At 34.5% G+C, this 144179-nt stretch overlaps 2 protein-coding genes across 3 annotated transcripts; both read left to right on the top strand.

Moving 5' to 3' along the window:
- The first annotated feature begins 54664 nt into the window (after positions 1–54664).
- Positions 54665–95126, top strand: LOC133321999 (homeobox protein 5-like). The gene is made up of 16 exons (XM_061531067.1): positions 54665–54829; positions 54929–55069; positions 57715–57924; positions 57979–58135; positions 58307–58616; positions 63560–63678; positions 69865–70076; positions 70137–70594; positions 70653–71048; positions 72107–73151; positions 73245–74144; positions 74283–75304; positions 78229–78393; positions 78471–78832; positions 88149–88306; positions 95122–95126. The coding sequence occupies exons 1-16, from the start codon at positions 54721–54723 to the stop codon at positions 95124–95126; spliced, it is 5769 nt and encodes a 1922-aa protein (XP_061387051.1). The 5' UTR covers positions 54665–54720.
- A 29093-nt stretch (positions 95127–124219) lies between these two features.
- Positions 124220–140669, top strand: LOC133321998 (probable maleylacetoacetate isomerase 2). Of its 2 annotated transcripts, XM_061531066.1 has the most exons (4): positions 124220–124295; positions 137741–137918; positions 137983–138313; positions 140497–140669. In XM_061531066.1, exons 1-4 carry the CDS (start codon positions 124272–124274, stop codon positions 140624–140626), a joined length of 663 nt encoding a protein of 220 aa, XP_061387050.1. In that variant the 5' UTR covers positions 124220–124271; the 3' UTR covers positions 140627–140669. The 2 variants fall into 2 exon arrangements, with proteins under 2 accessions (XP_061387050.1, XP_061387048.1); XM_061531064.1 differs by lacking the exon at positions 124220–124295 and having other exon boundaries at positions 137678–137918.
- Positions 140670–144179: the final 3510 nt, after the last annotated feature.

Below are 144179 nucleotides of genomic sequence, written 5' to 3'. Positions count from 1 at the left end.
GTGTACATTTTCGTAATGTTTGGGTCATAATTTTGAGACCTATAACAACGATGTTGGTCCTCTAAATATACTGCGATCACCACTGAGTATCGTCCTTGACCATAACCGAGCTTTATGAAAAATTGCATAGCTATCAGCGGGAGAAATATTCCCTATATTCCTATAAGTATTCAAGTATCACTCACAATTGGTATCAGTTTAAAGGTCTAGCATTCCGTATGAATTTCCGTCTTTCCGGAATAAATATGTTTTTCCGGTAGGCAGATTCCCTTCCCTCATTATAAAATGCCGTGATGTTCGATTAATAATCTTGACCTCCAGAGCGACCAGAAAAACAGAAAATCAAATAGTTTTTGACTCAATTGACCCCGTTAATATTTATAGATCATTGTCGTCTTTGACCAGAACTGGACTGCATGCAAAATTTCGTCACGATTGGTCCATAATTGTGGTCTGCACATGATTACAATTTGCAATGAATAGGCGGACAGACGGACATACATGGCAAATTCGATTCAGTTAGTCGATATTTGAACATCTGTATAGTAAAAGGTGGGTCGGGAACCAATATTTTGTGGCGTTACAAATTCTTGGGTCCACACAAACGTATAATAGCCCTTAACATATTTTAGTATCTCGTCAATGTTCGATCTCTGTCATTTAAAAAAAAACTGACATTCGGTTAAAGGTCAACAGTTCCTCATGGAAAATTTACGGGATCATGTTTTCCAAAGTGAACATTCACTCGAAAATTATGCAAATATTACAATTTTACACACAAAAGTCTTGGTTGGTTTGTGCAACTAAATATTGATTAAAAAGTCATTCCAATTAGTTTCTTAGATCAACATATATGTGGAAATTTTTTGATGTTCGTTTAATAACTGTGACCCCACAAGCGATTAGAAGACGATCGGTCCATGACTGGGCTTGCACTTTTATATTATAAAATGTAATGAACATACGGATATTCATGACTTCGATTCGATCGATTCATCTAGTCTAGATATGTCGATCGGCAATAAAAGCTTTGGGGGTTTTTGTGGTGTTATTAAATCTCACTCAAACATAATATACCCTAAGGCAAAAAAGTGTATTTGTCATTAAAATCATTCTCATATATTAATGTTAATATTAATGTATTAATGAACTAAAATTATTCACTGCGACACACACACTATGACAAATATTTTTCAATTTTTTGCTGCTTGCTACATAGAATCAAATCAATTGTTCTACCGCATCAACATTATACGCAGTCGTCAAAAACTAAATACGAAAGGGTTCAACTGTACTTTTCATTGTTTAATAGCTTGCGTTTTTTTCATTTTGTTTGTTTTTTGTTTTAAATTTCAATTTAATAATATAAAAATAAAATAGATATAATCATGATGATCAAAAGTATTATTGCATTCAGGCTAGAAATGATCTATGTACGCCTATCTATGTGACAGTGTCGCAGTCAAGCAACCAGCCATCCATGCTACGGAACATATCTACTTTATGTCACGAAGATGGCGGGCAGCAGCAACAACAAATAGCCATTCAAAATGCATTTAGCATTTTTGCTATGATTTTAACTCAGAAGAAAAATAAAATGAATTTGAATTGCATGTGAAATGCAACTCAAATGTGATTTATTTGTTATATTTTGTATCCGTTAAGATATGTTTCAGTCAAAATTTGTTTTTCATACGCTTTGGCTTGGTCATCTTTTTGTGTTTGTCATCTAGCAGACAGTGGACAATGGACGGTAGCGTCATCGGCATCATCATCATCATGGCGAACTATATCTATGGTCTATTACTTTGGGCGGTATTGAGGATTTTTTTCATTTTGGCGTTTTTCCTCTGCCTGGTCGTTGATGAGTCGTCAGAGGATTCGGACTGAAGTAGAATTTTTTTCATGCAAAAAATACATTTCTTTGACTAGTCAGATTTTGTCATTTTGTTAAATTTCCCTGCATACCCCACCACCTCCATTGCTTCTAATCTAATATTCTTGGTGGTATGAAATTTAAAATTGTCTCTCTCTCTAGATATATCTATTTTTTCTATAATTAATGATATAAATAAATAAATGAAATAAAATTCAATTATTGTAATTTTTGTGTTAGTCGTGTTGTTGCCATTATTGTTGTTGTTGTTGCCTAATACTATAGCCTCTTAATGCTGTGTGGCTTTTGTTGCTTTGCTTTCATCTACCATTACAATCGGCATTCTTTTCTTTCTGATTATTAGAATTAAGAAATTGCATTAAATGCACTCGAACTAATAACACATACACGTGTACTTTTATTAAATAGATCGACAAGTTTTTGTTTGTTTTGTTGCACAGTGGTTTAAACGAAATGTTTGGTTTTGGGTCTAGAAGATGTAACGAAAAAATTGTAATAACTGTAAAAAAGAGGAAATCACAAATAAAAACCAGTAGGGAAAGCAGTAAAGTCGGACTGGGCCGACTGTAGGATACCCTTCACCTCGTTGGGTATATTCTACATATCGACGCCTCCGAACCATAGTATGCTAAGTCAACTTAGCATGTTTTACGTTTTTAGATACTACGGTCCTTAATTTAAATTCACTGAAATTTTGGTAATCATCGGCCAATCCAAACCAAAGTTATAAGCAAAAGTGTACTTAGCATGGCACGTACGATTAAAGAAACTTCCATACTTTGAAAGCTTCTACTGAAAAACTCACTTTTCAGACTTAGCATACTATGGTTCGGAGGCGTCGATATGTTTCCTAACAGACGTCACCTTTTCGAAAGAAAAGCATCAAATGACGACAAGACGGCTTCTCAAACTTTTAAAGCATTTTTCTCCAAACAGCGTTTTTGCGAATGGCGGGCACGATAACTCAAACACTAATAATCCGAACTAGGATAAATCCAATCGGTGAAGATCTTCCTTATTTTATAACATGGTTTGTGGTAAAAAATAGGCGATTTTTCAAAAATATTTTTAAAGGTCCGTTATTTTGTTGATTTTTTAGCAAAGTCAATAATCCTAGTTCATACAAGAGCCAGACATGTACCATCTCTAATACTGTTGGAATTTTCGGATTCCGATTTTCCAGTGTTCCATCATTCCCGTAAGCTAAATTTCATTTCACTTGGCCAAGTTTAGAGACGTTTGCGTACAATGGGGACAACATTTATTAAATCGATTAAGATCAAAGTTCAGAAAACCGCACCGTTTGAAATATATATGAAAGCTGTGTCTGCACCAATTTCATCAAAAAGGAATAACGCCATTCTAGTCTCAATTCGAAACGTTGTGCAACATTTTGTGTCACTCAGTGCAGCATTTACCTACAGTCCAACGAAAATATATATGGGAGCTATATCTAAATCTGAACCGATTATCACGAAACTTAGTAGACATCATTCTAGCCTTAATACAGTACGCTATGCCAAATGTCGTGCAAATCGAAAGATTTATAGAGGTTTTGGTGCATCATTTACATAAAATCGGACGAAAATATATATGGAAAACGCCAAAATACCGATAATTGGAAGATACTCTTACATAGGAGCATACCACATAAATTACTTTCAAAAGATAGCGTGATTGCCATAGACGGAGACGCATGGCTAAATATTCATCGAATTTTACCCTGATAAAGAATATATTAGGCTGGGGGAAAATAAACCCATTACGGCGGTCGTCGAAAATGTCGGTAAAGTCGGAGAAATGATCGAAGTTTGTCGGCATGTTACCAGTCGCAATATCGCACAGGAGCTAAAAATCGACCATAAAACTGTTTTAAACCATTTACACAAAGCTGGATTCAAAAAGAAGCTCGATGTTTGGATGTCAATCCAATTAACAGAAAAAAATAGGATGGATCGAACTTCCATCTGCGATGCCTTGGAATGAGATAGACCCAATTTCTTAAACGGATGGCGACTGGAGATTAGAAATGGATCACATACGATAACCCTGTGCGAAAACGATCGTGGTCTAAGAGCGGTGAAGCACTTCAAACAGTGGCCACACCCAGACTAACGGCCAGGATGGTTCTGCTATGCATTTGGTGGGACTGGGAGGGCATTATTTATTATGAGTTTCTTCCATATGACCAAACGCTAAATTCTGATCTCAACTGTCAACAACTGGACAGTTTCAAGATATCAATGGACTAGAAACGGCCAGAATTGGGTAACTGGAGAGATGTCGTGTTCCACCAGGGCAACGCTAGGCCACACACATCTACAGTGATTCGCCAGGAACTTCGGGAGCCTGGCTGGAAGTTTTAATGCATACGCCATACAGTCCGAACTTGGCACCAAGCGATTATCATATTTTTCTTGCATTGCAAATTTTCTTTAATGATGAAAAATTGATATCTAGGGATGATTGTGAAAATCGACCACTAGAGTTTTTTGCGAATAGAAAACAGGACTTCTATAAGAGAGGTATTATGATGTTACCTTTAAAATGGCAACAAATCATACAACAAAACGGTGCATATTTGGACATTCCGAAGCATGTTAAATAAAGTCCTATAGTTCATATAAAAAATAATGGATTTAATTTTCCTCAACATAATACATATACAGTATGGAGTCGCCTACGATTATTTCGAGGTGTTTTGGGGGGTCATTGGACCTATTTTTTTGGAATATGATGTTGGATCAATAGTTACAGAGAGGGCATTGCGCAGTCGATAGATTAATACAAATTTTATTGTGGAAATTGCATAATGAATGCCTTGCAATTTTAAGGTAGAAGTTTCCGGACCATATTTCCGGACCGGATCTCTTGAAGGGATTTTCAGCCAACCATCGATTCAACTCCTTGAAAATAAACTTAGGGGGTTTCTCCTCCAATGAGTTTTACAAAAAAAGAAAAAGCGTTTGTAGTTAGATTTTTATCCGGTATATGCCTTTTACTGATAGTACCTAAAGGTGTTAAGAATTCCTAAATTTGTTTTTTTTTTAATACATTCTTAGAGTTAGAGATCCATTGTTGTCAAATTAACTCAGTAAATTTTACATAGTCCTCATGATCATATGTTAATTTAATTATTTAATTAAAAAAAATTAAAAAACGTATCCAATATTATGGGCTTCAGAAATTTATCTATACTATCGATTGGAGAATTTCGAATTTTCCGAAAGATAATATTTAATAATTGGTGTTTTTTTAATTTAAAATTCGGCTCGAAAAGCGGAAAGATAAAAAATGGTTTTTATACCCTACCCAACTATGTTGTCAGGGTATTATAGCTTTGTGCAGCCCCAAGAGTTTGTAACGCCGCGAAATATTGGTCCTAGACCCACCTTTTAGTAGACCGATCGTCATATCTCGACTAGCTGAGTCGATCTAGACATGTGTGTCCGCCCGTCCGTCCGTCTGTCCATTATAATTTGTAAACACGATTCAGCCATGTAGGATGGGTTCGGCTCAATTAGGACCCCTATTGTTTTTTGGTAAGGATCGGTTAATATTTATTGGATGAAATGGACGAAATACTTAATTTTTGTCGGGGTTTTTCTGGTCGCTCCAGGCGCCGCTATTATGGCCCGAACATCGCGAATTTTTACATGGAAAACTGGATCGGGCCAAAGAATAAGCATGCCGCTATTATTTAGCGGGTCAAATGGACCCAGACTTTTGTGTGAAAAATTACAAAATTTGTATTCTATAATGTATATATTTACCCCTGAAGGATATTGACCCGAGAAGTTTATGGTATATCCAAAGGGAGTGGTTGACCTTTATATTTATACAAATTATATTGTCTTATGTACTCGGATATAGGAGTTACACTTAAATATTTACAGGTGCTTATGTATTTCGATATTATTTAGTAACCCATTACCACACTATAGGCCGAAAATATAGCGCTGATCGCTTTGAAATTTTTCATGGTCCAGGATAACGCCTATAATCATCGGTGATGATCAGATAATAATATTGCGATGAAGTGGACCGAAAACTTAATTTTTTATGTTTCTATATATAGGACAAAATTAAAAGCCGAACATCACAACACAACCCACGCTGAAGAGAATCTGGATAAGTAATTAGAAGAACTGTACTGAATATTAGTAATATTTGTTGACCTCTAGTCGGACAAGAGGGTGCAAATATCGCGAAATATTGTCCACACAAAGTTATACTTTCGTAGAAGTTGTGTAGGGTATCATATAGTCGGCTCCGTCCGACTATTCTGCTCCGCTCACTGTTTATAAATAATAAAATTAATAAAGACCCATAAAATTGGTTTCTTGAAAAAATTGCATATTTTTTGTGGACCTGTAAATTCACGTTAAAAAAACTTCTTATTTATATTACTTGGTCTTTTATTCTGGCAAAAATATTCTATTTTTTTACTTTCATTTAATCAAATTCCACGTAAAACCACTGTGTCATGTCCTCCCCAATATATTTTTTGTTTTGGTCGACAGGCAACCATACCGTACAAATATTCGAGAACAAAGGGTGAGACAAATGGATTTTTGTTTTTGGCAAAAAAATAATATCTGCACCTACTTAGTTCTGGTTTAATATATCTTAGCAAATCTACTGTAAAGTCTATTATAATTATTCGAATGCAACACACACAGACACACTCACTCATTTAAACACAATATACTAATATACTACACAATATAAAAAAGTTTTGTGCAATCTTTAATGTGTAACTATAGAAACGTAAAATGTCTCTATATGTAAATGTGTGTGTGCATGTATGTAAATTTGTAAAATGCTATTGCAAAATATGCCGCCATGCTCAACGATGCTTCAGTGCATCATGCCTTTATCATATTTTTCCACTGACGGACACACGTTTTGTGTTCATTTGCGAGATATGTGTGTGTGTGCGTGCGTGCGACGTTACGTCTATGCAATTGACGTTTTGTCGCCCAGCAGGCAATGACTAATATTCATTGAAATGTTGTCGTCTCATTGTTTTTTTGTTGGATTCGGTTTTTTTCTGAAATATGAACAATTTTTAATATCAAATATGAATAGTTTTCGGTTTTTTGTTTGGTATGTCTATATTTTTTGTGTGGTCTTTGCCCTTCATGTCTAATATTTGCTGGTAATGATGATGATGATGACGACGACTTTGATGATATAATGTTAGATATTCAATTATAACTATTGAATATTTGCTTTAAATTCTATGGAAATTTAAAAAGCAGATCAGGCATTTTATTCAATGTTGTTGTGGAGGATTATAAGGAATTTATTTAACAAAACCTGAAAAACGATTTTATTATTGACATAATAATATGCATTGTAATAACTACTATTTTTCAATAATGCATTTTTGTTGCAATCGTGTGGGATTTAATGTTAATTAAATTAATCCATAATAGTGTTGAGGATTACAAAAGTGCGCTCGTGCGTATGATTATTATTTTTTGTAAATTAAGGATACTCATACGCCATAATACGCTCGCCTGTTTGAGGCCATGAAAAAATATTCTTTAAAAAATCCACGCCTTGGTTGAGGGCTTCTCAAAAAGTCTTCTTTAAAAAATCCACGCCTTGGATAGGCCTTCTCAAAAAGTCTTCTTTAAAAAAAATCCACGCCTTGGTTGAGGGCTTCCCAAAAAGTCTTCTTTAAAAAATCCACGCCTTGGATAGGCCATCCCAAAAAGTCTTCTTTAAAAAATCCACGCCTTGGATAGGCCTTCCCAAAAAGTCTTCTTTAAAAAATCCACGCCTTGTTTGAGGGCTTCTCAAAAATATTCTTTAAAAAATCCACGCCTTGGTTGAGGGCTTCTCAAAAATATTCTTTAAAAAATCCACGCCTTGGTTGAGGGCTTCTCAAAAATATTCTTTAAAAAATCCAAGCCTTGGTTGAGGGCTTCTCAAAAAGTCTTCTTTAAAAAATCCACGCCTTCTCAAAAAGTCTTCTTTAAAAAATCCACGCCTTGGTTGAGGGCTTCTCAAAAAGTCTTCTTTAAAAAATCCACGCCTTGGTTGAGGGCTTCTCAAAAAGTCTTCTTTAAAAAATCCACGCCTTGGTTGAGGGCTTCTCAAAAATATTCTTTAAAAAATCCACGCCTTGGTTGAGGGCTTCTCAAAAATATTCTTTAAAAAATCCACGCCTTGGTTGAGGGCTTCTCAAAAATATTCTTTAAAAAATCCACGCCTTGGTTGAGGGCTTCTCAAAAATATTCTTTAAAAAATCCACGCCTTGGTTGAGGGCTTCTCAAAAATATTCTTTAAAAAATCCACGCCTTGGTTGAGGGCTTCTCAAAAATATTCTTTAAAAAATCCACGCCTTATGAGGTCCTGAAAAAATATTCTTTGAAAAAACCATGACTTATATGGAGCCTCGAAAAAAATATTCTTTAAAAAATCCACTTCTCCTACTCTCCTCCACCTCTATTCGGATATCCATTTCCTTCTTGTGAATGAAATAATAAAAATTCCGTTTTCCTCCTAATACATAAAATACTTAAAATTCTTATTGAAATATAAATATAAAAAATATTCCAAAAATAATTCCATATAGGAAGCAAACAGACTGCCAAGCCATGTGGCACTTGTCTTCGAAAATAAAAAAAATCTATATTTTTTCAATGAATCAATCAAATGAATGAAATGCATAACTTTGGAATTTTATTGAAATTCATATACAGCATTCAACATTCAGACATACGAACATGTGTATGTACATAATTTTCCAAAGAAAAAATTATTCACATCTAAAAGACGATTTATGTTTATGCCAGGTTGTTTTCCATAGAAAAGTTTTTTTTTTATATTTTTTAATAAAATTTAATAAAAAAACAACAACAAAAAGATTTATCATCTTTGATTTGATTTAAATTGTTTGGGGGGAAATTTTGAATAAAAACACAACAATAAATTATGAAATTTTATTTCAATCGAAACCTAAAACGGAAATATCAATTTTTTATAGCATTTGATTTACTCCGGCATGGAGAGATATGAAACATTTCGAATAAAAGGTGCAATCATGTGGAGGTTGGACCCTCATTCATAAATTTATGTTCCCCCAAACTCCCACCAGAACATGTATAGTCTCTTCGTTTGATAGTCTCTTCGTTTTTTTATTTATTTATTTGTTTTTATTGAAAATTGTGTATCATTATTGCCAAATACTTGACCATCATCAAGCCCATGAATTTCACTGTCCGCCCATTGGCCTTTTTTAATTTGTTTTTTATTATAAAATTTGTGTTTTGTTTTTCGTTGTTTTTTTCCTTGTTTGTTTTCTGCCGCTGATCAATTGCTGTTATTGATTTCCGATATTTATTTCATCGTGTTTCGTTTTTATGATTTATGATTTTGTTTGGTTATTAAATAATAACCCAAATACAATTAAAATATTTAAAAAAAAAAAACTTTTTAATATTTATTTGAATATTTGCGGAACATTTTGTTTTTTGTTGTGTCTGGAGCAAGTTCGCTGAACTTGTTTATAATATTTTGTCATTATTTTTCTTTATATACAAATATTTGTTTTTGAGGTTTTTTTGAGTACCTCCGAGCGTATGCTTAATGTTGGCGGAATACATTGAGTATACGACCTGCTGACAAACACAATTGCTTGCAGGGATGGATATTTTGTATTATAAACACTTTTATTATTGCATTCAGAATAATTCCAAATTAACGCTGATATATTTATTTAATACTAGAATTAATTAAAAAATCACAATTAATTCGAAATTATTCTCAATGGAATAATAGTATACAATTTTTATGACATGGAATTTTGTATCATTGAATTTTTCAATAGGTCGTATAATCAATATAATTCACCAACATTAATCATACGCTCGGAGGTGCGAAAGGGAATTCAATGTCTGCAAGCATTTGATTACATATAGAATAGTGTGGATACAGTGCTTGTCCGCTAGTTTCATATTCAATATTTTGTCTGAAAGTATAGAAAACATTTGCGAAGCGTAAATTTTCAATTTGAGGTGAGTCCGCAGAATGAAAACTATGTCGGTAGGGAAAATTTGTAAGTTTTGACGTGAGATTTTTTTACTGATTATATTCCTACTTTTGGTTTTTGCGAATTGAATAATTTTTGCAGAAGATAGCCTGAATTTCACAGGAGCAGCGGACTAGAGCTATTTTTCTAAGCTGACTCCATAATAAATTAAAATATAACTTAGGTGACAAAATAAATCGGTCAATTCTATTGCAGATTATTGAATATTAGTAATATTATAATTCAGATTATACAATGATACGTTCAATAAAATATATACGAAGGCGGAACTCGGTTTAAGGTATTGGAAAATTCTAGGATTAGTTGCCCACACTCGGAAAAAGCCAATAATATGAAAAAGCAATGACAAAGAAAATCAATCCCCCCAATGTTGACGAACCCTGCAAACGTATGAAGGACCACTATCTGCGAATCTGCACTTGGAATGTGCGCACGTTGTACAGAACAAGCAGAGTTTTCAAGAAGTACAAAACCGATATTATTGCCTTACAGGAAATACGATGGAAAGGGACAGGCATAAATAAATCAGATGATTATGCACTGTATTATGGCTGCCATTAAACGAAACATGAATTTGACTGCGGATTTATGGTTAACAGGAGAATGAAGGACCTAGTCTACAGATTTGATGAGAGAATTCTCTAATATGTATTAAAAAGCGAAGTTCTTCTACATCAGTCTCATCTGAGCCCATGCTGCGGCCAAAGACAAGAAACAGCAAATTACCGCTTGCAATGACATTAAAATTCTGCTAGGAGACTTAATTGCAAAAGTCGGAAAGGAAAATACTTTTAGCCCCATTGTCAGAAAATTCAGTCTCCATGAAGAACCATCAGGCAACGGCATGAGGTTGATTGACTTCGCGGTAGCAAAAAACATGGTTCAAGCATATCGATACACATAAGGCCACCTGGATTTCTCCCGATTGAAGAACGAGAAATCAAATTGATCATGTTGTGATAGACGAAAGGCATTAATCCAGTGTATTAGACGTTCGAACGTCAGAGGAGCGAATATCGATTCGGACTGCTACCTTGCAGCAGCCAAGTTTCACACGTCTTAATGTAGTAGAAAAAGTGTGATCTCACACGACACAGAAACTCGTCGTGTCGAAAAGCTGCAAACGCAATAGCATAAGTCTACTTCGCTCAACTTACCCACCAGCTTGACGAAAGCACTCCTTGTCCCGATAATAATATAGAAGCACAATGGCAAAGAATTGTCCACTCCCTACAAACTGCAGCAAAAACAACATTTGGATACCAAAGACCACCCGTGGTACGATCAGGAGTGTCGTAATGCTACTGATAGAAAAACGCAGCTTATAGGACAGTAGCAACGCCTAATGCAAGAGAGAATTATCGGAAGAAAAAGAGAGAGAGAAGAAACATATTTTCAGAAAAAAGAAGACAGAACAAGAAAAACATGAGCGTGAGCAAATCGAGATGTACAGGAGCCAAAATGAAGTCCGGAAATTTTACATCAATACATTCCACCAATTCGTCAACTATAAAGCGACAGCCGTATCCTGCAAAATTAATACGGCTATGCAGTATAACTTAAACTTACTCAAGGTCAGCAGTTAAAATCGAAAAGGACCTTTTGGAACCCTTCAACACCGAACGAAGATTCAGACAGTTTAACTTGTGACTTTTTTAACATCCTGCGGGAAAATGTCACATGCGATGCAAAGGTGAACGGAAATGGCACGCTGTACACCAAACAGCTCAATTTATTAGCCTGTGCCGATGACAGCGACATCGGTAACAACCAACTTTCGATGAATTGAGAAGGAGTCTGCCAAAGTGGGAGTGGCTGAAACTGGCGAGAAGGCCAAGCTGATAGTTTCAACGCGCAAGACGTCCTGTAGACTCGGACCAACTGTGGAACTTGAGAACTTCAGCTTCGAGGAAGTCAAAGATTTAAATACCTTGGCTGCAGGTATTATTCTTCCATTGAAAGAGCTGCAGGAATTCCTCATCCTTTGGAAGAGCTGCAGGAGTCTTTTTCCTGCGGAAGAGTTGCAAGTATTCTTCTTCCTGGGGAAGAGCTGCAGGTATTCTTCTTCCTATGAAAGAGCTGCATGTATTATTCTTCCTTTGAAAGAGCTACATGTATTCCTCTTTCTGTGGAAGATCTGTAGGTATTCTTCTTCCTATGGAAAAGCTGCAGGAGTCTTCATCCTGTGGAGGAGCTGCAGGTATTCTTCTTCCTTTGAAAGAGCTGCGGATATTCTGCTTCCATTGAAAGAGCTGGATGCATTCTTCCTATAGGAGAGCTGGAGGTATTCTTCCTCCTATAGCAGAGCTGTAGATATTCTTCTTCCTGTGGAAGAGCTGCAGATATTCTTCTTCCTGAGGAAGAGCTGCTGGCATTCTTCTTCCTATGGAAGAGCTACAGGTATTCTTATTTCTTTGAGAGAGTTGCAGATATTCTTCCTTCTTTCTATGGCTAGGTCATGTTGTGAGAATGGATGGCGATGCCCCAGCACAAAAGGCATATAAAAGCGAGCCTACTGATGGCTCACGCAGAACGGGAATGGCTACGAGTTCGATGGAAAAATCAAGTGGAAGACAACATTTCGGAACATGGTCTTTCAAAATGGAAGAACTGCGCACAAAACCAACGCGCGTGGAAATATTTTTTAAGCTCAGCTTATGGAACAAATGTTCTGTCACAAGCCAGCTAAGTAAATCAGTAGAAAGGTCACTCTACATTTAAGGTTTTTTCATGATCAACATTTGTGAGGATGAAAAATCGGATTTTGTGATAATTGGGGTCGGGTTCCATATATTAAGGACAAAAAGAACACATAAGGAATCGATTTAGAATGACAAAATGTTCTACAAAAAATTCCCCTTTCGATTTTACTGAAATAATATAATCTTAAAAAATACACCCCATACTTACAAATGAAGATATGTAGAGACAGCTACATCAAGTAGAATTGGGTCGCCAGCCAAAAAATGATCTCACCATGTTTCTGAACTTTGACCTGTGGCGAATTTTTCCTTCTGGGGTACTCACCAAGATCTTTTGACCCTCATGGGAATTTTCACCCCCCAGACCATGACCTGTGGTAGGTTGTGTAGGGTATTTTATAATTGATAATAGGAGTCGACTTCAGAGTTGAGTTGAAAAATAGGGTGTTAGTGTCAGATTTTAGGCTAAAACAATTTGATTCCACAGCCCCGTAATAGTAAAGAAATCTCACATAACTGATATTAGTCCTATTATAATTGATGTTAAAAATGTGATATACTGATACATATTATGGCATAGTTCCCATATAAAGATAGCCCTAAATTGTCTGTAGTTTTAAGGAGCTATAACTTGGCATTCAGGGCCTACATTTTTAAATTGTTCCGTATTTAAATGTATCGCGGCATTTCAAGCGTTTCCATATTTCTTTTCCTTCCATTTTTCAATGGAAGTGGTTGTAACTTGACATTCCGGATTATTGGTGGGCAAAATAACTTGTTCGCAAAAAGGTTTTCAATATACGTCCATGTTTGGACACAATCCCTCTTATAAAAACCTCGTCCTATTGTGACCTGAGTCCCCTTCTGGCTACGTCGAGTTGGAGTATCCGATTGGATTCGAAGTAAACACATTGGATGTTTGGTCAACGTTTTAAAAATTAGTATATCTCACACTCCAAATTGACCCAAATTTCGAAGAGTACCTGATTTTTTAAAATTCCTTTGGATTTTTTAATTTTATAAAATTATTTTTGAATTTGGGTCCCTGAAGAGTAAAACATTCCATAGGTCACAGATATTATTGGCAAAATCGACAATCCTTGGCACGTGCCTAAGTAGAAAATCTCAAGCATTTGCCATCATCTTTGTCATTCACACACCCCAATTATAATATTCATTCAAAAGCATTCCACAGTAATCCCCTCTGTATTTTTATTATTGTAATAACACTAAAAAACTAATTCCATTTCTAAATAACAACAACTAATTGTTTTTCATTAATCCATGGAAATTAACAAATAAAAAAAAAGATCCGCCCCTCAGAAAAATCCATTATACAAAAAATTACAAAATTAAAATCCGTTTATTTGTGTTCTTCGAATAAACACACTTGTGTTGTCCAGAAAAATAAATATTTTCACAAGCAAGGAAAATAAAAACGAAAACAACAACAGCAACAATAACATATGCAAATATATGTAGGTATGTATGTTGAATAAAAAATTAGAAGAAGACGAAGAACAGCAACAACAACTGTTTATATATTTCAGTTTAGATTTAAATTAACCTTGACCCTCATAAAGAGATGAACGTTTAAGAACGACAACGACGAGGAACGGCAGCAACAACAACAACAACTAGTTGTTTCTTTATTGTGTGTAGAAACGCCCACAGTTATCGGTGTGTGTGTGTGTGTCCGTGTGTCGTTTTGGTCTTTCAGTCTGTGAGGAGGATATTTCTTTTTGTTGCTGTGAATCGTTTGAGACATGAAGCTGCCATCAACGTTTTATAACAAGACTGGCAGTAGCAACAAAAGCAACAACAACAACAGTGCCAACAACAACAAGTATACAAACAACATAAATGCAAGCCATAAATTATGAAGATAATTTTCTTTGCTCTTTTGTCGCAGTGGATAAACAGAAATGTAAACGAATTTTCAGTTTTTGGATAAAAATAAACATTTTAATTTTCTCGGTATGGAATTTTTATTTGAAGTGGAGAGTGCATTGCTAAACAAACTTTTAAATTTAATTTTAGATATTTTTAATCTTTATTACTAAAATTTAATATAAAAAATAATTTTTTGCTTGAAATGCAAAATCACCTGTTTCCTTACAGCTTTGATAGATAGCTGCCGACTGCCCACTGATTCAAATCCGTATTTTTTTCCATTCCTCAGATGTAATCGATCAAAAATCTAAACTAGAAATATTCTTCACTTGCGATAATGAAATTTATACGACTGTTACGGCATGATTTATTGTCAGAAATGATCGATACCATATTTTTCATCAGGAAGATCGCATTGAAATCTCATGAATTGTTTATTACGTACAATTTTATTGATAATATTTTTTATGGATTTTTATTTATGAATTTTTACATTTCATGCTGAAGAAAAAATCAAAATAAGTTTAGTTCCTCCGGAACGAAATTTTTATATCCTCCACCATGAGGTGGATATTCAAAATACCTCCAATCGATCGAAAAATGTATGTCTTCGGACTATGCCATGGTAAATTGTTGGTAGGAAGATTTAGCATCCAATGAAAATGAAAAATATTGAACCATGGCCAATTCGGTTAAACGAAATCCCAAAAAACTACAAAATGCGAAATAATGGGGATACCGTTAAATGGGGCTCACCACGAAATTTGTTGTATGATTTGTTGCCATTTTAAAGGTAATTTCATAATGCCTCTCTCATAGAAGACCAGCTCTCTATTTGCAAAAAAACTCTAGTAGTCGATTTTCACAATCCTCTCTAGATACCAATTTTTTTTTTATCATTAAAGAAATTTGGTAATCGCTTGGTGCCAAGTCCGGACTGTATGGCGGATGCGTTAAAACTTCCCTAGCAATCTCACGAAGTTTCTAGTGAGTCACTGTAGATGTGTGTAGCCTAGCATTGTCCTGGTGGAACACGACATCTCTCCTTTTGTCCAATTCTGGCAGTTTCTGATCTTCCAAGGGTCCATTTGTTGACAGTAGAGGTCAGAATTTAGCATTTGGCCATATGGAAGCAACTCATAATAAATAATCCCCTTCCAGTCATACCAAATGCATAGCAGAACCTTCCTGGCCGTTAGTTCTGGTTTGGCCACCGTTTGAGGTGCTACAACACTATTTGACCACGATCGTTTTCGCACAGGGTTATCGTATGTGATCCACCATCCGTTTAAGCCAAGGAGTCTATCTCATTCCGTTTGGCCAAGGCTTCGCAGATGGAAATTCGATCCATCCTATTTATACCCTTCACCACACTGTGGTACAGGGTATTATGTCTTAGTGCATATGTTTGTAACAGGCATAAAGAAACGAAATATACACATGGTTCCTTTTGAGAATATGCATAGAATCACTTTCTGAGTCGATCTATGCATGTCCGTCCATCTGTCCGCCTGTCCATGTTAAATTGTAAACAAAGTACAGGTCGAATTTATAATCCGAATTGGATGAAATTTGGCACAGCTCATTTGTTTGGCCCAAGGACGAACCCTATTAAAATAGGGAAAAATCGGTTCAGATTTAAATATAGCTCCCATATATATTTTCGTCCGATTGAAGGTAAATGGTGCACTGAAGTCCCTAAATAGCTTCCGAAGTCCCTTCCAGACTGATGTATGCCAAGTTTCGTGAAAATGAATGAAAATTATAGATTGATTTTAAACAATTGACGCACCAAGGAACCAAGATATGGCTGATGGGAACAAAACGTTCTGCAATTAGTATACCCTAACCTGTGACAAGTTTCGTTGAAAGCGGTTCATATTTGGATATAGCTTCCATATATATTTTTGTCCGATTTTAAGTAAATGGTGCATAAAACTCCTCATGTTTGTCAGATTGACATGACATTTTGCACAATGTACAAAATTGAGCATAGAATAACGTAGTTGCGTTTTCTAGATGTACAGACATAGCCCAACGGATGTCCTATTGATATTTGTTTGCAGGCGATTTACATATTTTTATCCCATTGTAACAATCGAAGGACATGTTTATGGATAGATCTAAGCCGATTCACATTTAGATAAATATCACATATTTTATTATATCCAATTTCATTTTAATAGTCCTGTTTAATATACCCATAGTGGTGAAGGGTACCATATAGTCGGCCCCGTCCGACTTTACTACTTTCCTTACTGGTTATCATTAAAGAAATTTTGCAAGAAAAATATGATAATCGCTTGGTGTCAAGTCCGGACTGTATGGCGGATGCATTAAAACTTCACAACCAAACTCACGATGTTACTGGTGAATCACTATAGATGTGTGTAGGATACCGTTGTCCTAGTGGAACACGACTTCTCTATTGTTGGCCAATTTTGGCCATTTCTGGCCAATTGCTATCTTCAATCGGTCCAGTTGTTGACAGTAGAGATCAGAATTTTGGCGTTTGGCCATATGGAAGCAACTCATAATACATAATCCCCTTCCAGTCACACCAAATGCATAGCAGAACCTTTTTGACCACGATCGTTTTCGCACAGGGTTATCGTATGTGATCCACATCTCCAGTCACCATCCGTTTAAGCAAAGGGGTCTATCTCATTCCGTTTGGACAAGGCTTCGCAGATGGAAAGTCGAGTCATCCTATTTTTTCTGTTAATTGGTGTGGCACCCAAACATCGAGCATTTTTTTGAATCCAGATTTGTGTAAATGATTTAAAAAAGTTTTATGGACGAATTTTGGTTCCTGGGCGATGTTACACCTACTAACATGCCGAACAACTTCGATAATTTCTCCGATTTTATCGACAAGAATGGATTTCATTTTCCTTGATGCTAATACAAAAAGGTGTTTCATCGAAATAGTGGTTTGTTTGGTCCAAATCCTTTGCACATATCGACGCCTCCGAACCATAGTATGCTAAGTCTGAAAAGTGAGTTTTTCAGTAGAAGCTCTCAAAGTATGGAAGTTTCATATATCTTACGGGCCATGCTAAGTACATTTTTGCTTATAACTTTGGTTTGGATTGGCCGATGGTTACCAAAATTTCAGAGAATATAAATTAAGGACCGTAGTATCTAAAAACATACTAAGTCGACTTAGCATACTATGGTTCGGAGGCATCGATATTAATTGTTCTTCCAAACGAAGATGGTCCCCTCCTTGCGATTCTGCCCCATAAAATGGTCAAAATATTGCTGAACGGACTATCCGATTTGAACCAAACAAGGCACACTTGATCAACGTCTGCATAATGTTTGATGATGATGATTATCGGTCCTCTCCTTCGAGAACCTCCCTCAGAAAGTGGCAACATTTTTATAACCTCCATAATAGTATGTAGGGTATATTAATTTTATTTTTCCGTTTGTAGCACATCGAAATAATCAATTTCATTCAGCGTGAAATTCAATGACGATCAAGCATGTCTGTATGTCTGTTGTAATCATAGAATTGTTTTTGCCTGCAGGCAAGTTCGAAGATGAGCCAAATCAGTTCACGTTTAGGCATTGCCCCCATATAGGGGTATTGTAGCTTTGTGCAGCCCCAAGAGTTTATAACGCCGCGAAATATTGGTCCTAGACCCACCTTTAAGTACATCGCCATATCTCGACTAGCTAAGTCGATCTAGACATGTGTTGTCGTCCGTCCGTCTCTCCGTTATAATTTGTTAACAGGATCCAGGCCACAGTTATAGATAAATCTTCACGAAATTTAGCATGTAGGGTGCGTTCTGGTCAATGAAGACGCTTTTTGTTTTTGGTGTTGATCTGTTCATATTTGGGGGATGAAATGGAGCAAAAACTTTTTCTGGTCGCTCCAGAGGCCGGCATTATGGTCCAAACATCTCGAATTTGTACATGGTGAAGGGGATCGGACCAAAGAATAGGCATGCTTGTTTTGATAAAGATCGGTCAATATTTAGCGGGTCAAATGAATCTTGATTTTTATGTGAAAAATTACAAAATTTGTATTCTGTGACGTATAAATTTACCCCTGAAGGAAATAGACCCGAGAAGTTGTTAGTATGTCTAAGAGGAGTGGTTGACCTTTAAATTGTTACCAATTATATTGTCGTATGTACTCGGATGTGGGAGTTACACTTAAATATTTACAGGTGCTTCCGTATTAATTTATTATTTAGTAACCCATTACCACACTAGAGTTCGAAACTATAGCATTGATAGCTTTGAAATTTTCCAGGATCCAGGTATGGCCAAGGACAACGCCTATAATTTTCAGTGATGATCAGATTGTTTCGATTTTTTAAGTCGATCTATAGGTCACAATTGAAAGCCGAACTTTACAACACAATCCACGGTGAAGGGAGTTTGGAAAAGTAATTAAAAGTACTGTACAGAATATTTGTAATGTTTATTGACCTCTAGTAGGTCAAGATGGTGCAAATATCGCGAAATATTGAAATATTTTTGTAAGGTATCATATGGTCGGCCCCGTCCGACTATACTGCTCCGCTCAATGGTTTATATATAAATAGTAAAGTGATTTGTTCCGCATTTTGGGGTTGTCTCCGTATTGCCGCATTCCACCATAGAATGGGAGATATTTTGTACTCGAAACCCTACAAGGTATGGAGTTCTAAGACGATTTAGCCATCTGTTGTAATCATTCTACCTTCGTCAGGATCGAGAATAAACTACATCGTCCCGCATTTAGGTCTACACTTTATATAAAAATACATGCCGATTTAATATTTAGGGGGTATTGTGATACAAAACGAAAATATTAGTTTCGAAATTGGTATATATATATATATATATATATATATATCGGTCCTCAATTAGGCATAGTCCCTTATATAATGATAACTCCACATGTTCGGTAATCTCTATACGATGTTATAAATATTGTCATCCTTATGTATAGTCCTACATATAACTTTTCAGTATTTTGAGGATTTTATACGCATGTTGAAACCTATAATGCATTATTGATAACGGACCTCAATTTGGGGTTCTGAGATTAAGGGTAAGACCTTATCGATTATGGTTTACCGAAATTCATGTACATTTGGTAATCGATTTGGTTCTATTTTCCACATTAACCCTTTAACCGGTTAGCCTGTCTTTAGGTTTGCAGTAAATAAGTGGTTGTAAAGATCTATTTATTAAAATATTTTAGCTTGTGGTCCATTTGTGTTTTTTTTTTTCACTGAACTTCAGGGAAAATTCTGCTTTACATATCAGAATTACTAATAATACATGTGAATCACATTTCAATATATTTTTGTAATTTATCAGAATTGTTAATTTCAAAAATAATCTAAAAATTCAATACGACCATTCACATCAAAAATAGAGACAACGCAGAATAACCCCAAACATTCTTCAAACATGTACTATGTGGCCCAGTCGCAATGGTCATCATGGTATTAATGAAACAATGTATCATTACACTGCATCAGCAACAAAAACAACAACAACAACGCTGTGAATATCGACACCGACATCAAATACAACAAGTGGAAACAAGTGAAAAATATTTCGTAAGACAACAGAACTAAAAAAACGCCGAACACATAAAAACAATGCAAAAGGTGACTGCTAGGGGTTAGCAATGGCATAACTCTCTCTCCCTGTACTCTACTCTCAGTTGTTGTGGACGAAGTCCGAATGCTTGCATTTGATGTCGGTCCGGCTGTCGGCTGTGTACTTACATGTGAACACCGACACACACACACCAGTGTGTGTGTGTGATTGTTGTACAGCAATTGCGGCTGTTCAAAGTTATTGTCTATCATCTAGATGACTGTTGTTGTTATTCTTGTTGTTGTTGCTGTTGATATTATTTCTAATGCAGTCAGCTGCTGTAGCTGTTGATGATGATGATACCCACTCCTGCTGCTGCAGTGTGTGTCTGTTTGTCTACCCCCATTGATTTGTGTCTGATCTAAAAGTAGTGTTGCTGCAACTTTGAATTATTTTGCTATTGTTGTTTTTTGTTTTCATTCGTTGTTGTTGTTGTTTAAGTAGTTTTTTTTTGTTAGTTCGGTAAGTTATTGTTGTCGTCGGCGCTGTTTTAGTGGGCAATGTGCCAAAATGAATTCCCTTTATGTTGTCGTTGCTGTTGTATATTCCTTTTGGCCATTGTTGTTGTTTTTTGTTCGTTCATTCGTTCTTTTACTACACTTGTTTATGTTGATCAAAAAATTGTTATTGTTGTGCTTGTTGTATGATACAAATTGTTGTCGCTCTCGACAACATTTTTCGTACATTAACATGAAGATGTGGTGTTTTTTTTTTTTTTTTTTTGCAAAGAAGAACAAGAGAACGAAAAAAAAATAATAAAACGTAAATAAGACGACAGTCAGAGACAACGACTGGTGAAAGATATGCAATAACAACAATATGCAATTAAAAAATATTTACACTGAGGCAAATGTTAATAAAATTGAAATGGGTTTAAAGGTAAACGTAAGGGTTAGGATAAGTCGTTTCGAACTTAGTAATATTTAAGAAAACACATTTGAACTGCAGTTAATCATGTAATTTACCTAAAATGGGTTGGGTCTTGTATATAGGGGAATATTTAAAAACCATTGGTCCAGATGGATTGGACCAATGGATACCATTTTCGGACTTGATATAGCCTTGATAAATATAATAGGTTGTTCAAAGTTTGGTTCAAATCGGATATTAGATTTATATGTATTGAAAATTTGTGGAGTACGAGAAGTAGTAAAACAATGGGTCTCATCTTCCGACTTGATCTAGGTTTGGTAATAATAGGTTGTACAAAGTTTGATTCAAATCAGATAATCCGTCCGTATGATATTATAAAATGTATTTTATACCCTACACAACTATGTTGTCAGGGTATTATAGCTTTGTGCAGTCACAAGAGCTTGTAACGCCGCGAAATATTGGTCCTAGACCCACTTTAAATATACCGATCATCATATTTCGACTAGCTGAGTCGATCTAGACATGTGTGTCCGTCCTTCCGTCTGTCCATTACAATTTGTAAACACGATACAGGCCACAGTTATGGACCTATCTTCACGAAATTTTGCATGTACGAAGGGTTCGGCCCAATGAAGACCCCTATTGTTTTTGGTAAAAATCGTGTAATATTTAGGGGATGAAATGGACCAAATACTTAATTTTTGTCGGTTTTTGTGGTTGCCCAAGAGGCTCGGTTTTTGTGGTTGCTCCCAATTATGGCCCAAATTTCGTGAATTTTTACATGGAGATGGGGATCCGGCCAAAGAATAAGCATACCTGTTTTGAAAAAGATCGGTCAATAACGCCTATAACTTTCGGTGATGATCAGATAATAATTATGGGATGAAGTGGGCCGAATACTAATATCGTTGTTGTGTTTTTTTCGAGTAGATGCCAATAATAGACAGAAAATCACAACACAATCCACGGTGAAGGGAATCTGTACTGAATATGAATAGTAATATTCAGAAAATATGTCAGATGCTGTTGACCTCTAATCAAGCTAGAGGGAGCAAATATCACGAAATATTGCCCAGGTTCGAAATAAACATCTACAGAAAGATAGAGTTCCGCGGTAGTTGTGTAGGGTATCGTATGGTCGGCCCCGTCCGACTATACTTCTCCCCCCACTGGTTTTAGTGTAATTTTTACCATCTTTTGGTAGAGGTACCAGAAGGAGAGGACCGATATTCCACATCTTCGAACTTAAATTAAGCTTGGAAAAAATATTACGATGGGCAAAATTTGAACGAAATCGGTCGTGTGCACCAACCGCCCAGACAGACCGACGGAGAAGTTTAAATCGACTCAAAATTGTCTGAAACGGATTTGATGCAAAGAAAAATTGGGTCTAAAATCCATATTTTGGTGAGGCACATTTTCACCGTATCAAAGTGTATATACCGCCATTAGCTATAAGACTGAGGGTATAATGACTTAGAAATGTTGACTTTTTTGGAAGGTACGAGGAGGAGAAAACCGATATTCTCTATTTTGGAACACGTTTAAGTGTAAAATTGAGTTACGAAAATCAGCCATTCTTTGTGGGTGGATTGGTTTTTCGACAATCAGTCTTGAAATTATCATTCGATCAAAATTCTTCACTTTGATCTTCCATTTAAGGGAACCCCCCCTTTCTCGATTTTAATTTTTCAAGATTTTCAGTGGGCTGGTAAATCAATACCAATGCTTGCTAAGGTTTGCACCTTTGTACCATTGAAGATTTAAAAGAGAAGAAAAATAATTTACAAAAAATTTTTGTTGTTGTTTTTTGCAATTAAAGAAAAGTCCTTATTTTTGATGGCGGGCATGATAACTCCTCACTGGAACATCGGAATCCGAAAATTCCAACGGTGTTAGAATGAGTACATATCTGGCTCTCGTATGAACTACGATTATTGACTTCGCTCAAATGGCGGACCTTTGAAAACATATTTTTGGAAAATCGCCGATTTTGACCACAAACCAAGTTAAAAAATAAGAGAGATCTTCACCGATTGGCTTTATCCTAGTTAATACGATAGCTATATACTCACAGAGAAACGTCCCAAAATTTGGAATCGATTGGATTATTAGTTTTTGAGTTATCGTGCCCGCCATTCGCAAAACAATGTTGCGAAAAAACGCGCTTAAAGGTTGAGAAGTTTGATTGAATTAAGTCAAACAATTTTTTGACACCGAGAATGGGAAATTTTAATTTATTTTAAGTGTAATTTTATCTTACCATTTCAGATTTTTTTATGGCAATAGTATATTGTCTCTTATCAATTTTCAGTTTTTTTTTTTATTTTGTAAAGAGAAATGACGATGTGTTATAACAGAAAACATTTGTTTATTATAAGACAAAATTCTCATCAAAGAGTTTGTATCTCTCAAAAGGTTTTCAGTAAGAGAAATTGTGCCCAATCTCTTTAAAAATGCAAATGTTTTGATGAACTGTTTACGTATTTTATAGTTCTAATACATCTTAGAAATATTTTTGAAATGTCGATTTCTTTGAGTACATTTGAAATTAAATCAAAAGAAATAATATTTTTTTTTTTTTTTTTGAGAAAAAAGCGTTCACATATAGAATAAAATAGTAAAAATTCAAAAACTTAATTAAATGGGAGACATAGCTTTACATTTTTTTCAAATATATATTGTATATCCTATTGATTTTTTACTAAATGTATATACCGTAAAAACTATTCCCATGTTTAAAAAATATATATAGATAAACTCATTCAATAAAAATACAAATATACAGCCAATACTAATAAGACTTATAAGACAACACAATTTGGACGGCTAGCATGACAGGCGCCTCAGCTGTTGGCAAATGTATAATCTGGTTGTTCATTCATTCGATACATACAATCGTGGGTGTGGTAGAGTAAAATTGAATACGAATTAAATTGTTAACTGAAAACTTATAAAAATAAGAATTATATTAGACATTGTGGCGTATGAGTGTGAGTAGTTACAATAATCATACGACACCATGTTCAAGATTTTTACTAACTTAAATGTGAACTTATATCATTCCGTTTTAACCATTTAAATAACATGTGTCGTCTGATAATTTACCAATGAATTAAAAACCAAATACCAGTAAGCGAAGCAGTATAGTCGGACGGGGCATACCATATGATACCCTACACAACTTCCATGAAAATCTAACTTTCTGTGTTACTACATTCTGTGCTTGGCAATATTTCGCGATATTTGCACCCTCTTGACCGACTAGAGGCCAACAAATATTACTAATATTCAGTACAGCCCTTCTAATTACTTGTCCAGATTCCCTTCAACGTGGGTTGTGTTGTGATGTTCGGCTTTCAATTGTGGCCTATAGAACGACTCGAAAAAAAAAAAAAAAATAATAATAATAATTTTCGGTCCACTTCATCCCATAATTATTTTCTGATCATCATCGAAAATTATAGGCGTTGTCTTTGACCATAACTGGAACCTCATGAAACATTTCATAGCGATCAGCGCTATATTTTCGCCCACTAGTGTAGTAATGGGTTACTAAATAATATATGAATACGTAAGCACCTGTAAGTGTATCTCCCACATCCGAGTATGTACGACAATATAATTGGTATTAATTTAAAGGTCAGCCACTCCTCTTGGATATATTATAAACTTCCCGGGTCTGTGTCCTTCATGAGTAAATATATACACTATAGAATAAAAATTTTGTCATTTTTCACACAAAAGTCAGGGTCTATTTGACCCGCTAAATATTGAACGATCCTTATCCAAAAGAGGCATGCATATTTTTTGGCCCGATCCCCTTCTCCATGTAAAAATTCGCGATTTTTAGGCCATATTTGCGGCCTCTGGAGCTACTAGAAAAACCGACAAAAATTAAGTATTTGTATTTCATCCCCTAAATATTAACCGATCTTTACCAAAAACAAGAGGGGTCTTCATTGACCAGAACCCAGCCTACATGCAAATTTTCGTGAAGATTGGTCCATAACTGTGGCCTGTATCGTGTTTACAAATTATAATGGACAGACAGGTGGATGTAGGATCAAAGCTATAATACCCTGACAACATAGTTGTGTAGAGTATAAAAACTGGTAGTTGTGAAATTTATAATATAGTGGGCCTTGTCTGGATATACAACTACGATCACATGCATAAAAGATTTTTTCTTCACTATCACTTTGCTATTTTTTTATTGCTTTCAGAGGTAATTTATAAGCCTGGATTTTTTTCAAAAATTATTCCTCTAAGGACTATCAGAGGGGTAGAGTATTTAGAAATATTTTTTCAAGGACATTCAGGCGCGAATTTTGCTTTTTTTCGAAATACTCTCTGTAAATTGGTTATCTTAAAAATATTTTCCCAAGGACTATCAAGATTTCACCACACTGTACTACAGGGTATTATATCTTTGTGCATATGTTTGTAACAGGCAAAAGGAAACGAAATAGACACATGATTCCCTTTGAGAATATGCATAGAATCACTTTTTAAGTCGATTTATGTATGTCCGTCCGTCTGTCCATGTATTTTTGTGATCAAAGTACAGGTCGCATTTTTATTCGAATTGGATGAAATTTGGCACAGCTTTTTATTTGGCCCAAGGACGAACCCTATTGAAATTGGGAAAAATAGGATTTAGATATAGCTCCCATACACATTTTCGTCCGATTTTATGTAAAGTCCCTATGTCTCCTTCGATTTGCACGAAATTTGGCATGGTGTACTGAATTGGGTCTAGAATGATGTGTGCTAAGTTTCTGAAAAAATCGGTTCTGATTTCGATATAGCTCCCATGTATATTTTCGTCCGTGTTTATGTAAATGGTGAACCAAAGACACGATATATCCTACGATTTTTACGAAATTGAGTATAGAATGATGTGTTTAAAGTTTCGTGAAAATAGGTTTATATTTACATATAGCTCCCATATATCGTTTTGTCCGATTTTATGTAAATGGTGCACCAAAGTCCCTATATACCCTTCGATTTGCATGCAATTTGGTACAGCGTACGGAAATATGTCTAGAGTGACGTGTGTTATGTTTCGTGAAAATCGGTTCAGATTTAGATATAGCTCCCATATATACTTTCGTCCGATTTTAGGTAAATGGTGCACCAAAGTCCCTATATATCCTTCGATTTGCACGAAATTTGGCATATCGTACTAAATTAAGTCTAGAACGATGTGTGTTAAATTTCGTGAAAATCGGTTCAGAATTATATATAGCTCTCAGATATAGTTTCGCCCGATTTGAGGTAAATAGTGCACCAAAGTCCCTATATATCCTTCGATTTGCACGATATTTGGAATATCGGTCTGAATTATGTCTAGAACGATGTGTATTAAATTTCGTAAAAAAAATCGGTTCAGATTTAGATATAGCTCTCAAATATATTTTCGTCCGATTTAAGGTATATGGTGTACCAAAGTCCCTATATGTCCTTCGATTTGGCCGAAATTTGGCATAGCGTACTAAATTGAGTCCAGAATGATGAGTTGTAAGTTTCGGGAAAATCGATTCAGATTTCGATACACCTCCCACATATATTTTCGTCCGATTTTAGGTAAATAGTTCACCAAAGTCCCTATATATCCTTCGATTTGCACGAAATTTGGCATATCGTACTAAATTAAGTCTAGAACGATGTGTGTTAAATTTCATGAAAATCGGTTCAGAATTATATATAGCTCTCAGATATAGTTTCGCCCGATTTGAGGTAAATAGTGCACCAAAGTCCCTATATATCCTTCGATTTGCACGAAATTTGGAATATCGGTCTGAATTATGTCTAGAACGATGTGTATTAAATTTCGTAAAAAAAATCGGTTCAGATTTAGATATAGCTCTCAAATATATTTTCGTCCGATTTAAGGTATATGGTGTACCAAAGTCCCTATATGTCCTTCGATTTGGCCGAAATTTGGCATAGCGTACTAAATTGAGTCCAGAATGATGAGTTGTAAGTTTCGGGAAAATCGGTTCAGATTTCGGTATAGCTCCCAAATATATTTTCGTCGGAATTTTGGTAAATAATGCACCAAAGTCCCTATATATTCCTCGATGTGCACGAAATTTGGCATAGCGTACTGAATTATATCAGCAATGATGAGTAGTATGTTTCGGGAAATTCGGTTTAAATTTCGATATAGCTCCATCCGATTTTACAAACTCCTAATTTTTGCCGATTAACACGCAATTTTCCACAACGTATCTAAATGAGACTTGAATGACGTTATTGCGTATTGTTGAAGTTGATGCAGCTATAGCTTTCATATGTATTTTGAACCGATGTCTGATTGAAATTAAATTTTTAACACCGAATAGCGTGTATCAATTTTCCTATTAATCGTTTTCCATAAATTTGTCCTATGGTCTTGATCTGCCCGAATGAAATTCAATTTATCATAGGTTGCAGAAAGACATGAGCATGTCCTTCGAGGGAACATTGAAATGTAATTGTATGGAGACATATGTAGAATATACCCAAAGTGGTGATGGGTAACATATAGTCGGCCCAATACGACTTTACTACATTGTTACTGGTTATTTTTATATATTTTTTAGTATATTTGATATACTATTTTTCAATGGTCTAAATCCACGCGTAGGAGATTTTTTTTATATTTTTTTTTGCAAGGATTACCATATTCAATTGCAATATAAAAATAATCTCCCCCTTTTACAACAGATAATTTTTACTTGATTTATTGCATTCCATTTTTTTGGAAAACATTAATTATTTATTAATATTTAATTTCATATTCTTATCTTTAACACATAAATAATAATAATAAAAAACGAGTCACACAGAGACATTGTGGCTAATAGTCCATTTATCTTTTTATTATAGTATTTGTATATATTCGTTTGTGTATATTTAAAGATTATTATATGTACACACATAACTTAAATAAAAATAAATATCCGTATGTTTGTATAGAACACCCGCATAAGCGATTGATTTATTTCTATGCGACAATGATGTATTGGACGGCATACATTTCATACAACACACACACACGGTCTCACATACAAAACCTCACTGACGACGACAAGGCAACACCATAGACAAGATAACAAAAAACTACAACAATGACATTATGTTGACAAAGACAAATATATATTGTTATGTGCTAACGCCAAACAATGATGCTACAAATGAACACATACATACAAATGTCATTGAATACTTTAAATTTGTATTTAGAGACATATGTATGTATTCGTATTAAACATTTTTTAGAAGAGGAAATGATAAGGATCTATGCCTTACATAATCCTTGAAAAATATTCTTAACTTAATCCAGGACTTATATAGTCCTTGAAAAGATATTCTTAACAAAATCCATGACTTTTATAGTCCTTGAAAAAATATTTTTAACAAAATCCATGACTTATATAGTCCTTGAAAAAATATTCTTTAAAAAATTCACGCCTTAAATAGTCCTTGAAGAAATATTATGTAATAAATCCACGCTTTGGATAGTCCTTGAAAAAATATTCTTTAAAAAATCCACGCCTTGGATAGTCCTTCTCAAAAATATTCTTTAAAAAAATCCAAGCCTTGGATAGTCCTTTAAAAGATCTACGCCTGAGACAGGCCCTGACAAAATATTTTCTTAAAAATATCCAAGCCTGAGATAGGCCCTGACAAAATATTTTTTTTTAAATCCAAGCCTAAGATAGGCCCTGACAAAATATTCTTTAAAAAATCCTCGCCATGAATAGTCCTTGAAAAAATATTCTTTAAAAAATCCACGCCTTATATAGGCCTTGAAAATATATTCTGTAAAAGATGCACGCCTTGGATGGTCCTTGAAAAAATATATTTTAAAAAATCCACGCCTTGGATAGTCCTTGAAAAAATATTTTTTTTAAAAAATCCACGCCTTGGATAGTCCTTGAAAAAATATTTTTTTTAAAAAATCCACGCCTTGGATAGTCCTTTAAAAGATCCACGCCTGAGACAGGCCCTGACAAAATATTTTTTTTTTAAATATCCAAGCCTGAGATAGGCCCTGACAAAATATTTTTTTTTTAAATCCAAGCCTAAGATAGGCCCTGACAAAATATTCTTTAAAAAATCCTCGCCATGAATAGTCCTTGAAAAAATATTCTTTAAAAAATCCTCGCCATGAATAGTCCTTGAAAAAATATTCTTTAAAAAATCCACGCCTTATATAGGCCTTGAAAATATATTCTGTAAAAGATGGACGCCTTCGATGGTCCTTGAAAATACATATTTTAAAAAATCCACGCCTTGGATAGGCCTTGAAGATATATTCTGTAAAAGATGGACGCCTTCGATGATCCTTGAAAATATATATTTTAAAAAATCCACGCCTTATATAGGCCTTGAAAATATATTCTGTAAAAGATGCACGCCTTGGATGGTCCTTGAAAAAATATATTTTAAAAAATCCACGCCTTGGATAGTCCTTGAAAAAATATTTTTTTAAAAAATATGCCTTGAAAAAGAATCTTTAAAAACACGTTGTTGTAAACATTTCATAAGATATCACACATTTCTTTTTTTGATTATTAAAGCCAAATAATTTATAAGGATATATAAATATATAAGAATATATAACATTTTAATTTTTAATAAACAAATATTATTATAAAAAAATTATTTTTTCCTCTGTGTAATTTATACCCCAACCTCCTACAAAAAATTCTGATTATGGTTTTATTTAATTTGTTTTTTCTTCTTTTTTTATTATTGATTTTTGCAGATTTTATGATTTATGTTGTTGTTGTCGTTGTCGCCCCCCTCAGCCACCACAACCACGAACCACACCACTACAGCCATAGCCATAGCCACAGCTATCATAATCATCATCTGCATCATCACAAGTTCCATAATTACCACCAAGACCACGACCGTCATTACCACAATAACCACGACCACCACCTTCAAAGCCACGTACAAAAGAACCACAACAGCCATAGCCACAAACTTGGGCTGTGTTTTGGCCAAAGAACAACAACAGCGACAAGACAAGAAAAGAAAATAGCCTAAACAAAGAGTAAAACGTTTGTCTCCCCACACACACAGAACAGAAAAGAAACGAATAATCAGAAATCCCGCTTTTGAGCCCCAGAACAGAAAACCAAACCACCAACAACAACACTGAAAAAAAAAATTAAATCATCAGCCATTAATGAAAAGAAATATAAATCAAGCGAACCAAACAAACCAAAAACCAACATCAACAACAAAATTCAAACTGATAGTCCAAAATTATAAATCATCGACAAAAGACACCGACAGCCAAAACGAAAACTAAAAAATAAAAAAAAAACAGCAACAACTCATCAGAATTACAAAAAACCAAAAATTCAGTATCAAAAATATCATCGTCATCGCCTCCATTTGCCCCATCGTCATCATCAGCGTATTAGTGTTGTAGTAGTTGCCCGTATAAAAATCCACCGATTCCCTTATCCTCGTCCTCGCCACCACCACCACAACCACCTCTGTCGTCATCACCATGGCCACCATTAATTCGGTAAGTATTTTGAAAACATAATTTTAATTTTTTTTTCGATTTTTATTGTTATTGCTTTAATTTTGGTTTTGTTGTTGTAAAGCATACATACATATATGGGTATATAAACATACAAATGTGGCAGCATAAAAATTTAAATGGCCTGAAATATGTTTCTCGTTTTTCTGGAAAATTTAGTTTTTTTATGTGATTTTAATGATTCATTCAGGATTCCCTTTTAATAAGTGTTTGGTGTTTTTGTTGTAGTGTTTAATTTTCTGTTGTTTTGATGATAGTCATTCTAAATTAAGCGGAATGACGGCATTGTGGAACTTAAAATGCCGTATTAATGCTAAATAAAATATAAAGAAAACTTCCCCCTAAATAAAAAATAATATTATTTTTTCTTGTTTTATTAACGTGTATCATCAACGAATTTATATTTACATACATATTTCTGACCAATTTTCCTTTTCGAGACGTATGATGAATATGAACATCATACGCTTCAATGTCCATCATACGCCCCAATGTCTTTACTAGAAAAATATGATATCACACGTTCGCCCCATTTAAAGATCTCTTTAATTGTTATGACAAGTACAATTAGCATAAAAACAAACACACAATAGACGAAAGCTTTCAGAATAAAATTTATAGCCCATTAATAAAATGTCACATTAATTTCGACCACCAACAACAAAGAATATTTCAAGATCAATTAGAATGTCTTGGGACACCGAAAGATTTATTGTATTTTAAATAGAAATGGAGAATTTTTCAGACGAATCTTAATGGGAACATGTAAAATCCTAATTTATTAACACATATCATTAGAGTGATGATCTGTCATTGTTCTAATGGGGGTTTTTGTAGCCTAACGTGGTATAAACCAATTTAAATTGACAACATATCTATACATCCCAATGCTTTTAAAATAATCAATTTTTGTACCCCATAATACCCATTAAATTTGTCATTCCGTTTGCAAGACCTCGAAATATTCCCCGGAGACCACCCCCCACGAAATATTACCCCTATATGGAAGCTACCACGAAATTTGGGTCTATATATTTAGGGACGTACGGGCGGCACGGCCCCACCTCTCCCCATATTGGGTCCATAAAATACCAAATTTCAACCAAAATCCCCAAAATACAGAATAATGGTGGGTATCGCTATATTCAGGGAAGTACGTAGGGGGGCGGCCCGGGAGCCTCAAAGAATTATTTTTTTAAGAATTATTTCTGGGGGTCTCAGAATAGCCGTGGGCTTTTGTTTTAAGTTTAAAGCGTTAAGGGAATTTGGGGATATTTTTAAAGACCCTAAAATAGTTTCTAATTTTAGGGTCTTTAAAAATATCCCTAAATTCCCTTAAGTCCCCAAAATAGTATCCGTTTTTTAACGATTAGATTGTTCTTGCGATTTTATCCATTATTTTTGAGGTCATCGAAATAGCCAAGGATTTTTTGAAAATTATTTTTATGTGCATCAAAATAGACAAGAGTTATTTTTGAAGTTATCAAAGCAGCCGTGAATTTTTTTGTGAATTATGTTTGAGGTCTTAGAATAGCCATAGATTTCTAAGAATAATTCTTGAGGGTCTTAAAATAGATCTGGATTTTTAAGATTTTTTGAGGATTTTTTGATTTTAAGACTTCAAAATAGTCACTCGTTTTTTAAATGTATTTTGTGTGAACTTGAAAATTATTTTTTTAAGGGTCCTCAAAAGAGCCGTGGATTTTTTATGATTTTTTTTTAGATTCTCAGAATGAATTTTTGAATAATTAGTAATGGGAGCCACAAATTGTTTAAGAATTATTTTAAAGAGTCTCAGAATATCCATAGATCTTTGAAAATGTTCAAAAGTTTTTAAAATACCGAATATGGTGGAGTACCTTGTAGCTTAAAAAGTGGATCAATATTTCCACCAATCTTCCTTACATTAACTATTTTTTTCCTCAAAACTAAATGGCGCCCAATTTGGGGTCTTCGAAAAACTCGTTAGTTACAAAATAATAAAAATTAAAGGATTTGAAATCTCTTCTAAAGTATCAGGTCTCAGCATACTTTATTTTATAATCATTTCTACTAATTTGTTTACTTTCTTTTGTAAATGGCGCCCAACTCGGGGATATGGTATGAGATTTTAGTGCTATTAAACTTTTAGTAGTTTGCTTTAAATGTTTCTGTTTTATCTGATCTCTTTGGGGATACTTCGTTTTGGGAATTATTTTTCAAGTGGCGCCCAACTCAGGGACTTGATGTCTGAATATTTCAATATTCGGCATATATTGTGAGCTACCCTAAAAGAGAGGACCAATATTTAAAATACGAAAATTAAACCAATCTTCTATTTTTTCTCAAATCTAAGTGGCGACCATCTCGCGTATTTTATGTCTGATCCCCCAAATACCGAATATTGTGCTACACCCTTATATGAGGGCTATCCCAAAAAGTGGACCAATATTCACCAAATTTTGCTGATAACGTTTTATGTTTGTGTCCGCCTGTTGAAATATCTATGAAGCTCTTAATATTTCAGATACAGCTTCGAAATTTGGCACATATATTGCGACTACTCCTAAGATGTTTGGTATTGAAATTAAGATATATTTCGTTCACGTTTTGGTATAGCCCCAATATAATATTAAATTGGATGTAAATTGGTACATATCCACTTTTTAGGATAGCCCCCATATAACGGTAAGCCCTGGTTGTTCGGCATTTTGGGGAGATTGGGCAAATTTTTCGATCGAATTGGCTATAATTTGATATTTTGAATTTTCTTTGGGTAGCAGACCTCCCTACCAAAAATGATCAAAAATTATCCCCATTTTTAGAACAACCCCGATATAACAGGGACCCCCCATTATTCGGTATTTTGGGGGAGTGTAGTGACGTCTTTCAAATGAATGGGCTATTATTTGCTATTTTCAATTTTTATTGCGTGGCAAACATTTCTACTTTTTAAGATAGACTCCATTTAACGGCACTTCCCACTATTCGGAAATTTGGTTTTTTCACATGTTTTAACCGAATTGGCTCTAATTTAGTTCTAACCGACCATATTATACTCAACACAACTAAACTTACGTTTAACTTTCTGCGTATTTATATTAAGAGCCTGGACAATATTTTTATACCCTTCACCACACTGTGGTACAGGGTATTATGTCTTTGTGCATATGTTTGTAACAGGCAAAAGGAAACGAGATAGACACATGGTTCCTTTTGAGAATATGCATAGAATCACTTTCTAAGTCGATTTATGCATGTCCGTCCGTCCGTCCGTCTGTCCGTCTGTCTGTCTGTCTGTCCATGTTAAATTGTAAACAAAGTACAGGTCGCATTTATGATCCGAATTGAATGAAATTTGGCATAGGTCACTTATTCGGCCCAAGGACGAACCCTATTGAAATTGGGAAAAATCGGTTCAGATTTAGATATAGCTCCCATATATATATTTAACCGATTTAATGTAAACGGCCCCTATATATCTTTCGATTTGCACGAAATTTGGTACAGCTTAATCATTTAGGTCTAGAATGATGTCTGCCAAGTTTCGTGAAAATCGGTCCAGATTTAGATATAGCTCCCATATATAGTTTCGTCCGATTTCATGTATATGGTGCCCCAAAGTTCCTATATATCTTTTGATTTGCACGAAATTTGGTATAACGTACTGAATTAAGCCTAGAGTGATGTCTGCCAAGTTTGGAGAAAATCGGTCCAGATTTAGATATAGCTCCCATATATAGTTTCGTCCGATTTCATGTAAAAGGTGCCCCAAAGTCCCTATATATCTTTCGATTTGCGCGAAATTTGGCATAACGTACTGAATTGAGCTTAGAATGATGTCTAACAAGTTTGGAGAAAATCGGTCCAGATTTAGATTTAGCTCCCATATATAGTTTCGTACGATTTCATGTAAATGGTGCCCCAAAGTCCGTATATATCTTTTGATTTGCACGAAATTTGGCATAACGTACTGAATCAAGCCTAGAGTGATGTCTGCCAAGTTTGGAGAAAATCGGTCCAGATTTAGATATAGCTCCCATATATAGTTTCGTCCGATTTCATGTAAATGGTGCCTCAAAGTCCCTATATAACTTTCGATTTGCACGAAATTTGGCATAACGTACTGAATTAAGCCTAGAGTGATGTCTGCCAAGTTTGGAGAAAATCGGTCCAAATTTAGATATAGCTCCCATATATAGTTTCGTCCGATTTCATGTAAATGGTGCCTCAAAGTCCCTATATAACTTTCGATTTGCACGAAATTTGGCATAACGTACTGAATTGAGCCTGGAATGATGTCTACCAAGTTTCGAGAAAATCGGTCCAGATTTAGATATAGCTCCCATATATAGTTTCGTACGATTTCATGTAAATGGTGCCCCAAAGTCCCTATATATCTTTTGATTTGCACGAAATTTGGCATAACGTACTGAATTAAGCCTAGAGTGATGTCTGCCAAGTTTGGAGAAAATCGGTCCAGATTTAGATATAGCTCCCATATATAGTTTCGTCCGATTTCATGTAAATGGTGCCTCAAAGTCCCTATATAACTTTCGATTTGCACGAAATTTGGCATAACGCACTGAATTGAGCCTAGAATGATGTCTACCAAGTTTCGAGAAAATCGGCCCAGATTTAGATATAGCTCCCACATATAGTTTCGTACGATTTCATGTAAATGGTGCCCCAAAGTCCCTACATAACTTTCGATTTGCACGAAATTTGTCATAACGTACTGAATTGAGCCTAGAATGATGTCTGCCAAGTTTCGTGAAAATCGGTCCAGATTTAGATATAGCTCCCTTTTATTATAGATTGATTTTAAGTAATTGACGTACTAAGGAACCAATAGAAACAAAATGTTCTGAAATTAGTATAACCTAACCTGTGACAAGTTTGTTTGAAATCGCTTTATATTTGGATAGAGCTTCTATATATATTTTCGACCGATTTCAAGTAAATTGGGCATCAGACTCCTCATGTTAGTCAGATTGACATCAAATTGTGCACAACGCACAAAATTGAGCATACAATTACGTAGTTGCGTTTTCTAGAAGTACAGACATAGCCCAACGGACTTATTTATATTTGTTTGAAGTCGATTAACATACTTTATGGATAGATCTAGGTAGATTCACATTTAGATAAATATTACTTTTTTTCATCCAATTACATGTTAATAGTCCTGTTTAATATACCCATAGTGGTGAAGGGTATCATATAGTCGGCCCCGTCCGACTTTACTACTTTCCTTACTGGTTTGAAATTTGCTGCCTCTTGACGGATTAGAGCTCAACAACTTATCTTTCTTACCGTGACATCTTATCCAAAACATATGTACCCGGACTAAACAATTAAATATTAAAAATCAAATTTTCTTATTTAACACACAAAAGTCTTGGTTCATTTGGCCCGCGAAATATTGACCGATCATTATATATTTATCCCTTAAATATAAATATAACGCTACGATTGATCATAACTGTGGCCTGTAACGTGTTTACAAATTATAATGGGCAGACGGACGAACACACATGACTAAATCGGCTCAGCTAGTCGACATATGACGATCGGTATACAGGTTGGTCTAGGACCAATATTTCGCGGCGTTACAAACTATTGGGGCTGAACAAAGCTATAATACCCTTACAACATAAAAATGTTTTATGATATTGAAATGTTTCAAAATATTCACGATTTTAATAAAAGTGAATATTATTAGTAATTTGAAGATAATCATAATAAAAAAAAACGTATTAAAAACTCATAAATATAATTAAAAAAAGCTTTGCAGTACCAGGGGGTATTTTAATGGTTATAATATTTTGTCTACAATAATATATATATTTTTTTTAATATAAATCGCCCTTTGATACGATCAAAAAAGTATTTCATAAAAATTATATTTTACAAATGCTGGGGGCCAAATCCGTTTTAGAAAACTTTGAGTCGATTGCACATCAATTTCGGTTCAAAGATAGGTGATATCGGTCCATTATTGGTATTCGCTCACTAAAATTAAACAGTTAGAAAAGTGATAAATGTAATATGAAGCTAATTGAGTATTCCAATTGATAAACAAATTTTGAATATCGAAATATTAGTATTAAACTTATATCATGTCTGAGGATTGATCCCCATCTAGTAAATCCCCCACAAAGTATCTTGAAAATTTTGCACATTGTAAAATTTTAACTATAGGTGGAATCCATCCTTCTACAAGAAGGAAGGTACAGGAATGAACATGTTTAATGCCACATGATTCATGAAATCCGAAGCTGTACCTTTATATGGGAGCTTTTTCAAGCATGGTCTTATATTAACACTAGAAAGACTTGAATTTTGTGTATACCTATATTCCCCAAAATCGGTCAAAATTACCTTATTCTGAAAGAATTTTTATTGTGTAAAGAATTTTTTTTTTAAATTATTTTTTAATATTTTTACGTTATTTACAATCATACAAAACGTTGTTATTATTTGTTTTCGGTCGAAGGGCTCTCGAGTTTCCTTTTTTAAAAAATAATAGCGCGGACAATATGTTCGAGAAAGTGTAAGTGTTTACTCTATTTTTTTTGTTGTTTTGTTACTCGATTTTTTGTGTTCGTTTGTGTTTCTAGAGTATCAAACGGGTTTCGATGTTGTTATACTGATCTGGTCATATAAGAAATTTACTTTATACAATAATAAAAGTAGTTTGATTATTTAATATTTCACAAGAAGTCAAAATGACCGATTGTAGGCAATATAGATATAGCACATGTGAATACGGGGAATGAAAGAGGGGGAAGCAGCAGCAGCTATGATTAATAAACGTAGTTCTATGTGGTACAAAAAGTCGCCAAATTTTAAAAAGCTGTGTCATAATATACACAATTATTTTTGTACTTAAATTGAAAAGCTGTCAAAATGACCGCCTTCGGCAATCTCATATAGTCACTTCTCATGAAAAATAAGACTAGAACCACCAAAATGGTGCCTATGGCAATATATGTGACCATTAATAGTCGTTCAAAATTAATTTTACCCAGTATGCTATACCCAGTGATCATGAGATATCGTGCATATCTTCTCCTGCAGAAAAATTTGTCGCATATAGACGCCTTCACAGTCACAGAAGTCCTCCAGTCATTGTAATATCTCATTCTCATCCCACAAAAAATTTTAATATTTTAATTTTAAAACTTAAAAGTTCGTTGTAACATCTTCTTCGAAAATCCACCCAATTATAGTCAGCATAATTATTTCCCCTACTCTCTTCTGTTGGTCTTCTTATTTACCCCAAAATTCCAATAACAATTAAATTGTGACCATTCAATTGTCGTATTTGTAGAAAAATTCCCACCATTTATGTGTTTTCCATTTGTTGTTGTTGTTGCTACTCTTGTTGTTGTAAAATTACAAATTTATAGACCATTCCGAAATGAAGTGTCACTTGCGGAACGTTAAATCTTTAATGGCAGACAATAAATCTTTTGGCACATAACGGCAACAGCGTCGTTTCTAAGCACAACAACAAAACAATAACGACAACGACAACACCAACAAAGGAAAAATAATTATTTCACATAATTATGACTAAATAATACATTTAAATGATTATTTAATACATCATTGACAAGAGTGGACAAGAAATGAACCAGGAACGAAAAACACAACAATGACAACAACAAAATAAATAAAAAATGAAAAAAAAATATTAACACCCCCACATCTACAAAATGATGCAATTCTAAATATAGCCAAATAAGTGATTTTTTTTTGTGTGTATGGGTGTATTGATGTGTGTCTGTGTGATTTTATTTGTCACCAGGCAAAAGTTCAAAACCAAAATATATTTATGACATTATTTAATAAGCAACTCTAATTACGTACATGTTTGGCGTATGACGTATATGAATTACGTACACTGATTTAGATGAGTATTTGTAGTTATTGTTATTGTTTTTTTTTTTTTGCCGAAATAAATAGGGAAAATTCCAAAACACACATTCTCTCAATATTATGAAAAAAATGTTTTAAAATTTCAAAAATAATTTTTTTGGCATACTTTCTATTGTTTTGTTTAGAATTTCCGGCAATTTTGGTTGGTTGCATATGTCCCATAACAGAACTATCATCCATCTTTGTCACAGTGGGTTGTTTTTTTGGAAATGTGTTTTTAAATAAACAATTAATAAATTAAGAAATACATATTTTGTGAGTGGGTGACACTGAATTAATTGTGGTACAAGAGCATGCTTTATTATGATCTAAAGAGCTGACAATTTAGCAATTTGGTGTGGCGCCCAACTGATATAGGCGCCAATATAAATTTATTGGTTACTGTATATTGAATTCGGAAAAAATAATAATATTCTAGGGATGACATTATATTACGTATAAACCTATATTGGGGTCTATCGATGTTTATTTTCCGATAATCCGAAACGGCAATTTACAGCCCCTTCAACTAGAAATCAAGTAAAAACGTAAGGCCGGGTCGAACTTTTTATACCCTCCTCCATAAGGTTCACAATCAAAATACCTTAAAAATGGGAGGTTACTGGATAAACCTTCTATTGGAATAGGACCTTGAAAACACCGAAGAAGACTACAGAAAATATTTTAAATTCTGAATAAACCGAGTAAACGGGCAACCATATATCAAGACTGTGATCGATATTAATAATTGTTGGTAGTGAGATTTCAGACCCAATGTGAATTAAATTAAATAAAAACCAGTGAGCGGAGCAGTATAGTCGGACAGGGCCAACCATACGATACCCTACACAACTACCACGAACTCTAACTTTCTGAGGATGTTTATTCCGAGTCTGAGTAATATTTCGAGATATTTGGATAATGGACAGACGGACGGACACACATGGCTAGATCGACTCAGCTAGTCGAGATATGATCGGTATACTTAAAGGTGGGTCTAGGACCAATATTTCGCGGCGTTACAAACATTTGGGGCTGCACAAAGCTATAATACCCTGACAACATAGTTGTGTAGGGTATAAATACCAAAATACCAAAACGTGGACCGATATATCCCATTTGCAATACCAAACGTGCTAGGAGCTCCATCTTGAATATCATTTATATATATATATATATATAGGTGCAGCATCCATATCCTACCCATAGTGATAGTACTTACTTAGGGAATGAATTTCTTCCAAAAGAGCAGAACGGAAATATTTTGTGCTGGGCTAAGTTGCCATCTACTTAAAAATCCTTTGCAATAGAATCTTGTAGATTGAGAATTAGGGTCTCTTTCCGCAGAACTCTTTCGTAACCTTGTTTCAAGTATTTACTAAGGTCTCGTGGTGAATCATCCATATCCTGCCTTTAGTGAGAGTACTTTTCCAGGTCCCCAATTTTCTCCTCACGTCTAGAGCAATTGGGTTGGCAGACTGCTCACATCGGAGTGTTCATCACATAGGGCAGTGCCCACACAAAATGGAATTATTGGTTATTCCAGACGCCAGTGAGGACATATTCTTGGGAATGGTTTTTTTTCCAATGGACCAGGTCGTAAATACCTTATTTAAGAATATCTTCACATAACCGAAACCTATACCTGATCAATACGTGAGAAAATCTTTGGAAAATCTTCTTTAAAAAACTTTTTGAAAATATTCTTAAAAATCCACGCCTAAGGAATTGACAATCCTATAGCTGTCCGGGTCTTCTCGATGTAATAAAAATACCGATCATCACCAAAATCTTGGTCAGAGACGAAACTTCTGATAGAATCAGCTGGATAATATAAAGGTCAATAATTACTTACTTACTTAGATGTCTTGTGACAAAACAGTTGTTCCTTAAGCCGAGCTTAAAAAAGATTTCCAGGCGCGTTGTTCTTGTGTGCAGCTTTTCACTTTTAAATACCATATTTCGAAATGTTTTTTTCGACTTGATCTTTCCATCGAATTCGTAGCCTACACCTTCTGCGTAAATCATCTGTTGATTAGCTTTTATATGCCCTTTGGACATCCTCAACCATTCGCACAACATAATAGCAAGCATAAGCAATTGCTTACTTATACCATAGTAGCATCTGTTGGCCAACACTGTCCTTCTCTGAATTTCAAAAATGGTGTTATTAGTTTTGCTTATGGCATTTAATACCTCGAAGCTATAGTTCTCAAGTTCCACAGTTGTTCCGAGTCTAATTGACGTCTTGCGCATTGAGACCATCATCTTGGTTTTCACGCCGTTTACTACCAGACCCACTTTGGAAGACTCCTTTTAATTTCGTTTAAAGTTGGAAGTTGCCGCTCACAAAGTTCGACCCATTATGTTGATGTCGCTGTCATCGGCGTAGGCGCGTAACATATGCTTTTCGGTGTACCGAGTGCCATTTCTACACACCTTTGCCTCTCGTATGAACTTTTCCAGCAGGATGTTAAAAAGATCACACGACAAACTGTCAACTTGTCGGAATCCTCGTTCGGCGTTGAATGGTTCCCATAGGTCCTTTACTACTTTAACTGCTGACCTTGTGCCACTTAAAGTTATTCTGCATAGCCACATTAATTTTGCAGAAATGCCAAACGCAGACATGGCTTTATACACCTATGAACGGATAGGGCTGTCGAATGCGGTTTTATAGTCGACGAATAGGTGGTATGTGTCGATGTGTTTATCGTAGGTCTTTTCCAGGATTTGACGCAGAGTGAACATGTGGTCAATGGTGGATTTCCCAGGCCTGAAGCCGCATTGGTATGGTCCAATAATGTCATTAACCATTGGCTTTAGTCGTTCACACAGACCGCTGTGTAGCACTTTATATGCCATGAGGAGGAGATTTATTCCTCTATAGTTGGCACATATTGCTTTGTCCTCTTTTTTTGTGCACGGGCCACAGGATGCCGAGGTTCCAATCGTTGGGTATGCATTCCTCTAATCAATTTGTACTAATCAGCTGTTGCAAGCTCCTTACCAGCATCAGACCACCGGTATTGAATAGTTCGGCTGGTAATTCATCGGCACATGCTGTTTTATTACTCTTCAGCCGATTGATTGCTATTCTGACCTCATCTTGGCTACGTGGTATATACTGTATATCGTCATCTATTATTGGTTCTGGGGTATCTACTTCACCACAACTATTTGATACCAGAAGCTTTTAGATATAGCTTCCATATATATTTTGGTCCCGTTTAACATAAATGGAGCACCAAACTCCTAATGTTTGTCCGATTAACACGAAATTTTGCACAACGTATCATATTGAGACTTGAATAACGGGTTTTGTTGAAATTGGTGCAGATGCAGCCATAGCTTTCATAGGTATTTCGAACGGGTGTCCGATTGAGATTAAATTTTTGGACAGTGCGGCGTAACGAATAGCGTGTATCAATATTGCTATAAAACGTTTTCCATCAATTTGTCCCATGTCACGCAGACGACACTTAGTTGGTTAGTTGGTATACAATATATACCATAATCTCTTATTGGTTCTGGGGTATCTTCTTCACCACAACTATTTGATACCAGAAGCTTTACAAAATGCACCTTCCAGATCCTCAATACACTGTATGTATCTGTTATCAGATTTACAAATTCATCTCAAAAACACAAAAGACTTCGGTTTGGTGTTTTACTCGTTGGTGAAATTTCTGGACTTCGTTCTGACTCCTGAACATTTCAAATTCTTCATTTTCTTCTTTTTTCTGAAAATACGTTTCTCCCCTCTCCTTTTCTCCCGATAATTCTCTATCTCCATGTCTGCACAATACGCTGTGTTTTTCGCCTCAGTAGCATTACGACATTCTGGATCGTACCATGGGTTTCTTAATGGTGGTTTTTGGTAGACAAGTGTTGCTTTTGCTGCAGTTTGTAGGTAGCGGGTAATTCTTTGCCATTGTGTTTTAATATTATTATTGGGACAAGTGGGTAAGTTTGGCGGAGTAGGCTTATGCTACCTATTGATTTTTTGCAGCCTTTCGACATAGAGTTTCCGTATCGTGTTTGATCACACCTTTTCTGTTACATTAAGACGGCCTTGGCTGCCACAAGGTAATGATCCGAATCGATATTCGCTCCTCGGATCGATCGAACGTCTAAAATACTGAATGAATGCCTTCCGTCTATCATCACATGGTCAATTTGATTTCTCGTTGCTTGATGACGAGAAATCCAGGTGGCCTTGTGTATATCAAGATGTTTGAATCTGGTGGTGCTAACTACCATATTTTTTGCAGCCGCGAATTCAATCAACCTCATGCCGTTGTCGGATGTTTCTTTATGGAGGCTGCATTTTCCGACGGTGCGGCCAAAGGTATTTACCCTTCCGTTTTTGGCATTAAAATCTCCTAGCAGAATTTTAATGTCGTGATCAGGACAACGGTCATATGCTGTTTTGCTCATATGTTGCTCGTAAAATATGTCTTTGGTCTGTTTTCGGTCGGAGCATGGACGCAAATGAGACTGATGTAGTAGAATTTCGCTTTTGTACGGATTATAGCAATTTGTTCATCTACTGGAGTGACTCTGGAGACGAGGTCTTTTATACTCCTATTAACCATAAATTCTCAGCCAAATTCATGTCTTGTTCATTGGCAGCTAAAATACAAGGCGTATTTAAAAACAGAAGTTTTTTAATATATCCACATCTGTAGCTGATATGGGTTTCAAAATGTTTGCATATCACAGAATATATTTCCTGTTAATCTTTGCATTTGAGTTTTTAGAAATATTTAAACCCTTTCAAAGAATCGCCCATTGTGCATTTCTTCTGTGTGAATGCAACAAAATTATGTCACAAAAAATCTTGACCATATGTTAAGAAACAATGTAAAAGATGCCTTGTCTTCCTTATTATTTTAGTTTTTGAATGACAAAAAAAAAAAAAAAAAAATAGTATATTGTTTTAAATTATAGTGATCTATCTATGTTAGATAAATACAAAGTATTTTTAAAATTTAAATACAAAAATTTAAATAATAGACAATTGTCAAAGTAGTGAACCTTGGTACTTGTCACAAATTATAATGTTGTTTTAATTGTTTTCAAAATATTAACCTGTATTTTTTAAAATATTCATTTCATATTGCTGAAATTAGTATACTTGAAGGTCTTTAAAAATATAGAAATTAATATCTCATCAATGTCAGGAAATGCGGGGAAAGTGCGAGGGACAACAAACCTGTCAACGTCTGTCATTTATTTTAAATTGGAAGAAGTGATTTAATATGATTTTGGAATTTTTAAAGAATGCTAAATTAAAAACCAGTAGGCAAAGTTCAAAAGTCGGACGGAGCCGACCACATTGGTTACATACAAAAGATATCTACAATACCCAGTAGGTAGAACAGACATAGAATCTTTGGAGGACCATTGTGATGGAATCGGGCAAAATTAAATGCTTTCTAGATAGATATTTGAACCAATTGAAAAAAACACATAACATTCTCAAATCAATGAAAATTGCATGTCAAACGGGCTGTTTTCGATTCTTTGGTGTAACATTTGTATGAGATCGGGATGGGAGCTATATATATATATATATATATATATGGGAGATATATATAAACATATGGACCTAATTGAGCAACCATTGCATACACCATTTGTTGTTAGTTATCACTCTATATTTAATTTAATACCCTCTGTCAAATTTCATGCAAATCGAACAAAAATAGGCCCCTCGGTGCAACATTTACATAAAATCGAACGAAAATATATATGTATAAGGCCTATATCAAAATCTGAACCGATTTCAAAAAACCTTGTCACACATAATTTTTTCCTCAATTGCATTCGATATGCAAAATTTTGCTTAATCGGACAAATATTGGGTGTTTGGTGTATCATTCACAAAAAATCGGACGAAACTACATATGGGAGCTATATTTAAATCTGAACCGATTTTAACAAAACTTCGCAGACATCAGACTGGACCTAATCCAGTACTCTGTGCAATCGGACAAATATTGGGAGTTTGGTGCATCATTCAAATACAATCGGACGAAAATATATATGGGAGCTATATCTAAATCTGAACCGATTTTCAGGAAACTTGACACACATCGTTCTAGACCTAATTCATTTCGCTGTGCCAAATTTCGAGCAAATCGAAAGATATACAGAGAGTTTGGTATACCATTTACCTTAAATCGGACGAAAATATATATGGGAGCTATATCCAAATCTGAACCGATTTTCAGGAAATTTAACACACATCATTCTGTACCTAATTCATTACGATGTGTAAAATTTCGTGCAAATCGAAAGATATATAGGTATTTTGGTGCAGCATTTACCTTACATCGGACGAAAATATATATGGAAGCTATATCTAGACCTAAATTGTTCTAGACCTAAATCATTAGGCTTTACCAAATTTCGTTCAAATCGAAAGATATATAGGAACTCTGGTGCACCATTTGCATTTAATCGGACTAAAATATATATGGGAGCTATATCTAAATCTGAACCGATTTTCAGGAAATTTAACACACATTGTTCTAGACCTAAATCATTAGGTTGTACCAAATTTCGTTCAAATCGAATAAGTGACCTATGCCAAATTTCATCAAATTCGGATAATAAATGCGACCTGTACTTTGTTCACAATTTAACATGGACAGACAGACGGACGGACATGCATAAATCGACTTAGAAAGTGATTCTATGCATATTCTCAAAAGGAACCATGTATCTATCTCGTTTCCTTTTGCCTGTTACAAACATATGCCCAAAGACATAATACCCTGTACCACAGTGTGGTGAAGGGTATTAAAATGTGGTTCATCGAAATATCGGCTATAGACTCCAATTATTTTTGGACGAAATACATTTCATACAGTTTGTAATTTATTTAAAAATACCCGTCCATCTGACGGTCTCTCTGGTGAGCAGTACGACTAATTCCGAAATGGATAATATATCACCAAATGAGGTATATATAGGATCCAAAGCATTACCTTCAATGATGCTCATTTGTCAATATATCATGTGCCTATTTGCGGTTCAAGGTACAACATGACATAATTTGAAAATAAGTAAAATTAAAAAAAAAGTAAAAGTATTTTTCTCATTTCATGAGAGAGGTTCTGTCTAGGTTATGCTTCCTACTTTTTTGTTATTATTTTTGGCATCATTTTTACGTCATATGCCACTCACGGTGGTCCTCACCGACAAACACACACATATACAGTCACTCTCACCTCTACATTTCATAAATATCGACAGCATACTCAGCTTGTTAGAATTTATTTCTATTCGATGATTTTCAAACTGACATTGACACTTGATTGACATATGAATCATGCAACACACCGACACACCAAACACACATACAATTATTTGGTTTTGTTTTTAGACGAGTGCAGTCGTCTTTTCATTTTCCCGCCATAAACATTTCAAAATTTTTAAAATACAATTTGAGGTTTTAAGCGGGAAATATTTTGTTGATGAGCAAACACACAAACGGATATACCATTACCAAAATCACGAAAAATAATAATAATAACAATAACAACAATGAATTACCATCATAACAATCATTAAAATACACAATATTAAATGTTTATTTTAATATTTCGTTGTTGGATGTGTGTGTGTGTATGTTTGTAAATATGAAAATTTATTGTTAATTAGCGAGAAAAAAAATATGAAATTATGTTTTTTAACGAAATTTTATGACGACATAAACAGTTGTGCGAAAAAAATGTGTATGAGTATGAGTCGTGTGTTGCGATGTCGTTGTTGAACCGGAAACATATGTTGTTGTTGTTTTGGCTGTTATGTTGAGGAAGTAATGTTTTGCAAACGTAGAATGCCGATGTGACAGGGTGTTGTAAGACAGATGGAGACGGGAAGTAATAAAATTAGGAAAATATATATTTTGCAATATTAAAACGAGAGAGATATAAACAAAACCAGTGAGCGGAGCAGTATAGTCGGACGGGGCCGACCATACGATACCCTACACAACTACCACGGAACTAAAATTTTCTGCGGATGTTTATTCCGAGCCTGGGCAATATTTCGTGATATATGCCCCCTCTTGCCCGATTAGAGGTCAACAGCACCTTTTCCATACACTGACATATTTTCCGAATATTTCTAATATTCAGTACAACCCTTCTAATTTCGAATTCGAAAAATACCAAAAAAAAAAATAAGTTTACGGTTCACTTCATCCCAAAATTATTATTTGATCATCACCGAAAATTATAGGCGCTGTTCTTGACCATAACTGGAACCTCATGGAACATTTACAAGCGATTAGCGCTATATTTCCGCCATCTAGCGTGGTAATGCGTTACTAAATAATACACGAATACGGAGATACCTGTAAATATTTAGGTGTAACTCTCACATTCGAGCACATACATCAATATAATTAATTTGAAGGTCAACCACTCCTCTTGGATATAATATCAACTTCTCGGGTGTATGTCCTTCAGGGGTAAATATATACGCTATAGAATACAAATTTTGTCATTTTTCACACAAAAGTCAGGGTCCATTTGACCCGCTAAATATTGACCCATCTTTATCAAAACAGGCATGCTTATTCTTTGGCCCGATCCCCTTCTCCATGCAAAATTTCACGATGTTCGGGCTCTGGAGCGACCAGAAAATCTGACAAAAATTTAGTATTTGGTCCATTTCATCCCCTAAATATTAACTGATCTCTCCAAAAAAACAATAGGGGTCTTCATTGGCCAGAATCCATCCTACATGAAGATTAGTCCATAACTGTGGCCTCTATCGTGTTTACATATTATAATGGACAGATGGAGGGACACACATGTCTAGATCGACTCAGCTAGTCGAGATATAACGATCGGTATACTTAAAGGTGGGGGTAGGACCAATATTTCCCGGCATTACAAACTTTTGGGGCTGCACAAAGCTATAATACCCTAACAACATAGTTGTGTAGGGTATGTTTATACCCTATACTTAATAATAAAGGGAAATATATCCTGTTACACAATTGAAAACTTTTTTAAGGGAACCCCACCCATTCTCGATTTTAATTTTTCAAGATTTTCAATGGGCTGGTAAATCAATACCAATGCTTGTTAAGGTTTGTAACTTAACACATATATTATTGAAGATTTAAAAGAGAAGAAAAATAATTTGCAAAATTTAGTTGGTGTTGTTGGTGTGACAGCCCTATTGCTTTTACACAATGGGCTGAGGTGTTGGCCGAGTATAACTCGGGTCATTTCGGATCGTAGACCCCTCTGTTTTTTTTGGTGATTAAAGAAAAGTCCTTATTCTTGATGGCGGGCATGATAACTCCTCACTGGAACATCGGAGTCTGGAAATTCCAAGTGTGTTAGAAAGAGCACATATCAGGCTCTCATATGAACTACGATTATTGACGTCGCTCAAAAATTAACAAAACGGCAGACCTTTGAAAACAAGTTTTAGGAAATTCGCATATTTTTGACCACAAACTAAGTAAAAGAAATAAGGAAGATCTTCACCGATTGGCTTTATCCTAGTTCATACGTAAGCTATACACTCCCAGAGAATCGTGTCAAAATTTGGAACTGATTGGATTATTAGTTTTTGAGTTATCGTGCCCGACATTCGTAAAACACTGCTTCGAGAAAAATGCGTTTAAAGTTTGAGAATCACTCTTGCCGTCACTTGATGCTGACACAATAAATCGGCTATATCTTCAGGAGTTGCTTAGATTTTCACTTGAAATTTTGTAGGGACATTCTTGAATTAGTGTAGATTCGAAAAACAAAATAAATTTTTTTGACACCAAGAATAGGGGAGGTCGCCTTTAATTATTTTAAATCAACTATTTTGGAAAGTATTATTTTATTATCATTTTTTCTGGCTTGGATTTTTTAACAGAATATTTTCTAAGACCCGTATTGATGTGGTTAATTAAAAAAATATTTTTGAAAATGATATATAGTATTTTTTAAAATACATTCTTTGAACATAAATATAGGTTAGGATTTTTTAAAATATTTTTGAATATAGTTATAGTCAAGGATTAACAAAAAAACATACTTCTTGAGAACAGATATTGGATGTGGATTATTTTTTATTTTTAAAAATATTTTTTTAATGATCCGTGGATTTTTATACCCTACATAACTATGTTGTCAGGGTATTATAGCTTTGTGCAGCTCCAAGAGTTTGTAACTCCGCTAAATATTGGTTCTAGACCCACCTTTAAGTATAACGATCGTCATACCTCGACTAGCTGAGTCGATCTAGACATGTGTGTCCGTCCGCCTGTCTGTCCATTATAATTTGTAAACACGATACAGGCTACAGTTATGGTCCAATCTTCACGAAATTTTGCATGTAGGATGGGTTCTGGCCAATGAAGACCCCTATTGTTTTTGATAAAGATCGGTTAATATCTAGGGGATGAAATGGACCAAATACTTAATTTTTATCGGTTTTTCTGGTCGCTCTAGAGGCCGCAATTATGACCCAAACATCGCGAATTTTTACATAGAGAAGGGGATCGGGCCAAAGAATAAGCATATCTGTTTTGATAAAGATCGATCAATATTTAGTGGGTCAAATAGACCCTGAATTTTGTGTGAAAAATGACAAAATTTATATTCTATAACGTATAGGTTTACTTCTGATGGACATAGACCCAAATTAGTATAGTATATCGAAAAGGAGTAGTTGACCTTTAAATCGATACCACTTATATTGTCGTATGTACCCCGATGTGGGAGTTACACATAAATATTTACAGGTGGTTACGTAATCATGTATTATTTAGTAACCACACTAGAGGGCGGAAATATAGAGCTGATCGCTTTGAAATTTTTCATGCGGATCCTGGTTTGGTCAAGGACAATTTTCGGTGATGATCAAATAATAGTTTTGGGATAAAGTGGAACGAAAACTTATTTTTTTGTGTAATTTGGAGTCAATCTATAGGCCACAATTGATAGCCGAACTTCACAACACAAAGTGTGAAGGGAATCTGGACAAGTAATTAGAAAGGCTGTACTGAATATTAGTAATATGTGTTGACCTTTAGTCCTTCAAGAGAATAGCGAAATATTGCCCATGCACAGAACATAAAACCACAGAAAGTTTGACTTTCGTGGAACTTGTGTAGGGTATCATATGGTCGGCCCCGTCCGACTATACTGCTCCGCTCACTGATTTAAAAATATATTTCAATGACCCATATATAACTATTGATTTTTATACCCTTCACCACACTGTGGTACAGGTAACAGGCAAAAGGAAACGAGATAGGCCCAGGGTTCCTCTAGAGAATATGCATAGACGCACCTTCTGAGTCGATTTACGCATGCCCGTCTGTCCGTCCATCTATTTTTGTGAACACAGTGCCGATCGCATTTATTATCCAATTTGAATGAAATTTGGCATAGGTTACTTATTTGGCCCAAGGACGAACCCTATTAAAATTGGGAAAAATCGGTTCCGATTTATATAAAGTTCTCATATATATTATCGTCCGACTTTTTTTTGTAAACGGTGCACCAAAGTTCCTATATATCCTTCGATTTGCACGAAATTTGGCATAGCGTAATGTATTGAGTGTAGAATGGTGAGTAGTAAATTTCAGGAAAATCGGTTCAGATTTTGATATAGCTCCCATATATATTTTCGTCCGATTTTATGAAAATGGTACACTAAAGTCCCTATATATATATTTGAACGAAATTTGGCATAGCGTACTGAATTGGGTCTAGATTGATAGATTTTCGTCCGATTTTAGCTAAATGGTGCACCAAACTTCTCATATTTATTAGATATTTATCCAAATAATCAACGGGTGTCCGATTGATATTTGCTTTAAATTGATTATAAGAAACGACTCTATATCTGACGAAATAAAAAATTTAGTAGAGGTTGCAGAATGACATGTTTATGGATCCAATTTCATGTTAATTGTCCTTCAAAAATGCGACGTCTGTTAGGATTCATCTGTTGAGTATACCCAATGTGGTGAAGGGTATCATATAGTCGGCCCCGTCCGACTTTACTACTTTCCTTACTGTTTTTTTAGTTTAGAGGGTGGATGTAGAATACAACATAATATCGTATTTAGTCCGGCACTTTTCCAGATAGGAAAACAACCTGAACCCAACAGAACATTTTCCCAGTTTGATTGTATTTTATGAACAAGCAATATTAAGACATTTTCATAGGGAATTGCGGAGGTCTCAGGTAAGGATGTGCATTGATAAGGTATAAGGATGTGAATAAGGATGAACATTGGTAAATACAAATTGGATATGAGCCAAATAATCTTGGGCCCTACAATCGATATATCAATGGGGCACATCGTTAAGGCTGTGAATATACAAAGATTATAAAATAAAGTTTAAAATAAGAAAAAAATGTATAGGTCAGCCAGGGAATGACTTTTGTTTCATTACAAAAATATTGTATTGATTTTTATTTTCAGTGAACCCCCCCCCCCCCCAATCTCAGTTTCAAATATTAATGAATAATATCGAAAAAGGGTTCTTAGGTTCAGGATACATGCTCATCTCTTGTAATATCTCTTTTTGGCCAGATATAGGCTTGGAATTATCTTAAATATTTTTCCAATGAACATATATAATTTTTCCGGAATATTTTTCGAAGTGCCAGTCTTACCAATATTTTTTTCAAAAATTAGATGATGTTTTTAGAATATTTTTTAAAGATCCTATTCGGGCCTGGGCTGGGAATTTTCAGAAATATTCTATTTTCAAAGGCCAGATAAAGCCCCGGATTTTAGGCGGACAAAGGCAATGTATAGGCCTAGACCTAGAAGACAATATCGACATTACCCTAAATGTCAAGCTTTTCTAGTCTACCTACAATATCTTCCTAGACAGATTTCCATGGTTGGACGACAATACGGTGCCCCTCGAAGATTTTTTTATCGTTCGTGTTGCCGGGATTAGCTCAATGCCCATATTTAATAACAAACGGATACTCAATAGGAATCCGGAAATGGACTCGTATTCCTTTAATAATATCCATGTTCGATTGATCGATATACCCTCCGTTTGTTGGCCAAAAAAAAAAAAAAAAAAAACCGGACGAAATAATTGAAATGAAATTAGGCATTATTGATTTGATACAACAATAGACAAAATCCTAGGAATTTTGCCAAATTTTAATCCTTTCTTATTGTTAAATTTCGGGATATAAATGCATTTTGAAAGGGTTTCGTTCAATTCCATCAATTATACGTTCACCAATCGACAAGAAGGGAATCGACAAAATTGAAATAAATTAAAATAACTGCAAACTCTTGAAGAATTTTATAAAACATAATTTTATTGTACTAATACATATTTATTTTTGTTTGTATGTAGGAACATACATATCTACATGTAATGTGGAATATCTTCGTTATCTACAATTGACTAAAAGCGCATTTTTCTCTTAGTTTATGCATAAATTTGTACTCATGTTGATGTTGTACGATGTTGTTGTTCTTATTTCGTTGGACAGTACCAATCGTATAAATTCACATGGTAAAAAAATCTGCAAAAAAGAAACATGTTTGGCTTCTTATCTCTGTCATATGGTCCTGTTTGTTTAGAATGGATTTAGGGCACAACGAATTGTCTGTTGAAGAAAACCAAACAAATAGAAAAAAAATAATAACAACAAAAATATTTAAATACAAACGGCATTTGTCTGCTGCATAGTCTGTCGGTGTGTCTTTCGATGTGCATGAAGCATAAGTCTTCTTCTTTCCCATATATTTATGCATATATTTGTCGACCGCATGTACTTTAGATTTTGACATATTTGACTATTTTTATGTACATAGACAACAACAACGTCATGTTCTATAAACTACAACAAACAAATATTTTCTTCAATTCAATAAATTGTTTTTTCATAGATGGAGCTTAAGTTGTATTTTTTCGTGTGTGTCTGTCTATCTTTTATTTTGAATATTTTAAAAGCCTTTTATTTCAAATAAATAAAAAAATATTTCCATTCATTCCCTCAAACTATCAATCAGCCACAGGTGTATGTACCATCAATGTACATTACCTCTACACTTCTCATCATTCACTTGTTTTTCCAGTCCATCAACATTTCTCTTGAAAATATCGAATCGTATTTTTAGAATGTAAAGCACTCTGCCACACATACCGACCACAGGTGTACGGCTGCTGGCTCTTGTGAAATATATTTCAATTATTTTTCCAGAATATCTGAATGTTGAAAATGTAAAATTCGTATTTTATTTGGTATTAAATGGATACAACCAGATCGAATATGAATTTGTATTGTAATCGGCTTAAATCGATTTATTTAATTAAAGCTGAAAGGAAAAGGATTAAAGTCGAAGGGGGTCCATAACAGTGCACCCTATACCATTTATATTTTTTATACCCCTCACCCTGTACCACACTATGGTACCGAGTATTATGTCTTTATGCATATGTTTGTAATAGGCAAAAGAAAACCAGATAGACCCATAGTTCCTTTTGAGAATATGCATATAACCACTTTCTGAGTCGATTATGCATGTCCGTCCAAAGTACAGATCGCATTTATAATCCGATTTGGATGAAATTTGGCACAGCTCATTTGTTTGTCCCAAGGACGAACCCTATCATAATTGAGAAAAATCGGTTCAGATTTAGATATAGCTCCCATATATATTTTCGACCGATTTAAGGTAAATGGACCCTATATATCTGTCGATTTGTACGAAATTTGGCATAGCGTAATGAATTAGGTCTAGAATGATGTGTGTTAAGTTTCCTGAAAATCGGTCCAGATTTAGATATGGCTCCCATATATATTTTCGTCCGATTTAATGTAAATGGTGCACCAAAGTCCTTATATATATTTCTATTTGCACGAAATTTGGAATAACGTACTGAATTGAGTCTACAGTGATGTCTGCCAAGTTTCGTGATAATCGGTCCAGATTTAGATATAGCCCCATCGTCCGATTTAATGTAAATGGTGTACCAAAGTCCCTATAAATCTTTCGATTTGCCCGAAATTTGGCATAACGTACCGAATTGAGCCTACAGTGATGTCTGCTAAGTTTCGTGTAAATCGTCCGATTTAATGTAAATGGTGTACCAAAGTCCCTATAAATCTTTCGATTTGCACGAAATTTGGCATAACGTACTGAATTGAGCCTAGAATGATGTCTGCCAAGTTTCGTGAAAATTGGTTCAGATTTAGATATAGCTCCCATATATAGTTTCGTCCGATTTCATGTAAACGGTTACCAAAGTCCCTATATATCTTTCGATTTGCACGAAATTTGGCATAACGTACTAAATTGAGCCTAGAGTGATGTCTGCCAGGTTTCGTGAAAATCGGCCCAGATTTAGATATAGTTTCGTCCGTTTTAATGAAAATGGTGCACCAAAGTCCCTATATATCTTTCGATTTGCACGAAATTTGGCATAGCGTACTGAATTGAGTCTAGAACGATGTCTGCCAAGTTTCGTGAAAATCGGTTCAGATTTAGATATAGCTTCTAAATTTGACCAAATGAAAAATTTAGTATCGGTTGCAGAATGACTTGTTTATGGATCCAATTTTATTTTACTGGTCCTTTAAAAATGCGACGTCTGTTAGGATTCATCTGTTGAATATGCCAAAGTGGTGAAGGGTATCATATAGTCGGCCCCGTCCGATTTTTCTACTTTCTTTGCTGTTTTTTTTCTAAATTCGCTTTTGAGATCCATTATGTTGCATTCAACATTGTTGTTCAGTACTGAGGAAAATTTAAAATGCATTTTTAATAAACATAGAACCCTCTATTATTTACTGCCAAAAATCTGAAGCAAATGTCTGCAGATTAGCAACAATATTAGGAAATCAAAATGCAGTCATCTAAATGAATTGTCTATTGTCAACACAGAAAAAAAAATTCAAACAAATAATCTAATTAATTATAAATGTTGGCGCAAGCAGTCAGCATAACGAAATATAACATTTTGCAGAACATTTACATTTTTTGTTGTTCACCCCCACAGTAAAAATTGCAACAATGACAAATATAAATTACAAATAATGCTTTAGAATATAATTCTAAAATAATATTTTGTAACTAAGTGACTAATAATATTCCTCCTATTTGCCTTCAAATATTTTTTTTCAGGTTACCAAAAGTATTCACCTGCCATTGACGACAAGTCTATCATCGGCGCCACGTGTGCTGATGTGTAGTGCTTCTGTGGGTACCGAAGCCTCTGTGACACTACATCTGAGAGATGTCAATTCCAATGATTCCAATTTATCGTCCGCCTCATCAGCAGCCTCAGCGTCACATTACATCAGCCACAATCACACACAGTCGGCCCAACAACAGCATCAGCAGCAGCAACATCACCAACATTCGCAGCAGCATCAACACCAGCTACAGCAACAACAATCGTCACCGGCACAGTCACAGTCACAGACGACGTCGACCAGTGCAAATACGACCACAACACTGGATAATGCATTAACCATTGGTTATCCAGATCCAGAAATGTTGGCTGATGTCTTGGGAACATTACAAACAGCGTGTAAGTAGAGAGGATTTATTTACAAAAAGAGGTGTTATTTTGATTTTTGAAATAAATAATCAAAATGCACGTCTTGAAAAATCCACGTCTTGGATAGGCATTGAAAAGATCTACATCTTAGATAGGCTTTGAAAAGATATACATTTTGGATAGGCCTTGAAAGGATCTACATCTTGGATATGCCTTGAAAGGATCTACATCTTAGATAGGCATTGACAAGATCTACATCTTGGATAGGTCTTCAAAAATCTTGGATAGTCCTTGAAAAATATTCTTTAAAAAGTCCACGCCTTGAAAAATATTCTTTAAAAAGTCTTGGATAGTCCTTGAAAAATATTCTTTAAAAAGTCTTGGATAGTCCTTGAAAAATATTCTTTAAAAAGTCCACGCCTTGAAAAATCTTGGATAGTCCTTGAAAAAAATTCTTTAAAAAGTCCACGCCTTGCAAAATCTTGGATAGTCCTTGAAAAAAATTCTTTAAAAAGTCCACGCCTTGCAAAATCTTGGATAGTCCTTGAAAAATATTCTTTAAAAAGTCCACGCCTTGGAAAATCTTGGATAGTCCTTGAAAAATATTCTTTAAAAAAAGTTTTCTTTGAAAGGTCCACGAAATATTCTTTCAAACATCCACACCTTGGATAGGTCTTGAACAAATATTCTTTGAAACATCCACGCCTTGTTTAGGCCTTGAAAAAATATTCTTTGAAAGAATCCACGTCTTGTTTAGTCCTTGAACAAATATTCTTTGAAAAATCCACGCCTTGTTTAGGCCTTGAAAATATATTCTTTGAAAGAATCTACGTCTTGTTTAGTCCTTGAACAAATATTCTTTGAAACATCCACGCCTGGGATAGGCCTTGAAAAAATATTCATTAAAAGAATCCACGCCTTGGATAGGCCTTGAAAAAATATTCTTTGAAACATTCACGCCTTGGATAGGCCTTGAAAAAATATTCTTTGAAACATCCAGGCCTTGAAAAAATATTCTTGGAAACGTTCAAGCCTTGGATAGGCCTTGAAAAAATATTCTATGAAACATCCAGGCCTTGAAAAAATATTCTTGGAAACATCCAGGCCTTGGATAGACCTTGAAAAAATATTCTTTGAAACATCCACGCCTAGGTTATGCCTTGAAAAAATATTATTTGAAAGATCCACGCCTTGGATAAGCCTTGAAAAAATATTCTTTGAAATATCCACGCCTTGGATAGGCCTTGAAAAAATATTCTTTGAAAAATCCACGCCTAGGTTATGCCTTGAAAAAATATTCTTTGAAACATCCACGCCTTGGATACGCCTTGAAAAAATATTCTTTGAAACATCCACGCCATGGATAGGTCTTGAAAAAATATTCTATGAAACATCCACGCCTGGGATAGGCCTTGAGAAAGTATTCTTTGAAACACCTACCCGCTTTGGATAGACCTTGAAAAAATATTCTTTGAAACATCCAAGCCTTGAGTAGGCCTTAAAAAATATTTTTTGAAAGATCCGCGCCTTGGATAGGCCTTGAAAAAATATTCTTTGAAACATCCACGCCTTGGATAGGCCTTGAAAAAATATTGTTTAAAAAATCAACTCCTTGGATAGGCCTTGAAAAATATTCTTTGAAACATCCATTCCTTGGATAGACCTTGAAAAAAATATTCTTTGAAACATCCACGCCTTGGATAGGCCTTGAAAAAATATTCTTGAAGAAGTCCACGCCTCTTATAGTTCTTGAAAAAATATTCTTTGAAACAACTACGCCTTGGATAGGCCTTGAAAAAATATTCTTGAAGAAGTCCACGCCTCTTATAGTTCTTGAAAAAATATTCTTTGAAACAACCACGCCTCCTATAGTCCTTGGTTCCTTGAAACAATATTCTTTAAAAAATCCACGCCTCCTATAGTCCTTGGTTCCTTGAAACAATATTCTTTAAAAAATCCACGCCTCCTATAGTCCTTGGTTCCTTGAAACAATATTCTTTAAAAAATCCACGCCTCCTATAGTCCTTGGTTCCTTGAAACAATATTCTTTAAAAAATCCACGCCTCCTATAGTCCTTGGTTCCTTGAAACAATATTCTTTAAAAAATCCACGCCTCCTATAGTCCTTGGTTCCTTGAAACAATATTCTTTAAAAAATCCACGCCTCCTATAGTCCTTGGTTCCTTGAAACAATATTCTTTAAAAAATCCACGCCTCCTATAGTCCTTGGTTCCTTGAAACAATATTCTTTAAAAAATCCACGCCTCCTATAGTCCTTGGTTCCTTGAAACAATATTCTTTAAAAAATCCACGCTTCCTATAGTCCTTGGTTCCTTGAAACAATATTCTTTAAAAAATCCACGCCTCCTATAGTCCTTGGTTCCTTGAAAAAAATTCTTTAAAAAATCCACGCCTGCTATAGTCCTTGGGTCCTTGAAATAATAATTTTAAAAAAATCCTCGCCTGCCATATTTCATAAAAAAATAATTTTAAAAATGCATGCCTCTTACAGCCATTAAAAAACTGTTTTTAAAAAATTAACGCCTTTTATAGTCTTTGAAAAAATATGTTTGAAAAAAATCTTCTTATAATCCTTGTTTTTTTTTTAATCTACACCAATACCTGGACCATCGCCCATAAACCTCATTTAATACTATTTTTTAATTTGTTTTGCAGCTTTGAAAAATACCAGCGTCAGTGATAGTACAAAAGTGAATTCCGCCAAAGTGAATAGTAGCAACAGCCCCAGCAGCAACAACAACAACACCAGTCACAACAGCAACAACAGTGATAATACAATAATTCACACAAGTTTAAATGGTTCATTGAAGAATCGGATTACCATTAGTAAACGTACCTCCCCCAGTAATAATAACAACAACAACAGTAGTAACAACAACAGCAGCAACAATGTAACAACTATTGGCAACAAAGTTATAGCATCTGGCGTACAAACCGTCTCAACGTCCACCAACACCACACCGACAAGTGTGAATAAAACCAATAGTTATATCAAAAATTGTCTAATACGCAGCAGCAGTTGCAGCAACACCACCAACATTACATCATTGGCTCAGATAATGAGCAATAGTAGTACGTCGGGAAGTGGCAACAACAACAACAGCAGCAGTAACAGCAACACCAACAGCAACAACAACTCTTTGAATTCCCTTAATCATCATTCGAATGGTACTCTGTTACAACAACTAAGCACACAAAATAATAATAGCAACAGTAACAGCAACAACAACACTTCCAACAACAACAGTTGCAGCAACAGTAATTTCAGCTCGAGCAGCAACGACAGTTGCTTTAGCTATAGCAGCAACAGCAGTAGTGGTAACTCAATTGCCCGCAGCATAACATCGTTAAGTCACGGTGCAAGAAAAGTTCCTTGCGGCCCACTGTCATCGTCATCATCGTCGGCGTTGTCACAATCTCCCACAGTAGTGGGAGGAGCAACAGTAGCAAATAATAGTAACAATAACAACAACAGCGTTGCAAATTCTGCGAAAATCTTGAAGAAAAATCGTTCAAAGATTTCGGCGCCAAGTCGTCACGGACCGCAACAGTGTCAGGTGAGTAAAAAAATGGTTTTTGATTTTAAAAATTTGCTACCAAATTTGTATACGCGTAACTTCGCTTGAACTTCTCGAAATATTCACTGGGGATCCCATTGAATATACGTAGATTTTGCCATGTCACGCCTCTTCTAAAAATATTTTTTAAAAATTCAGGTCTCTTATAGTCCCTTAAAAGTATATTTTTAAAAAATCCATGCGTTTTATAAAAACGAGTAATGAAAGTAGTAAAGTCGGACAGGGCCGACTATATGATACCCTTCACTTACATACTTACTTAGCTGGCTTGTGACAGAACTTTCGTTCCATAAGCCTAGCTTAAAAAAATTTCCAGGCGCGGCGGTCTTTTGCGTAGTTTTTCCAATTTGAAAGACCATTTTCGGTAATGTTGTATTCGACATGATCTTTACATCGTATTATTGACCTTCCCTTTCTGCGTGAACCATCAGCTGGTTCGCTTTTATATGCCTTCTGGACTGGTGCATCTTCATCCATTCTCACAACATGACCTAGCAAACGTAGTCGCTGCAGCTCAATACGTCTAACTATGTGCATGTCCGAAAATAGCTGGTACAACTCATGGTTCATTCGACGGCGATATTCACCGTCAACGCAGATCGGCCCATAGATATATCGGAGAATGTGTCTATCAAATACTGCCTCATCTGCTTGCGTAAGTACCCATGCTTCAGATCAATATAACAGCACGGGTAGTATCAGCGTCTTGTAGAGTGTGAGTTTGGTCTGGCGGGAAGTGGCCTTGCCTTTGAGTTGTTTGCTCAGACCATAGTAGCATCTCTTGGCCATCACTATCCTTCTCCGAATTTCAAAACTGATGTCATTCGTTTTATTTATGGCGGTATCAAGGTATATAAAATCTTTGACTACCTCTAAACTGTAATTCTCAAGTTCCACAACTGGTCCGAGTGTACTGGACGTCTTGCGCGTTGATACCATCAGCTTGGTCTTCTCGCCGTTTACAGCCAGACCCACTTTGGCAGACTCCTTCTCAATTTGTTCAAAGGTGGCTCTCATTGTTCGATGTCATCAGCGTAGGCGAGTAACATGTGTTGTTTGGTGTATAGAGTGCCATTTCTGCTCACTTTTGCCTTCCGTATGACTTTTTCCAGCAGGATGTTAAAAAGGTCACACGACAAACCATCACCTTGTCTGCATCCTCGTTCGTTATTTATGAGAGGTCATTTCCGACTATAATTGCTGATCTTGTGCCTGGTAAAGTATCCTGTATAGCCGAATTAATTTTGCAGGAATGCCAAACGCAGACATGGCTTTATACACCTCTGAACGGATAAGGCTGTCGAATGCGGCTTTATAGTCGACGAATAGGTGGAATGTGTCGATGTGTTTTTCGTGGGTTTTTCCAGGATTTGGTCAATAGTAGATTTGCCAGGTCTGAAGCCACATTGGTATGGTCCAATAATGTCATTGACCATTGGCTTCAGTCGTTCACACAGTACGTTGGATAACACTTTATATGCGATGGGAACTATTCCTCTATAGTTGGCACATATCGTCTTGTCTTCTTTTTTGTGCAAGGGACACAAGATGCTGAGGTTCCAATAATTTGGCATGCATTCTTCTAGCCAAATTGTACAAATCAGCTGGTGCATGCTCCTGACCAGCATCTGAGCACCACTCATGAATAGTCGATAACCCGTTGGCTCCTGCTGCTTTATTGTCCTTGAGCTTTTATGACCTCATCTTGGCTAGGTGGTATAAACTCTATACCATCATCTATTATTGGTTCTGGGTATCTTCTTCACCGCCACTATTTGATACCAGAAGCTGTCACTAGGTTTCCCTTTTTAATCTCTACAGGAGGATGTGCCTGCACCAAAGCCTTCGGTTTGGTGTTTTACTCGTTGGTAACATTTCCGGACTTCATTCTAACTCCTGTACATCTCGATTTGCTCACGCTCACGTTTTTCTTGTTCTTTCTTCTTTTTTCTGAAAACACGTTTCTCCTCTCACCTTTTCTCCCGACAATTCTACATCACATTACGTGTTGCTACTGTCTGCAGGATTGCCCTATACGCTGTGTTTTTCACATCAGTATCATTACGACGCTCCATGGGTTTCTTGGTGGTGGTTTTTGGTACCCAAATGTTGCTTTTGTTGCAGTTTGTAGGGAGTCGGCAATTCTTTGCCATTGTGCTTCTATACTATTATCGGGATAAGAAGTGCTTTCGTCAAGCAGGTGGATAAGTTGAGCGGAGTAGGTCTCGGCTACCTGTTGGGTTTGCAACTTTTCGACGTCGAGTTTCCGTGTTGTGTTAGATCGCACCTTTGCTTCTACATTAAGACGGGTGCGTACCTTGGCTGCCACAATGTAATGGTCCGAATCGATATTCGCTCCTCGGACGTCTAAAACACTGCATGAATGCCTTCCGTCTATCACAAAATGATCAATTTGATTTCTCCTTGCTTGATCAGGAGAGATCCAGTTGGCCTTGTGTATATGGAGATTATTGAATCTGGTGCTGCTAAATACCACGTTTTTTTGCTGCCGCGAAGTCAATCAACCTCATGCCGTTGTCGGATATTTCTTCATGAAGGCTGAATTTTCCGACGGTGGGGCCAAATATATTTTCCCTTTCGATATTTGCAATAAAATCTCCTAGCAGAATTTTAATGTCATGGCCAGGGCAACGGTCATATGCTGTTTCTAGGCGCTCCTAAAATATGTCTTTGGTCTGTTCAGCTTTATCTTTGGTCGGAGCATGGGCGCAAATAAGACTGATGTAGAAGAACTTTGCTTTTATACGGATTATTGCAATTCGCTCATCTACTAGATTGAATCTGGAGACGAGGTCTTTTATTCTCCCGTTAATCATAAATCCGCAGCTAAATTCATGTCTCATTTCAGGGCAGCTATAATACAGGGCGTAATCATCTGATTTACTTACGCCAGTCCCTTTCCATCGCATTTCCTGTAAGGCAATAACATCGGCTTTGTACTTTTTGAGTACATCCGCCGAAGCGAAAACTGCGCCTGTTCTGTACAACGTGTGCACATTCCAAGTGCAGATTCGCAGATCGTGGACCTTTATACGTTTGCGGGGGTCGTCAACATTAGGGGGGTTTGGTTTTCGTTTTCTTAGCTTTTTCATAGTAGGTTGGGTTTTCCGAGAGTGGGCAACTAACCCGACGACTCAACCCATTTTTTTATAGTTCTTATGGGTGAACTCGCGGCACATATTAGCACCGCGGGGAGGTCAGTGTCCATAATTGAGATGAAAGAGGGACCAAGATAAGCCTGGACTTCGCCATGTTAAAGTCAATCAGAGCCGTTGCTTGGTATCTATCATCCCCTACGCCACCCCCTTGAAAGAGATATTCTTTAAAAAATACACGCTTCTTATACTCCTTAAAAATATTCTTTAAAAAATACACGCCTCTTATAGTCCTTGAAAAAAATTTACTTTAAAAAATCCACGCCTTGGATAGGCCTTGAAAAAATATTTTTTAAAAAATCCACGGCTCTTATAGTCCTTCAAAAATATTCTTTAACAAATCCACGCTTCTTATGGACTTTAGACTATGCCTACGCCTCGGCCGAATATATCTTGATTTCTTTTAACGAAAATTAACACTGCCATCAGCCGTGTTACTAATTGCTAATTTTTTCGCCATTGTTCACCGTACGTCAACCACTGTGAAGGTCTACACACCAAAAAACATGTTCTGATCTCATTACTAAGGAAAAAAATTGGTACCATACATTTCTAATTAAATTGAAAACTAAAGTAACGCAATTTTTGAATATTTATTAAATTTTTTGTTTTGGTATTTTTTTTAGAATTAGTACAACAACTAGTAAAGAAACCTAAGCAAAGCATAGACTTCTTCTCATTTTGTGCGTTTACGCATCATCTTGTTAAGAAAAAAATTACGAAACTATACCAATTAGTTTCACCAAAAAAATTGAAAAAAAAAATTCTAAAACATAAAGGAATGTGTTTTCTTCTAATTTCATTACGTTTTCGTTCGCTTCATTTTCTTCATCCAAGACAAAAATGAAATGAAATGTACTTGACAAGATGTGTACAAAAAACATGAATAAACATAAATACACTGAGAAAAATGTTGTGAAAATTATGGATGTTTAAAAAATATTTTTAGTATTTTTTTTCAAAAAAATAGACGTGGATTTTTAAAGAATATTTTTCGAAGAAATATCCCGATCAAAGGCCTGGATTTTTAAAGAATATTTTTAGAGGAAATATTCCGATCATTGGTGTGGATTTTTAAAGAATATTTTCCGAAGAAATATACCCATGATTTCGAAGAAATATCCCGATCATAGACGTAGATTTTTAAAGAATATTTTTTTGAACAATACCATTTTTTTCTCAGTGCATTCTCTATATATATGTTTTGCTGTACATATTTCAAATAGTGGTACTAGCTAGCAACAAAAAATAATGACAAAAAGAAATTGCTTCGAGACATGTGTGTATGGATGTATGTCTGACTGTCTATATGTTTGAAGCAAACTACAAACCACAACGCAATTAGTATTAACAGCTGCAACAACAAAAACAGTAACCAATCGTCATAGCTTAACCCTTCCGACCACAAGAAAAATTAAACACCGAACCATTCACATGGATAGACATGGATCCCTGACACGGAAGGGAATACGCGGTATAGGATGGCGCATATTTTTTGTATGAATGGATGGCTAAATGTGTAAAGAATAGCAAAAAAATAGAACAGAATCTAATTTTGAGGCAAATGGAAAAGGGAATGCAGAGGCGGAAAAACGCCACAGCTCGTCATCTAATTAAAACATATTTTTGTTTCATATGTTTTTTGGCGTGGTGGATCCAATTTTTAAAATGGGTTGTTGTTTCTTTTTTCTGTTTTTTGGGGTTTATTTTAATATTTGATGTTAATTTTTTTCTATCTCGTTACAGATTTGTAATAAAATTTTTGGAAATGCATCTGCCTTGGCCAAACACAAACTGACGCACAGCGACGAACGGAAATACGTGTGTGTTATGTGCTCAAAGGCATTTAAGCGACAAGATCACTTGTAAGTGTCAATTTTATTAAAAAAAATCTTATTAAAAAAATAGAATTAGAAAAAGCACACATACACATAGATAATTCAATTATATAAATGCGAGAATTATAATTTGTATATACCCAAAGAGGTGGGAGAAGAAGGTGCACCAATAAGGAAAGCATCAAAGGCAGACAGGATCGACTATGGATATTCTTTACCACTTTGGTTGTATACATGAGGCCAATTAAGGATCTAGGCTTAATTCAAAAATCTACTCAAAAAATTTTTGTCATTCGAACAAACGTAGGGTCTTTGCTGCACCATCGAACGAAATTCTTTATGGGATCTATATCGAAAAATTAACTTTACACACATCATTCTAGACATAATTTAGTCAGCTGTGCAAAATTTTATCTCAACTGGTCAAACTTTAGGTTTTTGGAGCCCCATTTACATAAAATCGAACATTGAGCTCTTGTTACACCAAATCTGAACCGATATAAAAAAATTCAGCACTCGTCATTCTTAGATCAAGTCGGTAGCACATGCAAAATTTGGCGACCAATGACAGATTCATTGGGGACCCATTTTGATGTTTCGATAGTTGGTATACGACTTTCGTAAAATCGGACGAAAATATATGGGCAATATTGCCAATTTTTTAACATAGCTAAAGACGTTCACACCTTTATACCTCGGGAATTACTTATGTGAAAAAAGTGAATAGTTTTGGGTTAATTGATCTGTCATTGCAAACTTTTCATGATACTGACCTCCAAACTTTATTTGAGTGGAAGCCGTTTATAGTTTAATGTAAAACCATTAAGGAATGTTCAAAATTCGGACTGGGCCGACTATATCATACCCTCACCACTTTGGGTACATACAAGAGATGATCGTATGTATAATATCCTTTAGATAGAATAGACATAGCATATTTGGAGGACCATTGAAATGGAATCGAACTGCATGAAGTACATAGATATTTGAACTAAATTAAAAAAACCCATACACATACCAATCTGAAATTTATGAAAATCTGAATGCCAAATATGAGCAAAATATTTATTAAATCTATATATCTCATCCAATTTGAAAGACCATATTCCGAGATATTGTCTTCTACTTGACCTTTCCATCGGATTCGTGGCGTTCCCTTCTGCATCACTTGGCTCGCTTTTATATGCCTTTTGAGTGGAGGAATCCTCATCCATTCTCACAACATGACCTAGCCAACGTAATCGCTGCAGCTCGATCCGTCTGACTATGTCGATGTCCGAGAATAGATTCTATAGCTCATGGTTCATTCGCAGATCGGTCCATAGATCTTTAGGAGAATTTTTCTCTCAAACCCTCCAAGAGCTGAATTATCTGCTTGCGAAAGTACCCATGCTTCAGATCCAAACAACAACAACTGTAGTCTGAGTAAACAACTCAAAAGCAAGGCCACCTCTCGCCAGACCAAACTCACGCTCTACAAAACGGTGATATTACACGAATATTATTACCATAGTAGAATCTATTGGCCAACACCATTCTTCTCCGGATGTCTAACCTGATGTTATTAGTTTTGTTTATGGCGGTACCGAGGTATATAAAGTTGTTCACTACCTCCAAGTTGTAATTCTCAAGTTCCACAGTTGCTCCGAGTCTACTGGACGTCTTGCGCGTTGATACCATCAGCTTGGTCTTCTCGGCATATACTGCCACTTTGACAGACTCCTTTTTAATTCGTTCAAAGGTGGCTGTTACCGCTCGCAATGTTCGGCCCATTATATCGATGTATAGGGCTGTCGAATGCGGTTTTATAGTCGACGAATTGGTGGAATGTGTCGATGTGTTTTTCGTGGGCCTTTTCCAGGATCTGGCGTAGAGTAAAAATCTGGTCAATAGTGGATTTGCCAGGCCTAGAGCCGCATTGGTATGGTCCAATAATGTCATTGACTATTGGTTTCAGTCATTCACACAGTACGCTGGATAGCACTTTATATGCGATGGGAGGGAGACTTATTCCTCTATAGGTGGCACATATTGTCTTGTCTCCTTTTTTGTGAACAGGACACAGAATACTGAGGTTCCAATCATCGGGCATGCATTCATTTAGCCAAATTCGCTGATCGGTCCATATATATTTTTCTCTCAAACCCTCCAAGAGCTGCCTCATCTCATCAGATCCATACAACAACAACTATAGTCTGAGTAAGCAACTCAAAAGCAAGGCCAACTCTCGCCAGACCAAACTCACGTTATCACCTACTTGTAGAGGTCAATGGTGAATTCGCCAGGCCTGGAAACGCATTTTTAGGATCCAATAATGTCATTGTCCATTGGTTTCAGTCGTTCATCCTTATACGCGATGGGAGGTAAACTTATTCCTCTATAGTTGGCACATATCGTCTTGTCTTCTTTCTTTGTGCACAGGTCACAGAATGCTGAGGTTCCAATCATTGGTCATGCGTAGCTTTAGCCAAATTGTACTAATCAGCTGGTGCATGATCCTGACCAGCACCGACATCAGCTGCAATATTGTTCTTCAGCTGATTAATTGCCACTCTCATCTTGGTTAGGTGGTATACAATCTATACCGTCATCTCTTATTGGTTCTGGGAAATCTTCTTCAATGCCACTATTTGAAACCAGAAACTTTGTAAAATGATCCTTCCAGATTCTAATAAAGCTATCTGTATCTGTCACGAGGTTTCCATCTTCATCTCCACAGGAGGATGTGCCTGCACCAGTAGGCCTCGGCTATCTGTTGTGTTTGCAGCTTTTCGACGTCGAGTTTCCGTGTTGCGTTAGATCGCACCTTTGCTGCTACATTAAAACGGGTGCGAACCTTGCCTGCCACAAGGTAATGGTCCGAATCGAAATTCGCTCCTCGTATCGATCGAACGTCTAAATCACAACATGATCAATGTGATTTCTCGTTGCTTGATCAGAAGAAATCCAGGTGGCCTTGTGCTGCTAATTTGGATGTTTTTGCTGCCGCGAAGTCAATCAACCTCATGCCGTTATCGGATATTTCAAAAACATTTTTCCTTCCGATTTTTTTCCATTAAAATATGTATACAAATATCAAGACCAATTTAGCTATGTCCACCTATTAATATTTCAAATGGGGATCGCAAAATTTAAATTGAAGTCATTTTCAACACACATTGCTACTACTACTAGTGTGTTTCATATTGTTAGTGTCATATATCGGCTCACCTATATTTTGGGGAATTTTATCACGGTATTCAAAAAAAGTATCTATAAATGAACAATGGCGGCTTGGATACGTGCTTCATCAATACGGCTGTAATATTATATTTTGGATTCTCATTGAGCAGAAAACGGAATGCTGAATATCTGGTATTCTGTTGACTTAGTCACGCTTTGCAGACTACAATATTTTGCTTCAATGGTATGCAACTGCATATTGTGCAACCTTAGGATGATAAGGAGGTGGTTTGAATGCTAAGGCGCCGGACATCAACAGATGCCATGGGAACCAGGGTTCAAATCCCAGCCGGGCTCAAGCTGATTTTTTTTCTGCTCTGAAAAAGAATGTTCCGGTGTGATGCCAAATGTCCGAACCATGACACGGTTGAATTTAATTCGTGGATGCAATTTCGCAACAATAGTCTACATAAATACAACTTATCAAGTAAAAACATTTGTAAGCCACTTTGCCCAATATGCCTGATGAGCCGCTTAACCAATATTGAATATTGAACACTATACGTTTAGGTATAGTGTTCAATTTGTCACTTCGTTATTTAGGTGGAAAACATTTCTTCGTAGAACATTTTTGACATAGCCCCATATACGGACACGTTTTCATTATCGAAATATTTTGAAGGTATTATCCGCATTTTGTAACCAAAGTGGCGGTAATCTGTCATTTCGGTGTATTTGTAAAAATAGGCCCATGATTTCGTACAAAGGTTCCACCCCATTATCTGTATATTCAGTGTCAAGGCTGTAATTAGCATTTCGATCTTGTGATGAGTAAAAAATGAATCTGCAGCAAATTTGTATGCCTCCGCATGTAAATCTCTCTCTACATTTTCTGGATGTTAAAGACGAATTTTCAACCTGTGTGAAATTTCATATTTTATTGAAATAGAGTTAAAAACAATCATAAGTGGTTCCCCGAAATTATTTATGGATTTTGTTTAGATGTCTATTCAAAATGAAACATAAAATTTGATTTTTTATTGAAAACCTATAAATCCGTAAACGATACTAAAAACCGACATGCATCATATTTTCCTTTATAAAACACCAGACATATATTTCGTCATGTTTAAAAATAAATGCCAAACTTATACCCTCATACCCTCCTCAATTTTTTCTGTCATTTTCCTAATATTTATGGAAATAAAACGCCCATAAAATTTGTCAGAAATTCCATCAATTTGTGGCTGTTGTTGTTGTTCTCTTTGTAGTGATATGACACATATTACGACATGTACTAATATTCCACCTGACGATTATGATATTTGTGTGTGCGTTTTATTTTTCTTTTTTTATTATTTAGTAAAAAAATTTGTCCATGACATGACACGACACGACACTTTACTTTGACTTTTTGCCTTCGTCTTCTAATTTTCTTCACCTTCTTCATCATCATTCGCCATTTGACATATGCTTATCAACCGAAAATGTGTCTCACCCACTTAAATCATTTCCGGCACGGTGATGAATTTCCTCTGACAGCTACTAAAAAAATCTGTTAACACGTGGCATAATGTGACGCCAACAAATCAAAAACATTTTCAAACCAACAACAACAAAAATAAAGATTTTTTATCCACACATTTTAATAGACAACAAAAAATAAACATTTTTTAAGATGCCACACAATTGTCATAATCAGATAATAAAAACATAAATGGATATTGGGGTGGATGTCGAAGAGAACATTTTGTTTCTATACCCTTTACTAAGATGTGTGTGTGTGTGTTCTATACAAAAATGTTCGTCCTCATGTAAATTGTGGTTTGTTTTTATATAGGAAAACAATCGTCATCAGGTGAAAGGAGTCGGATTTTTTCTACAGAAAAACAGGCGTCATCAGGTCAAATGTGATCGTATTTTTATACTTTTCACCACACTGTGGTGCACGGTATTATGCCTTTGTGCATATGTTTATAACAGGCAAAAGGAAACGAGATAGACGCATGGTTTCTTGTGAGAATATGCATAGAATCACTTTCTGAGTCGAATGTCCGTCCGTCTATCCGTCTGTAGATGTTAAATTGTAAACAAAGTACAGGTCGCATTTATGAAATTTGGCACAAGTCACTTATTTGGCCAAGGATGAACCCTATTGAAATTCAAGAAAATCGGTTCAGATTTAGATATAGCTCACATATACATTTTCGTCCGATTTAAGGTAAATGGGGCACCAAAGTCCATGCATATCTTTCGATTTGCACGAAATTTGTCATAGAGTACTGAATTAGTTCCAGAATGATGTGTGCCAAGTTTCGAGAAAATCGGTTCAGATTTGGATATAGCTCTCATATATAGTTTCGTCCGATTTAAGGTAAATGATGTACCAAAGTCTCTATATATCTTCCGATTCCGACGAAATTTGGCATAGAGTACTGAATTAGGTCCAGAATGATGTGCGGTAAGTTTCGTGAAAATCGGTTCAGATTTAGATATAGCTCCCATATATAGTTTCGTCCGATTTAGGGTAAATGGTGCACCTAAGTCCCTATATATTTCTCGATTTGCACGAAATGTTGCATAGTGTACTGAATTGAGTATAGAATGACGTGTGCCAAGTTTCGAGAAAATCGGGTCAGATTTATATATAGCTCCCATATATTTTCGTCCCATTTAAGGTAAATGGGGCACCAATGTTCCTATATATCTTTCGGTTTGCACGAAATTTGGCATAGAGTTCTGAACTAGGTCCAGAATTATATATTTGAAAATCGGTTCAGATTTAGATATAGCACTAAAGTCCCAAAGATTGCCCGACCGACAGTCGTCTTCAGGTGAACTGAGGTCGGATTCTTTTTATAAAAAATCTTCCAACTAAATTTTTGTAGGGTCCAATTATCAAGTAGCTCCCATCTAATGGGGTACCAGGAATTTTAAGAACCCTTTTAGCGAAATTACCTTTAATTTCATTAGGTCGAACTAAGGACGTTTTTACTTCTTTGGATTACTTTACTTTTAATAAAAAATTTCCACCTCCTTTTCGCTTTCCAGAAATGGACATATGATGACCCATCGGAACAAAAAACCATACGAATGTAAAGCTGAAGGTTGTGGCAAATCATATTGTGATGCACGATCCCTGAGGCGACATACCGAAAATCATCACGCCGGCATTGTAACCCCACACCAGAATCAAACACTCTCCGGATCGCAAAATAATAATTCCAATTCGAATTTAAGTTTATCCCCGGCTACGGCAAATGGTAAGCATCCCGAACATATCAAAATTGCAAATATAACAAAAATCGATCTGTCCGTTTTAGGTGATGCCAGTTCACCGGATGGTGCCACCTGTCTAGGAACATATCTCTCAAATGGTGGCACAGTAGTTGATGCTGCCACTGGTCTAGCTTTAACCGAAGAAGAATTGAAAGCTTTAAATGTACCACTGAAGACAACCAGCGTAACGCTATTGTCACCCACCTCTACAACCACCTCGTCATCAATGTCGTCGACGTCATCGTCAGCAAGTAGTCTAACCTCTGGCCCAGGTGCCACAATAACCCTAACCGATAACAGTGGAAATATGGAGGGAGATGGTTTAACCCGCGAACAATTGGATTTGATCAGTAAAATTATGCGGCAGACGAAGCAGACAACGGCCCAGGTTACGGTGTCGTCACCCACCAGTTCCCAATCATATAAAATCGATACAAATCCCCAGCCAAATCAGCAGCAACAAGTGCAAACCCCAAGGCCTAGGACTTGGAATATGCAATTGGTAGGAATCGAATACATTTTTGATCGGAATTCAAATAATCCGATTTCTTGTATTTCAGCTCAACTCCTCCCAAAATGTGGCCATCACCGTGGATGAAATCACCACAGATTCAAATGCGGTTGCCACAGAGGCCACTGTCGTCACCACCAAAGTCAAAGAGGAAGAAATCGACATTGACCTTTCAAATGCCATGTCCAACAATCCCCAACTTTTTAATTTGGTAAAAATCGATCAAAAGCCGGTCGAATGTAATCTTTGTCATCGTAAATTTAAAAATGTACCCGCCCTGAATGGCCATATGCGTCTGCATGGTGGCTATTTTAAAAAGGACCCCGAAACAAAGAAAAGCGAAAAGAAAGAGAATAGTGGACCGCCACTGCAGACGGCCAGCATTGGTGTGCGAGCCTTGATAGAGGAGAAGATTATCAGCAAGCGGAGTAAAGATTTGAATAAGGTAAGTGCGAAGCGAAGTGCGAAGGATGGCATAAATGCATTCATCCTTAGATGAACTGAGTTCGAATTTTTTTTTCTGTAGAACTGATGTCGACATCAGTTCCCTCTGGGGAACTGATATCCTCAGGTGATTTTTCTATAGAAAAATAGTCGTCCCGATTTTTTCTCTATAGAAAAATAGTCGTCCTCGTGTGAACTGAGGTCAAATTTTTTTGTATAGGAAATTTGTCGTCCCCGGGTGAACTGATGTCGTTTTTTTTTTTTCTATGGAAATAGTTGGAACTGAAGTCGGATCGTTTTATGTAGAAAAATATTCGCATTCATTTGAAACTGAAGTCGGAATATTTTTCTTCAGAAAAATGTTCGATTCCGACCTCACTTGGAACTATAAAAAAAATGTTCTCCTCAGGTGAACTGAGGTCAGATTTTGTTAATAGTCTAGTGAACTGAATATTTTTTTATCCTTTGGTGAACGGGGGTCGACTTTTTCGATAGAAAAACATTCGTTCTCAAGAAATGTGGTCCCCGATTTTTTCAAGAGAAACAAAGTCGTCCTGAGGAATAAATTTTTTATAGAAAGACTCATTCTAAGGTGACCTAAGGTCGATTTTTTTCTATAGGAAAATTGTCGTCCTCAGGTTAACTGAAGTCGGAAAAATATAAGAAATGAGGTGAACTGAGGTCTCCGATTTTTTTTCCATCAAACCTCAGGTGAACTGAGGTCTCCGAATTTTTTTTCTATAGAAAAAGTCCAACCTCAGGTGAACTAAGATGTCCGATTTTTTATAGGAAAAAGTCCGACCTCAGGTGAACTAAGGTCGAATCTTTTTCTGTAGTAAAAAATACGTCTTCATTTGGAACTAAGGTCGATCTTTTTGTTTATAAAGACATCTCTATTGTTACTGAACTCGATTTGTTTCTATATAGAATTGAGGCTCGATTTTTTCTATAGAGAATTGAGGTCGTATTTTTCAATAGACCTATGGGCTCTTCCTTTTCTCTCTTTTTATTATCTTTTAATTTGTTTTTATTAATTTTGTCGTCTACTTTTTCTTCCAGGGTGCCTTTGTAGTTCCTGCCCCACCCTCCAATAACAATCAAACCAATCCGACAACAATGCGCAGATCAATTAGTGATTTGGATAGTTTTCTAAATCCCAAACAGAATACAATTAACTACAATGGTAATATGACAGTACAACAACAACAAAATCAGCAGCAACAACAACAACAAGTCTCAACCTCCAATCAAATGAAAAATTCACCCAAAACCCTAATCAATATGACCGAAATGAATCTGCCGCAAAGTATTGAGATTTATAGCAACAACAATAACAACAAACAATCACAACAACAACAAAAGACAATGAATAATATTGGAGTGGGTACCGTCACTGCCTCTACGTCCAATTCAACGAAATACCAGGCCATAACATCTAGCTCGGGCGGATCAGCAACAACGATTAATACAACGACCAGCCGTTCAACATCCACAGATCCCAAAGATTCCACCCTGATTGAGTTGTTGAAACGTGGCACTCGCATAGCGGTGACCCAGAAACAGCCCAATCCGAATATGCCGCTAGGTGGCATTTCCCGTCAAATAATAACCAATAAAAATAATTGTAGTGTTATAATACCCTCAGAGGTTCAGGTGGTTACCACGAAGGGGAAAATGAAGAAAGCACAGGAGGAACAGCAACAACAGCAGCAGCATCAGCAACAACAACAAATGCAGCAGCAGACACAGCAGCATCAGGGGAATGGTAATACCACCACCACAAATTTAACCTTGGCCGATGGTACCCCTTTGTCTCTGACAATTGCCCAGGGTTCGGATAGTAATAGCGGAGAGGTCTATACCGTTACCTATACCAGTGATGGTTCGGGCCTATTTGGCGATGCTGAGGTCTATAATGTCAGTGAAGCAGAAATGCTGTTACAAACTGTCGACACCATGCAGCTGCTCAGTGAGGAGGGTGGTAATGGAGAGGCCATGAAAATGGAGCCCAATGCGGCAGGCATTAATACACCCACAACCTCTGAACATTCCGAACATTTTGAGGTTATCGAAAGTAGTAGTAATAATAACAACAATGCGAACGGTAATATTATGGACTCTCAGCAGCAGCAACAACAACAAAATACCTGCCAACAACAACAAACTTTACCAAATTTCCAACATTTCCATTCCAAAGAGCTGATTATGCAGAATTCTACATCCTCCTCCGGAAGTTCTTCTACAACCTCGATACTTAGCCAAAATAACCTGCGTTCCCATACCCTGAGTCTGCCAAATGACCTCAAAGGTGGGCATCAGTTCGCACCCAATTTAAATTCTCCCCTACATTCACCCTTGGCCTATCCGACACCACCATCCAGCCATGAAAATGTTACCCAAACCTCCCCCTACATTGAGGACAACCATCATTTTGGTGATAGCCAAAATATTTTCTTTAGTGAATCCCTGCTCTCGGGTGGTAATGGCAATCACGGCGATCAGGTTGAGGATCGTGTGTTGAAGTTGAAAAATGTCCTCGAAGACCACTCCTTTGATTCGAACATCAAAGTTGAAGATTTACTAAGTGGTTCGGGTGCCGATACGGAATGTGATTTACGGGAATTTGCCGAAGCGAATTTGTCGTTCCTGGATGAGGATCAGGAATTTCTGAGTGATTCGCGGAATGCCACTTCCCCCTTGTCGGAATCATTTTTCACCAGTGGCATTGGCACGGCGGAGGAGGTAAAGGAGGTACTGCGTGAGGTCCTTACCGAAGATCAAATGAATTTGAATTGTGAAAGTCAACAGGAGAACATCATCGATTTGTATTATCTACCTGGGTTGAGTTTGCAGTCGCAAATGATGCCAAATTCGGAGGATCCGCTGTTGTCTTCGTCGCCCAGAGATTTTGGTCAACTGAAAATTGTCAATTCCATGCAACAGCAGCAACAACAACAGCAGCAGCTACAGCAAATGTCAAACATTCCCCAACAACAGCAGCAGCAACAACAACATCAAATGACCCAGAACCTGGCCTACCCTCTTCAGCAGCAGCAACCGCACCAGGCCACCCTCAAACTGGCATTGGATGCCGGAGGTCAGTTGGCCACACACGATGTGAATCAATTGATTTTAAATTTACCCCAACAAGTGACAACAACAGCAACAACAACATCGTCCCCGGCGACAACAACAACAATACATTATAATGTACAAACAATAACACCACCACAAGTACAAAGCTCCCAGAATCCAGGAAATGCACAGATACCCCAGCAGCAGCAACCCACACATTATATGGCTTCCTCCCAGCAGCAACAACAACAAAATATAAATTCTCTTAATGAGGCCTTAATGCAACCGATAATATATGCCACCAGTGGTACCACCGATAAAATTGAAATAAAATTAGAACAGCCTGCAGGATCGGCAGGGGAAGGTAGCAACATAAGTAGCAGCAGCAGTAGCAACAACCACAACAATCAATTGAATCCTCAGCCTCCTCCTTCACAACAACAACAGCAACAACCAACTCGAATATTACACACACCGCGTAATAATCCCGCCTACTCCTCAACCTCTCTGCAGCCACTTTCCAATCAAACCAATTCCATACTGAAAAGACGTCTTAAGGCTGGTGGCGGCGGATTGCATCCGCACGACTCATCCAGCTCCCAATCATATTCCAAATATCAGGCCCTATCGCCATACAAATCGAAGTTAAGGAAACCCTCTAGGACCCACTATACCCCGGCACCCATACTCAACCCGGAACGCAAGGGCCATGGCCTTTATTGTAATGTTCTCAAAGAACTGGGTTGCTCTCTACTCTCCTTCGATAATTTCGATGATTTTGATGATGACCCGGTGGGATTGGTCGACTTCTCCGATGAGTCCAAGGTGAATTTGGGTTCAGCCTATCAGGCTTCGATACCAGCATTTATTGCCAACAACACGGAAATTGAGGAGACCGTGGCAGCGGAACTAATGTGGAATCCCGACTGTCAGCGTGATGAAAAGATTTTAATGCGCTTCATTGATTTAAGTAAATCTTCGGCGGTACCCTTGGGTAGCCATACCGAAGAGGTGGCATTGCAAACTTTATTACAGGCCCAAGGGAATACGGCGACTGCTGTATTAAATCTCCTACAGACCCAATCGAATTCGTTCCAAATGAAATGGTCCTCACAGGAATTGGAATGTTTCCTGAAGGGTCTGGAGAAACATGGCAAGGAGTTTAGTAAAATCTCAAAGGAGGTAAGTGCGATAGGGAGGGGGAAGAACATACTTGCAAAAAATTTGAGGAACTCGGTAAATTTTTTTCCGACAAAAAATTCAGACCTCAGATGCAACCGAATTGGGGTCTGATATCACGTTAACATGAGGTCTAAATGTTTTCTATAGATAAAAATCTGGCCTCAGATGAACCCGAGGTCTGAACTTTTTTCTACAGAAAAAACTACCGACTTTAGCTGAAATGAGGTCAGATTTTTTTCTATAAAAAAAATCGCCCTCAACTGAACTGAGGTCTGAATTTTTTTCTATAAAAAAAAATCGCCCTCAACTGAACTGAGGTCTGAATTTTTTTCTATAGAAAAACATTCGCCCTCAGCTGAACTGAGCTCTGAATTTTTTTCTATAGAAAAACATTCGCCCTCAGCTGAACTGAGGTCTGAATTTTTTTCTATAGAAAAACATTCGCCCTCAGCTGAACTGAGGTCTGAATTTTTTTCTATAGAAAAACATTCGCCCTCAGCTGAACTGAGGTCTGAATTTTTTTCTATAGAAAAACATTCGCCCTCAGCTGAACTGAGGTCTGAATTTTTTTCTATAGAAAAACATTCGCCCTCAGCTGAACTGAGGTCTGAATTTTTTTCTATAGAAAAACATTCGCCCTCAGCTGAACTGAGGTCTGAATTTTTTTCTATAGAAAAACATTCGCCCTCAGCTGAACTGAGGTCTGAATTTTTTTCTATAGAAAAACATTCGCCCTCAGCTGAACTGAGGTCTGAATTTTTTTCTATAGAAAAACATTCGCCCTCAGCTGAACTGAGGTCTGAATTTTTTTCTATAGAAAAACATTCGCCCTCAGCTGAACTGAGGTCTGAATTTTTTTCTATAGAAAAACATTCGCCCTCAGCTGAACTGAGGTCTGAATTTTTTTCTATAGAAAAACATTCGCCCTCAGCTGAACTGAGGTCTGAATTTTTTTCTATAGAAAAACATTCGCCCTCAGCTGAACTGAGGTCTGAATTTTTTTCTATAGAAAAACATTCGCCCTCAGCTGAACTGAGGTCTGAATTTTTTTCTATAGAAAAACATTCGCCCTCAGCTGAACTGAGGTCTGAATTTTTTTCTATAGAAAAACATTCGCCCTCAGCTGAACTGAGGTCTGAATTTTTTTCTATAGAAAAACATTCGCCCTCAGCTGAACTGAGGTCTGAATTTTTTTCTATAGAAAAACATTCGCCCTCAGCTGAACTGAGGTCTGAATTTTTTTCTATAGAAAAACATTCGCCCTCAGCTGAACTGAGGTCTGAATTTTTTTCTATAGAAAAACATTCGCCCTCAGCTGAACTGAGGTCTGAATTTTTTTCTATAGAAAAACATTCGCCCTCAGCTGAACTGAGGTCTGAATTTTTTTCTATAGAAAAACATTCGCCCTCAGCTGAACTAAGGTCTGAATTTTTTTCTATAGAAAAATATTCGCCCTCAGCTGAACTGAGGTCTAAATTTTTTTCTATAGAAAAACATTCGCCCTCAGCTGAACTGAGGTCTGAATTTTTTTCTATAGAAAAACATTCGCCCTCAGCTGAACTGAGGTCTGAATTTTTTTCTATAGAAAAACATTCGCCCTCAGCTGAACTGAGGTCTGAATTTTTTTCTATAGAAAAACATTCGCCCTCAGCTGAACTGAGGTCTGAATTTTTTTCTATAGAAAAACATTCGCCCTCAGCTGAACTGAGGTCTGAATTTTTTTCTATAGAAAAACATTCGCCCTCAGCTGAACTGAGGTCTGAATTTTTTTCTATAGAAAAACATTCGCCCTCAGCTGAACTGAGGTCTGAATTTTTTTCTATAGAAAAACATTCGCCCTCAGCTGAACTGAGGTCTGAATTTTTTTCTATAGAAAAACATTCGCCCTCAGCTGAACTGAGGTCTGAATTTTTTTCTATAGAAAAACATTCGCCCTCAGCTGAACTGAGGTCTGAATTTTTTTCTATAGAAAAACATTCGCCCTCAGCTGAACTGAGGTCTGAATTTTTTTCTATAGAAAAACATTCGCCCTCAGCTGAACTGAGGTCTGAATTTTTTTCTATAGAAAAACATTCGCCCTCAGCTGAACTGAGGTCTGAATTTTTTTCTATAGAAAAACATTCGCCCTCAGCTGAACTGAGGTCTGAATTTTTTTCTATAGAAAAACATTCGCCCTCAGCTGAACTGAGGTCTGAATTTTTTTCTATAGAAAAACATTCGCCCTCAGCTGAACTGAGGTCTGAATTTTTTTCTATAGAAAAACATTCGCCCTCAGCTGAACTGAGGTCTGAATTTTTTTCTATAGAAAAACATTCGCCCTCAGCTGAACTGAGGTCTGAATTTTTTTCTATAGAAAACATTCGCCCTCAGCTGAACTGAGGTCTGAATTTTTTTCTATAGAAAAACATTCGCCCTCAGCTGAACTGAGGTCTGAATTTTTTTCTATAGAAAAACATTCGCCCTCAGCTGAACTGAGGTCTGAATTTTTTTCTATAGAAAAACATTCGCCCTCAGCTGAACTGAGGTCTGAATTTTTTTCTATAGAAAAACATTCGCCCTCAGCTGAACTGAGGTCTGAATTTTTTTCTATAGAAAAACATTCGCCCTCAGCTGAACTGAGGTCTGAATTTTTTTCTATAGAAAAACATTCGCCCTCAGCTGAACTGAGGTCTGAATTAGTTTTCTATAAAAAAAAAGTTGGCCTTCAGCTGAACTGAGGTCTGATTTTTTCTAAGTTCGCCCTTATGAGATCCTGAGGACTGACTTTTTCTATAGAAAAAGGTTCGCTCCCTACTGACCTGGGTTCTCCGATTTTTTTCTATAGAAAAATGTTTAACCTGAGGTCTGATTTTTTCCATAGAAAAATGTTTGCCCTCAGTAGGAACTGAGGTCTGAATTTCCCTTTTCATATTGCTCCCTTCCAGCTCGGCACAAAATCCACGGGTGAATGTGTACAAATGTATTATTTCTGGAAGAAGCTGTGTGTGGACTATAAAGTGACCCACCTAAAAACTGAGACACCACCCCAGATACAACATCATACAGCTGATCCGAAACCTTATGTGTGTGAAATACCTGATTGTTCAGCGGTAAGTATCAACAAAACAACACCTCGCTTTAACCTCTCCTTGCTTTACCAAAAACCAAAAAATCGCAATTTTTGCAGAGCTTTTCTTCTAAAGCAGCCCTGCATGGTCATACACGCATTCATACCTATGGCCGTAATACGCATAATAACAATAGCAACAGCCAGAATGGCAACAGTAATAACAGCAACAACAATGCTAGCAACTCAAATAGTAGCAACAACAACCAAAACAACACTAATCCCAATGCCTCGTCTGCGAACACCTCCTCAGCTAGCAACAACAACAACAGTAACAACCACCAACAAACTACAATGCACAGTGGTTCGAATACACTGCAATTGAATGGCAGCCAATCAGCCATGCCGGGCTGTGGCAATTCCAAAGATCCCAATAATGCCAATAAAGACATTACCGAATTTCCCTGCAAGGTGTGCGGCAAGTAAGATTCCCCCAAACTAAAATTCACATTCCCTGTTCGTTTTTTGTCACGTTATTGAGAAATGAAATGAAAAACCAATTGAAAGAAAGCTATTTACCATAGTACATACATGCATATCGTACATAACATATATTTATATATTTACCCTTATTATAGTGAACAAGTTTTGTGTGAATTTATTGTTTATGAGTTTGTTGTTGGTTTTGTAGTTTGTGTTATGATTTGCTATTGGTTTGGTTGCATTAATTTAGTTCCGTTTTATTCTTGGCCTTTATTTAGGATTTATATTGAAAACATTCCAAATTCCGAATTTTGAACCGAACCACAAAAGTAAATTCCAATTATATTACACTGTGCGACATGATTTTGGGGTGGGAAATTCCTATTGGGGATGAAAGACTTTGGTGAGTATATGAAAACAACTGAAGGAAAAAATCACCATAGGTCAATGTTCGGAGACATGGGGTGTACATTTTTTGTAGCTATTGTATGTATTTTTATAGACTTCACCACACTGTGTTACAGGGTATTATGTCGTTGTGCATCTGTTTGTTGAAAATATGCATAGAATCACCGTGTGTCCGTCTGTCCATGTATTCTTGTGAACAAAGTATAGATCGCATTTATGATACGATTTGGATGAAATTTTGCACAGCTCAAATATTTGGCCCAAGGACGAACCTTATTGAAATGGGAGAAAATCGCTTCAGATTTAGATATAGTTCCCATATATAGTTACATCCGATTTTTGGTAAATGATGCACCAAACTCCTAATATTTGTCCGATCGATACAAAATTTTGCACATCGTACTGAATTAGTTCCATATTGATGTATGCGAAGTTTTGTTGAAATCGGTGCATATTGAGATATAGCTCCCACATATATATATATATATATATATGTTCGTGTAATTTTTTTAAATGGTGCACCGATGAGCTTACGTATGTTCTATATACACGAGATAAAATTGTGGACAGCGCACTGTTCTGCAACATAACAAACGATATATGCCACGGTTGCTCAATTAGGTCCAGATTTAGGTCCAGATTTACATATATATATATATATTAATTGGATCAAACATCGCAGTTTCGCCCGATTTCCACTTAATATATCTGTTCTATCTACAGGATATTGTATATATTAGCATCTCTTGAATGTATCCAAAATGGTGAAGGGTATTATATTGTGGGCGCCGTCCGACTTTTGAACTTTTCTTACTGGTGTGAGATTACATTTTTTGTGGAATATCGAATTAGGAATTAGTTTAGAACATTTCGTTCTGTTAATTCGGTTTTTTGTCGGTTCTATTCGTTCTTAATTTATTGAACCGGACTCCAATTTCCACAATATGCGATCCTGTCTGGATCGAGTGCTGATATGGATGCCCTTACCAGGTGTGTTATCGAAGGACATATACCTGTCCTTAACATGTATCCCTCACTGTATCTGAGCTTGATTTGTGGGAAACCGGAGCTATTTTAAATTTAGTACTATTCCATATATCGTATATTTGCACATTTACACATTTATTTTCGATGTCGATCCCCAAGACTTCGGAGTCCTAGTTTGTAGACAGTCAAAAGAGTCTAAGTTTTGATATAGCCCCACATTTTAGGTTTATTGAAAAGTAAAACTTAACATATCGAAAATGAAGCCGTAACTTTTTATTATAGATAATTTTATACATATGTGTATGTCATCCTTCAAACCCCCAAAAAACTAAAAAGCGATTTTTCGGCCGTTTTATGGGAGTACCCCATCCTTAAAAATCCCAAAAAACAATATTAGAGCCTTTTCGGTAAGAAAATGAGGCTGGGTTATGTCAAAGACCTGTTCCGATAATTTTCTGCATTGATGTATGTCAGCCTTCAAAATCGGTATGTCAGATTACAGCCCTTTCAGTTGGAAAATGCACCTAAAAGCTTAAAAATTACGGAAAGTTGGGCGGTAGTGACAGTATGTCCCGTACAAAGAGAAGTTAAATCAATAACTCAAACAAGCAGGTCTATTGGGTCCTTTGCTAATTGGTACTTAAAAGAAAACAATAACTGAAAATTTTTCGGTCGGTGCCCAAGGTTAGCGAAAGTTTACAGAATTACACACCTATTTTATTATTCGTTTTATATAAGGTATATGTTATTATCACAGAGGTTTCCGATTTATTGTCGATCAAATCGGTTAATCAACTAGTTTCAAATTAAATTTACAACTTTATAAAATATTGAACCTTTGTGGGGGAGGTACCAAACGGCGAGGGCCGACGGGTCCAAATTTCGTACATGATTTAGGCCTGATAATGACAATAGGTTGTGCAAAGTTTGGTACAAATCGGATAGTCCGATCGCATGATGTTATAACATAATTATACCAGAAGGAGTGGACCGATATTTCCCATCTTCAAACTTTAACTAAGTTTGAAAAAAATATTACGATAGTTATCGTACCAGCCGGTCAGACAGACGGACGGAACGACATTTGTAAATCGACACTAAATTGTCTGAAACGGATTTGGTTCACAGAAACATACCAATATTTCGATGATGATATAAATAAGTAATGTTTTAACATAGCCCTTATATAAGGAAGTTGAAGTTTTTTGGTATTTTGAAGATCATAGCTGTTTTTTTTTCCACCGAAGAGTTTATAGTTTAGCTGATATGGTTCTCATACAATAGAAAACCTCCTAATAGAACATTTTCAATACAACATAGCCGCCAGTTATGTGTCCGACTATATATTGTATTTTTAAGCCCACTTCAAAGTGGAGGGTATAAAGAGTGGTGCCTAGTCGAACTTATCATAGTTGGTCGTTTTTCATATTTCATGGAGAATTATTTATTACAAATTCCAAAAAATAGAAGTCAAAATGTGGCCACTTTCCTATTACACTTTTCTGCACTTTGGTGCTACCTGGTCGAGAAGAGCTGATCCATTCCTTGGGTTTATTATGTTGATTTTTCCAAATTCTGTCCTAAAGCAGCAAATTTAATTCTTGGTAATTGAAAACTGTTCAATATTATTAATGTAAAAAATTTAAGTTATTCTGAAGTCTGTAAGTTTTTCTATGATCATTTAAAGTCGAAGTTCATAAAGATACAGGCATAATACGTCGTAATAAACGGTAGTCGTTAAAATATAGAATATAACTTTCGAATATATAGTATTATCAAAACGCTTTAAAAAAGGTCAAATAATGGAAATATGCCCTCGAACGATAAAAAACATATATTTATATTATAAGAATATTAGATATGTGTGTTTGTTTGATGAAAACCTTGATACTTTTTTAGATGAAACCTTAGACCCAAATTTCCATTGAGTTATTTGTTGTTTGTGTTCATGTAAATCCCAATTAATATTATTAACAATTCCATTTAAAATTTAGCTTTGTTCACATAAAAACGTATAAATTATAAATTAATAATTGTTGTTTATTTGTTGTTGTATTTTTTCAATATGTATTTTCTATATATATTTTTTACATTGAACAAACCAAAAGCGAAAATTCACAGCTCATAGAAGTTTTTAAACAAAATCGTTGAATACGACGAAACATAAAGTCTTCAACCAACTTCCCAAAAAGAAAGGCAAGAAATTTATCAATACGAAAACAATATAAAAAGAAAAAAATCAATTAAACTTGAAATCAATGTATTTGAAAACGAAAAAAAGTAAATCACCAATATTAGACCAGCAAACAACATGGATTGTAATTGTAAGTTTTTAACAGAATGTTTAAGTTTTGTTTTTCTTTTTCTTTTTTTGTCCATTCTGTTTTCTCATTTCCCCACGTCCAACCAAATTTATTTATAATACACCAAATCCATCGTTTGTTTCTTTTACCTCAAAATTGTCCATGTTCTTGTTATTTTTTTAAATAAAAAAACAATTCCACAAATTGGTAACCTTTGAAATTACTTCGAAATTTTGTCTCACCCCCTTTTGTATATAAAATGAAATTTAAATAAAACAATTTTCGAATTTTTCGCTAAATGTTATTTTTATAGTTTTACACATATCGAATTGTTTTTTGAAAATACAAATTTCCTTACTTCACAAAAGTCCTGCTTTTCCACTTCCGTTTTTTCACTCTCGACTTCTGTATGCCATTTCTAACACTCAATTGTCCCTAAAGCTGATCATGTGCTTCTTCAGTAATTGATAAGAACTTTTTTTATGATAATACATACACCAAGATTATTCAAAAGATTTTTATAGCCCACAGCATAGGTACACCTATTCGGAATTTTTTTTTCCACAAAATCTAACAAAATTGAAAATTATTGTTATTTTACAAGAAAATCTGAAGTTGTACCTTTCATATGACACCATTTTTTTAATATCTGCAGTAGGTCAAAAGTTATAGAAACCCAAATGTGGTTAAATTTTTGCATAATCAATTTTGGGATCTACCTGTTCAATAGATGGCGTTGACGAAAAGTGTTGTCGTCTTAACTAAAAATCATAGGTTTCTTATATTCTTCATAATTTTTGAATGCGTAATGATATATAAATTATATAACACTAGTTTTGAAGAGATGGGATTATGCGCTTTGTAAGGTCGGCTTAAAAAACTGATATGTCTAATTTGAATCATACCCATCAATAGATGACGCTGACGGCACGATCTTAACATACACACACCTTAACTGTTTTCGTAGTTCAGATATTAGAATGAAAGTAGTGGAAGTAAATCAGATGATTACGCACTGTATTATAGCTTCCATGAAACGAGACATGAATTTGGCTGCGGATTTATGGTTACCAGGAGAATAAAAGACCTCGTCTCCAGATTCTACATCAGCCTTATTTGCGCCAAAGCTACGACAGAAGAAAAAGATGAACAGACCAACAAGGACATACTTTACGAGCGCCTAGAAACGGGATATGACCGCTACTCTAGCCATTAAATGAATATTCAGCTAGAATATATTGGTCTCCACTGTCAGAAAAAAATACAGCCCCATCCGACAAAGGCACGAGACTGATTGATCAGATTAAAGCACCTTGATATACACAAGACCACCTGGCTATCCTTCGATCAAACAACGAGAAATAAAATTGATCATGTTGTGATAGACGGAAAGCATTCATCCAGTGTATTAGACGTCCGATCGATCCGAGGACCGAATATCGATTCGGACCATTACCTTGTGGCAGCCATGGTACGCACCCGTCTTAACCCTACGGTCAATAACCGGGTACATTTGTACCTTTTTTTGAATAAAAATGCTGTAAAATTTTTAATAATGGAGATATTTGGATCAAATTTTGAGGAATCATTCTTGAGGTATTTTCACACATAATCGAAGAAAACAATTATAAATATTTTCCATATATATAATTTTTACAATTTTTTAAAGTTATTACCTACGTAGATCAATAACCGTGGTACATTTGTACCCATCCAAAGATAGCTCTGTAGCTCATTAAAAAAGTGGACTATCGTGAGGTTTTTTGTTTTTAATTAGAGTATGCGGATCTGATCTAGATGTAGGAACTCAAAATTATATATACATTAAAATAATATATATTTAAATAAATACTTAAATGATAATCTATCTAAAACAATCATAGTAAATTCGTTATAGCTTTCGAATGGGTTAAGCCTTTTTAGTTATTTTTTTATTGGGATCTTATTTAGGTGTTCATCAAACCCTCTGCAAATTTTTGTGGCCCTAGACAACATGGGGCCATCAGGGCGACTCGTGGAAGTCAGAAACTACCCTGGTTTTCCCTTGGTATACAGGGACAAAAACAATGATTATTGTCCGTAATTATCCAATTATTCTTCATATTGGGCCTGAAACTTTTTCTATAATCGAATTAGTCTGATTTATTACAATCCTAAATTGGCGTAAATATATAAACTATCATTCAATAACGTTTTAAAGTATTAAATAGTGTTAAAAATGTGTCAATCACAATCTCTAAACTCATAAAATGTGAATAATTGGCAATAATAATTGTTTTAGTCCCTGTATACCAAGGGAAAACCAGGGTAGTTTCTGACTTCCACGAGTCGCCCTGATGGCCCCATGTTGTCTAGGGCCACAAAAATTTGCAGAGGGGTTGATGAACACCTAAATAAGATCCCAATAAAAAAATAACTAAAAAAGCTTAACCCATTCGAAAGCTATAACGAATTTACTATGATTGTTTTAGATAGATTATCATTTAAGCATGGATTTAAATATATATTATTTTAATGTATATATAATTTTGAATTCCTACATCTAGACCAGATCCGCATAGACTTATTTAAAACAAAAAACCTCACGATAGTCCACTTTTTTAATGAGTTACAGAGCTATCTTTGGATGGGTACAAATGTACCACGGTTATTGATCTACGTATACTTTTTTGGTTATTGACCGTAGGGTTAATGTAGCAGCAAAGGTGCGATCTAATGTACACGGAAATTTGACGTCGAAATGTTGAAAACACAAAAGGTAGCAGAAACCCACTCTGCTCAACTTTCCCAACTGCTTGATGAAAGCTCTCCTTGCCCCGATAATAATATAAAAGCACAATGGCAAATAATTGCCCACACCCTGAAAAACGTATAGACGTAAACGTAGCGTATAGAGCAACCCTGCAAAGAGAGCGGAGATATATATTTCACTAAAAAAAGAAAGAACAAGCAAAAACGTGAGCGGGAGCAAATCAAGATGTACAGATGAAGTCCGGAAATTCTACCAACGAGTAAATCTTCAAACCAATAGCTTTGATCCAGACACGTCCTCCTGTAGAGATGAAGAAGGAAACCTGTGACAGATACAGACAGCGTGTTGAGGATCTGGAAAAAGCATTTTGCCAGACGTCTGGTATCAATTAGTAGCGCGAAGAAGGCGCACCAGAACCAATAATAGATGACGATAGAGAGTGTATACCACCTAGCCAAGATGTGGTCAGAATAGCAATCAATTGGCTGAAGAATAATAAAGCAGCAGGTGCCGATGGCTTACCGGTCGAACTATTCAAGGCATGCACCAACTGATTAGTAGAATTTGGCTAGAGGAATGTATGCCCAACGATTGGAACCTCAGCATCCTGTGTTCCGTGCATATCAAAATGAGACAAGACGATATGTGCCAACTATAGAGGAATAAGTCTCCTTCCCATTGCATACAAAATGATATCTAGCATGATGTATGAACGACTGAAGCCAATATTGACATAATTGGACTATACCAATGAGGCTTCAGACCTGGCAAATCCACCGTAGACCATATTTTCACACTGCCTCAAATCCTGAATAAGACTCACAAAAAACACATACCACCTATTCATAGACTATAAAGCCGCATTCGACAGCCCACTCCACTCAGGTGCGTTTAAAGTCATGTCTGCGTTCGGCATTCCTACAAAATTAGTACGGCTATGTAGAATAACTTTTACTGGGTAAAGTTCAGCAGTTAAACTTGGAAAATATCTCTCGGAACCATTCAATACCGGACGAGGATGTCATACGAGAGGCAAAGGTGAACAAAAATGACACTCTGTATACTAAACAGAACATGTTACTCGCATATGTGAATGACATCGGCATAATAGGTAGAACATTGCGAGCGGTGACATCCCCATTTTGAAAGAATTGAGAGGGAGTGTAACAAAGTGGGACTGGTGACAAGACCAAGCTGATGGTATCAACGTGCAAGACGTCCAGTAGACTTGAAAACTACAGCTTCGAGGTAGTCAATGAAGAGTAGTGTTGGCCAACAGGTGCTGCTATGGCCTATGTAAGCAATTCGAAAACAAGGCCAGGCAAAACTCACACTCTACAAGACGCTGATCTACTTATACTTACACAACCAAATGAGGCAGCTCTTGGAGTGTTTGAGAGAAAAATTCTCCGAAAATTATTACTGACAGATCTGCGTCAAATATGAAATTTATTGCATGAATATGAAATCAGGTTTTGAACAATGATTTTTAAATATTCTGCCAAAGTGGAAACTTCTGTAAAACCTCAACGTTTACAAAGAAGATATTTAATTGTCTCCGTATCGTTACGAGTCTCAAAGTGATGAAAAATTCCAGAAAACTGTAACTTGCCGCAAACATGACAAACCTAGCAAGCATTCTTGGATACTGTAAGATAGTGGATAATCAAGGCTATCAATATCAATTTAATATTTATCTGTACCTTTACGCAATCAAAAGTTAAAAAGAATTTAAAATGTCGATTCTTTTCTGTAAACATGACAACCCTGACAACTACTTGCCGTCAACGCCATCTATTGAATGGTTGGATACAAAAATCGATTATGCCAAATGTAAACCTCACCCATAACTTTTGACTTACTATTATTATGTAAAATAACAAAAATTTCCGATTTTTGAATATGACATGTAATATTAAAATGTTCTATAATTTCCCTCGGTTATATTTGTTTTATAAGAATTTTGTCTGGTCATAGTAAAGTAGACTAATTACTCTTTCATATGACATCATTTTTATTGAAATGCTACCAGCTATTCAAAAGTTATACACTTGGAAGGTTGGACTTAAAAACAGATTAGCGCTAACGATGGTGGGGGTTTACAAAACATGCATTTCTCATGTTTTCTATAACTTTTTTCGTGTTGCTGGTATTTAAATGAATGTGGTGTCATATGAAAGGTATACTCTTATACTTTCTTGTGAAAAAGTACAATTTTACAATTAGTTGTTGAATTTTTAATATGAAACTGGAGCTTCAGGATTGGGTTTATAAAGTGGGAGGTGCCTAAAGGTGATTTAAGAAAAATACGAATTTATAGGTGTCGTCCTAAAAATGAGGTGCATTGTTCGTTCTGTAGACTACGTTTTGTTTCAGGAGCATACCTCGACTATGGCCTTCTTCTTCGGACTTTTTTATTTACTTTCACATTATCTCTTTTCATTCTATTCACTTTTCTTTCTACTAATTTCTGTCCCTTTTTAAGTTTAATTTTTTAATAAAAAAACGTTTTCAACTATCACCTGCTCTCTGTCCACGCCTTTCAAATTGCAACAACACAGATAAGTAAACAAAACATAAAACAACAATAAAAATGTACAATTTCTAATAAAATCTTACTGTATGCATGTCCATGCTTGATAAATGTTTATTGAAATAAAACAAAATTGGCCAAAGATCTTTACACCATGTTTATAAAAAATGCATGCATGCTTCTATACAAAAACTTATGCTGTATTTCAAAGCTTTCTTCAACTCAAAAAAAAAATATATATTTTTATATAAATTTATGGAATATAACCAATTGATGTTCTTTGTGTACTTTTTTTCTTTTCCCCTCCTCCCCAAAAAAATCTGTCTTTTCAGAGTATTCAATAAAATAAAAAGTCGCAGTGCCCACATGAAGACCCATCGTGTTACGGACAATGAAACCTCGGTACAAATTACAAATAATCAAAATCATGCCGTGCAACAGCATCATAACCAACAACAACAACAGCAGCAGCAACAGTCCCAGCAACAACAACAACCATAGCAAAAATTTTAATAAAAAAGAAAGAAAACAAGAAAAAAATTACAAATTCAAAGAAAATCCAATATTCCTACAAAAGAAACCATGAGCAAGAAACCATGAGCAAGAAAGAAGAACAAAAATATGAATACAAATCATAGATAAAGTGTAGAAAAAATAAAATAAAAACAACACGTTAAATGACAATCGCCATTAAAGCAAAAACAAAAATAATAATTTATAAAAAAATTATTAATTTATTTATTTCAAACATTAATGGCCAGCTAAGTGAAATAAAAATACTCAGCTATGCCAAAACACACACTTTTTGTTATAGTCAATAATTTTAAACAGCATTTCTATATAAGAAAAAAAAAACAAAATGTCAAACCAAAAACACAAAATCATTTAAATGACATTTTAGACTCAATTATTAATTTTAATAAAAATTAAAAAAAACTTAATTTTTCATGCCAAAGATTTAAAAAAGGCTCTAAACGTTGTTCAATGTCAAAACATTTTTGTAATACTAGTCATTAATTTTATAACTATTAATTTTAAAAATAATTATATTTTTTTAAATAATTATTTAAATAATAATTTATGTCTTATATTTTTTAATATTTACACGTGATAACGAGTGAGATTTAAAACACACACACACACACATAAAACACATTTTAAATAATAATATTTATTTTAAATAAAATTAAAATCACTTATTTGATAATCACTTTTTAAATTAAATTAATATAATCTTAATATTAATTAATCTATTAATATTTAATTATTAATATTTACTGTTGATGTTTTTTGTTTAATTTCTTTTTTCTGTCTTTAAATGTTATTTTAAAAATGACATACATACAAACATAAATAACCATAATTGTAGTAGCATAATTTATTTATTTGTCTTATTTGTATATAGAATAATAAAAAAATTACATCCTCATCCACACACACACACACAAACACAAAATAAATAAACACAATACCAAGAAAAAGACACTCTTTATTCTTTTCTTTTTTAGATTTAACATAAATTAAAAAATTAAAAAAATAATAATAATTTAAGTTATAATTGTATTATTATATACCAAGAAACAAAATATTGGTATTAATCACAAGCCTTCCAAAAACACACACATTGATTAATTAAAACTAAGTTCTATTCTCTACTATTCTAACTAAATTTCTATTCTTCTAAATTTATCTAAATTTTATCTAAGAATAAAATTCTTTTCCTATTCCTTTTTCTAATTTCATCTTCCTAAACTTTGCAAAATGTTCTGGTAAAAAATATATCCCAAAGAAAGATACAAGTATGAGAAAATCAAAGACTACAAAATTTACTCCCTTGAAGATGAATACCAAATGTTGTCTATAGATTACTGAAAATTAATTAAAAACAAATTATATTTCGCAAGGATGTCTAAAACCATAAACAAGTGATCCTTAACAAGTAAAAACATCGCCGTTAGATCATTTTATATGGCGACTATGTCATGGTAAATTGGCTGAAATTGGATTGTTTTGGAAGCTTTGAGACAATTAAATAACAAGTAATAGTCAATCAGTTTTTCAAACATACACTTCAACATACCACAAATTAAGCTAGACCTTTTAAAAATTACAAATTTCTGACACTTCGATGAGGAAATTTCTCTATAGTCTCAAAATATCGAAAATAGCTGAAAAAATCTCCAAAATATTGAAATTTTCTGTAAAAGATTTGTGCCACTCCCCGAAAATCCGGAATGACAAACTGCAATCCCTTCGTTTGAAAAATGCAACTAACTTTCTAAGCAAGAATCGGGTAAAAGTGCAAAATGGCTATGAAAACATGACGAATGTTTATTCCTCGTCTTTGAAGACCATATCTAACATCTTATGAGCGACGTTTTTGAAGAATATTTGGAGGACAAGTATTCTCGCCTTGTGGTATTTATTTTACGTATCAAGAAAATAAAGACGAAAAGAGATACACAAAGATTCCACATGGAAAGAGGATATGCTTTACAAACATATTCCTCATTCGATTTGACTGAAGACATGTGATGTCAGAACCAACCTGCAATAGTCGCAAATAAATATACAAAGTTTTTTCTTCATGCACATTAGAGTTAACAACAACAACAACAACATTTTTCAGGTCATAACTCAAAATTTAAATTTAAGAAATTTTTCACCCCAAGCAATGACCTCGATTTTGTGTCACAGATTAATATGTGCAAACTTTTCAAGCTTTGGCTGTCTTAACAAATGCAAACACTGTGACAATTTTTACTAATGGGTGGTCGTGGTATTTGCCATCATTTTGGTCTACAATTTTACACTGGATGGAAATATCCCCAAAGTGAAAGTTGCTTAATGTAAATATGAATATTCGGGTTTTTTACTTTAATGGTTTTTTAACATTACAACAGCGTCTTCCAGCGAAAATTAATTAATTAAATTCTTGATATGCGAGAAAAAAATTCAACTGTCATGAACCCATCGAACCAAGCCATGGTGGAAACATCCTTTACCCGTTTTGACCGGTCACAAGGATAGCTGGTTAGATCTGATATGTGAGAGCTCACATTGCTACAAATAAATCGTGATGTATGACCCACAATTTCCCCTCAAACTTTGCTCAAGTGGAACAGTCGCCATATTACCAATTTTTTCCGAGGAAAGAGTCTATCCTTTGCTTCGAAGTGTTTTTTCCTCGAACAACTTACGGTGTGTATGACTCGTCCTCCAAGACCCACACATTCGATTGATGATTTGTTTCGGTCTTCTTAAAATTGTCATTTCCCTGAGCAAGACCTCGAAATATTTATCTGAGACTCCATCGATGTAAACATGAACTCTGTCTGTTGAAATTATGATAGAGCTTGCAATATGTAAGATAGGGTTTGTACGTACATTGCAACTCCTTCTAGGATATTTTGTATTGTAAATATTTCACTTTCAATACCATACCATTTTAATATCTCCTAATATTATTACCAAACATATCAATATTGGCCAACTTCTTAGGTACCTGCCAAAATTCAGTATTTTGCTGATCTTCAACCGAATTGGCTTTAATTTGATATGTTGGGTTTTTATTTCATGTCAAATCTTCTTAACAAAAATACTGGTCCAAGTTTCAAAAAAGCTCACCTTTCTTGGGTAGATCACATATAAAGGCACCTCCAAAATTCAGTATTTTGGGGCGTCTGGTGACATTTTTCACCAAATTGGGTGTAATTTTTATACCCTCCACCATAAGGGGTAGTGTATATAACATTTGTCATTCCCTTTGTTACACCTCAAAATATTCACCACAAGGTACATATCGCTCATTCGCTGCAAGACAGGCATAACTCAAAAAAAAAAAAACGATTTTGCAGATTTCAATCGTGCATCATTAACTCGAAAATGACGTTTTTTGAGTTATGCCTCTCTTGCAGCAAATGAGCGACATATTTTTGATCAGAATAAAATTATATGATGATTTTTGCAAGTCCTACTGTTAAAATCACGATAGAGATCGCAAGCTCTTTAATATTACACAGACATTACTATTACTCCTAAGATGTTTGCTATTGGGAATGGAATATATAAATCCACGTTTTTCTGTAGCCCCTATATAACGTTTTTCTGTAGCCCCTATAGTGGGGGGTACCACTATTCGATATTTCAGGGATTTTGAACAATTTTTTTTCAACCGAGTTGGTTGTAATTTGGCATTTTGGGTTCTCATTGTATAGGACATCTTCGCTGTAAACATAATCAATATTGACCCATGTTTCAAGGTAGCTTACATAGGGCACCTCCAATATTCTGTATGTTGGGGATATGTTTGGGCCCGTTTTTCAACAAAATGGCTGTAATTTTGTATTTTGGGTTCTCATTGTTGAAGTTCTCATTGAGTGTAGCATCACATCGGTGTTTTGGGAATTTTTGACATTATTGTAAACCGTATTGTAAATCTAATTATCAATATTGAATACCGTTTTGGTATAGCCCCATAAAACGCTACCCCATATTACTATTATCTTTTTCTCACGACTTTTATATTCAAGGTCTTATTATAAAACGAGTTTTCTCCTAGGAGCTGCCCATTAATTTTACATATTTTATATTTTGAATCTCATACTCATGGTGGAGGGTATAAAAAGTACACCGGACCGAATTTAATATGGTTTTTTACTTGTTTTTTTTTTTTTTTAAATTTCCTTGGGGTAGACGAAAACACCTTTCAAAAATGTTTGGCTCTATATAACGGTAATATGTTTTTAATTGATATTTTTCAATTTGGGTGCCAAACCTTCCTACCAAAAATATCAATATCGGTGACCTTTTTGTGCAGCCTCCATATAACGGCATACCCAATTGTTGGCATTCCATGTATCTTACAAAAATACATTTTCAAGATCCTTGCTCAATTTTCTTTCCCATTTATATGTAGTTTGTTATTTCGTTTTATCTTTATTGTGATATAGTCCGCATATACAAGTATCCATCGATTTTAGGTATTTTAATTTCCACCTCATGGTCAAGGTTAAAATAGGGTTGACCTGACCCCACCCTACGAACTTAACGACTATTTATTTGTTTTTTATACCAATTTTGGTTCGACATCAGATTTTGAAGTTCGACATGTTTTGTAGTTAGTCATATGACATATTTTTCCCATAATCTCTAGGATCTATGTTTTCAGGTTTTGCTACACCATAGCACTGATGTGCCTATGTTCGAAAATATTTAATATTATTGACGCTATCAGGTTGTAATGACAGATACCATGCCCTTGATTTCATGACAGAGGGTCTGTGATATGCACTTATCCGGGTTTAATAGGGTCAACGATTGCAAGCATTTAACTTCTTCTAAGCTTGTTTTGAGTCAAGTTTGATTCAGGGTGATAGACATTATTTGATTTACTTTGCGAACTCGATCTGTATGTAATGGCCTGACAGGCGACAATAGTATCTTATGGAAAAGTCTGTATTTCAATTAGAAAATAAATCTCGACTAAAACCCAATTTTAGAAAAAAATTAACGCAAATAAGTTGTCAAGAAACAAATTGTGCAAGAAAACGAAGCAATGAACATAAGAAATCAGATGGTGTAAAAAATCAACCTTTTAAATAAATTAATTTATGGACAATAGATTAATAGATGCAAATTAATTTTTTTATTTTGTATAGATACTGAAGTTGTAATTTTTATTAAAATAAATTAAAAATAATAATAATTAAAGAATGTCTATAAACTGTTATCCGGACACATGTAAGAAACATATATATTCGCTTCCTTTGTCGAATGTTTTAAATTACCCAATTTTCCTAAGTAATTTCCACTTTGATACCTATTCAGTCAAACTGTTGAAGTTCGTTTCTTAAGTCTTTTGTTTTAAAAACGTACATTAACTGCGAATTTACTTTTATCTATACCTTTCCTTAATATATTTTTACCAGAGCATTAACTGCAAAGTTTTCTAAATCTTAACTCCTATAAACTGACAATTTCCGATTTCTTTAACTATTTTAATTAAGGAAAAATAAAACTTAAAAACCTAAAGAATAATACAAACACAAAAAAAATCGTTCAGCAATTTTCCATGGTTGTATTGTCAAAATAAAACAAAAAATAATAAACACTTATTATCTGTCTTAAACAAACACACACATACAAAAAAGGAAAAACACAAGATGCTCTTATTTAGTAAAAAAAAGTGAAGAAAAACTAACTAAATATTTTTAATGATTTTAATTAAAACCAAAACAAAAACATCTAGAAAGAATTACAACTACAATTCAATTGTAAAAGGAAAAAAAAACAAAAAATGCTCACTCATTACTAATTTCAAAAAAACGAGACACAAGAAAAACAAAAAAAAAAAACTTCTTATAATTTTCCATCAATGCCTTCTTTTAAAACAAATGGATATCTCTTAATAACAAAAATGAAAAAAGAAATAAATAGCTATAAATAATAATTATAAAAGGAAAATAAAGAAAAATTAACTTTATTAAGTATTATAAAATAAAGGAGACAAAAATCTTAAATAAAAAGAAGAAGAGAGAATGGTATATAAGAAAGAGACAACAATATAATAAAATGAAAACACTCTATCTCTATTGACTTGATACTTAAGAAACCACCTTAAGAAATATTTATTTATTTCTATAAAAACAAAAAACAAATAATTAAAAATTAAATGTTATGTAGCTAATATTATACAACAAACATACATACCTACACAAATTCTCACATACACACACATACAAAAGAATAGTTTATAAGGTAAAAAAATTCAAAACTCATCCGTCATCATTATCAGCAACAACAAAATGAACATTATTATATCATTACTATTACTATTATTATGATCATCATCATTATGATTGAAAAAAATAATATTTTTTATAATAGTTCTAAGTCTTTGTTGTTATTACTATTATTATTATAAACTATAATGGATAATTATCTACCTATCTATCTATACCTATACATACATATTATATAAGTGTGTAAAAGTGTTGTTATTTTCTACTATTACTAAACTTAAAAAAGAAAAAAAAAAAACTATTACAGCCACAAATCAAATGAAATTTTAAGTAAAAGTCAAAGTTTCTCCTTTTCTATTCAGAAACTAATTTTGACAAAAATTTCATAAAAGAAATTTCAGTAAAAAAAAACTTTCATCTTAAAAACATGGAGTTGAATTATTAATAACAGCAGGCAATTTTCTATGACTATAATTACATTTAATTGTTTTAATATATAAAATTTGTTTATATCTCTAATTTTTATATTGTTTTGTGTTATGTGTTCTTATTTTTATTTTAGTTTAATTTAATTCTCAATCTATGTTAAAATAAATTTATTACAATTATTATTACATTATTATCTTTTAAAAGAAAACAAGAAATAAAATGTTATTTCATTAATTTTTTCTTAAAATTTTTGTTTTTTATTTGTTTAATTTTTTTTTCAATATATTTTCAGTTGTTGTAGACTGTAAAATTTACGTCCAATGGCATACACTACAAATTTAGTGGTATTAAATTAGGATAAGGATTGAGATAAATCATGATCTTATATTGATTCTGAGTTATAAATAAATTAAATTAACGGACACATTGACATAGCAACACATTGATATAGCAACAAAGTCCAAAAAGACTCCTCTGGATTCCGAAAGATTTATGTATCCAAATTTGAAAAATTTACTTTAAAAATTTTAGGACAAATTAACTCCATTTACTATTTAATTACGCGAGATACATATTTTCTCTCTTCTAAAAACCATTGAAAAATTCTCCTCCGGAATATTACCACTTTCCAATTTAGGAATCAAGAAAATAATTACTTTTAAATAGGGATCTGTTTGCCCAGAAAAAAATTCTAAATTTAAAAAAAAAATCCAGAAATTTAATACTTGTCATCAGCGCCATCGACTGGTTGGGTAGATCCAAAAATCGATCATGCAAAACTTAAATAGTACTTTTTTAACCATAATTTTTTATTACATATATTAAGACCAGTAAGCGGAGTTGTATTGTCGGACGGGGACGACCATATGATATCCTATACAACTACCACGGAAAACTTGTTTTTTGCCGATCTATATTCAGTGCCCAGGCAACATTTCGCGATATTTGCACCCTCATGACAGATTAGAGATCAACCGTTACTCTTTCTTACCCTGACATATTTTCATAATATTTTTCTTCGAAATGGTCATTTACGGCATAAGATTCATTTTTTTTTATTTTAAACAGAAAGTTCTTGATTTATCCCGCTGAATATTGACCGACAAAACAGCGATTCTAATTAGTTGGCGATTCTAATGGGTAAGGCAATCACCCATGTGATGTTCGGCTTATTCTTGTAGCCTATAGAGCGACTTGAAAAAGCACACAAAAGTTAAGTTTCTAGTCTATTTCAGCCCCAAAATATAATCTGATCATCCAAGGCGTCGTCCTTAAACATAACTGGAAACTTGTGTAAAATTTCAAATCAATCAGCGCGAAATATTTACTCTCTAGTGTAGTAATGGTAATCAGAATACGTATATCTCCTACGTCCGAGTACATACAGAAATAAAATTGGTATCTATTTAAAGGTCTAATGTCTATGTCTTTCAGGACTAAATATATACGCCACATAATAAAAATTTTGTCATTTTTTACACAAAAGTCTGGGATTTGTTTGACCCGCTGAATATTGCCCGATCTTCATAAAAACAGTCATGCTTATTGTCCTATGTCCAGAACCCTCCTTCTCTTTCTCTCTCTCTCTGTACAATTTCGTGATGTGCGGGTCAAATTGTGGGCTCAAGAGCGAACATAAAAACCGACAATAAAGACAATTTTTGTTTAATTTAATCCCCTAAAAATAACGGACCATGACTAAAAACAATAGGCATGTTCAACGACCAGAGCCCGTTCTGCATGCAAAATTTCGTAACGATTGGTCCATAACTCGTGTTTACAAATTATAATGGGCTGACGGACGAACACACATGGCTAGCTAGTTCAGAAATGGGTCTAGGACCAATAATTCTTGCGTAGTCTTGGGTAATCTCGTTCAGTTCAGTGTTCAAACAAGATCATTTTTTAAAAGTGAACTAGGTCGTTCAGTTGCTTATATCGTTCAAATGGTTACTCAGTTCAATTGGCATGGCAGCGCATTCCAATTAAATTCTGGCAGTTAAATCAACCGTAAAGAATGATGACCTTTCACAATCATTCGAAGGACTTTCCTACCTATTTTCTCCTCTTTTTAAGGGGTGGTGGTCGATGGCATAACTCCATTATTTTCTTTTTCGTGGTTTCCAGCTCCAGGACTGTTTATGAGGGTGCTTTGCTTTTAAATGTCGCTTCATATTTTTTACTGGCCCTCCAGCTATACGTGAAACACTACTGCAGCATTTGATCTTTTAGTCACCGCATTCCATGAAATGGGACAACAATATATTACACATACCTTCAATTCAATTTAACAGATTTTATATGAAATTGTTCTTATTTGACGCCGTTCAGTTGGTCAAAGTTAGTGCACCTGTTGAACAACACTGAAGGTGAGCAACGTCGTTCAGAGACCGACTGCGCGAAAACTATGAGGTTCACTCGTTCAGTGGACTGACTCGTCCAATTGAACTAAGTCGTTCACGAACGACACAAATTACTCACATAGTGGTGTTTTATGAAGGGTAATTTTTAAAACTGGCATTTAGTTTTACATTTTCTCTAATTAACCTTGGTAATATTTTTATTATAAAAATTATTTATTATAAAAATTTTAAAGTAGACTATTAACGCTTTCATATGACACCAGTTTCATTGTAATGCGATTATTTGTTAGAAAGGTGGACTCGAAAAACTGATGTGCCTGTTTTGAATCATGTCCATCAATAGTTGGTGCTGACGGCGAGTTTATAAACATTACAGACTTCATTTCTTCTTGCCATAACTTTTTCGTTGTACAGATACTAAAAAAAACTGAGATTCAATCATCTGTTCGCAAGTTATACGCTTCGGTTATTGGACTCAAAAAACTGATGACCCTGATTTGAATCATGTCCAACAATAGATGGCGCTGACGGCGGGTTTATAAAAACCAAAAAACTTTATTTTTGTCATAACTATTTTCGTAGTGCAGATATAAAAATAGCTGCGATTCCATCATCTGTTCATAAGTTATATTCTTCGAATGTTGGCCTCGACTGGTGCGCCTCACTTGAATCATGTACAACAATAGATGGCGTTGACGGCGGTGGTTTATTAACATTACAGACCTTATTTCATTTTGCCAAAACATTTTTCGTAGTGCGGATATTAAAATTATTGAGAATCATTCATCTGTTGACAAGTTATAAGCTTCGATAATCTGTTCAAAAGCTATACGCTTCGAATGTTGGACTCAAAAAACCAATACGACAGAGTTGAATCATGTCCATCAATAGATGTCGCTGACGGCGGGTTTGTAAAAATCACAAACCTCATTTCCTTTTGCCATAATTGTTTTTCGTTGGTAGATACTAAAATACTTGAGATTCAATCATCTGTTCGCAAGTTATACGCTTCGAAAGTTGGACTCGATAAACTGATGCGCCTGATTTGAATGATGTCCAATAATAGATGGCGCCGACGACGGTTTTATAAACATCACATCACATCCGGGAATTTATGTTAGCCTTAACTTTTTTTGTACTGAAGATATATAAATGAAAGTGGTATCATATGAATGGTATTGACGTACACTTTCCTAGAGACATTATAGTAAATTATTTTCACTTTCACTTGAAATGCGATTTTCCATTCAGAAGTTATCCGTTTTAAAGATTGGACTTAAAAAAGTGATTTACATGGCTTGAATCATATCGATGTATAGATGGCGCTGACAACGGATTTAAAAAAAGCATACTTCATTTTGTAATGCTATAACTTTTTCTTAATGCTAGTAGAAATGAAAGTGGTGTCATATGAAAGGTATAATAGTATAATTTTTTGTGAAAAATAGATTTTTAAAATTAGTTGGAGATATTATAATGAAATTGGAGTATAAAGATTAGTGTGGGAGCTACCAGAAGGAGTTGACTGATCGGTCCCATATAACTATTATCCTATATTTAAGGGTTGGTAGATCCACGACATCAAGTTTATTGTCATGGCTTATGAGTATGAACTCATGGTACATCAGGTTATACAAATTTCTCTTCTCCATGGAGAGTCGGGATGTATCTCTCAAACAAATATATGTATTAATGTGTTGCAAATTATTGATTAAAAATTAGTTATTTATAATAAAAAACTCACATCTTAATACCACTGTATTGCTGTATGCCATCCTATTTATACAACTTAATTGTGCCTATGTATACTATTTATTAATTTATATTGATTTCTTTAGGAATGGACAAAAAGGGATAACTGGCCTCAAAGGCCATTTTATTCCCAAGAGAGTGAGAAAGAATCTTAAACAAAAACGATATTTTTCATGTGTTCTAACACAATCTAATACTACGGTTGTTTCTATTAAATAAAAAAACAAAGACGATTACTAGGTTAAACTATATACTAATATTAATTTTAAATATTAAAAATACGTTTTCTTTTCGTAATGACAATCCCCTAATTTTTTCCCTCAAAACTAAAAAAACCTAATTATTTTTCAAAAATAATATAAGCCCTAGTATTAAATAAAACAAAAATATTATTAAAAATATATACATAACTACAAAAAATAAAATTTAAACAAAATTATATATATTTAGAAAATATATATACATACATAAATACCTAACAAAAAATATATATAATAAAAATCATAACATACCTTATCTCGATACTCTGCGTTGTGATTGTGTCATAAGTGTGTATAAAAAATAAATAAATGTAAAAAATACAAAAAACAACTTTAAACTATACTATAAACAGAAAATGTTCTTTACTTTAAAACTAAAATTAAAAAAAGCAAAACCAAAAACAAATACGTAAGTTTATGAACTCAAAATGAATGAAAATTGAAAACCTGTAAAAAAATACTGAAAACAAAAACCAAACTTATTTAATGTTATTGCATCTACGTAGTAGGCCTCAAATGCCAACTATTTATAACTCTTTCAGAGAAATTACAACAACAACAATACTATTTGAAAACGAATGATAATAGCTCTTAGACATATCAAACATTTCAAAAAACCAAAACGAAAAAATTAATATTAATTATTTTAAATTAAATATTTTACTCGTAATGAATAAAGAAATAAAAAATAAATAATATGCATTTTAAAATTATTATTAAGTATACCATCTAAGAAAACAATTTAAAGCCAAGAAGAACTATTAAATAAAATTATATTTATATTCTCATATATTTATAGGGAAGGAAAATCGGATGAGATATATACTTTACTTGAAAATCACATTCACACTGCAAAAAATTCGTTATAACTGTCGCTAATTATAACTTCGATTATTGAATACAAATAAATATAACACATGTCCCAAAAAATTCAGGATCTATCAAAGATTATAAACAGTGTCCATATAGGACAAATTCATGGTTTTGAGCACGTATCTTATAGTTGGGATTAAATACAAGGTGTTCTCGTAAAATAAATAGCAAAAAGAACTTTTCATGGCCCGCTTTCAATAATTTTTATAAATATTTGTTTCATTATCCGAATGACCTACTGGTACCACAAAAAACATATTCAGTTGCCAAAAATGCACGTAGCACTACCTTCTAACAGGATATGCCTGTATAGACCCATTTTTCTAGGTCTACATTTATTTCGTCATAAAAATCGTATCCCGGAGCGGCAGCATGATGTTTCATAGCACTATATTTTTTTGCCAGGGACTTATGAAAATTTGTATGTCATATCTGCTTACTATAGCATCTCAATTTTCCCTATAATTTTATTTTATACACAGAAAATATTTTAATATTGTAGAAGTACTTCGCTTTGAATAAAGTCTGTAATCATGAAAAAGCCACAAAATGTAAGCATTTCATTAATACCACACCTATTTTCGTACTTCGCTCTACCTTACCACTATTTGCGCTCATTTTTCCTCTCTCTCCCTCTCTCTTTGTTCAAAAACAAACGGGGTTCTTTAAAAAAAAGCCGCAGCCACCATTCATGGCAGACTGTCCCTATTGTGTTATAAAATTCGCATATGTATTATCCAAATAATTTCGATATAAATGCAAAATAAAAACAATATGTCAAACAAGTATTGATACGAGCAACAACCCCGAATGTTGCTTTGCCAGAGAAAACCCGTCACCAGCACTAAAAACCCACTCCAACGGTGTTTTTTTATTCGATTTCTCTCTCCCTGTGACAAGAGTATTTAAATCCGTATAAAAAATAATGTCAAAATTATATTTTACTAGAAGATTCTGTAAGGGTAATCTGCAGCCTTCCATAAGTATCTACATCTTAAATGTACGACCCAGAAATCTAGCTTTATGTTCTGTTTGACTTTGATAAGCAAAATATTGGCGAGCATTTCTTAGTTTTGTCGATGCCAACAATATAGGTATGGGTGGACTAATATCTGATAGATCTACTTATCAATAATATAGTTGTTATATGCTAAATGATTTAGAGGTTTTAAAGAATAACACACTGAGCGCAGCAGTACATTCGAACGGTCATATGATATCCTACACAACTACCACTGAGTTCTACGTTTCTGTGGAGCCTGAGTAATATCTCACGATATTTGCGGTCTATTGACCGATCAGAGGTCAACAGCTTCTCGGCGCATCATTTTCGAGCAGTACATTCGAACGGTCATATGATCACCTACACAACTACCACTGATATCTAAGTTTCTGCGGAGCCTGAGTAATATTTCACGATATTTGCGCTCTCTTGACGGATCAGAAGTCAACACTTCTTCTGCGCATCATTTCCGAATCATATTTCCCGGAGTAAAAATTTACTTGTGTTATTTTACACAAGAAAGTATCGGTTCATTTGACCCGCTAAATATTGTTATTAGTTAGTCAGATCGCCTTCCCTATGAAAAAGTCGATTGGGGTCTCTTAAATGACTAGATGAATGTTTACAGTCCATTTCATCCCCGAAATATCATATGATATTCATAGGGGTCGTACTTCTCGTCCTTAATAGAAACCTCATGCTAAATCTCCAAGCTGTCGGTGCTACATTTCCACCCTCTAGTGTGGTAAAGGTAATACTAAAGAATATCAGAAGTATTTAGCATAACCCCCACAACCGAGTACATACATCAACATAATTGGTATCAATTTCACCACTTCTCTTGAATATACTATCAAATTCTCGGGTCAAAATCCTTCAGGAGTAAATATTTACGCCATAGAATACTAATTTTGTATTTTTTATCCAAATTCTGGGTCTACTTCACCCGCTAATTATTGACAGATCTTCATCGAAACTGTCATGCATAGTCAGATTCATTTCTCTGTGTAAAATTTCGTCATATTCAGGTCGAAACGACCATAAAAAAGACAAAAATAGAATCTTTGGTCCATTGCATCCCCTAAATATTAATCGATTATTACCTTCTTTGGCTACAACCTATCGTACATGCAAAATTTCGTGACGATTGATCAATAGCTCTGGCCTTTGTCTAGATCGACTCAGCTAGTCGAGATATGACAAAAATCTTGGTCTAAATGTAAAGCTATTTCTACAAGTATAATAGATAGGGCCGCTATCAAGAACAAAAAAAAAACAGTAAAGAAAGTAGTAAAGTCAGACGGGGCCGACTATATGATACCCTTTACCACTTTGGCTATATTCAAGAGATGCATCCTAACAGACCTCGCATTTTTGAAGCACCATTGACATGAAAGTTGACTACTTTACATATATATGTGATCTGTATCTATATGTGAACCGAGCGCTGTTGAAGATATAATCTCCAGTTCATCCACAATCATCAGTTCATTATTTAGTGCACCCTTTAATTCTTTGGTGCACAATTTGTTAAAAATCGGACGAAAATATATATGGGAGCTATATCTAAATCTGAACCGATTTCAATAAAACGTGGCACATGTTAGGCTACACCAACTTCAGTACGTTGTGCAAAATGTTGTGCCAATCGGACTAAATTTAACTCTTTAGTGCACCATTTCCTAAAATCGGACGAAAATATATATGTGAGCTATATCTAAATCTAAACCGATTTTTTCCCAATTTCAATAGGGTTCGTCCCTTGCCCAAATAAATGAGAAGCGTCAAATTTCATCCAATTCGGATAATAAATGCGACCTGCACTTTGTTTACAATTTAACATGGACCGACGGACATAAATATACTCAGAAAGTGATTCTATGCATATTTCAAAAGGAACCATGCGTCTATCTCGTTTCCTTTTGCCTGTTACAAACATATGCACAAAGACATAATACCCTGTACGACAGTGTGGTAAAGTGTATAAATATATACGTACTTTGAATACGGACGACTTTGGCTTCGTCGCTGTCAAAAACATTGCCTGATGTTTTTGTTCTTACCAATTTATAATTATGTGCTAGCCATATGACTATTGTCGATCATTCGTCCATATATAAATCTTAATTTACAACTGTCAGTTACTGAGGTCAATTCGGAATGTCGTGGACCAGAAAAAAATGATATTTGTGCAGAAACCCTCCGACTAAAGGAATATTGGATTATATTTGACCCATCCAAGATTTCCTCAATCTGATTAAAATTTCGAAGAAGGTGAGCAAGAAACTTAGCTCAGAATATTTTAGGAAATTATTTGGTATTTTTATATTTGTTTTTTTTTTCATTCTTTAAGGAACTTCGTGATGCATTTTGAAAACCAACCCATAGACGTTTGCGTAATGAACATTCCCATTGTCCACATCCTCTTCGAATAGGAGAGTCTGCAAAGTTTATCTGAGTACACCTATTTCTGTCGTTTGCATGCTTGACGTGCATTAGAGCTTTGTATAGATAATTAAATAGAAAATAAAATTTCTTCTCCACCTTAGTGAGTGAGGCCTCGATAGAATGTTTAGGGACAGAATCAAAATACTTTTCTTTGTTTTTATAAATGTATCAGTCTAAGGGGATCTGGAAATAGTGAGTAAATTTGTAGTTGCAATCTACTGTAGAAGTATAAGGACATACATGATAACGTTTGAATAAGCAATGTAGTGCTGATCCTAGACGTTCCGATTTCCATTGTACTATTTATTATCGAAGAGATTTTTATATCTGAGTTATGATCATGACCATAAATGAAGAAATTATTTTCTCAAAGCCTGCTAAACAATGTAAGGCGAGAGACAGTCATATGCCAAAACTTTCCCAATATTTCTTGAACTCGAACCTATCGGATTGGTATTTTTTACAAAGAAGAATTCCTAATAAATAATATCCCTCTTTTGAGCCCTTCGAAGCCCTATGGCTTATGAATTCTATAATGCTTCTGTGAATCAAAGTTTCACAGACATGAGCTATGATAGGACAAAGAGAATACCGTAAGGGACGGATCGGTTGTTAGTATTGATTAGAATATGAATTAACATAATCTAAAAATTACTGTATTTTCGAATTCATGTTGTGTAAAAAATTCAGATGAATATCTCTTACATACTCCGATTGTGAAGCAGTAAAATTCCTTGTTTTTGGTATTTAAAACTTAAAACACTTTTTCTTCGAAATCGATTTTTTTATTCATGACGGTCTCGCAGCAACTGAGCGATATCTGGCCCCAACGCGTGTATTGCTTTATTTCTTTCCAGGTATTTTTTGAGTACTCAAACATGTATAATAACCTACACTACTACACTTAAGGAGTTTCTTAATATGATGTATTATCGGGTACGAAGTTAGTTAATCCTAAAAAGTAAACACTAAATAGAGAAAAGATTCGGTAGTGGTAACATAGATACAATACTTATTTATTGATGATTAGTAAATCACCTATTCTTATGTAGAGCTTGACGATTAATCTGCTTAACAGAGTTGGTTCCGAGGTTTACTTGTTGGAAAATAGTTTGTTATTAAATTCATGCATTGGAAGGTGCAATCGTATAACAGGAGGATTTAGCAGTCTAAGTAATGTCAACTTACAATCCATTCGTGTCCTGACAACAAAGTAAATTGGCTATGATTTAACTAAACTAATTCTATATATTCTCACTCTTTTTTAGATCCTTAACTTTTCAGGTCATGTGTTATAAGAAAATATAATTTTATATAAAAAAAATAACATACAACTCCATCTTTCCTAAACAGTACTTCCAATAAACGAACAGCCCTATTAACAATTAAGTTAACTATAAGTAAATACACTTAAAACACTTAAAACACACTTAATTATTTCCACTATCTTTCTATCTACTATCTATTCAATTCCACTTAGATTTATCTCTCTCTATCTCCCTTAAGTAAAGTAGAACTAATTATAAGAAAACTATTGTTATTTTATAGAACAAAAATCCATCTTCTAAACTTTTCCTACACTAGAAGATACCTAATGTTATTACCAGAAAACCCAAATGAATCCACTTGTTAAAACCAAAAAATAGTAAACTAAAATATAGAAAATAGTAAAAGTAATATTTTAATTTTAAATTAAAAAAACTATATACATTATAAAATAAAGAAAATATATATTTATGGTTGTAAACAGATGATCAAAAACAAACAAACAAAAAATCAGAAGAAATACAAAAATCACATACAAAACAAATTTCCATCTGAAATCCAAAACAAAAACCAAAAAGAAAGTAAGTAAATGTTTTTAAACTAAATACTTAAGAATCAGATATTTGAAAAAAACGTAGTTTTTAAACCAAACCCTTGAAAACCAAAATGAAAATCCCCAAAGGAGCTTAGAGTTTAAATGTTCCATCTTTAATATTTAAAGTAGTGAGATATACCACAAAAACCAACCAAAACCTTAGTACCCAAATATTAATTACATTATTGTTTAGTTTGTTAGTAGTAAAATACCAACTAAAACCTTACCCATAAACAGTGCTTATAAAAACATTTAGAATTGAAATTTAAGAATAATTCATGACAAGGATCGGTGCATATTATTAAAAAAATAACGTGTCGATTTCATGGCTTGATAACAAATATATCTGATTTATGTAGATGACATTTTCCCATACAATTAAATGGGTCATTCCTTTTGAAAAATGTTTAACCCAATAACAACCGTATGGAATATTCGATGATTTTCTGTAAATATTTGTCATCAGCGCCATCTATTGAATGATTAGATCCAATAGTGGTTTATTGAGAATTTAAACCTCACTTGTTTTTCCTACAATTTTTGACTTGCTGTAAATAGTTTCCCTTGCTGAAATAGTTTGAAGAGAAAGGTATAATTGTATACTTTTAGTGAACTAAGAGAAAAATTAATAATTTTATTGTTTGGATATGTCGTATTGAAGTTCTCTTTAATTTCTCTCGGTAATATGTTCGCTTTAAAAACTATTGCAAAGTAGACTATTTACGCTTTCATATCACACCAATTTCGTTGAAATGCGATCATCTGTTCAACAGTTACACCACTCGAAATTGTACACGAAAAACTGATGTCCCGGATTCGAATCATGTCCATATATAGATGGCGCTGACGACGGATTTATAAAAACCAAACAACTCAATTATTATTGCCATAACTTTTGTCGTATTACTGATATTAAAATAAAATTGGTGTCATAAGAAAGGTACAACTGTGTACTTTTTTAAAAGGAAGGCAACCCTGGCAGTGCTGCTAAGTAGTAGATAATCGAAGCTATCTATATCCATTTAAATTATTTCTATATTCTTACGCATTAAAACTTTATAAATCATCAAAATTGCCGATCTGTTAACATGGCAAATACCAAAATTGCCGATCTGTTAACATGGCAACTACCTGTCATCAGCCCCATCTATTGCATGGGTTGACCCAAAAACCCATCATTCAAAATTTAAATCTCACGTATTTTCACCATAATTTATGACATATTGCAGACATTACAATAAAACCAGTGAGCGAAGCAGTATAGTTGGACGGGGCCGACCATACGATACCCTACACAACTACCACGGAATTCTAACTTTCTGCGGATGTTTACTCCAAGCCTGGGCAATATTTCGTGATATTTGACCCCTCTTGCCCGATTAGAGGTCAACAACACCTCTTCCTTACACTGACATATTTTCTGAATATGTCCATAATCCCTTCACCGTGGGTTGTGTTGTGACGTTCGGCTTTCAATTGTGGCCTATAGATCGACTCGAAAAAAAAAACAAAAAATTAAGTTGTCGGTCCACTTCATCCCAAAATTATTATCTGATCTTCGCCGAAAATTATAGGCGTTGTCCTTGACCATAACTGGAACCTCATGGAACATTTTAAAACGATCATCGCTATATTTCCGCCCTCCTGTGTGCTAATGGGTTACTAATTAATATCTGAATATGTTAGCACCTGTAAATATTTAAGTCTAACACCCACATCCGAGTACAAATAACAATATAATTGGTATTAATTTAAAGGCCAACCACTCCTCTTGGATATACATTCAACTTCTCGGGTCTATGTCCTTCAGGAGTAAATATATACGCCATAAAATACAAATTTTGTAATTTTTCATACAAAAGTTAGGGTCCATTTGACCCGATCCCCTTATCAATGTAAAAAATCGCTATGTTTGGACTATAATTGCGGCCTCTGAAGCGATCAGAAGGACCGACAAAAATTAAGTATTTGGTCAATTTCATCCCCCAAACATAAACCGATCTTTACCAAAAACAATAGGGGTCTTCTTGGCCAGAACCCATCCTACATGCAAGATTGGTCCATAACTGTGTTTACAATTGGTCCTGCATCGTGTTTACAATTTATAATGGACAGACGGACGGACACACATGTCTAGATCGACTCAGCTAGTCGAGATATGACGATCGGTATACCTAAGGTGGGTCTAGGACTAATATTTCGGGGCGTTACAAACTCTTGGGACTGCACAAAGCTATAATACCCTGACAACATATTTGTGTAGGGTATAAATGGTTGAATATTAATATGAAATTGGAGTTTCATGATCACGTCTATAAATTATGGAATATTACATCTTGATGGAGGTACCAGATGGAGTGGACCGATTGATCACATTTCCAACGTGAATAATTAATGACATTTATTGGTCCTAGCAGGCTTTGTCAACATTCGACTATGAAGACTAAATAGAGAAAATGGCGATATTTGTTGAGGATGTAAAAATGGGTTTGGTTCTCTAGGGCTCATTTTCGAAATCGATCCAGGTTTACAATATTTAAAACTCTACACTTATTGAGGAGGTACCAGAGGATTGGACCGGTTATGGTGCATATTTCGATATGTTGCACATTTCAAATTTTCAAAATTGTTAAGCCTTAATGGCGAAGATACTAAAAGGAACGGATGATCTATAAACTTGCGAATTCAAAGAAGGTTTTACAAAAGTTTTATGTTGTGCAGAGTTTGGAACAAATCGTATATTCGGTTTGCATTATGCGATATTTACATGTTTTCCAAATTGTGGCCCTTTGTGGGGAGGTACCAGAAATAGTGGAATAACAATTTCTATATTTTTTGACTCTTATTGAGAACAAAAATAAGTAATTTTGGCCCAGGTTACAGGGTAGCCCTCATATAACGGTACCCTTCATCATTTGTATTTTGGATACTTTGGACATTTTTCAACTGTATTGTTATATTTTGGATGCTCATAAGGTGAAAAATCATTAATACCGGTCAACATGGGCTATACGTTGACCATATTAATACACCACCAATTTTCGATATTTAATGGATTTCATTGACGTTTTTAGTACGTGTGGACTGGAATTATATATTTTTTTTCATAGTGGTTGACAATTCGTTCTTACTCAATATCGGTACATGATATAGTCCTGAAATATGGTATCCCAATTTTCGTTTATTGGAGAATTTTAATTTCCACCTACTGATGGAGGGTGTAAACAGTTCAGCCGGCTGAAAAATCATTAAAATCCATAAAACTTAATAAAAATCCATATAACTAATGCAACATTTTTATGCTTTGACAATAACGACATTCATTTATTTTATTTAGCTTCAATGTTATCTAGATATCGTCCATTGTTTTCGCTTTATTCAATTTTCACTTATAAGCACTGTTCCACCAACCCGACCCATTAGAAAGCCACACCCAAAACCAAATCCTTAATTTCCGTTCGTTTTTCCCCACTTCATTTCAATTTCCACAAAATTTCAAATCAACGAATTAAGGATTACCGTCATACAAAACAGAATCGAAAATCAAAACAAAACTTATAAAACTTTTAATTAGAAAATCAAAAGCAACAGACAAAATCAGTTTTTTATTAACATTTTCATGTTTACACTTAAAAAACAAATATTTATAAAAACAACAATATCTTTTTTTAAAATTGATTTTCAAATGAAATAAAACAAACAAAAAAGAAAAAAACATTATTTCTTGTTTAACAAAAATAAAAATCGTATTGAAAATAAATAAAAAAACTCACACGAAATCATAAATATTCCCTCCAATTAAAAAAAATAAATAAAAGTGAAAAAATATATATAAACAAATAATTTTTAAAATTATTACAAATATACAAAAACAGAAAATAAAAAAATATATATACTATACATTATAATTATATAATAAAACGAAAAAAGATCCTCTAAATCATTGTATTATTGTAACAGAAGAAATATTAAATCGTAAAACATCCACAGACATTTTTTAGCATGTTACATTCAATTTGAAAAAAGAAAAACATAAAAAACAAAAAATATTAATTGTTTTCATATAAATGTTTATTAACATAATAATAAAATAAAATTAATATAAATATGAAATGAGTTCTTGTCACCTTGTCATTCATTCATTAATCGTATTAAACAACATAACAATAAAAGTTTAATTATATTATTATTCAATGAAAAAAAAAAATAATATAAAAGCATTACAACTCATTATCCTTTATTAGAATACACTGAGAGAAAAAACAAAAAAACCCCAAACTATGTAATTAAGTAAAACATTGTGTCAATTTCTTAAAATTAAATTAAAACCAAAAATCGAGAAATAAAATAAAAGTTTTAAGTGCGAAATATCTTAAAATTAAACTTTAAAAAACGTCATTGTAAACTATCTTGAACTGTTGAAAGTATTATCCATTGTTGTGAATATTTTTAAAATTTTTCATTTTCGTTTCTTATTTTGTCTTTAAATCTATAATAATGTGGATAAGATGAAAACGTATTTGTTCGGCAGGAATAAAACGCTTTGGAGGAATACTGTGTGTCAAACTTGAATCATATATAACATATTTCATAAGTCACAATAATAGGTCCACCTTTGGTCAAGATAACAGACCTACTGTGACGAAGAGTCACCGAGTAGAACTGGGGACTTTTCGTATTATAGACCGCACTTTCCAATTAAGCCTGCAAATAAGGTTTTTTTTTTTGACAAATATGTGCGACATTTTGGTCCAGAAGTCCCAAAATTGTGTTAATGTCGAGGGACAGAGTCTCATATCCCTATAATATATTTTTATAACTTGTAGTCTAATATTGGAAAAAATCTTAATGTTATTCGGAAAAAACTAACATCACGCATAAATTATTTAATTCTTTTTAACTTTTGGACATTTTTTGCAAATACGAGGAAGTCAAATATTTACGTTGTCATTGGAGATGATGAATCTCAGTCGGAAGATGTCCTAGTTACTGCAGGGATTGCAATGGTTGCTTCGGGCAATGCTGATTGGAGATTTATCTTTTTCCCAGTGGGTATTCCATTCGGCTACACTGACACCGTTGGTCTAAGCAGCACACGCACGTTTCGTGGTTTGTTTCACTGTCAAACTTCTTCATTTTGGTCTATAATTAAACCATAAATGCTCTTTTAAAAAGTAAATCGCGCTCTTCTTCCAATTTTATAGTCCATTTAATCGACCGACGTGAACTTAATTTCAACGGACCGTACTATCAATCGAAATAAAGATTTTATGCATTTATCGGAATATTATGTTTATTTTTTAACTCGAATATAGTTCTTAAAAGATCTCCCTTTTTGTAATCTTCAACACAGAAAACAGAATATTTAACTAATGAACCTAAACTACCAAAGCTATCCTTTTATAGGAGCTACGCGAAAAAAATTGTCATTTAAATATAGGTTACAGCGAGTTTGGTAGAAAAATGCAATACCGTTATAGGGCTCTACCATCTTCGAACCTGACCTGTCTTCAGACGAAATACAACTCTATGCTAAATTTTTAATACACCCTGCATACTATGGTGGAGGGGTATCTCCTCACGAATAAAAGGATCAACAGCAAAAAAAAAAATTATCACATCATATCTCCGAACTTTGTACTAAAGTGAATTTTTCCTTGGGGGTTTCATGTACTCAACAAGGTCTTTCAAGCATAAACCAATAGCCATTACACAGCACTTGTTGACCTCTTAACATGTGTTGTGTAATGCCTATTGGCTTATGCTGCGTTTTGCTCGTTGGTGATCCGTTGTCGTCTTCCTAGGGGCTATCTGTAGAAGTTTCAGGTTTCACTGAGGGTGGATGGTATTGGATCAGTTTGTTTGCCACTGTAATAACACCTATGCAGTTTGTAGAAGTTATCATCCTCTTTGCACATGCAGTTGCCTATTACCTTGGTCATGTCAAACAGTTCCTTCCTTGAATCAAAGTTTTTGTTTTTTTCTGTAGAGCTAGTAGTTTTCCAGACGTTATGGTAGTTTTATGTTAATGACTTAGTCGGATATATAGGGGAGGTTCAATAATTTCCTTCGCTTAAAATTCCATACAAATTAGTGCGACCCTCTTGGCCCTTCTACTAAAATTTGACTATGTTCTTTGCCCAGGTTTACATGTTCTGTTGTAATTCACCTTTTTGTATATTTTGCTGAAATCATTTGCCCATTGAGGAAGTCTCCAATATTGGGGTATGATGTTGAAAGGTAATCTGAAATGAGTAGAAAATTGAAGACATTTTTGTAGTTTATATCTAATGTGGTGATAATATCGCCGTATTTGAACTATGTTATACTGAAACTTTACAACCAACATAGTTATTTTGAGTATTGAGTATTCAGAATAGTGAAGACATATATCGTATTATTTCTACTATGAAAATTATGGTTTAAAAACGTCGGGTATTTTCCTGTTTGGCCGAACGTTTTAAAACCTTCAAAAACAATTCAAAAAAAAAAAAAAAAAAAAAAAAACTGGGGTAAAATCTTCAATATTGGGGTTGGGGTCGTATCAATATGTGAGGGATATGTGCCGCAAAAGCTAGTCGAATTTAGAGATAATTTACGGATTTTTCTTCTTTTTTTCCCCCACGTCCGACCTCTTATTTATTTTATTTGAAGATCTAAATAATCACCCCTATTCCGTATGTCGTCGTCGACACAAAACGACGTCGAAGAGTGTCGTCTTTTGCAAATTGGTATTCCCTATGTCGTTGTCGACATTTATCGATAACTATTGAAACATTTTTGGTATTCCGTAACAAAGTGTGACGACGACGATGTCGAAGATTTCTTCGTAATTGTTTTAGTTGACGACTCAAGTGTTGGAACAATTTTTTTTTTTTTTTTTTGAGAAATTTAAAAAAAACCATGACCGGACAAGAACAGGATACATCATTTTAGAATCTATTCAATACGTAATGCAAAATTAGGTGTAAATAAACAAAGAAAAATATATGGGGTCTATATATAAATATGAACCGATTTTGAAACATGCAATTCTTAATAGCCGTCAATTCTTAATAGCCGCGATCATATGAATTCCGCAACTTCAGAGGTCCATATCTCGGGAAGTACGGACTTCTCCCATGAATGTCATATATTTTCGTCATCAGGGAGACGAGATCTACCTGTGGAAAAATTGAAGATAACCCCTAAACTCAACTAAAGCCAAAATATCAAACAAAATAAACAGCTGATTATAATTTTAGGGATGTGTTTTTTGTTTTGTTGATATTATCTATAAATAGTCGACATCAGTGTTACGGAATACCAAATCAATGTCGATGCGAAGTGATGTCGACAAAGAAACGACGTCGACAACGACGACGACTTACGGAATAGGGTGAATAGTAGGAATTATTATCTTATGTGTCCTCCATAGTCTAAAATCCAAACAGAATATGGCCTAACATTTTCAGACACTATGTAATTCCCTATCCATACTTAATAGGTTACATATAGTGAGAGCATACAATATAAGCTGTTTATTGCAGAGAATATATGAAAATGACATAGTTGTTATTTAACAGGGGGAGGGAAATCTCACGATAACAATACCTTTTCTTAATCCATAGTGAGAACAAAAATCCTAAGTCCCTCGTTATTCCTTTTAAAAATTACAAGAAAAATGCATACTTATTTTATTCATTTCTTTTATACTTTCTACGATGTTATCCTCCTTAAATGAGTTACCTCCCAGACACAGCAAATTCCGTCGACACCATTTTCAGAATATCCACTTTTCCCAAATTAATAAACTCACCTTCTTTTTATTTCCAAGACGAATTTTAATTTTAAAATATCTAAAAAAAAAATACTAAAACAAAACTTCAGAAGTGAATTGGAGTGTGATACTATATCGGTTGTGCGTGCTTTTAACTAACAAAAAACGAAAATATATAATTTTTATTTCCAAAAGAAAAGAAAAACACACATACAAACACAAATCAAACGAGAAAAACGTTTTTAAAATCAAACCAAAACAAACGAAAAAAAAACTGAAAACGATAAAACTTCTCTGTTTACAAACTGCCTTCCATGAGAAAAGAAATACTAGTTTTGTTTTTTTTTTTCAGAACTTTTTTGAAAATAAATAAAGCCCACACACACACACATAAAACAATTAAATGTTGACTATTTGTTTACTAAAACAATATATATATTAAACATAAAACACTATCACACTAACATGCATGTTATTTTACTTGGAAATTAATTTTAAATAAAAACAAATAATAAAAATACATTTTTTCAAAAAACAATAATTTGAATGTCAAAATCACACACAAATCATAAATGTTTAAAATTTAAGGAAAATCCCCTTCTCAAATTGAAAATGTGTGTTACAAGACCCCTCCCCATTCAATAAAAAATTAAAAACTTACACAAGATAATTAAGTAAATATGTATTTATTAAAGACACACACAAACACAGAAAAATATATACAAAGAAAAATCAATATTTCAACCAATTGGAGTGAACTTAGTTTTTAAGTTCAGCCCAGTTTGACTTACTTTAACAAAATTAAAAAAAAAAAAAAATGTCATCCTTAAATGAAACTAGTAATATTTACTTACATATATACAACAAGAACAACAAAAACAATGAAATCTAAACTTAATCTTTTTTTTTCTTTCCAATAACACCAATTTTTCCCCCACATACTCGTATATAACAACAACAACAAAAAAGTAAAAAGGTTGTAGATTTTTATATAAAAAAAACACCTAACCTAACAAAAAAAAAGAATCATTGCGGAGGACGAGAAGTATCAACAATGAAATGTTTTTATTACAACTGTTTTGTTAAACAACAACAAGAACAAAAATATATATTAAACTTTAAGAACAAAATACTTAAAAAATACTTCATTTTCTATTACCTATAATAACTATGACACACACACACACACTTACCTAGTAGTGTCAGGATATACCTAACCTAACTTATATGTGCATAATTATTAGTCCTTGATTTTCCCTTTCTTTTTAAATCACCTGTTCCTTTATTTTCCAAACAGAAATACATACATACAGACATTTTTAAAAAGTATATATATTTAAAAAATCAAAAAAATAAACAACTCTAATAAGAATGTAAAAAAATCAAACACTGAATGAATAAACTTTTTTGAAAGATTACTTATATAACAAAACAAACCAGAAAAAAAATGTATTATGTATGAGTATTAAAAAAAAATAATAAAAAAACAACAACATAAAAAACTGGATAAGACCGACGTTCTTCTGTAAAATTTTAAATAAAGAAAAAAAAAACAAAGAAAATTGTAATGGAATTTTTATTTATGTGCCTTGTAGTCGGAAATTATGAAAAAGGAAGGTAAGTAAAGGGTCAAGACGTCCAGAAGAACCAGAAATTGGGTCTTGAAAGGTGTAATCGATTTCATTCAAATTATGCACATTGTTCTTTCGGTTCACTTCTTCTGGTCGCTCCCACACAATGTAATACTCCATACTTCCAAAAACCTAATCTGGAAACTCCAATTTCATATCACAGGAAAGTACACGATTATACCTTTCAAATGACACCACTTTTATTTGAATACCACCACCACAAAAAAGTAATAGCAAAAAGAATTGAGGAGTGCTATTTGTATAAGCCCGTTGTCAGTGTCATCTATTGATGGGAATGGATCAAATCATGGAAATAAGTTTTTTTTTAAGTCCAACCAATCGTACAATTATTGGATAGATAATCGCATTTCAACACAAATGATGTCAAATGAAAGAGCAAATAATCTACTTTACTACGACCAGCAAACAATTTTTACAACGTAAATATTTCCGAGGAAAATTATAGACAACACTAGCATATACCCTCTACCTCGAATGTGGGAAGTATTAGGAAGTATTTAAAACCCAATACCAAACATTATTAACACTTTGGAACCATTTAGTATCTATATTCTCTTATAGTACTTTTTTTTCAAAACTACCTCCATATCTACCAATTCTGACCGCAAAAGAAGTTTAGCTCTATAAAAAATTTGCTGTAATTTTTTACCTTTTGTACTTGTGTAAAATTTCCAAATTTCAAACATAGCTTAGCCCAAATACAAATTAAGTACCAGTTAGTAAACATTAATATAAATTTCCATACCTTCCAATGGAAATCATGCAATCCAATACAAATTTTATTACTCAATTTCAGGATTCCAGCTCTATCGATTAGCTTTTAATCCAAACTGTACCAAATTTAGTGCCATTTAGTACACATTAGTAGACATTTCCAAAACTTCCAACATAGCCCAATTCTACACCCCAACAGTAATCTTAACTTCAAATTTCAAGATTCTAGCTCTATCGGTTCACTCAAATCCACATTTGGTACTATTTTGTACACATTAGTACAAATTTCCAAAACTTCCTACATAGACCAATCCTACCTACACTCGAACTGTAACCCTTACTCCAAATTTCAGGATTCCAGCTGTATTGGTTCACCCAAAATTTTAATTGTACAAAATTTAGTACACATTAGTACGAACTTCCTACAAAATCCACATCTGCATTCCAACAGTGATCCTACCATCAAATTTCAAGATTCCAGCTCGATCGGTTCACCCAAATCCAAATTTGGTACCATTTAGTACACATTAGTACAAATTTCCAAAACTTTCTACATAGCGCATCCAATTACATCCAATTGTACAAATATACAATACAATTAGTACAAATATCTCTTACTACCTACATCATGCAATCCAATGGAAATCTTATTAATCAATTTCAGAATTCCAGCTCTATCTGTTGACTTTTAATCCAAATTGTACCAAATTTAGTGTCATTTAGTAGACATTTCCAAAACTTTCCACATACCCCAATCCAATACCCCAACAGTGATCCTAACTTCACGTGTCAAAATTCCAACTCTATCGGTTCACCTAAATCTAAATTTGGTACCAGTCTGTACACATTAGTACGAATTTCCAAAACTTTATACATACCTGAATTCTATATCCTAACAGAGATACTAACTTCAAATTTCAAGATTCTAGCTCTATCGGTTCACTCAAATCCTTATTTGGTACCATTTTGTACACATTGGTACAAAATTTCCAAAACTTTCTACATATCCCAATCCTATACCCTAACAGTAACCCTATCTCCAAATTTCAGGATTCCAGCTATATTGGTTCACTCAAAATTTAAATTGTACAAAATTTAGTACACATTAGTATGAATTTCCAGAACTTCCTACAAAGCCCAATCCTACACTCCAACAGTGATTCTAACACCAAATTTTAAGATTCCAGCTCTATCGGTTCACTCAAATCCATATTTGGTACCATTTTCTACACATTAGCATAGATGTCCAAAATATTCTACGTAGCCCAATCGTTCATCCAAACAGTATCCCTAAGGCCAAATTCCAGGATTCCAGCTATATTGGTTCATCAAAAATTTAATGTGTACCAAATTTAGTACACATTAGCACGAATTTCCGAAACTTTCTGCAAAGTCAAAACCTACACCCAACAGTAATTCTAACATCAAATTTAAAGACTCCAGCTCTATCGGTTCACCCAAATACAAATTTGGTACCATTTAGTACACATTAGTAGGAATTTCCAAAACATTATACATAGCTCAATACTACATACCAACAAAGATAGTAACTCCAAATTGCAGGATTCCAGCTATATCAGTTCACACAAAATTCAAATTGTACAAAATTTAGTACAATTTAGTACCCGTAACCTTATTTCCAAATTGCAAGGTTTCCATCTCAATTGGTTCACTTGAAAGGTAAATTGTACCAAATTTACTTCACATTAGTACGAATTTCCAAAAACTTCCACAGAGACCAATCCTACACCCCAAAAGTGATCCAAACTTCAAATTTTAAAATTTCAGCTCAATCGGTTCACTCAAACCCGCATTTGGTACCATTTAGTACAAATTTTCAAAACTTCATCGCATCGGTTGACCCAAAATTTAAATTGTTCAAAATTTAGTTTGCATTAGTATGAATTTCCAAAATTTCCTAAATAGCTCAATTCTACCCCAACGATGATCCTAACTCCAAATGTAAAGCTTCCAGCTCTATCGGTTTACCCAAATCCAAATTTGGTATCATATAGTACACATTAGTACGAATTTTCAAAATTCTCTACATACCATAATCCTACACCCCAACAGTGATCCTGACTCCAAATTGCATTCTTCCAGCTCCATTGGTTCACACAAATCCAAATTGTACCAATTATAGTGCGATTTAGTACTTTTCGTACACATAAGTAAAAAAAATCCAAAACTACGTATATATCCCAATCCTACACTTCGACGGTAATGTTAATTTAAAATTTCAGGATTCCAACACGATTTTACCCTCCAAAATTAAATTTGTACCGAATATAGTACTTTTCGTATACATAAGTACACGCTTCCAAAGCCAGCTCCTTATATCGACCCTGCTTCTCAACCTTAATTTGCATTCTAAATTTCAAGTTTTTAGCTCTAACCATTCACATGCTACGAAATTGTACTAAATTTAGCAGGCAGGCCCGCAGGCCCGCCGATAACGATCAATATATATTTTGGAATTATCCTCATCTCTCAATCATAAAATTCCACAAGGAAGGATTACCATAGAATATAGTCCAAATAAGTGGGCTAAGTTGTTAAGAAAATTAGTTCTTAAAATGTATATTTAATATATTTTTTAAGTGTATGTATATATTTTTTACAAAGAATATTGAATAAAAAATAAAGAATAATGAATTTACCAACAAATACTATTTATTTTTATTTATGGATACAAAAAATATGGTAAGTATACATGCCCCTACGCATGCGACATAATTTGTTGATGATGTCACAATTTTTCATTCATCTGGTTGTATGCATTCTTTGGGCAAATTTCACAAAAATACCGGGCGACCAGAAGAAAATAGAAAGTAGCCCGCAAAAAAAAAATATATGGAAAATTGCATCTGGCAATGCCGTACAAAGAAATTACAAAATTTTAGGCGCTCGAATTTTTTTTCGCGGGTAGGGTGTTGCCATATCAAAATTTTTCGATTATTTTTTTGGAGGGCAACTTGCTACTTCATTCTGGGCGCCTGGTATTTTTGTGAAAACTGCGCAAAATTGCACCAAATTTTTGGAATTTTTTTTTTCAAATTGATTGGGAGCTATTATTGTGACACTGGGCGTTATTGTTACTAAGAAACTAATATTGTGAATCCCCAATAAGAAATATCGCCGAAAATGGTCTTTCAAATTGGAAAAACTGCGCAAAAGACCGACGCGCTTAAGCTCGGCTTATGGAACGTGAGTTCTATCACAAGCCAACTAAGTATGTAAGTAAGTAATATCCGATTATAAAAATCGGTTTAGTAGTTGCCGAGATATTTGTATTTCAATTCAACGATGGTCCGAAATACACCTCCTGCTCGATTCTGGTCGCCTATTACCTGAAAATGAAAAACCACACAAAAATGTGGATTTTTTAATATTTATGGTTCATGCGGATATTTCAATAAACATTGAACCGAGATAAGATTATCAATGAAAATGGGAACCATCACCGTTTCTTTAACATTTTTTTAAATATTAAATAAGCAGTCTTAGTGTATTTTTATAGCAGCTATCTTTCTTTAAGGACTAACAAATCAGTTATGTTGAATTTTTTGAAATCTATTTCGTGATATGAGCCCAAAAATGTTGTTCCGAATATCAAACCTGGTACATGTTAAGGAGCTAAAAGCCCGCAGTTTGTCAATTAGTTAAATTTTCTACCTTTTCTGGATGCCTGGTAGGTTTGAGCAATTTCTGAAAAAAAGTAGAAAGTTGCCCGCAAAAAAAATAAAAATTTCGAAAAATTTTGGTCTGGCAACACTCTACCAACGAAAAAATTCGAGCGCCTACACATTTTGTAATTTCTTTGTACGGCATTGCCAGATGCAATTTTTTACATTTTTTTTGGCGGGCTACTATCTATTTTCTTCTGGGCGCCTGGTATTTTTGTGAAATTTGCACAAAAAATGTCTACAACCAGGTGAATAAAAAATTGTGACGTCATCACACAAATTATGTCGCATGCGTAGGGGCATTTAAGCTTACCATATTTGTTGTATCCGTAAATAAAAACAAGTAGTATTTGTAGTAAATTAATAATTCTTTATTTTTTATTCTATATTCTATATTTTTATTCTATATACTATATTCTATTTGGACTATATTCTACTGTAATCCTTCCTTGTGGAATTTGATGATTGGGAGATGAGTATAGAGATGGCTGACTGATTTAACGATTCATCAACGCCCAGACGAAACGGCTTTAGATAGAATCTTGAAATTTTGGGTGAGGGTCATTCTTGGTCCAAAGGTGACAGATAAGGCTGGGTTTTAGGAAATTCGCACTAGAACGGTACAAAAAGTACTCAATGTGATGATGATGATTTGTATTTGGCGAACCGGTAGAGCTAGAATTCATACATTTTAAATGAGGGTCATGGAGTGTAGAATAGATATATCAAAGGGTTTTTTTTTTTGAACATTCGAACTATAAGTATGCGAAAAGTACTAAATTTAGTACAATTTCGTAGCATGTAAATGAATAGAGCTAAAAACTAGAAATTTGGAATGCAAATTAAGGTTGAGAAGCAGGGTCGATATAAGGAGCTGGCTTTGGAAGCGTGTACTTATGTATACGAAAAGTAATATATGGTACTATATTCGGTACAAATTTGAATTTGGAGATACAAATCGAGTTGGAATCTTGAAAATTTAAATTAACATTATTGTCAAAGTGTAGGATTGGGATATATACGTAGTTTTGGAATTTTTTTTACTTATGTGTACGAAGAGTACTAAATCGTACTATAATTGGTACAATTTGGATTTGGGAGAACCGATAGAGCTGGAACAATTCAATTTGGAGCCAGGATCACTGTTGAGGTGTAGGATTATGGTATGTGGAGAATTTCGAAAATTCGTACTAATGTGTACTATATGGTACCAAATTTGGATTTGGGTGAACCGATAGAGCTGGAAGCTTTATATTTGGAGTTAGGATCATTGTTGGGGTAGAATTTAGCTATTTAGGAAATTTTTGAAATTCCTACTAATGTGAACTAAATTTTGTACAATTTAAATTTTGAGTGAACCAATTGAGCTGGGAACCTTGAAATTTGGAAATAAGGTTACTGTTAGAGTGCAGGACTGGGGTATGGATGTAAATTTGGAAATTCATACATATGGGTACTAAATTTGGTACAATATGAATTTTTGGTGAACTGATAGAGCTAGAATCCTGCAATGTGGAGTTACGATCATTGTTGGTAGTAGTATTGAGCTATGTAGAAAGTTTTGGAAATTCGTACTAATGTGTACTAAATGGAGCTGGAATATTTAAATTTGACGTTAGAATCACTATTGTGTTTGGCTTTGTAGTAAGTTTTTGAAATTCGTGCTAATGTGTACTAAATTTGGCACAAATTAAATTTTTGTTGAACCAATACAGCTGGAATTCTGAAATTTGGCCTTAGTGTTAATGTTGGGATGTAGGATTGGGCTACGTAGAATATTTTGGACATTTATACTAATGTGCACTAAATGGTACCAAATTTGGATTTGGGTGAACCGGTAGAGCTGGAATCTTGAAATTTGATGGTAGGATCACTGTTGGAATGTAGGATTGGACTTTGTAGGAAGTTCTGGAACTTCATACTTATGTGTACTAAATTTTGTACAATTTAAAATTTGAGTGATCCAATACAGCAGGAATCCTAAAATTTGGAGTTAGGGTTACTGTTAGGGTATTGGATTAGAATATGTAGAAAGTTTTGGAAATTTATACCAATGTGTACAAAATGGTACCAAATAAGGATTTGAGTGAACCGATAGAGCTGGAATCTTGAAATTCGATGGTAGGATAACTGTTGGAATGTAGGATAGGACTTTGTAGGAAGTTGGTACTAATGTGTACTAAATTTTGTACAATTTAAATTTTGAGTGAACAGTTGGAGTGTAGTATTGGTCTATGTAAGAAGTTTTGGAAATTTGTACTAATGTGTACAAAATAGTACCAAATGTGGATTTGAGTGAACCGATAGAGCTAGAATCTTGAAATTTGAAGTTAGGATTACTGTTGGGGTATAGGATTGGGCTATGTTGGAAGTTTTTGAAATGTCTAGTAATGTGAACTAAATGGGACTAAGTTTGGATTAAAAGCTAACCGATAGAGCCGGAATCCTCAAAATTGAGTAATAAGATTTCCATTGGAAGGTATGGCAATTTATATTAATGTTTTCTAACTGGTACTTAATTTTGATTTGGGTGAAGCTATATTTGAAATTTGGAAATTTTACACGAGTACAAAGGGTAACAAATTACAAAAAATTCAGTATAGAGCTAAATTTCTTTTGCGACCAGAATTGACGTGTAGGGTTGAGATATGGAGGTAGTGTTGGAAAAAAGTACTATGAGAAAACGTAGGTACTAAATGATTCCAGAAGTGTTAATAATGTTTGGTATTGAGTTGTTAATACTTCCCACATTCGCTAACGAAGTAGTGTAATAAATTTGGTACAGTTTCGATTTGGGTAAACCAATAGTTCTGGAACAATGAAATTGGGAAAACAATTTAACTATGGGATTGTATGATGAATGCAGTTATTGAAATTTGAACTTAAGTGTACTAAATGGTACTAAAAATGATATAATTTGGTGAACCGATAGAGCGATAGAATTCTGAACGTTGTTGGAGTGTAGAATAGGGGTTTGTAGAAAGTTCGTACTTATGTGTACTAAATTTGGTACAATTTTGAATTGGGCAAACCGATAGGACAATATAAAATTGGACTTTCAATGTTAGGTTTTCAGATCCCATGCTTCTTTGGAACAAATTCGTTGCAGACAGTTTGGAGTCGATATACAAATGTCCGTCCATCCGTCTGTGTGTCTGACTGATGCGCATGACAACTCTCGAAGGGTGTAACCGATTTCATGCAAACCTTGTATATCGCATTTTTTTTTTGCTAATCTTTATAATATGATGATGCAAATTAATATTGTAATATCTTGCGAACGGACTACCCGATATCAACCAATTTATTAACCATGCTTGTATAATTTTGTAAAATGGGACATATCGGTTCATTCCTATTTTGAGTACCTCTCACACAAAGTGTCAACATTTTGAGAACTATCACATGAAGCGAGCGGAATATCCTTAAATGCAGTAAATTAATATCAGCTAGTCGAGATATGATATGATCGGTATACTTATACATGAGTGTACGACCAATATTTCTCGGCCTTACAAACTCTTGGACCCTTACAAAATAGTTGTGTAGTTTATAATTATTATGATTATCTGTAGAAGTTCATCGTAACAATGACCGCAAAATACATAAACTAGAATATCCTGTAAATATGAACTGAAAGCCATCCTTTGAATGCGGCTATTATTTCCAAAGACACATTTCAAATTCTCCGTTAAATTGTGTCCTTTATATACTTCCAAATATAGAGGGTGCTTTTTAAAGGATAATTTTCAAGCCACAAACCAATCCAATGAATGCAAAAGCTCTCTATCTCAACTTCTCCCTCATACAACATGTTTGCCACAAAACCAATTGGAAAGCTACAACAACAACAAAATACAGAACCTTTCCCTTTCAATCATACCAGCATGTCATCCACCATCATACCACCAACTCATTTTAAGGACCAACCAACAAAGCTCACACACTGACACGTACCAACAACCAAACAAACCAACAACATAAAACGAGAGGACACAACGAACGACACACAACCATTTCGTCGTATGCCGGGTGGTGTGCTAGTAGTTCAGTGTGTTGCCTATGGGTTGATACACTCGAAACGTTGTCCTTGCTGCTGCCGGTATTGGTTACGCTGCTCACTGGCTTACTCTCACTCTCGTAGAGAGGGAAATTAAAGCGGCATTCCATACCTCGTGTTTGTTGCTGCCACTATCGTGGTTAGTGTTACTACTGCCGCTGTCGTTGGTGTTGCTGCTGCTAATAGCGTCATTGTTGTTGCTGTTGTTAATGGTGGTATGGCATTGCGTGTGTGTGTTGTTTCTGTTTCTGATTAAATGAGCCGAACGGAGTCAGAGTCAGTAGCAAGGACTCACTTAAAGTGCTCACATCACCGTTTTGTGTGACATTCACAACGCAACGCGACGATTTAAATTTGAAATTTATTTCATTCTTTAATTTTTTGTGAATAGATTTAAGGACACATTAAATCTAGAAAAAGAAACAACAAAAACCAATTCAATTGGTTTGAACAATTTACGAACAGCCGAATCCTGTGGTCATTAATTTGCTTAGCAAATCGAAATTAAATTCCTAAATTCTTTCAAAAAAGACAAAATTAAATTGAATCTTCAGCAACCACTTCGTTTTATGTGTGTTTGTCATACACGACGTGGCTGTGGTCGTGGTCGTTCATTTTTAGATTTGTTTTACTAGTGTTAGTGGCGTGGCCTGACTTGGCGTGGAACTATTCTAAACTATTCAGAATTTGCTAAAAAAAAGAATTCAAAGCCAAGCCTTTTCTTTTGTGAAAAAAGTGAAATCTGTGAATTTTTAAATTTCAGAATTAATTCTGAATATCAATTTTTTGTGTTTTTTACGGTTTTAATTAAACGGCCTCAAAATTAACTACTCAAAGTATCATCATAACGCTATGTCGTTATCCGCCATAGCAAAGGTAAGTAGTAGCCCATACCCTAAATTCCATAACCCCACCTCATCTTCTATATAGAATATAGAATTTTTCCAAATCGTCGTCAAACATCGGAAACCGGAACTTGAATTTTGTTGCTGGCCCACAAACCTCCCCAAAAAAGTTTCAATGCTAAACGCCATTAGATGTGTGGTGTGGTCATGGTCTTGAATCAGATGGTTGGAGTTGCTATGTCGGTTTTTTATGCCTCCTCTTCATCTTCTGCTGCTGCTTATTTTTTCCCCAAGGATTGATTGGCTTTGTACTTTGAACTCTAATCCAACTAGCGACCACTGCGCATGCCTGGCAAAAAAAATGGAATTCAAATACATTTCGCAACTCATACTCTCGTTCGCAGCACATTGTAGTTGATTTTTTTTTTTTTTTTTGCAAATTTCCAGAGTTACCAAATATTATTGTTTTGTTTTTTATCCTTGTGGGATTATTTAGAAAAAGTTATGAACTGGGATGAGAGTTCCACGAAAGCTTTTCACACAGGAAGTTCTTGCTTAGCTATTTTTAGGATTTGATATTAAAACTTTTATGTTGCTAACTAACAGTTTTTGGGGGAAATAATCCCCAAAGATAAGTGAGGAGGATTAGGGTTTTAATATCCGGAATATATAGGGTTTTTTTTTCATGTTAAACTTTAAAACAAATAGTTTTAGATTATTGATCAATGCATAGTTTTATGCAATTTTATGTATACAACGAATTTAAGGAAATGTCTTTACTTCGTAAATTTTTAGCTAAGCTATGCGAAACTAAACACAAACTAACAATATGAATCGAATGAAAATGTCCAAAATGCTCTTCGGAACTTCTCCAGAAATTTGGCAAGTTTTATAAGTAAATTCTAAAAAGTATACCAGTTTGTTTTAATAGACAGTGGGGAAATGAAGAAATTCTCCTGGACATCATTCATTTAAATTGTAACTCGAAAACGGTTGTACCTATCGGTTTCAAAAAATGTGTAGGTAATCATTTTGGTCGATTTTTTTTTTAATTTATTCGACGTTTTTATTAATTTTTATAATTCTATTTACCATTTTCAAAATTGCCAATGCTTCCCGACAAAAACAAAATTATTTTCTAAAATATTATTTTTAATTTTAAGAAGGTACAAATTGCACAAAGTCTGTCAAACTCAACGTTCTCTAATTTAAAGCTACCAAAATCGGTTATTTGGTACAGCTCCCTTATATAGTTAAAAAGTAAATGATGCACAAAAGTCCTAAAGTTAGGGTGATTGATACGAAATTTTTTGAAGTTAGTATAACCTACTGTGTGGAAAATTTCGGTTCAGATTTAGATAAAGCTCCCATGTATATTTTCGTCCGATTGTAAGTAAGTAGTGCTCCAAGGACCCAAAATTTAGCATCGAAGTCCCAAAATATGATCTATTGCCACAAAAATTTTGAGGAACGCACTGAAGTTTATGTGGGCCTTACGTGTATTTACGTGTTTAATTCGATGTCAATGTCCTTCAAAAATGCGAGTGGTGAAGGCTATCAGATAGTCCGCCCGTCCAACTTTACTACTTACCTTATTGCTTTTTTTGTAAGAATTATTGAGATCATACTGTATCATAGTAATACCCTAGAGCCCCGAGTTGATTCATTAAAAGTTGTCGAAAAACGCTACGCAAATAAAATCCCAAATTTTCGGATCATCCGATCCTTTATACCCTCCACCATGTTGTGGAAATTAAAAATATCCATAACCGATCAGGATTTTTAGGAGAAAATTAAATAACAAATTTCTTAGATATAATACCTTCAACATACCAAAACTGACGCGTGACGTTTGGAAAATTTGTCAGCAATCCTCAAAATACAGAACAGTGGGGTTACATATGACGGATATACCACAATGGGGACCAATATTGACAATTTTAGATTATGAGATTCGGTTGAAAAACGTGTGCAATATTCCCAAAATACCGAATATTGGGGGTACCGTTGTATGGGTCTTCACCAAAACGCCGATATATCGAATGTACAACACCAAGCAGCCAAGGAGTGCTAGCTATGTCTGTTCGAAATTTGTATACTCTCCACCATAGTATGGAGGGTATTAGTTTTGTTTGTAACGCATCGGAACAATCATTTCCGACCCTATAAAGTATATATATATATTCTTGATCAGCGTAAAATTCTATGACGGTTAAAGCATGTTCGTCTGTTGTAATCACTCTAGCGTCTAAACGAATTGAGATAGATCTCAATTATAAATATAGGTCCATTTTTTCGGATAGCCCCCATATAAGTGTACCCCAAATTTTCGATATTTTGGGGTTCATAACTGAATTCACTGAAATTTTGTACATTGCGTTCTTATTGGGTACAAAATTACTCCACTAAAAATAATAAATATAGGTCCACTTTTTCTGGTAGTCATCATATAACGGTTCCCCCAAATTTTCGGTATTTTGGGGGTTCTGATCGTATTTTTCGACCGAATTGACTGCAATTGAGTACTTCGAGTTCTTATTAGATAGCAAATCTCCCCACTAAAAGTTATAAATATAGGTTCATTTTTTCGGGTAGCCCCCATATAAGGGTACCCTCCAATTTTCGGTATTTTAGGGTTCTTGAACGCGTTTTTCAATCAAATTCTTTGTAATGTGGTTTTTTTTTGTAGTCGTATATGGTTACAAACCTCCCTCCCAAAAATGAATAATATTCGCCCCAATTTAGGGGTAGTCTTCATATAACCCCCTTTTTTATATTAAAATAGTTATCTGATTTGTTCCACGTTTTGAGTTGGGTTCTAGGACTTTAGGAAGAAGTTATTGTGATGCAGAAATTTTAGTTTCGAATTGAGCTATATCAGTACTCAATTAAGCATAGCACCTCATATAATGATAACTTCAAATGTTCGGTAATTCTTATACGATGTCATCAATATTCGTCCCGCTTATGATATCGTCTCCAGGGAGGTACTCATACACATTTTTTTGCAATGACAAATTTCACATTGAACCAGCTGGTTCCACACAACTCCCGAAATAAAAGCTGGGTACGTGGTGATGGCCTTATATAATTGTGCCCTCTAAATTGCAGAATTTTGGGAATATTCCACCCTTATCGCCAATATCAGCCCACTTTTTCTTGTTTTTAGGAAAAATCTCCATTAAAAATTGCTGAAATTTTTATTTGGTGTACATTATGGTTTACACAAATCGGTTTGTAAAAATGTCGGTATATGTTCACTTTTGGGTATGTTCCCTATATAGGGTACCCAAAGTTCGGCCCGGCCGAACTATATGCTTTTTTCACTTGTTTTAACTTAGTTTGCGGTTAAAAAGATCAAAAGTTAATTTTTGTTCAAGGTCAATAATCCTAGTTCATACGAGATCTAGACATGCATTCTTTCTAATTCCGTTGGAATTTTCGGGTTCGGATTCGGATAAAGATTTTTCTTTAATTATAAGAAACATTTTGTAAATTGTTTTGTTCACTTTAAATTAGATATACCTCCCATATATAGTTTCGTCTGATTTAATGGTATACCCAACGCACAGTTTGATGTAAGTAAAGTTTTGTTGAAATCGGTTTAGATTTAGATATAGCTCCCAAAGCTTCGTTTGATTTTATGTGAGTGGTACTTCCAATTTTTTTACGATTAAGACGAAATTTGGCAGAACGTGTCAAATTAACTAAGATATAGTGTGTTAAGTTTAATTGGAATAGGATTAGATATATATTTCCGATTTTAATAAAAGGGTGAGTTTGCTCCTAGCGAGATGAAATTGTGGACAGCGCACTGTGCTGCGGCATACTAAATGGTGTATACCACAGTTGCTCAATTAGGCCCTGATTTATATATAGCTCCCATACATGATAGTGCTTGATTTCATACAAGTGGTACACCAAATCTGTCTGCCCGCTTGACGTGCAATTTTTCATAGATGGCGGTATATATATATATATCGATGTAAATCACATATTTAATTTCGCCCGATTTCATTTCAGTGGTCCTCCAACGATGCTATGTATGTTCTATCTACAATATATTGTATGTACCCAAAGTGGTGAGGGTACCATATAGTCGGCGGCGTCCGACTTTTGAACTTTCCTTAGTGGTTGGTTAATTTGTTTGTCGTGCTAAAAAATTAAACTTGTAAGCGCTATTGTGAGCTGCCAGAAATATTAATTGCAGACCTCGACTCATCTCCTCGCAAACGTTCACCACTTACAAATATAATTAGAATTTCCTAAAAAAAAATAAATTTGTCCTATACTACATACAAATTCAAACTTTAGCAGTGTCATAACATAAAGATCCGCACACACTACTTTAAAAACTTCCATTTCATTTACTTTTATTTCCATAGTGGTATCAAACGCTATTCTTTGACATCATTAATGTAGACACAAGCATCGATGAGTGTACATGAGTACATTTCCGACGAATCGATTTGCAAAATTTTTGAGCTAATCTAGAACAACCAAAAAATCGAAATAGCTGATTTTTTTATCAGACCTCTATACGTCAAAATGTGTAATTTTCACATACAAGTCCGAGTCAAAAGTTGACTAATGGACATCAAAGCAGCCATTACAATATTTTCTTCCCCGGGTAAAATTCGTGATATTCGGGTCATAGGTGTAATCACAATGGAAAGACGGACAGACACACATAGCTAGGACATCTCCGATCGTTAAGATATAACGAATTACTTAAATACAATATTTATTAAAAATGCCGGTATGAGGTTGAGTGTGTACTAATGTATTATAGGTGGTTTAAGATATGTGGAAATAAATGGGGATTATTGAGATAATTTTTGTTGAAAAAAAACGATATAAAATTTAAAGAAGCATTGATTTTTTGAAATGAAAAATAATTTTAGAACTAAATGCTCTAGTTCGAATTACTTAAATACATTATTTAATTCCCTAATCAAACTATGTATCGTTTAAGTAATTCGAACTAGAGCATTTAGTTCTGAAATTATTTTTCATTTCAAAAAATCAAGGCTTCTATAAATTTTATATCTTTTTTTTTCTTCGAAAATTATCTCAATAATCCCCATTTATTTCCCCATATTTTAAAGCAACCAATAATACATTAGTACACACTCATCCTCATACCGGCTTTTTTAATCTAAATTATCCTTTTTGTACAAATTCCCACTCTCTACTTTTTATAACTACATTATTCTCCCTTTTTTCACTCTCCCATTTATTTTGTTATTCTCATCCCCTCTAACTCTCAAAACCACCACTTACTCATAACCCCCTCCTCCTCTACCACTATCACGAAATATGAGCTTTTTCCAACAAAGCTCACTCATCCTTTGACTCTCCGTACAAATAGCCCTGCAACATGAAATACATAACTCACGTAAATTCATATCCTTGTCCCAGTGTGTTGTGCTGTTGTTGTTGTCAAATGTCCTTGGTTCTTGGGTTCTATAGAATTTCTAGCATATCCAACCCGCACAAAACTTAAACACTGTGTATGAGTGAGTGTTCTACCTTTGCTTCGCTCTTGTCTCTCGAAATACATTTCTCAGTTAAGGTCCTGCTGCGAAAATAAAAGAACTTCCGTGTTCGTTGAAATTCGTTTTGTTTGGTGCCTTCGATTGAGCAAAGAACGATTGGTTGGTTGCTGAAATGTCCTTGAATGTTACGTTGACTCAAAAAACAGAGAAACAGAAAAAAAGAAACAAACAAACAAACATCTGAACTCTAGTTAGCTGGTAAATTGTGAAATGTAATAATTCTTCCTTTTTTACATGCCCCCTTTTTGTGTGTGTGTCTGTGTTTGCTTGTATTACTTTTTTTTTGTTTACTTTGCATATTTTTCTTTTGCTTCTTGTTCTTCCCCACTCGTTTTTGTTGACTTTGCTTTCGCTATTTTGCCTTGATGTAGGTTCGTTGACCCGACCTTGGAATGCGACATACTTTAAGAGGGACTTTAACAGGATAACAGCAACTGTTGTACAATGCCAGAGCACAAAATGCTACAACAAGGATCCGTTCAAGGCGAGCGAGGTTCAATAACCTCTGTGGGAAATTGACTTTAATACATTTGAGGGGGTTTTTCTTTCATTTCGTCGGTTGTTACCAAGCGCAATTTTTCCTTGGGTGAAATTCGTTTCGTTGTAGGCTCGTCAAACAGTTTATTTTGTTAGAATAATTTATTCTCTTGACAAAGTTCGGGGTTTTTTGTGTGTAATATCTATTGTCAAGTATGTGTACATGTATGTGTGTGTTTGTGGGTAATTTTTGTGGCAAATTTAAATTTTGCACGTATGTATGTGTTGCCTTTAAGACCAAATGGTATCTTGCAATTTTTGCAACACCATCAACAGATAAATAATTGTTACTGCAACAACAATAAACAACCACAATAGGAATTAGGGTGCCTTTTGAGGTAAATGACCCATTAAGTTATTCAACGGGGGCATTGACCAGTTCAGGGATGACATGAAAATGTATTCAGTAACTAGAATAATGCAATTTAACTTTCGTAGATATTATGTGATAAACACAAAAATAAAGGGGGGAAATATTTCAATTTGTTTTCTTAGAAAGACAATAGTAGGATCTACAGAAGAGGATTGTTACAAAGTCTAACCTATTATGCTTCGAGATTAAATTTTTGTTTTGTTCAGAAAATAGTCTTTAAAATGTCAAAAAGTCTGGGGGAGGTGGGGGTAGGACACAAGGGAAAATTGTTATAAGCTGAACGTAAATACTTAACATTTTTAACTGAGATTCATACAATAGGAATCGAGGTTCATACAATTAGAATTGGATTTAAAAATGGCCAGTCGGCCAGAATTTTGAAAGGATTAGTAAATTTGGAGCAGTGTTTTCATATCGTATTATTTCGTTATATTAAGTTTGAACATGTACATCGGTTCGCTCTTCTAATACCTTAACCACAAAGGTCAACCTTTTGAAAAATTGCAAATGACATAAGAAGCGAATGGAGTGCCAGCTTTTATCCAAATTTTGGACTTTGCACTATATTTACCAAACCTAGGTGGAGTCAGAAGATGCAAACAATGGACTACCCCTCTTCCACAAAGTATCAATATTTTGACAATTTTCAAACCCAGTATTAAGCGAATGGATTATTTGATTTGAATCAAACTTAACGCAAGCCGCATTTAGAAGATAAGGTGTATCGGTTATTCCTCTGGCACCTCCTCCAAAAAATGGTAAACATCTTACTGAAAATTAAAATTATAATATCAAATTTAAGATAACATTTTAATATTTTATCTAATCCTATATAAAGTTTGTAGATGGGGCTTATTGATTCACTTCTTCTACTAGCTGCCTCACAAAGAGTTATAATTAAAAAAAAAAAATAAATAAAATTGAAAACCTCATATGAATCTGACGTAATATTTTTACCAAGCGTAGATCTAGTCCAATGACAAAAACTTTAAATTCAGTAGATCCATTATCACTAGAAAGGAGTGTCCGAATTGATACCAACATTGCACATCGTAATATTTTTACAAAAAATATATCATATCCGATTATGGTTCCCATCGTTCTACACCTTATGGGACCTTCACACAGGGTCAAATTTTAAAAACGTGTACATTTCATAGGAAGCGAATGACGTGTCCAATTTGATCCACTCATTATACATTGTAATATTGTATCAACACTACATTAAATCTAAAGAAAGAATCTATAGGGTAATTCCTCTCCAAATGCCTTATTATTTATACTAACCAGAAGTCTAGTCGTTCATTTCACCATTCAAAATGTGACAATTTTGAAAATGTCTATATTTAAAACACTAGTGAGCGAAGCAGTATATTCGGACGGGGCCAATTATAATATACCCTATACAAGTAACACTGAGATCTATGTTTCTATGGAGCTCTATTCCGAGCCTGGGCTACATTTCGCGTTATTTGTACCCTATTGGCTGATTAGAGTTCAACAGCTCCTCTACGGCATGGTTTCCGAATCATGTAATCCCGGAGTAAAAAATTACTCCCTAAGATTTAAATTTTGTTATTTCACATAAATAAGTTTTGGTTCATTCGGCCATTCATATTACTTGGTATGATCGCCTCTACCATGGAAAATTTGTGATTTTCGGCTTGTAATTATGGCGTCTATATAACCAGACAAAAATAATGTTTTCGGTCCATTCAATTTCCGAAATATCATCAGATCATCATCGAAAATTAACTTTGATCACAACCAGCATTTTATGGAAAATTTTCTAGTCATCAGCGGTAGATACAAACAAAATTAGAATACGTTGACACTTATAAGTATTTAAGTATAAATACCACTCCTCTTGGATATGGCATCAACTTCTCGGGTGTATGTCATTCAGGAGTATATAAATATTCACCGACCTTCATCAAAACAGTCAAGCTTATTGTATGGCCCAACCGCTATCTCTGCGTAAAATTACATGATGTTCGGGTCATAATTGTGGCTTATAGAGCGACCAGAAGAAATGGCAAAAATAAAGTCTTTGGTCCATTTAATACCCTAATATATATCCTACATGCAGTGAGTGTGTTCGTGAAAATTGCAGATAGACACATATTTTTAGATCGAGATATGACGATCGGTATACTAAGAGGTGGGTCTAAGACCAATATTTCGCGACTTTACAAACTCTTGGTGTCACACAAAGCTATAATGGGGTATACAAATAGCTTAGAAAAATCAGGATAAGATATATAAGAAAATATATATCTTGTGGTAACACCGACAAAACTTTTTACTTGTTTTCCTCAAAATATTGACTTTTGCATACCCCAATTTTCGGACTTCATCAAAGTTTGGTAGGAATTCTATTGGGTGAAATTTTAATATCCAATCGAATTATCTATGAGACCCATGTCAAATGTTCCGACATTACATAATTGAATAAACATTTTCTGAAGCGGATTTGGTCCAAAGATGAGGCATATTCCAGAACGTATCAAAGGTAGAGGGTATAAAAAACAAGCAAGCAAAAATGGTGCCTCTTATTGACTTTCTCTCCACCAATAATTTTATTATTTATTCTGGGATATTCTTCAATTCATTAAGGATCCGCTACGAAAATGGCCAGGTTTGATCGGTGCAGTTCCAGACATCTCTTCACGATTAACTAGAAATTCCGAATTGGAAATAGATATTAGCCACAGTATTAATTTTAAATTTTACTCACAAAGATATTATTTCACTATTCTGGATGTGTATTTTGGATCACCATACTGCTAAATAACTACTTCCGATTTTTTTACGAAACGTATGTAAATTTAGGTATTGCAAAAAAAAAAATACAATAATTAAGACGAAAATTTCCAAACCGCACCGACATAAGTCTAGAATGAGTTGTCTTAAGTTTTGCACAAATCGTATCGGATTTAGATATTGCTGTAATCTATTATTTCGACCGATTTATCTAAATGGTGCACGAATTATCTAAGGTTTGTTCGGCTAAGAAGGAATTAGGGTTGTAAGTTTTCTTAAAATCGCGTCAAATACAGATATAGCTGATGAAGACGAAATTTTGCCCATTGTAGAACGAGGTGATTTAAGTATCTAATAGGTCTTGCGTATGTATACCCAAAGTGGTATAGGGTAGCCATACCCGATTTTTTTCCTTACCTTCGGTAAACCGTATAATTTATGTTTTGTAGCAAGCTCGTTATAAACGTATTAAAATAAATGAAAACTGCAAATTGGGACCGAATACTTAGTTTGATATAAAAAAAGTTCGCAATATCCGTAGTTCGCTAAAAGAGTAAAAAAAACTTCGCGATCAAGAAATGTGTTCACTATAGAGAAAGTTCGTTATAACTGGTGTTCGTTATAAACGTACTCGACTGTAGTTTTATATACCTATATTTTGTCTGATTTCATGTCAGTGTTCGTCCAAAGATGCTATTTTTTTATTTTATCGACAGGTTATTATACACATACATCCAAAATTATTAGAAAAGGACGTGTGTTGCCGGCCCCGTCCGACATTTGAACATTTCTTTCAGGTTTTAATTTAAAATAACAGATTTTTCTTCATTGTTTAATGTAAAATGTTCACATACTTTAAGGCGTTCATGAACATCTCCACACAACGGAACATAAAATAGTGAGAAACAGCTGATATTCTACCACAATATTATCAATAAACTACGAATAGACTAACAAAAGAGAACATAAGCTAAGTCAATTGTAAACAATGAAAATCATATGATGGACACTACTCTGGACAGAATTGGTAGTATCGGTTGTATGTTTCATTTGCAACAGATACTAATGCAAGACAAATTTTGGAGTGTTAGAAGAATACATTTTGGTATTAAAATTTCAGATATGGTAGGGTACATTTTACAATTTTTCGTTGACAAAGGCGAAAATGCTAGCCAAGCGGTTAGCATTTCGATTGCAATTATGTGCAATTTTGGTTTCGTAGATTCCGTTCAGGAATTTTTCATATTAAAGATGAACTTCACACAGGTAGACCGGTCGTCGAAAATGTCGATAAAATCGGTTAATAATCGAAGTTGACCGGAATGTTAGCAGTCGTAACATTGCACGGGAGTTACAAATCGACCATGAAACTGTTTTAAACCATTTACAAGTTACCAGAAACGCCAGAATTTGTTCCACCAGAACAACGCTAGGCCACACACATCTACAGTGACACGCCAAAAACTTCGAAAGAATTTTTTTTAAATGGCAACAAATCATACAACAAAAAACCGCGCATATTTAGCCCAAATCGGATGTTCCCAAGCATGTTAAATTAAATAACGAATTTCTTTTCCCCCAACCTAATATTTTTTTAAATTAATTGTTGAAAGTAGTTTCACTTATAATACAGCTACCATAGCACTTCCGATTTGGGGAAATGCTGTCAGTACTGCATAGGGCCATCTTTCTGTACCTGAACAACCTGATATGGGAGCTGAGGGTTTGTATAAAGAAATGTTGAATAAAGGGGTGACCTGAACGTTCAGAAATTGGTATTAGTATATGAGCCGAAGACTGTCGATTTAAGGTTGTCGATCTTAAGGTTTTATCTTTAGACGAACTGAACGGAGTTTTCTATAAACGAGTTGAATAGATTTTTGATAGGTAATCTCAAGTGAGTCTCTTTATACGAGCTACAGGCCTTGAAAAAAATTTTCAAAATTATGTTTTAAAAACTCCACGACTTGGATAAAAAAAAAATATTCTTTAAAAAATCCATTTGGATAGCCTTACGAAATGCTGAATAAACAGGCGACCTGAACGATCAGAAATGAGTATTAATACACGAACCGAAGACAGTCAATTTAGACGACCTTAGGGTTGTATCTTTAGACAAACTGAACGGAGTTTTTTATAGAATGGAGTTGAATAGATTTTTTATAGGTGATCTCAAGTGAGTCTCTATATACGAGCTACAGTAAGTCTCTATAGACGATGGGAAGAAAATACCCCAAGACAAAAAGAGGTCTAAGCGAACTAAAGCTCAAATGAATCAATTTGAAAGATTTGATGGGAGTATTTATAGACGAACTGAAGATAGTCTCTATAGACAAGCTAAGGTCACTCTCCGCAGACGACCTAAAGTGAGTCGCTATAGACTAGCTGAGGTGAGGCTGTTTAGACGAGCTGAAGTGAGTCTCTATTACATAGCTAAAGTGAGGCTCTTAGACGTAGTAAAAAAGAGTATATTTAAACTAACTGAAGGAAGTCTCTATAGACGATCTGAAGGGAGTCTCTGGTTATATTTTTTCAAAATTATATTTTTCTCACCACCACTCTGTGGTACAGGGTATTATGTCTTTGTGCATATGTTTGTAACATGCAAAAGGAAACGAGATATACACATGGTTTCTTTTGAGAATATGCATAGAATCACTTTCTGAGTCGATTTATGCATGTCCGTCCGTCTGTCTGTCTGTCGATGTTAAATTATAAACAAAGTACAGGTCACATTTATAATTCGAATTGGATGAAATTTGGCATAGGTCACTTATTTGGCCCAAGGACAAACCCTATTGAAATTGGGAAAAATTGGTTCAAATTTAGATATAGCTCTATATATCTTTCGATTTGCACGAAATTTGGTACAGCGTAATGATTTAGGTCTAGAATGATGTGTGTCAAGTTTCCTGAAAATCGGTTTAGATTTGGATATAGCGGCCATATATATTTTCGTCCGATTTAAGGTAAATGGTGTACCAAAGTCCCTATATATTTTTCGATTTGCACCAAATTTGGCACAGCGTAATGAATTAGTTCTAGAATGTTGTGTGTCAAGTTTCCTGAAAATCGGTTCCGATTTGGATATAGCTCCCCTATATATTTTCGTCCGATTTAAGGTAAATGGTGTACCAAAGTCTCTATATATACTTCGATTTGCACGAAATTTGGCATAGCGTACTGAATTAAGTCTAGAACGATGAGTAGTGAGTTACGGGAAAATCGATTTAGATTTCGACAAGTTAGGATGGGCTGGAGAAAGAGGGAACATAGACATGCAATTGTTAGGATACATATGAACAATATACCCAAAGTGGTGAAGGGCATTATATAGTCGGCCCAGTCCGACTTTACTACATTCCTTACTGGTTTTTGTTTGTTTTCGTCAATTTTTCAAAAATTTACTTTTATATACGTAAAATCAGTTATTGACAGTGATTCTAGTTCGTTGCTATCCACCTATTTTATATTTCATTCAATAATGCTTCAACATATGACAAGTTATTCTACTTCGTAAACTGCATTTGTTGCATTCCGTATTTATATTTTTGTGTTTACAAAAAAAAATCACTATCTAAATTACTATTTGTTGTTGTTGTACCTCTGAATAAAAAAACAACTAGTAAAAAGCCGAACAGGTTTTTCTGATAACAAACAACTAATCAGTCAACAACTGGGGTAGAACTTTGTGGAGAACTAACCGGCGACATCATTTCGGTTAAATAAATATAAAAAAAAATCTAAAATAATTTCCATAAAAAACTTATTACCATAAAGCAACAACAACACCAACAAAATAGTTCAACATCATAGGCCGGTCAAGCGACGGCAGCACCTGTATGCTAGAAGAAAGATCAGCCACCACATCAATATCATCTGCATACATTAATCTGAAATCGTAAACAGAGAGTCATTGGACTTGAAAATCCGGATCCCTGATATTGTTTTCGTTTTATTATTTTTTTTCAATTCTGAATAAATTAGCCTGATACACGCGTTCACATAGTTGTACTTCTGCATTTGATCTGTATTTTTGTTCGAAAATAAAATAAAAAACAAGAAGTGATTAACATGAGGTTCATGGCAAATAGATTATTCATATCTCAGTTGGGAGGTGTGCTCCGGCCAGCAAACAAGTTCATTACGAAAACACCATTCAGTCCGACAAACACTTTCAACATGTCCACAACTAATACTGCTTCTCTCTCTTCCTCCGCTGTTGCTGCTGCTGGCGATGAAAAGCCAATATTGTATTCGTATTGGCGCAGTTCCTGCTCATGGCGTGTACGCATAGCCCTCAATCTCAAGGAGATTCCCTATGACATTAAGCCCATCAGTTTGATCAAGTCCGGGGGAGAGCAACACTGCAATGAATATCGTGAGGTTAATCCCATGGAACAGGTGCCAGCTTTGCAAATTGGTAAGTGTGATCAACTGAATTGAAATGTTATTTTTTTTATAAAATATTTCCATTATTTTTCCAGATGGCCACACCTTGATTGAATCCCTGGCCATTATGCACTATTTGGAAGAGACTCGCCCACAACGTCCCCTACTGCCACAAGATGTCCATAAACGTGCCAAAGTTCGTGAAATTTGTGAAATCATCTGTTCAGGCATTCAGCCCCTTCAGAATCTCATCGTTTTGATTCATGTCGGCGAGGAGAAGAAAAAGGAATGGGCCCAACATTGGATTACCCGTGGTTTCCGTGCTGTGGAAAAGGTCCTCTCCACTTCGGCTGGCAAATATTGTGTTGGCGATGAAATCTCAATGGCCGATTGTTGCTTGGTACCACAAGTGTTCAATGCTCGCAGGTAAATATGCAAATCCAGAAATTATTAAAAAAATATTTCAAAATGTTTAAAACCTTAAAAATTTATGGAGAGAAGGGGAGTGTAGAATGATCTACCGGTTTTCAGTTAAGATAATGTATTTTTATGACCGCCATATAATATATTATTCACGGCATAAACAAGATAAAAATTCATAATCTCAAATTACATACCAAGGCATAAACAGGGGTGTTATTGGTTTAAAAAATTCACGCATTGGATAGGCCTTCTCAAAAAATATTCTTTAAAAAATCCACGCCTTGGATAGGCCTTCTAAAAAATATTCTTTAAATATTTCTCAAAAATCTCAAAAATATTCTTTAAAAAATCCACGCCTTGGATAGGCCTTCTAAAAAATATTCGTTAAATATTTCTCAAAAATCTCAAAAATATTCTTTAAAAAATCCACGCCTTGGATAGGCCTTCTAAAAAATATTCTTTAAATATTTCTCAAAAATATTCTTTAAAAAATCACGCCTTGGATAGGCCTTCTAAAAATATTCTTTAAATATTTCTCAAAAATATTCTTTAAAAAATCCACACCTTAATTGGAGCCTTCTTCTAAAAAATATTCTTTAAAAAATCCACGCCTTGGTTGAGGGCTTCTCAAAAATATTCTTTAAAAAATCCACGCCTTGGTTGAGGGCTTCTCAAAAATATTCTTTAAAAAATCCACGCCTTGGTTGAGGGCTTCTCAAAAATATTCTTTAAAAAATCCACGCCTTGGTTGAGGGCTTCTCAAAAATATTCTTTAAAAAATCCACGCCTTGGTTGAGGGCTTCTCAAAAATATTCTTTAAAAAATCCACGCCTTGGTTGAGGGCTTCTCAAAAATATTGTTTAAAAAATCCACGCCTTGGTTGAGGGCTTCTCAAAAATATTCGTTAAAAAACCACGCCTTGGTTGAGGGCTTCTCAAAAATATTCTTTAAAAAATCCACGCCTTGGTTGAGGGCTTCTCAAAAATATTCTTTAAAAAATCCACGCCTTGGTTGAGGGCTTCTCAAAAATATTGTTTAAAAAATCCACGCCTTGGTTGAGGGCTTCTCAAAAATATTCTTTAAAAAATCCACGCCTTGGTTGAGGGCTTCTCAAAAATATTCTTTAAAAAATCCACGCCTTGGTTGAGGGCTTCTCAAAAATATTCTTTAAAAAATCCACGCCTTGGTTGAGGGCTTCTCAAAAATATTCTTTAAAAAATCCACGCCTTATTTGGAGCCTCGAAAAAATATTCTTTAAAAAAAATCCACGCCTTGGAAAGTGCTTCTCAAAAATATTCTTTAAAAAAATCCACGCCTTGGAAAGTGCTTGTCAAAAATATTCTTTAAAAAATCCACGCCTTGGTTGAGGGCTTCTCAAAAATATTCTTTAAAAAATCCACGCCTTATTTGGAGCCTCGAAAAAATATTCGTTAAAAAAAATCCACGCCTTGGATAGGCCGTCCCAGAAATATTCTTTAAAAAAATCCACGCCTTGGAAAGTGCTTCTCAAAAATATTCTTTAAAAAATCCACGCCTTGGATAGGCCTTTTCAAAAATATTCTTAAAAAAATCCACGCCTTGGATAGGCCTTTTCAAAAATATTCTTTAAATAATCCACGCCGTGGATAGGCCTTCTCAAAAATATTCTTTAAAAAATCCACGCCTTGGATAGGCCCTCTCAAAAATATTCTTTAAAAAAATCCACGCCTTGGATAGGCCTTCTCAAAAATATTCATTAAAAAGTTCACGCCTTATTCGGAGCCTTAGCAAAATATTCCTTAAAAAATCCACGCCTTGGATAGGCCTTCTCAAAAATATTCTTTAAAAAGTTCACGCCTTATTCGGAGCCTTAGCAAAATATTCCTTAAAAAATCCACGCCTTGGATAGGCCTTCTCAAAAATATTCTTTAAAAAATCCACGCCTTAATTGGAGTCTTCTCAAAAATATTCTTTAAAAAAATCCACGCCTTGGATAGGCCTTCTCAGAAATTTTCTTTAAAAAATCCACGCCTTGGATAGGCCTTCTCAAAAGTATTCGTTAAAAAATCCATGCCTTGGATAGGCCTTCTCAAAAATATTCTTAAAAAGTAATCCACGCCTTGCATAGGCCTTCTCAAAAATATTCTTTAAAAAATTCACGTCTTGAAAATAACATTCTAAAAATATATTTTTTCTCTTTCTTCCAGATTCCACGTTGATTTGCGCCCTTATCCAATCATTTTGCGCATCGACCGCGAATTGGAAAGTAATCCAGCATTCCGTGCTGCCCATCCATCCAACCAGCCTGACTGCCCACCGGAGTTGCCAAACAAATAGAATTTTCCGCAGCCAACTGCAAAGCGACGAAAAACGAAGAAATCATAAAAATATTTGCAGTTTTGAAAAATGAAATAAATACAAAAACAAAATTCGAAATACATGATGATAATGATGACGACGACGATGGAAGTTCAAAACAAAAAAACAAAACATTATAAGGATTATAATTTTTCTTTCAATTAAAATTTATATGATATATAATTAAAATATTTATATAAACATAAATATATAATAATAAAGTAACAGCACATGTTGTGATGATGGCAGTTGCAAACCGCGAAAAAAAAGTAGGAACGAACGTTTAATAAACGTTCATAAACAAATTTTGGAATGGATGCTAATAATACTAAACAAAACAAATTGAAACAATGATGGATTGAAATTAAAAAAATAAAATTTAAAATTATAATTTTCTTGGAAAATTAAAAAAATTAATAAACTCTTATATTACACACATATACAGTGGGTCACAAAATTTTTAAATGGAAATAAAAAATTTGAATATATTAAGATATTAAATACTTTAAAAATTTTCTATAAATAGTAAATTTTATGAACATTTACTACAAATAGCAAATTTTATATAGATTTACTATAAATAGTAAGTTTTATATAAATTTCCTATTTATAGTAATTTTTTTAACATTTACTATAAATAGCAAATTTTATATAAATTTCCTATTTATAGCAAATTTTGTCAAAATTACATTCTTTTGGACCCACTGTATTAACACACACACCCACACATATAAACATACACACATTTTAGAATTTTAGATTTTATAATTTTTATGAATTCAAAAATATATAAAAAAATAAAAACAAAAAAACTTTTCATTAACATTTTGAAAAAAAAATTAAAAATCTTACAAACACACACATACAAAACCAAAATATTACTTTGTACGAAGAGCAAAATTTAATTCAGGGATTTTTCTAAACCAAAAACAAAAAAATATATTTTTAAATAATACTCAAACCTAATGTTAATACAAATATAAAAGGCATCTTGAAATATAAAAAGAATTGAATAAAACAACAACTTCGCCAGAGAACGAATTCCATTTAACAGTAACTGAAAAAAATATATACAAATAATAATAAAGAACTACATACAAAAATACACACAAACTTTGAAAAGTACAAAATATTTTCATTACAACAAAAATAAGTTACTCCATAATTTGTAAGAATAATAATTACAATTTACTTAAAAAAAGAATTACAAATGGTACAAAAAATACACAACTTCATCTCCATCCTTTTATACTATTGATGGCTTTTGAAAGGATCTGGTATATATCTGGTATATAAAATTCTGATTACTTGTAATAAAGGGACTGACTAAAGTGGAAAATAGTCCTCCAAAATTTTACTTGAATTAAATGAATTTGTGGCCCGAAAATAGTTCAAATATGAATCTACCTACTTACGTATTAGGTCTTATATTTCAGCAAATAAAATATTCTACCTTTGAAAACCCACCCTCCATTTACATTTCAGCATTCCATATTTTTAGGACTTTTTTAATTATTTAAAAAAACAGTATGTTAAAAAAAACAATAGTTCCGTTCCAGAACCTAAAAGAATCTACTCATTTTACATATTTTCCAACTTTTTACTCGAAAACCGTTCCTCAACCCACAAAACTGGTAAAACATTGAGTCAAATTTAAGAGAGCACAAAACAAAAACAAAATGGCGTTCTCTTTGCAAACTTTTTACTCGAGAAATTTGGTCGAGTAAAAATGGTAAACAGGAATGCCTACTTCTGATTGGCTGTTATGGTGATTTTGAAGTATTGCCATCTAATTTTGGCATATTTACTAGATTTGCGTTCCCGAACTTTCAAATTATTATGTACTCTGAGAGCAATTTTGAAATATTTCCCTTTTACTAGATTTACTATTAAAAAAGTACTGGAACAGACCAAATATATAATAATTTTCATGAAGAATTATTGTCATACATACATCTGTGTAAATTTCGAACACTGTTTTCTGGAAACTGGGGTTTGACTGCAGTTTTGAGATCAGTGGATCCTAGTTACCATAAAAAAAAAATTATTTTTCTAAAAGGTTTAAACAAATTAATCGGTTTCAATTCCATTTGCTATTAAATATGATATAGAGATTTTTATCTCCCTAATAATACTAAAAATGGCGCCCAACGTAAAGTGAAATTAAATTGAAGTTGGAAAATAATTACAGATGTTTATGCTCCATCATAGTAATAGGTTATCCTACATAGAAATTAAATATATTATGCGACGCCCTCTACCCTTGGTTAAACGGATTATCAGGCATAGAAAGCTAATAGGTTTTGCAAAATTGAAATTGAATCTGCGACAATTTTTGTGCAACGTTCAGAAGTTCCGGGAACCTAGGTTTGATTTCCATACCGGCTAGGAATCGATATTTCGATATTGGAATTTTTTTCTGCGTCTATTAGTCCTCCATAGTATGGAGGGTATATTAAGTTTGTTTTTCCGTTTGTAACGCATCGAAATAAACATTTTTGACCCTATAAAATATATATATTCTTGTTCAGCGTAATGATGAGTTGAAAAGGTCCGTCCTTTTTGGCCGTCTGTATGTTGTAATCACTGTACCGGTTAAACGAATTGATATATATCACCAATATTTAGTATAGAGTTGTATTTCGTCTGTAGTCAGCTCAAGTTCGTAGATGGGATATCTCGGCTCACGTTGAGGCATACCTTCCATATAAGGGTACCTCACACTTTTTTTTAATTTGGGGCTCTTGAGCTCATTTTTGGTCCAAATTTCTTCACAAAAATTATAAAAATTGGCCAACTTTTTCTGGTAGACCCCATATTACGTCACCCCCCAATTGTCAGTGCTTTGGGTGGTTTGAGCGTATTTTTCGACTGAATTCGCTGTAATTTAGTACTTTAAGTTCTTATTTGGTAGCAACATTTCTCCACTAAAAAATTTATAAATATAGGTCTATTTTTTCGGTTAGACCCCATCCATGTAAGGGTATCTCCAATTTTCAGTATTTGTGGGTTTCTTGAGCGCATTTTAAACCCAATTCGCTAAAATTTGGTACATTGGGCTCTTATGGGGTACCAAATATAGCAAAACGAATCGAAATAGACCCATGGTTCCTTTTGAGAATATGCATAGATTCACTTTTTGAGTCCATTTATGCATGTCCGTCTATCTGTCCGTCTGTTAGTGTTAAATTATAAACAAAGTACAGGTCGCATTTATAATCCGATTTCGATGAAATTAGGTACAGCTCATTTGTTCGGCCCAAGAACGGACCCTATTGAAATTGGAGAAAATCAGCTCAGCGCATTTAATTGAGTCTAGAATGACGAGTTCTAAGTTTCGTGAAAATCGGTTGGGCTATAGATATAACTCCCATATATATCTTCGTCCGATTTGATATAAATGGTGCACCAAAGTCTTTATATATCTTTCGATTTGCATGAAATTTAGCACAGCGCATTTAATTGAGTCTAGAATGACGAGTGCTAAGTTTCGTGAAAATCTGTTTAGATTTAGATATAGCAGCCATATATA

The sequence above is a fragment of the Musca vetustissima genome, unplaced genomic scaffold (assembly GCF_032173495.1).
Source record: "Musca vetustissima isolate MV318-11 ecotype Yass unplaced genomic scaffold, APGP_CSIRO_Mvet_v1 utg9415, whole genome shotgun sequence".
Taxonomy (NCBI): domain Eukaryota; kingdom Metazoa; phylum Arthropoda; class Insecta; order Diptera; family Muscidae; genus Musca; species Musca vetustissima.
Note: the sequence above shows the minus strand (reverse complement) of the source record. Positions and strands in the feature narration are given on the sequence as shown.

Bases quoted from the DNA above. Each gene is read 5' to 3' on its own strand.
- LOC133321999 (XM_061531067.1), top strand. From the start codon at position 54,721: ATGTGTAGTGCTTCTGTGGGTACCGAAGCCTCTGTGACACTACATCTG. The intron at 57,925-57,978 runs GTAGTAACAACA...ACAAAGTTATAG, and splicing joins TAATAATAACAACAACAACA to CATCTGGCGTACAAACCGTC. The intron at 73,152-73,244 runs GTAATATTATGG...TCCATTCCAAAG, and splicing joins TAATAACAACAATGCGAACG to AGCTGATTATGCAGAATTCT.
- LOC133321998 (XM_061531064.1), top strand. From the start codon at position 137,678: ATGTCCACAACTAATACTGCTTCTCTCTCTTCCTCCGCTGTTGCTGCT. The intron at 137,919-137,982 runs GTAAGTGTGATC...TTATTTTTCCAG, and splicing joins GGTGCCAGCTTTGCAAATTG to ATGGCCACACCTTGATTGAA. The intron at 138,314-140,496 runs GTAAATATGCAA...TCTTTCTTCCAG, and splicing joins CAAGTGTTCAATGCTCGCAG to ATTCCACGTTGATTTGCGCC.